Source organism: Onychomys torridus, chromosome 4 (genome assembly GCF_903995425.1).
Source record: "Onychomys torridus chromosome 4, mOncTor1.1, whole genome shotgun sequence".
Lineage (NCBI taxonomy): Eukaryota > Metazoa > Chordata > Mammalia > Rodentia > Cricetidae > Onychomys > Onychomys torridus.
The window spans coordinates 93,586,815-93,730,993 of NC_050446.1; the positions used below are offsets into that span (position 1 = coordinate 93,586,815).

At 42.7% G+C, this 144,179-nt stretch overlaps 1 protein-coding gene across 3 annotated transcripts; it reads right to left on the reverse strand.

The window, feature by feature from the left end:
• Positions 1–2,713: 2,713 nt before the first annotated feature.
• Positions 2,714–110,633, reverse strand: Ino80 (INO80 complex ATPase subunit). Of its 3 annotated transcripts, XM_036183993.1 has the most exons (36): positions 110,329–110,633; positions 94,677–94,862; positions 93,603–93,772; positions 93,439–93,506; positions 91,442–91,603; positions 88,308–88,428; positions 86,968–87,182; positions 85,322–85,375; positions 83,681–83,884; positions 82,268–82,463; positions 81,258–81,325; positions 79,074–79,283; positions 78,316–78,396; positions 77,242–77,337; positions 68,711–68,770; positions 67,366–67,508; positions 66,439–66,523; positions 65,506–65,623; positions 63,566–63,651; positions 61,181–61,348; positions 60,867–61,000; positions 59,823–59,890; positions 58,290–58,383; positions 57,117–57,288; positions 52,529–52,669; positions 46,612–46,837; positions 40,887–41,014; positions 30,546–30,640; positions 21,104–21,176; positions 13,128–13,286; positions 12,584–12,686; positions 10,923–11,011; positions 8,538–8,693; positions 8,150–8,309; positions 6,500–6,715; positions 2,714–4,223 (listed from the first exon to the last, which is right to left on the reverse strand). In XM_036183993.1, the coding sequence occupies exons 2-36, from the start codon at positions 94,817–94,819 to the stop codon at positions 4,006–4,008; spliced, it is 4,680 nt and encodes a 1,559-aa protein (XP_036039886.1). In that variant the 5' UTR covers positions 94,820–94,862; positions 110,329–110,633; the 3' UTR covers positions 2,714–4,005. The 3 variants fall into 3 exon arrangements, with proteins under 3 accessions (XP_036039886.1, XP_036039887.1, XP_036039888.1); XM_036183994.1 differs by lacking the exons at positions 93,439–93,506; positions 94,677–94,862; positions 110,329–110,633 and having other exon boundaries at positions 2,984–4,223; positions 93,603–93,683; XM_036183995.1 differs by lacking the exons at positions 2,714–4,223; positions 6,500–6,715; positions 8,150–8,309; positions 8,538–8,693 and adding an exon at positions 10,171–10,876 and having other exon boundaries at positions 110,329–110,386.
• Positions 110,634–144,179: the final 33,546 nt, after the last annotated feature.

The following is a 144,179-nucleotide window of genomic DNA, read 5'->3' on the forward strand; positions in this document are numbered from 1 at the left end:
TTTCCTTTCTAAGGTTAACCTGCCCTATTCCAGATGGTTTTTGCCTGCTGTCTTCATTTTGACAAGTAAGAAAGCCCTTAACACAGTGTGGTAGCACAGGCTTATAATCTCTAGGTAACTTAGGGTGCTGAAGCAGGGGGACTGGGAGTTTGGAGGTGGCTTGGGTTACGTAGGAAGACCGTATCTCAAAACAAAAACCCCAAATCAAACCAAACCATCACCACGAATAACCCCCCAAATCTAGCAGTCAGATGCTCACTGTGGCAACAGCCAGAATCAGCACACCCAACTTGCGACTGGGGAGGGGAAGTGGAAGCAGGTGGGTGGTGTCAGCTTTGAAGATCAGAAGCCAGCTAAAACAAGGAAGAAATGAGCCACAGGAAGGGCCAAGAGCTTGGTGCCGAGTTACCCAGCATCCTCAAGGCTCCTCAACCACCAGGAAGTGGGCCTCTACCATGTCCCCTTCTTCCTTCTCTTTCAACTCTTGTGACATTCAGTTCTGGGGACTGTCACTTGGGTTGTCTCTAGAACCTGATCTTGGGGCTGTTTGTCGGACATATCCTTCTCACAAGGGCTGAAATAGCACCAGTTCCTACTACTCAATCTTTCAAGACCTTTCCCAGGCAGACACCTTCTTTAGAACCCGCCATTTCCTCATAGTAGGAAATGGCACAGTCAGGCCCTGCTTTCTCTACCTGCCCTCTCCAAAGTGATGTCAATGAACAAATAAAGATGTCTAGACTGGGAAGCCAGTGATGCCTGCACTGCAGGGCTGCGTTACCCTGGAGCTGTCTCAAGAGAATCATGGGTGAGAAGCCACATTTCTCCATGTCTTCCTGAGGAAGAATCAGGAATCAGCTAAGAAAGCTGACCCTGAAGGAGTTTGGTGGTCACAGTACCAGGCTTCATCATGGGAATACAGGGATGATCCTGTAAATGGGGATTTGGGGAGAGGGCGGAGATACTCAGTAATTCATGGCAAAGGTGGAACCCACAGAGGATTGTAATGGAAGAAACAGTTTAACAACAAAGCCAGGTGTGGTTGACGCATGCCAACGTTTGGGGTCTTGTTGGAAATTCAGATTTAGACCACTTGCCTGAAGCAGAACCTGTATTTTAAGATCTCACGGTAGGCTGGCATGGTGGTGCACTTGGAAGCTGGAGACAGGAAGACCAGGAGTTCAAGGCCAGCCTCCTCTATCTAGTGACTTTGAGGTGGGCCTGAGGTAACTAAGGTCCTATTTCAAAAATCAAAACCAAAACCAGGAAAAAAAAAAAAAAAAAAAAGAGAGATTCTCAAATGATTCATAGTGTAATTAAGAACGATCTCCTGAAAGGATGACTCAGTTTCAATCGCGTTTTCTGCTCAATAGCTGAACTCTCTGGCAGAATCCTTCCCTGGCATTAGAAGCAGAGTGGTTCTATGCAGCCTGAGGAGGACAGGGTGATCTGAACATCTGTGAAACCCCCAGATCTTAAGACTCTTAAGTTTCTGAATGTACATTCCTGGGAACCAACGAGATCAGCTTCTAAAGGCCAGGTGTGGCACGTGGAGTACATGTGAGGCTCTGTGGTTGGGACACCTGCAAACATCAAGGCTTGTGTGCTCAGTTTGCATGGCTCACATGCCCAGCCCAAGCTCTCCAAGGCACAAGCCAGTCCAGGAAGCTTCAATAAAGTCCCAGGCCTGTCAAAGCAGGTACAGCTTTGTTTCCAAGGCTGTATATTCAGACCCATCATCTATTTACAAGGAATACTGTGGTGTTTTTGCAGTTCCAAGACTGATCCCAAACTCCTATCAACATGTGAGTGAAGCTGGCTAGGGCCTCAGCTGTCAGGTCCCCAGGGGGGCAGCCATTGTGGATCTTGGCAAGACTAGGAGGCTTTGCTGAGATGAAAACTGGAAAGGCCAGAGTCTGATGGGTGAGCTGACTCACTAGGTCACACCAGCCACCAGGGACAGAGCAAGGAATGGTTAATGGGGAAACTCATGCCTGCCAGTGTGCTCTGTATGAGGCCTTGGTCATGTTTACCAGTAAGAAAAACAGGACCCAGGCTCTCAGCAAGTGCTATTTGAAAATGAAGGTCCATCTTCAGGACTGCAACAACAGCTGTCCAGCAGCCAGTCTGTCTGTCTCCATCAAGAGTATGGGTGGGTCAAGGCTGGGGAGGCCCCGTCACTGGGAACAGCACGAGCCCTGTTCAAAGGTGATGTAAGAACATGTCAGTGCTGTGAGCTCAATCACAGAAACAGCAACTGCCAATCCAGGCAGGCAGCTAGTGCCTTTTTCTCAACTGAGCAGCCAGCTGTCAAAAACATGGATGCCTGGAATCCCTGGAACGCATGCCACTCTTTTCTTTCACGATTCTTCCAAGTACCAACCTTTGGAATACTGCTAGTATTCCAATTACCACTAGCTAACTCTGCCTGGTCCAGGCCAGGTCACACTGCCCACATCTAGCTCCTAAATCACAAGGAACCCACACCCCCAGGGCTGACAGGCACTTGGTCAAACCTCCTTTGATGGGTGGAGGCAAAGGCCCGAGTTCCATTAACAGTGCCCTGAGCAAACACCCACAGCGCATGCCGTGTCCCACTGCCCTATCTTTTCTGATCAGGGCAAAAGCTCTGCATTCTTCGGATCCTGTCAAATCTCTGAGGGCGCTACTTCATATACTAGAAAGGCAGCTGCAAAGACCACAGACACTTTATTTTACATAAAATTATCTCACTCCATTTTATTTAAGATTTTTTTATCCAGTTAGTAAAAGAAAGATGTCTCTCTTTATACATATGTACAAGTTTAGCTATAAAAATAGACAGCACATTCAAAGAGAAAAGGCTTGGCATTTTCTGATCCCCTCTAAAGAGCATCTGTACACAGGAGTCAGGGTTTGGGTAGGGAATCCTTATGATTTAAATTAAATGATTTCCCTACACCTACCTCCAAAAAAAAAAAAAAAAAAAAAAAAAATCAATCTATCTAAACTCAATTCCGCGATTTTCAGGTGTGCAAATTAGAGGCTGGCCCGCCCAGAAGCACCTGCTCCACCAGGGACATCAGGTGGAAAGCCCTTCCAGCCGCCCTTCCCCTCTCAGAGGCAGCAAGCTCAGGCGGTCGGGCGGGCAGGGCTGGGAGGGTTGACGCTGAGCTTGCTCCTCCCATCCCACTTCCGCTGTCCCTTCTTTCTCAGTGCAATACAGACAGTGCATACAGCCAAGCAGGGGCTGACGGGCAAAGCCAGGGAGACTGCATTCAGGACGGACAAAGGGGCATCTGCAAGAGGATGGTGAGGATGTCCTGCTGACTGAGGTGGTTCCTGGTCTCTTTACTGGCTTCTGAGAAGTCCCTTGAGTGGGGGCTGCTGCTACTGTTGCTGGTGGGACCCAAAGTTTCCCTGGTGTGAACGTGCTGGACAGTGGAGGGAAGCTGGGACTGCCCGTGGGTCTGCTTCCTCCAGCCCGTCATCCTTAGAGCCACCATCTTCTCTGGCCTTCACTGAACATTTCAGTGAGGACAGTGGCAAATGAGGTTTAGAGACTCAGGAGCACCCCAGACTGTGGATACCAGGGAACCATTCCCTTCCTTTCTAGCCCTGTAGGAAATCATAACCTTTAGCGAGGTCTCCACTATGGAAGGCTCTTCACAGCACCGGTGGAGCCTTCATGGGGGGCATGGTCAGAGCTGAAGGGTGGGATGGGGATGGAGACAGTGTGCCTGAGCATCTAAAAGGGGTCTATGTCAGGCCCTTCCCCGGAAAGAGGTTAAGGCTCGGCTGCAGAGTTCATCTGGGATGCTTTGGGCCGAACCCAGGACACTCATTTGGAAACAGGTGATAAAAGTGCTCGCACTGACCACCTGCCCGTCTGCTGCTGCTGCACCTCATCTCTTCCACTCCCAAATAGGATGCAAGATGCCCCACTGGGTAAGCCATCCAAAGACCACCTGCGGCCCGGGACTGTGGCCCCTGGTTTGGTTGAAGGAAGCTAGAGGGCAGAGATGGTTACCGTCCTCCGGCAGGGTTGGTGCCTTTGCCCTGTTTCCGGATCAAGGAGTCTGAGGCTAGGCTGCTGGTCATATGGAGGCTCTTAGGAGTCCCAGGAATATTATTTCCTTTGTTCAAAGGCGAACTTAAGGGAGAAGAGGCGCTTGAAGGTCCAAAGTCTGCAAGGCCAGCAGGTCGGACAATGGATGTCTGCAGAGGACTGCTTGCAGAGATTCCTGTGGGGATGGAGAAAATCACAATGACTCTTAGTGGCAGTTGCCTGTGAACTGCCCTGGCAGTCTGCAGTACTGGTCTAAGTGTGGGCTGGAGGAAAGGGGTGGGAACCCTGCTTTGCTACTCTTTGCTGACATCTTTGAGGTGCATTTGCCGCCGTTTTTTCTTGTCAACTGCCTGTCTGTAAGATGGCTGGGTTGTTAAGAAATGGTGACCCACTCAGCCCTACCTGCATTACCTCACCCAGAGAGGAAGGATGCTCTCTTCAGACTCTGGAGAGGGCATGTGTCCAGTGTAGGAGGCCTGCTTACAGGATGAAAGCTCTAGGCACTAATGTTTTGTTGTCTTTTTGTGGAAAGCACCTGAGTTTAGTGGCCTTTTGTCTGTTTTTTGAGAAGGGGTTTCTGTGTTAACAATCCTAGCTGTCCTGGAACTCAGAGATCCGCCTGTTCCTGCCTCCCGCCCGGCTGCTGTTTCTTCATCTCAACAAGTCTGGCCAGGGAACACAAGGAGACCTGGCCTAGCTTGTGTCTATATCCAGTCAATTCCCTAGCGCCAGCCAAGGCTACCTCTGTTCTCCAAGCTCTGTCATGGCAAGGACTTGGGTTAACCTGTCATCTTAGGCGACTACTCCTTGGACAACAATGAACCTTCCCTTCTCTACCATGAGACAAATGTACCTCCTTCTCGTAACTCAACATGGTCTAGTATGTTTGTTCTGCGTGTTTACTTCTTTTCCTGGTCTTGCCACACTTACTATGTAGCAGAGGATAACCTCAAACTCTCGATTCTCCCAAGTACTGGAACCGCAGGTGTGTACCACCATGTCTGGTTATGTTTCTTCTGTACTGGTGGGCAGACAGATCTCTGTTCACCCACAGTGGTGCCACCGGTCACTTCTAGACCAGTCCTTCTCATTCTTCATTCCCAGCTAGCAGTATCTGTTGACTGTTCTGTCCAGTCTATTTCCTTATCCTGTCTCCTCACGCCTGCTTTTCTGATGTGTATCACACTGCCCCATCCATGGATGAGCCCTGTCATATTGATAGGCTTTGATTACTAGAGAGACTGCACTTTTCCAAGGATACAAAGGAGCTAGGAAAGGATTAAGAAACACCAGAGTAGGCTACTGTACTTATTTCCTTAATAAACCAATAAGTGAATTTGGAGACTCCTGCAGTGGGATAAAGGAGGTGAACCAACTTTTACTGAGCACTCACAATAGGCCAAGCACTTTCTATACAAGTATGCCTTCCCCTGCTCTAACAATCCAGAAGTCCAAGGTCACCATTGTCTATATCATGAGAACAAGGCAAGCCTCAGTTATATGCTACTCTAACAAGTTGACCCAAAAAAAACCTATGAGCTACGCTAAGCCCACGAGGTACTTGTTTATAGCAGGGTATCACTATGTAGCCCTGGGTCTAGAACCTGCCTCTGGGTGCTGAGACTACAGATGTGTGCCACTATATCTGGCTGGGGTTGGGCTTTGCACAGGGGTGGGAGGCAGCTATCAATTCTTCCTCACAGCACTTGGACGGTTTGTATTCTGACTCCACATACTGTCTCCACCACACGGCCACTTCTCTCCAGTGCCAGCAGTCCTTTCCCATGCACCCGCTGAGCTCCTGTCCATCAGGTCTTGCCATGTCTTTCCCACCTGGACTTTCACTGCTCTTCCTCAGCATAACTTGGCTGTTTGCTCAGTGAACCTCAACATGCCACTGTGGTTGCCAACTCTTATGTGCCTGAATCCTTTCTCACTCACGTTCTCCTCCATTCTGAATGATATCCACAATCCTTACAGCAGGTCCACGGTTCCTCCCTCTTTGGACCTGTAGCCACAGGAAGCTGCTTCTTTTTTGGCTTACACTCAAGAGCAGGGTCTAGGAGCTCTATGGCTCTTCTCCTCTGTGCACCAGGTGCTCACTGCCTGAGCGATGGCTCAGGTAGCTAGATGAATGTTAACTATCCTTGTTTGGATCAATAAAAAGAAAGTAACGGAAAAACAAACAAACCTAGAATTAAAAAAAGGAAAGGTGGGAAAACTGGATGTTTCAAGTACAGCTCCCAGTTCAGCTCACTCTGGCCATAGCTACTTCTAGCCAAACACAGCAATTTCTCAAGCCAAGAGAGCAAGGGGCCAGTCAAAACTGCTCAGTTTGAAACTGGGCTCTGGGGTTCTGGCCTGGAGTGTCCTGCACTCTACCTTGTATGATGCTAAACAGATTCTCAGACAGTCCTGGACCACAGTCTGCAGGCCCCCTGGCCTCCGCACCTTTAGACACGTTGTACCCGTAGGCGGCATAGGCAGCTGCAGACGCCGCTGCAGCCCCTGCTTTGGCTCCCGCCATGGCAGCAGCACTGCCCGCTGTGGACTTCCGGCTTCGGCCTTTCCCTGCTGCTTTGGCTGTGCTTCCTGAACCCTTGGGGCGGCCGCGGCTTCGAGCTGAGTGACCACGTCCTGCAGCTGGCACTTCCTGAATGGAAATTCCTGTGGAAACAAATAGCCAAGAGGGGAAAAAAATAAATCTCTTAAAATGTTAACAAATATTCCCTTGCTGGGCAGTGGCGGTGCACGCCTTTAAACCCAGCACTCGTGATGTAGAGCCAGGCAGATCACTGTGAGTTCGAGGCCAGCCTGGGCTACAGAGTGAGATCCAGGACAGGCAGGACCATTACACAGAGGAACCCTGTCTCGAAAAGAATAAAACAAAAATCAGAAAACAAACAAACAAAAAAACCCCCCACCACCACCAACAAAAAAACCCTAAACATCCTGCCCCAAAGGGGAAAAAAAAACAAATACAAACAAACAAACAAACAAAAACCCACCAAATATTCCCTTGACAGGAAATGCTGGCTCTCAAGGTGTTCTGTTTTGTTTGAGACAAAGTTTCCAAATGTTGCTCAGACTGGCCACAAACTCCTGATCCTCCAATCTCAGTCTCCTGAGCTTTGGAACTACAGGCACAGTAATGGTGCCTGGCTTGCTGAGTATGTGAGGACATCTGGGGATATCTTTAAACATAGCTATGTTCTTCAAACTGTCTTTCCTTCAAAGAAGTGGCTCCACCATGGGTATTTTATTATTTTATTTTTATTCTTGCCCCTTACTAAATGAACTCTAAGGACTTGCTGTGGGAAATTGAATCTAGGCCTTGGGCATGTTATATGCATACTCTTACCACTGAACCACACATCCACTCCTACTTCCAAGTGTGTCTTTTTAATTTAAATTTTGAGACAGGGTCTCACCACATAGCCAAGGCTGGCCTTGTCTATCCTCACACGACCGTGCTCAGTCCTCATTTTAGGCTTTAAAATTAAGGTTCCTCAAGAAACAGTAATAACACTGAGCCTCATACAACCACAGATGAGAAATACCCCCGAAGCTAACTTGATTAAAAGCTAGCAAAATAGGAGCCAGGGGGCTGGCTCCACTGGGAAAAGGGCCTGCCATGCAAGCATGAAGACCTGAGTCTGATCCCCTGCACCTACAAGAGTGTGGCAGCATGTGTGCTGGGGATGGGGAGGGTAGACACAGGGGATCCAACCCACGCCCTCCACACACAATCAGGAAAGACACCACCTTTGCCTCTACATGCATATGCACCAAATTATACTATCACACCCCACAGTTGAACACACACACACACACAGAGTTAATGTGCCTGATGTGGTGGTGCATGCCTTTAATACCAGGATCTGGGTAGGAGTCAGGGCATGAGGATCTCTTATGAGTGTAAGGCCAGCCTGGTCTACACAGTGAGTGCCAGAGCTATGTGAGAGACTCTGTCTTACAAAACAAAAGAGTAATAAAAAGTCTCTTATCCTAAAAAGAATTGGACCTCACCACCACCAAAGGAATGCTTCCTATGAAGTAGTGGAGCGGGCTGGAGCTGTATGAGACAGAAGCGTCACTTACCATTCACAGTGTCCGAGACAGAGCCTGTTATGGAAGCGGGAGAATTAGTGGCTCGAGACTGAGGAGCTGAGGAGGCTGGGTCATCCACAATAACCAACATGTCACTGCTGCTCTCATCAGGGGGAATGGAGCCAGTGTGCAGCTCACTGCTGATTGAGATCTAGAAGCAGAAAGGCTGAGATCATACCCTCACTGGCCATGCATGTACTCTCCCCGGCCTGCCTTCGGTGGTGACCCTGCCTTGGGTTCTGAGAGCCAGCCTGCCATTATGCAACCCTTCCCACAAGGCTGGAAGCAAACGCTGCCCAGCAGCCCAGCATCACGACCCCGCCACAAGGTCAGGATGCAGTCCGAGTAGTGTGATGAAGACATCCAGAAGGAGCCTCACCTCACTGAAAGGGCTGGGCATGGCCGAATCTACACTTATGAAGGAGTCCTCGCCATCAGCAGAGAGGTTGGAGTTATCAGCCGAAGGGACAAACGGGATCACAAGATTCATGCCCTCTTTTCTCCTTTTCCCATCCAACTCATCCTCCTTTTTCTTCTGGGAATACAAAGGTTAGAAAATACATAAAAACATGAGCATTTCCCCAAAGAGAAAAGCGAGATTAGGAAATAAAAGGATGACAGGCAGAGTTTTGCATATGCCTCCAGATAGCCTGGTACTTGTTACGTTTCCTGGTTTAGTCTCATCCTCCTGCCTCAGCCATCCAAGTGCTGGGATGACAAACACACACCACTGCAACTTGCTTAAGACAGGATCTTGCTCTCCAGCTCAGGCTGGCCTCAAATTCTCTCCGTTCTCCTGCCTCTAACTTCTTGAAGGCATCACCACCTGGCTCCATTCTTTTTTGTGTGTGTATAGTTATCTGTGTACTGAGGATTGAACCAAGGTCTCTCATGTTTGAGGCAAGTACTCCAGCACTGAGCCACATCTCAAGCCCTGAATCACCGTAAAGGAAGTCAAAACTCAGAGGAGGAGAAAGGTATATTGTGTCTCTTCACACCCTCTATTGGGCTTGTTTATTTACTTATTATTGTGTGTATGTGCATGTGCTGCATTCATGCGGAAGTCAGAGGACAACTTGTGGGAACTGGTTCTTCCCTCCTGCCACATGGGTTCCTGAGATCAAACTCAGGTCATCAGGCCCTTTTCTGGACTGTTGAGACAGTCATGTTGTCTAGTCTATTATAGGATGAAGAGAGTACAATACCGTGTAGTTCATATTGTCATTGAGTACTTTCTATTCTATATTTGGAGCATGGATGACATCTGGTCTAAATTGTTACTCTACTATTGGTAAGGTAGCTCTGGGTACAAGTGATTGCCACTTAAGCCTGGGGTTCCCAGTTCAAACCCTATGGTTCCATATAAAGGCAGAAGAATAACCAACTCCACAAAGATGTCCTCTGACCCTCCTATACCCAGTGTGGCATGTGCACAGGAATGAACACACGAACACACACACACACACACACACACACACACACACACACACGAACACACACACACACACACACACACACACACACACACACAAGCATTGTTAATTTCTGTAAATGTCCTATGTGAGAAAGCCACCTCTTATTAAGCCACACCCCCCAGACCTTCATCTTTTTCTGAATGTTAAAGGTAATGGGTTAGATATGAGAACAGAGTGAGGAAAAGAGCCTGCCTGGGAAGGGGCAGAGAAGGCAGCCCAGGCCAGGAGGATCTTAGCTTTCATTTTTAGGACTTCCCAACTCTGTAAGAGAGGCAAGTACAAAGTGTCCCCAGACTAAAACTGGTTCTTCATCAAAAGAGGCTATACAGACCAGCTCTAGGCTGCTGACCATCAAAGGCCTCTGACCAAAGGGATCCAGCTCTAACCTTTTATTTTGAATAGTCTCAACTGTGTAGCCATGACTGGCCTGGAACTCAGAGACGTCTGCCTATCTCTGTTTCCCAAGTGCTGGGATTAAAGGTGGGTGCCACCATGCACTCCTGAAGCTGGGGCAGGAGGATTTGGGGAGTTCCAGGACAGCCAGGGCTATACAGACAGACTCTGTCTCAATAAACAAAAAATAAGTTCTGTAAAAGCTAGTTATGTATGTAACATCACCTTGGCCATCATCGTTATCACTGACAGATAGGTCCCAGTCCAACTGTGACCAACACCAGAGTCTGTGAAAAGGAGCACAGCTCTACATTTGATGTCTCTTACATCGTCAAATGTCCATCAGCACAGAACTGCTTCAGATCACACAGAAGGGGCTAGTGAGACAGCTCAGCAGACAAAGCACTTGCCTGCCAATCGGGAGCACCTGACATTAACCCTCAGAGCCCACACGATGGGGTAGAAAACCAGGTTTCCTCGAGTTCTTCTCTGATCTCCACACGTAGGCTGAGGTTTATCATGTATGCACAGAGATGCGTGTACACACTGATCCAAGGCCTTTTTTGTCCTTCTGACACTTAGTCCAGTCCTATCCCCCAGTCTGGAGACTCCTCCTCTGCATACTTCTCCCACAGTCCCTATCCCCCAGTCTGGAGAATCCTCCTCTGCATACTTCTCCCACAGTCCCTATCCCCCAGTCTGGAGAATCCTCCTCTGCATACTTCTCCCACAGTCCCTATCCCCCAGTCTGGAGACTCCTCCTCTGCATACTTCTCCCACAGTCCCTATCCCGTCTGGAGACTCCTCCTCTGCATACTTCTCCCACAGTCCCTATCCAGTCTGGAGATACCTCCTCTGCATACTTCTCCCACAGTCCCTATCCAGTCTGGAGATACCTTCTCTGCATACTTCTCCCGCTTGCGTTTCCGGTCTTTCACTCGGTTGGTCTCCTCCTGCTGCCGTTTCTCCTCCTGCCGTAGTCTCACTACCAAGAAAATATAAAAACACTCAAGAGTCTTTGTGAATCACAACTTCTACCCTCTGAAATGTATGGCCATGTCCTCTAGTAGTTCCTAAGGTATAATTTTGTTGTTTAATAAAAATACTGGTGTTGCTGCATGCCTTTAATCCAGCACTTGGGAGGCAGAGATGGGAACCCTGGGGGCAGGCAGAGCTCTGGGAGTTTGAGGCCAGCCTGGCCTACAGAGCGAGTTCTAGGACAGCCAGGGTTGTTACACAGAGAAACTCTGTCTCAGAAAACAAAAAAGAAAAATACTGGTGTTTTCCTAAGTCAGAAACAGTAATTATTGGTGTCTAGCAGCTTCTAGGTTCAAACCATGATTCCACTTAATTATTGTGGCTTTCCTTATCTTTCCTACTTGAAAAGAACTTCTTTTTAGATGTGGGGCTGTGGAAGTGCTCACAGTAACTCACAGGGTAAACCTATAACTCAACATTCTCAAAATCTAGAAACGCTAGGTGAAAGGTCTTTGTGATAGTATTGTGTTCCCTGAAATATTGTGTGTTCCCCAAAATAAACTTATCTGGGGTCAGAGAACAGGACGGCCACAATATTAAACATGAGGATAGGCAGTGGTAGCACATGCCTTTAATCCCAGCACTTGGGAGGCAGAACTGGGCAGATCTCTGTGAGTTCAAGGCCACTTTGGAAACAGCTAGACATGGTGACACACGCCTTTAATCCCAGGGAGTGGAGGCAGAAAGAGAAAGATTATATAAGGCATGAAGACCAGAAACTAGAAGCATTTGACTGGTTAAGCATTTGGCTGGTTAAGCTTTTAGGCTTTGGAGCAGCACAGTTCAGCTGAGATCCATTCTGGATGAGGACTCAGAGGCATCCAGTTTGAGGAAACAAGACCAGCTGAGGAACTGGCAAGGTGAGGTAGCTGTGGCTTGTTCTGCTTCTCTGATCTTCTAGCATTCACCCTAATAACTGGCTTCAGGTTTGATTTTATTAATAAGAACTTTTTTTAAAAAATAAAGATTTATTTATTTATTATGTATACAGTATTCTGCCTGCATGTGTCCTTGCATGCCAGAAGAGGGCGCTAGATCTCATTACAGATGGTTATGAGCCACCATGTGGTTGCTAGGAATTGAACTCAGGACCTCTGGAAGAGCAGTCAGTGCTCTTAACCGCTGAGCCATCTCTCCAGCCCATTTAATAAGAACTTTTAAGATTCCAACTACAGGTCTTCATGGTTACAGCAACTTGCTATTGAAATTCCGTATAAAATATTTCTCTGGGCCAGTGAGAGGGTTTACCAGGTAAAGGCACTTGCTGCCAAATCTGACAACCTGACTTTGAACCTAGGACCCATATATAGTGGAAGTTGACCACAATATCCTGCAGGCTGTCTTCTACCACACATGTGCTGTGTCATTCGCGTGCATGCACACACACGTATTAAGTACATAAATATACATACACATACATGTAATTTAAAATGAAAATAAATTCTGGCTGTGGCATACACAGTGCTCATCTCATCTGGGAGTTTGGGGAGGACAGAAGGTTAGTTGCCAGAGTACGTACGTTTCTTTTCCAGCTCTTCATCATCTAGAAGAAGGCTAACCACTTCTTTGGGTTTCAGGGTATCTGGTTTGAAGTTCCCACCAGAAATCACCATCCGCTGAATCTACACAAAGGGATTAACGTGTCATTTCCAGGTATCCACTCCCGCACAGCAAACATCCGAATCATCCCTCTGAGTCACTTCCAAAGGGAAGCCTTGGCTCTACTACTTTTTGTTCACCTGGCTGGCTACTCCCGATATTTGTCCCAAAGAAAGGACAATTTGGGATTTTTTGTTGTTGTTGTTCGGGACTATTAATAGTTAAAAATAACTCAAAACATATCATTATTCTGGCACATACTCAAGTGGGCAAACTGAGGCAGACGCTGAAATGTTAGCCCCCACACAAGCTCCCTGAGGTGTCAGTGTGCACATGAGCATCCTATGCACAGGCTCTGATGTTTACCATGATTAAGAAAGACAAGACTCTTAAACAGTCTCAGTCCAGTTACTGGGGCTGGCTTCTCTTCCCTGCTGCACAACCCCTCCCTTCCCGTCGCTTACCTCACTCTTTTCCTTGGCTCTTTGCAGAATGCGCTCCTCGATCGTGCCCTTGCAAATAAGCCGGTACACAGTGACCTGCTTTGTCTGCCCTAAGCGGTGGGCCCTATCCATGGCCTGCTGGTCTACAGTGGGGTTCCAGTCACTGTCGTAGAAAATCACCTGCATTGGCAAGAAGAGAATACAACAAGGACTGGGTGTACTCTGGGTACAGGACAGAAATTTTCAGAATGTACGGCTACTCATCTATCTGTAATGGTGAGAAAGTAAGTCTTGGAAGATCAAGCTAACTGTCTGTTGCTCTTGGTCTATTCATAGTGCTCATTGAAAAGATGCAAATATGGACTGGAGAGATGGCTCGGTGATTAAGAGGATGAGGATCTGGGTTTTATTCCTAGTACCCAACAGGAAGCTGATTAAACCTTCTGTAACTCCAATTCTAGGGGATGTGACATCTCTAGCCTTCATGGGAGTACACACACACACACACACACACACACACACACACACTCACTCTCTCTCTCTCTCTCTCTCTCTCTCTCTCTCAAATAAATTAAAGGGGGGTAGATAAGAGGAGTGCTGGCGTGCGCCTGTAGTCCCTGATACTTGGAAAGTTCATTTGGAAGAACCACTTGAGTCTATGAGTTTAAGACCAGGTTGGGGGTTCCTGGAGAGATGGCTCAGAGGTTAAGAGCACTGCCTGTTCTTCCAGAGGTCCTGAGTTCAATTCCCAAGAACCACATGGTGGCTCACAACCATCTGTAATGAGATCTGGTGCCCTCTTCTAGCCTGCAGGCATGCATGCAGATAGAACACTGTATACATGACAAATAAATCTTAAAACAAAAGACCAGGTTGGAAAAAACAAGAGTCCCTTAAACAATTAATGCCGCCCCCCCCCCCCAAATATAGTTAATATCTACATCTAGTACTCAGTATGCTAACATCATCAGTAGAGGACTCTTGAAGTGCCACCACCATTCTAAGTGCAGCACCTCACTTACACCCCATACTCTCTGTGGCTTGCCTACTAATAAGACCTCCACTTTAGCACTGGGTACACAGCTCAATGGTAGAGCACACAGCGTGTGCTTAGCATGAACGCAGCCCATGGTTTGATTCCCAACACTGAAAAAACAAACAGGAAAATCTTACTTTACAGAGGAGGAATTTATCTAAGATTGTAGTCTAATGGAGGACTTGCAATAAAAGATGGGAAAATCTTAAGTACCAGGGTTCCCTGCAAAGACACACAATTCTCCTAGCATTCCCCAGATCTCATCAACATACTTCCTGTTCCACGAATCCTAAAATGAAATGTTTAAAGGGTTCCCCCAAAGCTACTTATCTAGTCTGCAGTACAAATAATCAACCAATAATATCAGGTTGACCATCAGGTGACCCTAGATTTTTTTTTTAAGTCAAGGTCTATTATGTAGCTCTAGCTGTCTTGGAACTTTACTCCACAGACAGACTGGCCTCAAACACACACCACCTCTGCCTCCCGAGCGCTTGGGTTAAAGGCGTGCACCACCACTGCCTCCCAAGCGCTTGGGTTAAAGGCGTGCACCACCACTGCCTGGCTTGCCAGAGCTGAGGACGGAACCCAGGGCCTTGCACAGCAAGCGCTCTACCACTGAGCTCTACCCCACCCGACTCTTACTCTTAATGCTCAGGCCATTTCTCTCCTTCCTAAGGACCACAGGCTTTCTATCCAATCATTCAGCCTTAGCAGTGCATATTGGAGGGCATCATTTGTGTTTGAACCAACATTTGTCATGAACAAGATGTCAGGACTACCTCACTTACAAATTTTCTCCCCGTGTTTGAACTTGCCCAGTGCCACTATACAGTATGAAGTCACCACCCTGGCACATGGATTCTGGATAATTCTGTGAAAGTGGGAATCCTTAGAACTGAATCCTCAGCAATAAAGTTCTCTTGTCAACCTGTTACTTCATCTGTAAACAATTGCTATCCAGTATCAATCTCAAGCCAAAGTTCCACAAGGAGTAAATGCTCAGCTCTGATTCAGAGGAACTGCATTCCAAGGCTCACCACTGATGGTGATGTGGAAGAACACAGTGGGATAAGCATGGCCAAGAGCAATGACCATAAGCAGCAGGTCCCCAAGGACTCCTGTGCACTACTTTAAGGACTAAGTCATCTTTCCTGAAACTTTCTCTGTGTTACCTTTCCTGGAGCACAATACTGTATCTTTGGTTTGGGGTTCCATGAGACCATCATCTCATGGAACCCAAGCTGGCCTTGAACTTGCTATGTAGCTAAGTATGACCTTTGTCATTTAAATTAACCCATTTCTATTAATCTATGAATTATCACATAGCTTGTGGCTTTACCTGTCCTCTAGCATGTCTTGCTTCCCAGGTGGCTGGCTGGTGTCTCTCCTGACTCCACCCTCCTCCTTCCCATCATTTTCAGTTTGGTTTTCCCATCTAACTTCCTGGCCAGCTTACGTGCTTGACTCTGTTCTTGTTTGTCTAGAATCCTTTTTTAAGCTTTGTAAGTTTTTTTTGTGGAAATTTTGGCCACATGTTGGAACACCAGATGTAAATGGACGTTTCCTGTCCTGACCACCCGGTCTCAAATAACCAAGCCAGAGGCAGAATATGAATTACAAATGCTTGGCTGACAGCTCAAGCTTGTTACTAGCTAATCTTACATTTAAACTAGCCCGTTTCTATTAATCTATGTTTTACCACGAGGCTCATATGGCTTTACTTGTCCTTTAGCATGTCTTGCTTCCTGGGCAGCTGGCTGGCATCTCTGACTCCACTCTCCTCCTTCCCATCAGTCTCAGTTTGGCTTTCCTGCACAGCTACCGACCTTTCAGCTTTTTATTAACCAATGAGAGTAATACATATTCATAGTGGATTGTCCCACAGCAGACCTTGAATAATGATCTTTCAGCTTCTATTTCCCAAGTGCTAAATATTATTCATAATCAATTTGTGTACTGAGTGTTGGATCTTCTGGGACCAAGGTTACAGATGGTTATGAGCTGCCATGTAGAATCAGGGTCCTCTAGAGGAACAGTCATGCTCTTAACCACTGAGCCATCTCTCCAGCTTCCTGCTTTTACTTTTTGATATAGGATGTTACTATGCAAACCAGGCTACCCTTGAGCTTACAGTGATCTTTTTGTCTCTGCCTCATGAGTGCTAGGATTATAGATGTGCACTACTATGCCTGGCTATGGCATCAGCATTTTAATGCTTCTGGATGTATTACTTTAGCACTTCACTGGCTCTTTTGTATGATCTCATTTTTGTTTTGATATTTCATTTTATTTTTTCAGACAAAGTCTTTTTATGTAGTTCAGGCCAGCCTTGAGTTCACTGAATAGTCTTGTGAACCCTGTGTCACTGTCTTCCAAGTACTGGGATAAAAGATGTATGTCACCACACCTGTCTGGTCTTGCTTTTATATTAAGTATGATTCCTCAACTTTGGCATAGGTTAAATCCTGCACAGCTACCAACCTTTCAGCTGTGGGAAGAAAATACAAAATGCTGGCCAAAACAATTGATGTCTACAGACCTGATGTGGAAATATACAATGTCTTCCACTTGTGGAGGAACACAAACTTTACCAGAATACTTACTGTAATTTTAAATTGAGCCTAAAATTTTTAGAAAATCTACCTAACTATACATCCACCTACCTACCTTCCCACCCTTGCTTTCTGTCATCTATCATGGTATAGGGGATCAAACTGTTATATGCTAGCAGCTAGGCAAATACTCCACTAGTGACCTATATCCTCAGTCCCTTTATTTCTTTATTTGAGATAATGTCTTCCTATATAGCCTGATAGGCCTGGAATTCACTATGTAGACAAGACTGGCTTTGAACTTAAAAAGATCTTGCCTCTGCACTATATCTATCTTAGAAAATCCATTTAAAATTTTCAGGAAGAGCAAAATAAAGAAATATAGACTTAAGAAAAAGGAGACTTGGATGGGGCTGGAAAGATGGCTCAGCTAAAAATGCTCTTCCAGAGGACCTAGGTTCAATTCCCAGAGCCCACAGCAAACAACAACTCACAACCTCTGTAACTCTAGTTCCAGCGCATCTGACACCCTCTTCTGACACCAATGCAAGCAGCACACAGACACACGCAGCAAGACAAACCCACACACACAGTTTCAACATGAGGATTATCCAACGTATATAACAACGACACACAAACGTCATGACATCACAACTAAAAAGAGTATCTTGAATGAAGCCTGGAGCAATGGTTCAGCATGACTTCACAGTAGACATGCCTACACCATGAATCATAAGATTGCCTTAACATCTGCATTTTTCCTTAGACAGCTCAGTGACAATTAAACCCTGATTCAATTTGGACTCTTCTGAGCTCATAAACAGAAGACTAGAGCCTAAGAAAATAACTTAAAAGATATATTTGGGAAGAGAACTGAATAAAACAGGATACTGTTTAGAAAAAGAAAAATCACAGGAAAAAAAGTAATATATAAATATAAATATAAATATATATATATATAAAAATATATATATATAAATCAATATGTTAAAGCAAGCCTAAGAGTGAAAAGAATGAGACACAAAATAAGACAGATGAACACTGGGACCACCATGGCATGACCTGGTGGGTGTGCTGGGGGTGGGGTGGGCAACAACTGAGTGCTGATCTGAGACACAGATGACACCCACACTTCAGTCTCTGGTGCTCAGTGAGACAGTCTCGAAACAAACAAGTAACAATTACAGGAGTAGAGCTGATTTAGCCAGGGATGATGAAAGTATGTCATGTAGAATGTGCAGCCCAGCAATGACGAAGGTGAAATCTATGAACTGTAAACACTAAGCCAGGCATGCTGAGAGGCATGGTAAGAGCAGGCATGGTGCTCCGGGATTGGACTACATAAGGCAAGGGATGAGGGAGTGAAATGGAAAACAGGGAAAACTCCACAGGAACAACCAGAGAATCCAGGCTGACAACTGGAAGGGGACTGGTGCTTTCTCTTACAAGAGAACACATGATAGCCCAGTCCCTTGAGAGCTAAAAGCTAACTCCATTGGACACAGGACATATCATGCTGCAATGAAGAGATAAAAAGCTCCTTCTCTCTCTACATGTAAGCATCTGAAACAAGTCAGACAGAAAGTAAAATAAATCTGGGCAGTTTATTAGAACATGCCTCCCTAAACAGAGTCAAACATAAAGCTCTCCTTTGCACATCTCTATGGGGTAAACAATGTGGTAAAAATCACCTGTCATTCATCACTGCTAAAATCATGTTTTTACTAACCTAGACGACTAGTTCCCAGTGTTTACAAATACAAGCTTACAATCACTTCCTCAGTCATTAAGACATCAAGTTTTTCCCCACGAAGCACATCATGTGCAAATAAATTAGAAACAAAACATCTGATGAGCAGCCCAGGAACTCATCCAACTTCCTTATGAAACCATAAGAGATGCACTGGTTTCTTAAATAGTGTCAATGTTCCACTAGGTGTTTTTTTGTTTTAGGTTGCTCCATTTACTTTATTTTAAAAAAGTTTATTATTAGGTATATTCTTTACTTAACGTAATGACTACAATCTTGGTGCCAACTTAGTAATTTAAAAAGCTTTTACAGATGGGACACTTTGTGGTTAGAAGTCGTGTGTGGACTTTTTGCGGCTTTTAGTGCAGATAAAATGAATATTACTAATACCTTTTGTTCAAATTCTTGTGCTCTTCAATCTCAGAGTCTTGCCAGGACCTATACAGCCCTGTATGATGTGCTTATGTGGTACACCGCACTCTTCCTTCACTGACTCTGTTCTACTTTCTCTCTGTTGCTTGATTATGCCAACCAGGTTCCTAGTCTTTAGGCTGAGACTTCCTCCTCTGCCTGAAGTGTTTTCTCTCTGCCAGACTAATTCTTGGCTTGCTTTCTCACTCTCTTCAGGTCCTGGCTTGAATGTCACCCACAAGAGAGGCTTTAACATCCCATATGAACCTTTCATGGTTGTATTTTCTATCATACTATATAAATTAGTTCTTCTGTTTATACTCTCTCAACTACCACAGCTAGCAATGTAGTTACTAGGAGAAAAATAGAACTCCATTTTATCGAATGTTCAATTCTTAGTGCCTAAAACAGTGCCAGGCCCAGGTATTAGTAAGAGGGCTTCCTTTCTACTGATGAGGTAGGTCAAAGCCTAGCATGTACAATCATTACTTACAATATAACATGACTGAGCACAGGGAAGGAACTAGGAAGGAATGTGATATTGGACTAGGATTTTGGAAATAAAAACAGAAGTTTACTAGGTGGAAAAGGTAGCTCAGGACACAACGATCTAGTATCTCAGGTAACAAATAACAGTAGTGTAATACGGTAATGGTGTACTCTAAAAATTACAAGTCAGTCATTTACTTCTGGGAGGGGAAGGGATCTGGCCATCGCGGTGGCAAGGCAGATACAGGTTGTAAGTGAAGAGGCTTGTGAACCATGGATAGGAGGTTTAAGTAGCATATTCAGTAAAGAAGGTCACAAACAAACTGTTAATAGAGTGTCGGCAGAGCCAAGAATGGATTTGGACCAAGAGGTATATGGCCAGGGACTGTGATGCACTCAAAGATCAGCTAGGAAAAACTGGTGAGTAGTAACTGTTGGTACCATATGACATCTTTCAAGGTCAAGAGCAAATTCTTGTCATGTAATAGGACAGATGTGAGCAATCACATCAGAGTAACCACATGAACAACACACATCACCATAGTCAGCCTTCCAGGACATGGCAGGTTGGTGTACTCTATAGAGTTAATGCCAACAGTCTTCAGGCCCTCATACCCTCTCTCACTTGGTAGTAAACAAGGCAAGTTTGAATCTTATGGTTGATAATTAGCATTCCCATAGAATTTGATTTTCATTTTCTGAGGCACACGGTTTGAGGATGCCAAGTTACTAAAGAGAAAAAGTGGGCCTATCTTAGGAGTGGAGATGGAGACCGGAATCCAGCTCTGGTAGGTACTATGAGCTTCCTCAGACCTCATCATATCCTGTCCTCATTTCTCCATGAGCTCATGAACCTGCACCTTCTCATGCGCATGGGCATATTGGTGTATAGATTTCAAAGAGGGGTCACAATAGCCACACTGAATGCCTTTTGTAGAGTCATGACTTTCATAAAATATTTCCCACGTGCGTATTTCTCAATCTAAATGTTACTACAATTGCTATATTTGAATTCACAGAATAATGCTGAGATTCATAAGGAAAGCTCTTTTCTTTCACTTCAGGGGCTGAAGTATTCTTAACCAGGAGACTGGGCACGAAAGGATGGAAAATCTGCTAGAATATAATTTTATTTACCTATCTCATCCATCTCTTTTATCCATCCATCCATCCATCCATCCATCCATCCATCCATCCATCCATCTATGTTTTCTGAGACAGGGTTTTTCTGTATAGCCTTGGCTGTCCTGGAACTAACTCTGTAGATCAGGCTGGCCTCAAACTCACAGAGATCCACCTGCATTTACCTCCCAAGTGCTAAGATTAAAGGCATACTCCCCCACCGCCTGGCTTAGTTTATTTTTTTAAAGGTCATTGCTATCCAAACAGCTCCTTAGGTTCAGAACACAAAAGCATTACCTTTCTCAGTAATGAAACCACATATTTTAGTCATAACTATCATTCTGATTTGTTTAGTTACAGCTACTCAAACAAATCTAACTGGATTGCTTGGCTGTCCGTCCCCTCCTCCATTCCCTCCCCCCCATTTAGTTTCAGTGCTGTATCCACCATCTGTCAGCAAAGTACTTAACACATAGTAAGCAATTCATTAATTTTCTATTGAATTAATGTGTAAAGAAATCATTCAAAGAGAATGGATAGGAAAAACCAAGAGGAAAGTTAAAATGCTTGACGAATGAAATATGTATAGGATAGCCCTGCATATCCATGCATCATGCTCTCTCACATCACTTACTGTATCTGCAGCCGTGAGATTGATACCCAGTCCTCCAGCTCGTGTGCTTAACAGAAACACAAAGATGTCATTCCTAAAGAAAAGAGGAAAGAACATGTTAGGAGGAAAAGGAACAATGCAATGTGGGAATAGAGAGGAATTTCTAAAAACAATCTAGGGCTGAGGAGTGCTGGTGACTAGAGATCCTGACCGATGCTTTCCTGAGACACTGTGGATAGGTGTTCTGTCTTCAAAGTCCACGTGATGGAAGTCATCTTTCAATTTGCACCTAAGCTTTTGCTGCTATACTATCTGGCTGATAACCAATAAAAGTACAATCGTGAAGCAGATATAACAGGAAAATGTTACTGCAGAAACAGACCTCTGGCTACACCACATTACACACATATTGGTTTGCCATCTTCCTCGTGTTGAGAGGTGTGGAGGTAAAAGGACAGTTTCCTTCCATTCCTGGGCACCGAACCTAGGAATCTGTACATGCTCAGCAATCATTCCACCTCTGAGCTACACTTGAGTCCAACAGCTTTCTCCCCTCTCCACCTCCCCCCCCCCAAGCTGAGGATCGAACCCAGGGCCTTGCGCTTGCTAGGCAAGTGCTTTACCACTGAGCTAAATCCCCAACCCAAAATTGTCTTCAAAACCTTTCATTCATTTCCTTGGAGCATATGTCTAATAGTGAAATTATTGGTGCTTCTTTTTCTTTTTTTTTGTGGAGCTGAGGATTGAACCCAGGGCCTTTGAGCTAAATCCCCAACTCTCCCCTCTTTTGAGACACTTTCTTATATCCTTCACTAGCCTAGAACTTGCTATGTAGCTGAGGATGACCCTGGATTTTGGTCCTCAAGCTTCCATCATCCAAGTGCTCAGATTACAGGGCTGCACCAATAAGCCTAGTATTTCCATTTGCATTTCCCCCACTTGAGACAAGGTTTTAACTATGCATTCATGGCTGGCCTGGCACTTGCTATGTAGACCAGGTAGAATTTGAATTCACAGAGATTCTCCTGCCTCTGCTTGAGTGCTGGCATTAAGGAAGTTATGTGCCACCATGCCCAGCCTGTTTTTGGTTTGTTTCTGTTTACATCTTTGGGTATAAACATGTGCCTGCATTTGGAGGTCAGAGTTTACAGTGGGTGTCTTCTATCTCTTTCTCATATTTTGTGAAACAGGCTCTCAGTGAACCTGAATCCCACGGACTGGTAGGCTAGCAGCTAGCAGCAAGGACCCTCCAATCCCGGGTTCCCAGCCTTGGGACTATTGACAAGTGCTTTCAAACCAGGATCTGAACTCAGGTTCTCAGTAAGCAGAGAGCACTTTATTGACTGACAATCTCCCAGCCTCCCAAGAGCCTATTTTTAAATTTTTTGGGACAGTCTCTCTATGTAGCCCTGGAACTCTGTAGACTAGGCTGTCCTCAAACTCACAGAGATCTGTCTGCCTGTCTCCTGAGTGCTGGGACTGACAACCCTCTTAAAAATTATTTATTATTATTAGGGGAGAGAGAGTGTATGTATGATGTGTGCATGTGCCGAATGCATGTGGGTGGAGGTCAGAGGGGGACTTTCAGAATTCAATTCTCTCATTCCACCCTGGGTTCCAGGGAACAGAACAAACTCAGGTGACCAGGCCTGCCTGGCAGGAGCTTTTTTAACCACCAAGCCATCTTACTAGCCCCCAATTTTAACTAGTCAAAGTATTCCTAGATCATGTAGAGGCAAATATATCAGAACAGAATTCTAATAGTTTGAAAGATTATTTTCTGTGTGTGTGTGTGGAGGAGGCGGGGGGGGGGGGGGAGAGAGAGAGAGAGAGAGAGAGAGAAAGAAAGAAGAGAGAGAGAGAGAGAGAGAGAGAGAGAGAGAGAGAGAGAGGAAGGGAGGGAGAGCACGAGTGAGCACACAAACAGGCTCACGTGCGCCACATGGAGTGGGTGGAGGTCAAAGCGCAGTTTCCAGAATTGGAATCTGGCTGTTATGTTAGGCTAAGCGAACAACTGCTGTTATCCACTAGCACTTAAAGCACCCACTTTAAGATGACGCAACTCAGAAAAATAAACACATATCAGGAATTATTCAGACCTGCTCTCGACTTCTGTGCACTAAGATGACTTAGGACTAATCCAGGGAAGACATTTAGGATGGACACACTTTTAGATAAGGCCAACTAACTCCTCACATAGAAACAAGTAGATACAATATTGATTCCTGTTACATTCTAAGTCCTTTTAAAGAAAGAATTACAAAGCAGCAGATGCTATGTAACTTATTAGGCAACAAATTATTTGCCAAATAAAAAAGGTCCAAGCCAGATTACAAGGGCTTTTCACTGTAAGATTTATTTTATAAAAAACCAGGTGTTCGACAGCAGCCTAGTTCCTGTAGATAACCTAAGCGTAGCCCAAGATAACCTTTCTTGTTCAAGTTTCACACCTCAGGTTATTTTCCAGAACAACCCTAACAATCTATTAAAAAGATTATACTATTGAAAACATGAGGGTTCTCTAAATCAAGTGGTTAATTTCTCTGTATGCAGTGGGAACCACAACTGGAAACCCAGTTCACAAGGTTTTCTTTGAACAGCAGCATACATTATATTCTCATCTTTGCTTTAAAAGGCTTTTAAAGAATTTGATGTATATGGGTGTTTTGTCTGCATTTATGTCTACACACCAGAAGAGGGTATCTGATCCCATGGAACTAAAGTTATAAATGGTTGGGAGTTGCCAAGTGGGTGCTGGGAATTGAACTCAGGACCTCTGGAAGAGCAGCTAATGCTCTTAACTCCTGAGCTATCTCTCCAGCCTTAATACCCATCTTTGGTTATGAAGTCAGTCTGACACATCTGGATTAACTAAGAAAAATAAATGAGTTAAGAAACAGAGCAGCTAGAGAGTACTCTAGTACACTGATACAAGAGGAAGTCTAACTGTGAAGTTCTAGATACAAAGGTACTAAGTCACAAAGTGAAATGAGTTAATCCACAGGTTTCAGTAAAAGAATGTGGGGATGCATATTTGAAACAGAAGGATCTCTATGAGTTTGATGCCAGCCTGGTCTACACAGCAAGTTTCAGGCCAGCCAGGGCTACATAGTGAGACAGTCTCCATCACCATGCTGGCACCCCAAGACCGCTAAAGAAGAAAAAAAAAAAAAAAAAGACAAAAACAAAACCCAAACCAGCCCCTGACATCAGAGAGCTCCCACCCATTTGGGCTATTCTTCCTTGATAGGGTCATCTGACTTCTGAAACTGCTTCCTAGACTACACAACTCAGAACACTACAAACCTAGTTAGTGACTGGCTGACGGCACAGTCACAGACACGACTATCAGGGAAGGGACTGTTGTCAAATAAGTACCTGGTTAACCACCAAACCAGAGAGGCCCATTATTTGCATTCAGGAAACACAACTTTCTTAGAGGCATGCATGGACATCAAAGCCTATCTAGGGGCCCCCAGTATGTCAAGAGTCAAAAGCTCCATACTACCAGAAAAGTTTTACCAGTTTATCCTTGAATTTTACTTTATTACCTTTCCCTTTTTTCCTCAAAATACTTTTTCTCAAAACAGTGTCTTGATATATTTATTAAGAAGGAATATGCGGCAGGAAGAGGGGGGACAGGGGAATCTGTGGATGGTATGAAAAATGAATAGAAAAATCTCTTAATAAAAAAAATAATTTTTTTTAAAAAGTAAGAAATATGCATGCCGGGTGGAGGCAGCGCATGCCTTTAATTGCATCACAAAGTAGGCAGAGGCAGGTGGATCTCTGTGAGTTATAGGACAGCCAGGGCTGTTATTCAGAAAAACCCTGAAAAACCAAAAAAAAAAAAAAAGAATACACTTGCTGGGCAGTGGTGGTGGCACATGCCTTTTTAATCCCAGCACTCTGGGGGCAGAGGCAGGTGGATCTCTTGAGTCTGAGGCCAGCCTGGTCTACAGAGTGGCTCTCCAGGACAGCCAGGGCGACACAGTTAAACTCTGTCTTAAAAAACCAAAAGAAGGGGACTGAAAAGATGGCTCAGCAGTTAAGAACACAGACTGTTCTTCCAGAGGTCCTGAGTTCAATTCCCAGCAACCACATGGTGGCTCACAACCATCTGTAATGAGATCTGGTGCCCTCTTCTGGCCTGCAGGGATATGTGCAGACAGAACACTATATATAATAAATAAATCTTTAGAAATTACACCTCTAAGAGATTTGGTTCAGAGATGAAGAGATGAAAGGAACATTAGAAGCCTAATTGAACATTTACCTTATTTGATGTAGGTTCTTACTATGTAGCCCAGGCTGGTCTTGAACTCACAGTAATATTCTTGCCTCAGAGTGCTGGGATTATAGGTGTGTGACTATCATACCAGGCTTTCTGTTTTCCTTTTAAATCTTTGAATTCATCATCCATTGTAATATTTCTGAAGTTTATTTATAAATAATTTGTAACATCAATTTTATGATGAAAACACAAAGCACACAACAACCAAACTGCAGCGCACCTGCCAGTTCACAAGCACATTTTCCCATGGAGCAGGCCAACATCCATGGCAACTTGAATGCTCACAGGTCCACGGAAGAACAATAATAATGTTCAAATAAAAACTGACTGAGGATTTAGGGTCCAACTAGTGTCTAAAGACTGCACTATTATCTCACTTGAGCACTGAGACGACTCTGGCTCCATATAACTTCCTCTCCTTTTCTAATACCTGTGTGATATCCACTTTCAGTGGGTAATTCCTGAAGAAGCCTAGCATATGAACACTGGATAGACTTCAAGGATGTGACCAGGTATGTGACAGAGAGAGAGAAGGCAGTTGGGAAGACTACGAAAACAGCAGCAGCAGAGAGATTACACACTGCTCAGAGTGATCTGGAGGGCTGAAGAAATCAGACCAGATGCAGTCAGCTCTCATAAACATAAACACACACACACACACACACACACACACACACACACACACACACACACACTCTCTCTCTCTCTCTCTCTCTCTCTCTCTCTCTCTAAGTAAAATAAACAAAAACTTAGAACTACAATTGCAGAAAAAAGTCTTTCTTGACTGTGCCATGCTATGGAGGCCTGGCTGGCCTCAGACTTGCCATGGACTACCTCTGCCCTAGAATGCCAGAATTGTAAGTGATCACCACAGTGCCAGGGTGAAAATGCTCCTTTTAGATATTAATTTTGTACTGAAAAGACGGCTTCTGATGAGACACATTAAATATAGCCCAAATCTGCTGCAATCAATGTAACGTCATCACAGAAAATAAGTATTAGACAAATCTTGAGTTGTAATTATCAAAGGAGTTAGTTTCCAGTCTGGACTATTTTGTCAGATTATTATAATGAACATATCTACAGCTGCTGAGAAATTCTGTTTTACTTACTATATTTAGAGATAATAATACAAGTTAATGTTTTAAGAGTTCTGATTAGACAAGACAAACTCTTAGAAGGCAATAGTGGAGTCTGATTGCCCTCTAGGGGCTGCAGAGAAGTCACACTCAGGGTTTGCTGAATGGCCAGCTCCTTGCCTGCTGGAGTAGGGTAAAGTGTCTGTAAGAAGTCTATGAAACCCCACATTACACAGGCACACTGTGCTTCTACCTCACTCTTTTTGAACATTCCACTAAGTCCCCTTTGCACCAAAGTGCCTGAGCAGTGCCAGGCATGAATGGATGGGAGCTAAGCTTCTTGAGTGGGGGGAAAAAAAAAAGCAGCAGAATGTAAGCGTCACACTGCAGCCTCACAATGCTCTCCCTCTGAAGAAAACAAACAACAGAACTCATGCTACGGTCATTTCCCCCAAGTTTTCCAAAGGGTTACTGTAACTGATCGGTTATCTGGAGTGGAGGAAGAGGAGCGGGGATCCATCTGGTAAGGGATAGGAGAAAGGGAAGTAAAGGCCGACTCATCCCAGAGCAAAGACCTTTGAATGGCTCCTAGAATCCCATACTTACTGGTCACATGTTCTGAATGCTGCCAGGACATCCTGGCCAAACAGTCTTTAGTCTCAGCCAGACTTTTTCCTGGAAGGATCCCTCATAAATAAGTCTTGTATGAAGGGAATGTAAATGGCTTTTTATAGGAGTTCTTGTTTACTCTGGCTGACCTTTGAGCCACAGGGCTTTTGAGTTGAAACTGCAATTTTTTTCTTTTGATGTCTTTAATAATAATGAAAATATTTGGCAAAGCATGCCTTGTTTTGAAAAACACCTGTCTTTTTCTCTATTTTAAGATGCAACTCAGACTTATAAGCTGAGAGCATCTTGAGGGAAACTTGATAGTGTACTCTGTGTATGTCTGCTGCCCTTAGAGGCCAGAAGAGAGCACTGGATGTCCTGGAGCTGGAGTTAAGGAGAGCTGTGAGTGCTGGAAAGCACACCTGGATCCTCTGTAAAAACAACAAGCACTCCTAACAAGCTGAGCCATCGCCAGTCCCTACGGGAATGTTTTCAAAACTATTGGCACTCCCGAACCTGCTCAATGAACTCTTCTTACTAAATCAATTAGGAGATTAGTTTAGTATGATCCTTCATGCCTAAAATTTCAGCACTCAGAAGGCTAAGGCAGGATTACTGTGAGTTATGGGCCAGCCTGGGCTGCATATCATGACCCTAAAACAAACAAACAACAACAAAATAGAACAAAACAAACACAAAAACAAAAGACCCTCCACACTGAAAGAAAAGGCTCAATGTAAGTCCCTACCTTCCACACAAAGAGCAGGGCACTCCCAGAACCAGTACTGGTGGATAGAGACAGCCAGAGCCCAGGGCTTGCGGGCCAGCTAGAGAGTACCAAGAGCAAGCTCCTGGCTCAATGAGAGACCCTATCATAAAAAGTGACATTAAAAAAAAGAAAAAAAAAAAAAAAAAAGGGACAGAGGAAGATACCTGACAGGGACTTAAGGCCTCCAAGTACATATCTCTTCTCTCTCCCCTTCCTTTCCCTCCCTCCCCACTCCCCACTCCTGGAATGGGGTCAGCTAGAACAGCTGTAAACTCAGTCACCAGAGGTCAACAACATGTTACAAATCTTAGGCCAATCTAGGCTACAGTGAGAGACCCTGCCTCAAAGGAAACAGGAGAATCAGCCATTCAAAGACATGGCTATATGAAACCTGTCTCAAGGAAGCAAACAAATAAGAAGAAGGATAAATAAAACTAAAATAAATTAATTAACACAAATAGCTATGTGCTTAACTTTCTTCCCAAGAATTAAAAAGATAAATACTAACTGGACATGAACTAAAGTCCAGAAAGTCAGAACCATTCTTTTTGTTTGTTTGTTTGTTTGTTTTTGTTTTTTGTTTTGTTTTTTCAAGACAGGGTTTCTCTGTGTAGCTTTGCGCCTTTCCTGGAACTCGCTTTGTAGCCCAGGCTGGCCTCCAACTCACAGAGATCCTCCTGCCTCTGCCTCCTGAGTGCTGGGATTAAAGGCGTGTGCCACCACCACCCAGCCAGAACCATTCTTATTCACACTGTAAGGTCTAAATTATTTCTCTTAAAAATTTTTTTCTGATTTTTAAAAATGTGGTAAGCCTTAAGCTGGATGTGGTGGTGCACACCTTTAACCCAGCACTCAGGAGGCTGAAGCAGGCAGATCTCTATGAGTTTTCGGCCATCCTGGTCTACAGAGTGAGTACCAGGACACCAGGGCTGTTATACAAAACAAAAAATAAACAAAAAAGTGATTAGCCTACATTTAAGTCTATGTACCAAGTACATGCAGTGCCCCAAGAGGCCAGAAGAGGGTGTCAGATTCTTTGGGACCGGAGTTACAGGCTGCAGTGAGCCACCATTTGGGGGATGGGAATTGAACCCAGGTCCCCTAGAAGAGCAGCCAGTGCTCTTAACCACTGTGCCATGTCTTTAGCCCTCTACCACATTTCTTAATTCTCCGAATGTGAGGAAGAGCGTGCTATGAATGGGGTTGAACAGACCTATCTGCTGAAGAACATGGCTTTCTCTTCGAGAACAGTCACCAGACTGCTTAGCACGATGAGAGGCAGCACACAGTGCAGTAATGGCTCTTGTAACCCCCGAAATGTAGCATGTTGTTGTTCAAATGTCATTAGCAGCTGGGAGAGGTACTGTGACTGAGAGCTGTGAATAGGACAGATTGAACTCCATTTAACTTGTCACATTGTTCTGTATCTACAACACCAGAAAGCTCGGAGGAAATGAAATGAACTCTAAGCAAACTCTTGAGAGAGAGCTGCTTTGGCTACTTGTCTTGCACGTGCTAAGTGAGCCCTCTATCACTGAGCTATGTCTGTAGACTAACATGTAGCTTTGTAAACACTTTTCTTCATAGACAACTGACATTCTCTTTTGTGTGTGTGGGGTCCTCGTTCATATTCAGAAATCCTTTTATTGCTGTAAGTAGCAATGCCTGTGGTTCCAGAACTCCTGAGGTGGAGGCAGGGCTATCAAGAGATAAAGCCAGCACAAACTACCTATGACTGTGTCTATCTTATCTTTTTTTTCTTTTTTGTTTTTCCAGACAAGGACTCTCTGTGTGATAGTCCTGGCTGTCCTGGAACTTGCTTTGTAGACTAGGCTGGTCCTGAACTCACAGAGATCCGCCTGCCTCCTGGGTACTGGGATTAAAGCCGTGTGCTACCACACCTGGCTTCTATCTTCATCTTAAAAAAGAAAAGGAGCCGGGTGGTGGTGGCGCATGCCTGTAATCCTAGCACAGCACTCAAGAGGCAGAGGCAGGTGGATCTCTGTGAGTTCGAGGCCAGCCTGGTCTACAAAGTGAGTTCCAGGATAGCCTCCAAAGCTGCAGAGAAACCCTGTCTCGAAGAAAAAAAAAAGGAAAAAGAAAAAAAAAAAAAAAAAAAAAAAAAAAAAACAAGAAAAGGAAATACTTTACTTTCCAAAATAGTAGGCACTGATGTTGTAAGAAAAAAATGGCTGTGTGTGTGGTCACTCATGTCCGTAATCCTAGCATTTAGGAAGAGGCAAAGGACCACTGCAAACTCTGGGCCAGCCTGGTCTACAGAGCCAGTTCTAGGACAGTCAAGGCTACATAGCTATATCACATTTCATGTTGATATTTATATTCTCATTCTTTGATCTGAATCACTCTAAAATAAGCAGCCTGAGCAAATGTTGAGCACAGTAGGTACTAGCTGATGTGGTGGTGCACACCTGCCTGGAGCCAGAGGTGGAGCTAGGAGGTTACCTGATCTCACTATCCAGCTATTCGTGTCCAATCAGTAACCTCCAGGGTTCAGTAAGTCACTGGAAGACATGTAATGTCAACCTCTGACAAACACACAGGAACACATATATCAATATGCACACACAAAAATTAGGTATGCAATGGTGACTGCTTAATAATTTAAGATGCACTGGCTTAAAACAAACAAACTCATCACTGAAAGCACTAGAGGAAAATCAAAAGAATTTTTGTAATGCTCATTAATGTTACCTGGTCTGAAAATCAGCAACCATGTCTCGTCTCTCTGAGATCTTGGATGAACCATCCAGCCTCATGTAGGTATGCTTCCTGTAAACCATATATTCCTGTCAAGCAGGATAAAAGAACATAGTAAGTCTGATGCCAATTACTGCATTCTAATTCGCAAGCTTTTGCCCACCTTCTCCATACCAGGCTCAAGTCCCTATACACAGAACAGGAAGGGAATGATTATCAAAGGGTGGCAAGTGAGTTTTTTGCTCCTGTATGAAATTAAAAAACACAACCTGTAATCTCAACCTCAATTTGGAAATTAATTCAATACAGATTTCTGTAGGCTTTATAAAAAACAACCTCCCCCAAATAAAAACTAAATCCTCAAACTAAATTGGCTTTTCAGTCACTGAGCACAGATTTTTCATAGCTATGAACATGACCAGTTTCCTTTTAGTAATTAACATTTATACCCGTGTCCCTTGGCCCCACCCTTGGCAAATCCCTTTGGATTAAAGTTCTTGAATTTACAGTCTCAGTATCAGAGTGAAAAAGACGACAAAGTAATTTTCCTAATCTGAGTACGTTCGTCTGATCACCGAATCACAATTTTAAGAATGCAGAAAAGACTTTAAAAGATCCAGCTGGGAAACTGTTTCCCTTGTCTCAAAGTTGCGGTTCCTTAGAGAAGAAGATCAAATGCATGCTTATTTTGCCCTTTGTTAAGCAAGATGACACTACAAAAAGTTCACTGTAGAAAAGCTCATGTCCAAATCTCAACAGGGTAGCCTATGTATAAACAGACAGACATGTGGCCAGGTGAGGTGGTACAGGCTTGTGTTCCCAGCTCTTAGGAGGTGGAGGCAAAAGGATCAGGAGATGTAAGAACAAAGCAAATTCAAGGCCAGCCTGGGCAACATGAGATCCGAAGCAGGCAGGCAGGCAGGCAGAGACACAGGCACAGGCAGACACACACTCTCAACAAACATTAACAGTAATCCTTCAAACTGTGGTTTCACTTTCCTTGCTTCAGTCTACCTACAGTAAAGCTGAAGTTTGAAAATATGAAACAGAAAATAAGAAACAAATAATATGTTATTTTGTTTTTGCTTCTGTTTTCTTTTGAGACAGGGTTTCTCTGTGTAATAGCCCTGGCTGTCCTGGAACTTAGTCTGTAGACCAGGCTGGCCTTGAACTCACAGAGATCCACTTGCCTCTGCCTCCCAAGTGCTGGGATTAAAGGCATGTGTTGCCGGGTTTTGTCTTTGATATGTCTTATTATGTACCCTGAACTCTTTGTTGACCAGGCTGCCCTTAACTTACAGAGACCTGCTGCCTCTGTCTCTGAGTGCTAGGACTAAAAGCTTACAGCATACCAGGCCAGTTAGTGATTGTTAAAGTAACTCTGATATAGTGTGTTACATCTATTTTATTAGCTACAGTAAATTCGTACTTGATAAACTATGTTAGGTATATAAAGAAAAAAATGAGTCTTAGAATAAATATATCTAATAAGAACCACAACTAAGGTCCAACTATATATAGGGTCTAACATAACTTTTCCCTACTGAAAAAGACAATCAGCCAGGCCTTGTGAACCAGCTCTGTAATCCCAGCTACTTGGAAGGCTAAAGCAGGAGGGTAAGTTAAAGACCAGTCTGGACTCCTCAATGAGACTGTGTTTTATAATACAAAACTAAAAGAGAACCAGGGCTATAGTTAAGTGACTATCTCAATCCCTATTACTACAAAAACAACCAATCCCAACCAAAAAGCCAGTAAACCCTACATATTGAAGACATTTACACTGGTTCCCTGCAGCAGTAAGGACTTTTCCCATGGTGTAACATTCTCTGAAGTAGATCACATATTAGGACACAAAGTGAGCCTCTACAAACAAAGGAAAACTGAAATCTTTTTTTTTTTTTTTTTGTATAGTATGTGATTACAATGGAGTAAGACTACAAGTCAATAGCAAACAAAATCCTAGTGACTATACACACTCAAGGAGATTAAACATGGACTAATGAAGAATGACTAAGGTCTTTGAAAAGAACCAAGATAAAAATAATGGAGCTGGAGAGATGGCTCAGCGGTCAAGAACACTTACTGTTCTTACAGAGGAGTTTGGTTCCCAGCTCCCATATGGTGAGCCTCTAATTCCTGTTCTAAGGGGTCTGATGACACTTTCTTCTGGCAACTGGGCAACTTCACTCAGTGCACACATCCCTTATCCTCACACAACATAAAAATGAAAATATTTAAAAGCAGATTTGAAAATTAAGAAGGCAGTTAGTTATTTCCTTTAACAAAGGAAATGAAAAGTTCTTAGAATCAAATGGAAATGAAGGACATATTAAAACACAGACTTAATACAAATAGTCCCAAGAGGAAAGTTTATAGCTTTAAGTGCGGGGATTCGGGGTGGCTTGGGAGAGAGGGCTAGGGAGTGGGAGGAGGGTGAAGGGGGATCTGTGGGTGGTATGTGAAGTGAGTAGAAAATTTCTTAATAAAGTAAAATGAAACCAGGCGGTGGTGGCGCATGCCTTTAATCCCAGCACTCGGGAGGCAGAGGCAGGAGGATCTCTGTGAGTTCAAGGCCAGCCTGGGCTACAGAGTGAGTTCCAGGAAAGGCAAACCAAAACATACATACATACATACATACATACAGGAAGGAAGGAAGGAAGGAAGGAAGGAAGGAAGGAAGGAAGGAAGGAAGGAAGGGAGGAAGGAAGGAAGCGAAATGAAAAAAATAATGCTATTAAAAAAAAAATCAGAGAGCTCTGAGAGAGATAACTTAATGATGCATTTTAGGGCCCTGGAAAAAGAAGAGCAAGCCAAATCCCAGATCAGTAGACAGAAAGAAGTCATTAAGACCAGGGACAAAATTAATGAAATGGGAAAAAATTTTTACAAAGAATCAATGCAACAAACAGTTGGCTCTTTGAAAAGATACATCTGACAAGCCCTCTGTTAAACTAACCAAAAGAAAAAATGCCTTTAATCCCAGTACTTGGGAGGCAGAGGCAGGCAGAAATCTGAGTTCAAGGCCAGCCTGGTCTACAGAGTTAGTTCCAGGGCAGCCAGGACTACACAGAGAAACACTGTCTCTAAAATCCAAAAACAACACAAAACAAAACCTTCTATAATAAGCAATGAAACTGAAGCAGTAATTAAATATTTCTGGTCCAGATGAACTTACTGTTGAATTTTACCAAACCTCCAAAGAACTAAAACCAATGCTTCTCAAACTATTTCCTAAAACAGGAGAGACACTACAAAACTTTTTTATGAAGCTAACACTATCTTGATACCTGAAGAAGATAGATACAACAATGAAAAATTGTACATCAATTTCCTTGAACTTAGATTTAAAAATTCTCAACAAAATATTAGCAAACTGAATTCAAGAACACATTAAAAAAAAATCACTGACCATGACCAAGTTTATTCCAGAGATGTGGGTATGGTTCAATGCTTGAAAACCAATAAATGTTACAGAAGAATGGACTAAGGGACAGGAATCACACTACAACTTGAAAGGTGTAGAAAAGGCTCTTGGGGGCTGGAGAGATGGCTCAGCAGTTAAGAACAGTTGTTCTTGGAGAGGAACAGGTTTGGTTCCCAGCATCCACATGGTAGCTCACAACCATCCTTAACTCCAGATTCAGGGCGATCCAAAGCCCTCATCTGAGTTCCCTGAACATCAGGCATGCACATGGTGCACATACATGCAGACAAAACATTCCTTCCTTCCTTCCTTTTGTTTTTCGAGACAGAGTTTTCTCTGTGAAACAGTCCTAGCTGTCCTGGAATGCTGGGATTAAAGGCATGCACACCACCACCTGGCAGACAAAACATTCTTATACATAAAATAAAATACAAATAAATGTAAAAGGCTTTTGACAAAAATCCAAAATCACTTCATCTTAAAAGCCCTGAAGAAACTTAGAACAGAAGAAACATAACTCAACATAATAAATGCTACATATACAACAAAACTATAGCTAACCTTAAATGGGAAAAACTGAAAAGAATTCTATTAAAATCAGTAACAACATAAAATGGCCCACTTTCTCCACATGTATTCAATATAGTGCTGAAGTGTTAGTTTGGCAGTAAGACAAGAGAAGCAAGCAAAAAGCATAGCAATAGGAGAAGAAGGCAAAGTACCCGTTTGCAGATGACAAGATGCTATACGATAAGAAGAGATCCTACAGACTGTATCAGAAAACTCTTAGAATGGGTAAGTATTTTCAGCACAGTGGCAGGATACCAAGTTAACACACAAAAATCATAGCGTTCCTATATACCAATGACAACCTGAAAAAGAAACCAGCTAGAGAGATGGCTCAACAGTTAAGAACACTTGGCAACTCATCCAAATGACCCTGGTTTGATTCCTAGCACCCACAAGGCAGCTTATAACCACCTGTTGTAATACTAGTTCCAGGGAGACCTGATGCCCTCTTCTGGCATCATCAGGTACTATACCACATATTGATTAGATTCTGGGATACAGAAGAAACCTGTCTTCATCTGTTCAGAGAGCGATGTTTTACTCAAGTTGTGTGAGTGAGATTCCTATTCATCTTCCCTGCCACTGTTTGATTTACAGCAGACATTTTTCTATAGGCTAATCCACAGTCTAAGAAGATTTTAGCCTCCCTTCCTGAAAGTATTACCAGCATTTTCTTTCATCTGGCTAGCTTTTCATAGTGCCAGAAAGTGCTATGCAGACCACTGAGGGAGAAAAGCCATCAGTTATACTACCCAGCCCTGTGTGACCCCTGAATGCTACAATATTAGCCTAGGCAAGATGCCTATTGGTTCAAAAACAGTATGAAGATAACCAAGGTTCTGTTGGATATGAAGATTGATCTATAGGAAGAAATCTATGCCTGGTATTGTAAACGTCATTGCTCTGGAAGTCAGATGCTCTTATCAAGGAAACTACTACTGTTGTTTTCCTAAAGGACATGCTGTCGTCTGTAATTACAGACTCTATATAGGTTATCACAGAAAGAGGAGTATATGCGGGAGCAGGGCATGCTGGGGAGGGGAAGAGGAACTTGAGGGTAGATTGAATCAAGATACATTATATACATGTACAGGAATGTCAAATATATTAAAGAAACGATTGCTTTCTAACAAATAGATTTATGTTATATCTATTTGTTATAGAGAATATATAAATATGTACATATACATACACATACACCCAAAAGTAGATAACTGTAGAAGATTTACCTTAAATCTACCTTAAATATGATTTCTATTTGTTAAATATATCTTTTTTTTCCTTTTCTGGAGCTGAGGACTGAACCCAGGGCCTTGCACTTGCTAGGCAAGCGCTCTACCACTGAGCTAAATCCCCAACCCCTGTTAAATATATTTTAAGTAAAGTTTCAAAGATGAAACTAATATAAACCCCAAATCTACAGGAGAGGACACAACCAAAGAGCAGAGAGGCAGAGTCCCTTTGAGCCCTGGTACTGGACAGGGTCCTTAAATGACATTCATCACTAGGGACACCTGGAGTTTATCAGAAATGCAAGCCTGAAGGCAGAACCAGAATCTACATTTTGATGATGTACTGCTTATAAGCATCAAGTTTAAGAAACACTACTGTACAGAGTAAGAGACTTTGGAGCACTCAGTCCTAAACGAAATGTCTTCATCAAACCCCTCCCCTCAAGGCTCAGGGATCTATGTGGAAGACATAGAAAAACTATAAGAACCAGAGGTGGTGGATGATTCCAAAGAAACAGTGTCTACCAGAAACAAGATTGATGCACATATAAACTCAGGTTTCTTTAGTTTTGAATTTCCTTTCTTCCTGATCATTACAATCCAATTTAAATCCAGTTCAGATATTACTCTCTATGTATATAGCCGTCTGCAAAAGTGGCAGAGTTACAAATAAACACACTCCCTCCAGCTATCCTTAGTTTGCTAATGCTTCATTTTGGCACAAATATCATTTCACAGTTATTTGTAAAGTCTATTCTACTAGGTCCACTGCTGTTTAGCAGAGTGCCTTGCTCACAAGTGTCATGAAAATAAATATATTTATTTATAGATTTTATTTCTTTTTTAATGTGTGTTTTCCAATGCACATGTGTGTGTGGATACATTCATCTGTATGCAGTGGGCAACAGAGTACATCAGGTGTCCTGTCCTATCGATATCCACTTTATTCCCTTGACAGGGTCTCTTACTGAAACTGTGGCTAGGTTGGCAGCTAGCAAGCCCCAGAGATTCTCTGCTGATTTTAAGTAGTGTGGCTGTAAGCTAAAACATTTTCCCTACCATTCTTAAGATCTTATGAAAATTCAGTCGACAGTGACTCAAACTTGCTTTTCATTCTGTGGGGACAGTTAAGAACACGCTAGCTTCCTAGCATAGTCAAAATCACGGTTCCCGAAGGGAATCTGGAGTTGTAAAGAAGCCAGTGCTCAGATGACATGACAGAGTGTCTGTTGAGGATGAATCCTTCTCCAGTGAGGAACTGCCTTCAGGCTTGCCAGGGCAAGTTACACAACCCAGTGCTCTCAGGTGTCACAATTAGCTATGGATTATCTGGATTTAATTCTATATTCTAATATTTTAAAATATGAGTTCAGGTTAAGATCTGTCTGGATTTCAGTACTTATTAATCATGGCATACAATACACAGGAGATCAAGCGATGTATTTCTTTTAAATTCAGACTCAGTTACTTATGCAACAGGAGTGAATCTCCAACGAGGAAACCCAGACATAATCAAAGTTGTCTGTAATAAATTAACAGCTCTCTGTAACTATGAAAATATCAGAGAGATGGGCATCCTTCCTCACAAAAAAGGCGGCAGCAGAAGAATTTTGTGGAACATATAGCTGTACAATCTCACTCCAACTGCTCAGGGCTGTTTGTTTCTACAGTACCCTCAACAGAAGACACTACAGGTGACTCCACAAATACCAAGTAAAGCAGAGTGCAACACCTAGTCATCTATAATATCTTCTACTTCTGCCTGTGGGAACAATAAAATTCCTAGTTCTGTAAGTAAATTTCCCCCTTTCTTTAATCTCCTCACTCAGAAATATTTATTGGGATGCCACGTAATAAGCTAAAACATTTCTGAGTACAGAATTGTATTTGGAAGATCAGACACACATTTAAATTGAAGTGAGATTTTTATCAAAAGAAAAAAAGGCTATCAATCACTATTTATGTATTTATTTGAGATGGGGTCTCACTGTCTCACTCTGGCTGTCCTGGAATACTATGTAGACCAGGTTATCCTTAAACTCAGATTCCTTCTGCCTCTGCCTCCCGAGTGCTGCAATTAAAGGTGTGCGCCACCATGCCCAGCTGTCAACTGCTTTAGAAACCAGCCAAGGCAGGTGCCTAGAAGTAGTGCTGCCCCCATTAAAGGCCCTATTTTTCAACCTATGGGAGAAAAAAAAAAAAAAAAAAGGCCCTATATTGCCTTCTAGTTTTGCTGAATTCCAGAAACAGAAACGAACAGCAGGGCCAAGGCAGAAGACAAGAGTAACAGGGAGGGAAAGGACCACTGGGTGAACGAGAAAGGTCATGCTCCCCAGCCATGTGTCAGAATCTCAGTGGCCTCGAGTGTCTTTAACTCCTACGTTAAGTGGGGACGTTTCTTTCCCTCTTTGTACAACTATAAGATGACAAGGGGGGAGAGGGGGTGTGGTGTCGAGAAAATAAAAATCGACTTTCTGAGCCTGAAGAAACAAGACAAGAAGTAATGTGTTAGAGAAATCAGGTATACTCTTTCTATAAATGCCCATCTTTAGATGGAGGGACTCAGGTTTCATGAATGAATCCATTATGAAAGTGACAGGAAATATTCTGACAAATCAGAAATACAGACCTAGTGCTGCATTATCCTGAGGTCTACAGCATGTTTACATTTCAGTAAACCATCAGCCAGAACAGTAAACACTATGGGCACTGCCACTTGCTCCTCAGAGGCTCAGCTCTGTGAGAACCAACTACTTGGCACGAAGAACGTGGCTCAGCTGTGAAACTCAGGTTGTGAATCTGTTTTTTCTTAATTTATAATTCTCCATAGAGAGGCACCTGCATTTTAAAGTTCTCAGCTGCCTTGTTCATAAAGACCGCCCACTAAGCCCACTCCAAAACTCAGGGCCGTATCAGACATAACCCACCCACACTCATCTTCATCTGTCACAGCTAGCTTACAGCTTACTTATTCTCTCATGATCTCTGGAACTCCTTTGAGTATGAATCAACTTTTAAGACTCTATATAATTCTGAAATAGCCCTAGAAAAAGAAAGATTGTGCCTCCTTTACTAAGCCCAGTGTGTACTGCTCTTTAAGTAATTAAAAATAATTTTTTCTATGTGTATGGGTGTTTTGCCTGCATATACGTCTGTAAATTACATTTGTGGGGTGCCGGCATAGGCCAGAGAGAGTATTGGGTCCTCAGCAGCTGGAGTCAGAGACAGTTGTAAGTTGCCATGTGGGTGCTGGGAATTGAACCTGGGTCCTCTAGAAGAGCTGCCAGTGCTCTTCAGCTGAGCCATCTTGCTAGCCTCGCTAGCACTTCTCTTTGTAATTATTTTTTGTTTTGTTTTTTGAGACAGGGTTTCTCTGTAGCTTTGGAGCCTGTCCTGGATCTCACTCTGTAGACCAGGCTGGCCTCGAACTCACAAAGATCCACCTGCCTCTGCCTCCAGAGTGCTGGGATTAAAGGTGTGTGCCACCACTGCCCAGCCTCTTTGTAATTCTTAACAGCCGACAATCACTACTTCCCCTGTACTTTCCCCAACTCTTCAGGATGAGGCAAGCACACAAGAACCAAGAAGGAAGACCCTCACTGTACGACTGGTACTTACATTACTTTGGCTACTGTCATCATCTGGCCTGAGCAGAGTTCTTTAGCTGAACTGTTGCTATTAGAACCTTATTGTCTTAAAGATAGATATACACCACCAAACATGGTTGAGGCTGTCACATACCTAGCATACATACAGAAAGCCCTAGGTCCTACTTTCTGAGCTGTATGTGGCAAACTGGGGTGAACAGCAACTAATCAAAAGAAAACATTTGCAAAAGTGGCTTAATCACCTCTCTTATGCTCAAACTTGTTAGGACTTTCCCATCATTTATAAATAGGTGACATCATGAAACAAATCACAAAGTTTGTCATGTTAAAAGTACCCCAAATCTAAGCACTGTATGAAATCTAAGACTTATAGAAATAAAATTGACCCTAGATGTTGCTTATTACATCTCTTGCTAAAAGAAGTTACCAGATTATTAAAAGGAGCCTGCCCACAAAATGGATAGACACCCAGACACCCTGAAAAATCTACCAAGTCAACTTTGGTGTCCAAAGAACCCACAACGTCCCCACTCCTTTTTAAAATACTGTTTGATTATTTGTGTGTGTAAGTGTGCATGCATAGATGTACATGTGGAGGTCAGAGGACAGTCTGTGGGAATTCAACTCTTAACCATGTGGGTTCTGGGAACTGAACACAGGTCACCAGGCTTGGAGGCAAGTGCCCTTGTGCTGAGTCATCTCAGCTTCCCTTCTGCTGTCCCATCCCTTTGTATCTCCATGGTCCTGATTCCCTGTTCTCAAACAGGGGCCATCACTGTAATCTAGCAGGCTAGCAAACAGAGCTTTTCATATATTAAGCCCAGGAGAAAATATGAGCTCTTTATATAGTTCTGATCACCAGATACCTCAGCCTCTCCCAACTTTCCTGTAACTCTGGTAGTATGCGATTATTTGTTCTTGTTCTTTTGTTTCTGGCTACGAACTCCTCTTGCACAAATAAGTCATCCTTCAGAAAAGAAAACAGAGAGACCCTAATCATGTAACCAGTTGTCTTGGATAGCTAATCCAGTGGTGAACCATGGCTGTACATTAACATTACCTTAGGAGATTTTAAATATCCTAATTTTCAGAGCTCATTCCAATGTCTGCAACATATAGTCAAGATGAAAACCATTAAATTTAACCTGCTTGAATAGCTGTTTCTCAGGTTTTTAACATAAAAAAATAAAAACAAAAACAAGAAATTGAATCTCCAATCTTGACTTCTATATAGAATTCAGAGACTTCCCAGACTGGGATCTGCTTTAAAATTGTGGCATTTCTTCTCCTGTAAAAGAAGAGTACTGTATTTCATTGGCTAAGGGAACAGAAGTCTTCTGATTACTGGGGGATGGGGCACTCTGTGGGGCACTTTGTGGAAAACCACAAAGACAACTTTCAGTGTTCCCAGTAATTATGGCTGATATTATAGGGACATCAGATTCCTATCCAAATTAAATGTCAAGGACTCCTAGGTCCCCAAGGTTCCTTCTCCTACCTCCAGTAGGTCTATCATCCTGGTCATCTGAGAGTAGATAAGGACCCTATGTCCTTGAGACTTGAGTCGAGTCAACAGGACATCAAGGGCATACAGCTTTCCACTGTCTGTGATGAGGCTCTCCTTGCCTGGGGAGAAAAAAAGGGGTAGGGGAGGAAACTATTTAATTGAAGCAATAAATCACCTACTGCAAAGCTGTATGCTGCCGAAATTTCTGTAATCAGGATGCTTATCTTCATGAGGTAGAATGGAAAGCTCTGTTAAGTCCTGACTCCAGGAGTGCTTGCAAAGGCATATCCTGAAAGAGCCGGAGACAGCCGCTCAGCTGACAGTGCAGGTTGGGTGTTGCGTCCACATCCTTACTGAGAGGCTATCTACTAGTGTCAAGCATGTCGTGTGCTGCAAGTACCCTCAAGACTCTAATCCTTTTGTTTACTTATCTCAAGAAACTTGTTGCTTCTAATTCTGTGCTTATACTGGGTTGAATGAGACTCATGTGTATGCTTGGTCCCCAATTAGTGGATTAGAAGGTGTGGCCTTGTTAGAGGAAGTATCACTGGGGGTGGGGTTTGAGGTTTCCAAAAGCCACTGATTCCAACTTGCAGGAAAGATGTATTCTCAACTATTGCTCCAGCACTGTGTTTGTCTGCCTGCTGCCATGCTCCCTGTCAGGTGGTGGATCATGGCCTCACCTTCTAAAAGCCTCCATTTCAATGCTTTCTTTTATAAGTTGTATTCATCATGGGGTCTCTTCACAGCAATAGAACAGTAGCTAAGACAGAGGTTATGCCCTAAAAGCATGAGAACAGACAGAGACAAGGGCAGCTGTCTGGAGATAATGTAAACATCAAGAAATGTAAGTAAATGTGTCTACACTTGACACCCTCCAATAACTGCTATCAATTCCAGGGCCATGGGCATGTGCTTTTCAATGAGCCCGGCTCCCAGTTTTTCAGAAAGAACAGACTCTAAGCTTCTGTGAAATGAAACTGCTTTCACTCAGACTTGTGTTTTCTCTTTCCTCTTCCCATATGAAACACATTTCAGCTCGAGATCTTTTAAGAACACTTAACTCCCAAGTTTTCATCTTATCCATTCAGTACCATTCACTCACATCATATTCCAGGAAGGAGAGTTTCCTGTTTGCAGACCGTTCATAAACATGCCCTGAACAATTGTCGCAGTAAGAGGGAAAGAAAGGAGGCTTGAGGGGCTACACAACAATATATATGGAAGTGGCTGAGGAATACACACACCAAAAAGAAGAGAAACAATACAGAGAACTTTACACTGGTAGACCTCCCAAAAGTAAAAGAAAAATCCATGAAGTCAAACTTAGTTTCCGGAGTTGAACCATGCTTTCTTCAGAACTGAAAGGCCGAGTACTGACAGCAGTCCAAGAATTCTCAACTGTCATTCTTGCCACTATTTGCCAAGTACACAATTATTGTCTACACCGAACAAGAACGGATGTGCTGACAGCACCATCACAAATCACAGCTGCTCTGTCTTTGCCACAAAGCTACGGGTCCTGGATGTTTACTCCTGTGCACTGCACCCTTTCCCCCCTTCGGAAGGCTGCCAGGACACACTGGGTTCCCCTTCCCTCCCCTCCCCGCTGCTGTGCTCCACACCTTTGTCTGCTCCTGTTTAGATTAGTGACATGCTTCTTCTCTTTGCTGATCCTTACCAGCACAGTCAGATGACCGCAGCACAACAGGAGGGAGTGCTGAGCCTTCTCCCTGGCACCAGACAAGGAGGCCAGTGGAAATTCCAAGTCTGATCAGGCAGCAAAGCTTTCTGAACAATTCAAGAAGTCCCTTCTCCTCATAATTCCTTCTTTACTGAATGTCCGGAGTCTCTTGGTTTTGATAGCTTTTACTATTTCCTACAGAACTAGTCATTTTTTTCCCTCATTTTTAAAGCCACACGATTTTCAATCATTGAATGGGAATGGGCATGCTAAGCTCTTCATGTTTTTATAGCCAGCTTATTTATGTCTCCTCTCCCTTCAGAACAAATCAGCAGCAAAGCACACACAAATATGTATGGTGTCTAGACTCTGAGAACCATTTTCTGACTTTGTGATGACAGATTTGTTTATTTTTATGTGTATGTATGCTGGCTAGTTTTATGTCAGTTTGACACAAGCCAGAGTTATAGGAAAGCAGAGAACCTCAGTTGAGAAAATGCCTCCGTAAGATCTGGCTGTAAGGCATTTTCATTATCAGTGATGGCCAGCCCATTGTGGGTGGTGACATCGCTGGGTTGGTGGTCCTGAGTTCTCTAAAAAGGCAGGCTGAGCAAGCCATGAGCCAGTAAGCAAGCCAGTAAGCAGCACCCCTCCATGGCCTCTGCACCAGCTCTTGCTTCCAGCTTCAGTTGCTGTTCTGACTTCTTCCACTGATGAACAGCAATGTGGAATCATGAGCCAATAAACCCTGTCCTCCCAAGTTGCTTTGGTCATGGGGTTTCCTCACAGCACTAGTAACCCTAAGAATATTTGCCTATGTCTATATGTATACCATGTATGTGCCTGGCACCCAGTGAGGGTAGAGGAGAGCATCAGAAATCCTGAAATTGGTGATTTGGAATTTGTAAGCCACCATGTGGGTGTTGGGAACTAAGTGTGGGTCGTCTGTAGGTGCAGTGAAGTCTCTTAAGCTGGGAGCTACCTCTAGCCTCTTAGTGACTTAAAGGCGCACACACACACACACACACACACACACACACACACACACACACGCGCGCGCAGCAAGCATTGCTAGCTTGTCACTGCAGTTGGGGGAGGTAGAGGCAAGAGACTAGATCCGGGTTGTGTCTATTTGTTTTGTGGTGCTGGGGTCAAACACAGGGCTCATACATGCAAGGTAAGTGTTATATCAGTGAGCTACATCCTTAGAAAAAAATGGACCTGTTTGGACTGTTTTGAAAGCAAAGACTCCAAAGAAACAGACTTGAACCAAGGGGATAAAACACTTAAGCAAACAAAAGTATTTCTGAGTTCTCCAGTGAGTGGGCTAGACAGATCAAATCAGTGTCTAGCATTTGTCCTCAATGAGATATACAGAAAACAGGCTGCTGCTGCTGCTGCTGCTGCTGCTGCTGCTGCTTCTCCTTTTTTTTTTTTTTTTTTTTTTTCCCAGACAGGGTTTCTCTGTAGCTTTGGAGCCTTTCCTGGACTAGCTCTGTAGACCAGGTTGGCCTCGAACTCACAGAGATCCACCTGCCTCTGCCTCCCGAGTGCTGGGGTTACAGGCGTGCACCACCACCGCCCGGCTGACAACAGGCTTCTTTTGCTATATACCCTGGTATCTTTGGGGCCTGGTATACATCATTCAATTTTTGTTGTTGTTGTTTTGTTTTGTTTTTCGAGACAGGGTTTCTCTGTAGCTTTTGGAGCCTGTCCTGGAACTCACTTTGTAGACCAGGCCGGCCTTGAACTCACAGAGATCCACCTGCCTTGCCTCCTGAGTGCTGGGATTAAAGGTGTACACCACCACCGCCCGGCCACATCATTCAATTTTTAAGAGCTACAAAGATCTGTGGTACAAAAGCACCACCTATGGCTAAGTGGGGCACAGAGCCAGGAGAAGCATAATTCCCAAGAAATCAAGCAGATTCTGCCGAGTCAAATCCAGTCCCAGCCCATTCTTTAAACTAGGCCCTCAAAGGATACTGAAACAACAAGACCTATCTATCCTCTCTCATAATCTTTCCAGCAATCCTATGGGATTTACATTTAAACACTGGTTCTTACTTTCCAAGCTTAGGACTCTGTTAGTGACAAGATAAAAAGACATGACTATCTCTCCTCTCCAAGGAAAGAAGCCCTCTAAAAGGCTGAAACCTGCAGAAGGAATCATGGTATGGAACTCAGGAAATTTTGGTCAGTCTTCTAAACAACTTGAAAGACTTCACCTTTCCCAGGGAAACAAAAAATGTAAAAGTATAGAAGAAGGAGATAAAATACAGACAGGTTCAAGTGATACCCTCCCAGGCCTACCCCGCCCCAGCTAGTCCACAGAGCACAATGGGGTCAGTGAGGAGCTTGTCGGTTCTCACAGTAAACAGCCAGTGAGGCTGGTGCTTTTTATCGATGCAAAAAGAACTCAGACACTTCCTGCTATTTAAACAAGGTCCATTTTTCTTTCAAAGAACAGGAAAAGCCACAAGAGATTCCCACAGCGCCAGCAATAAGCCTTCTACTCCTATACTGGGAACTAACAAGCTAGAATGAAGGAAGAAGAAATATGGTACATCTTGCTTCTTTTGGTACCCATGCTTCTTTCCTACCTGCATGTTTGTGGTATCCATCCTGTCCTGCTTTACGCTTGGACTCAAACACTTTTACCCACTACTTTCATGTATTCTAAGTCACTTTTTTTTTTTTTTAAAGATTTATTTATTTATTTACTTATTTATTATGTATACAGTATTCTGTCTGCATGTGTCCATGCAGGCCAAAAGAGGGCACCAGATCTCATTACGGATGGTTGCTAGGAATTGAACTCAGGACCTCTGGAAGAGCAGTTAGTGCTCTTAACCACTGAGCCATCTCTCCAGCCCCTAAGTCACTTCTGAGGCCACATGCAATATAGATTTCACATACCCAGACAGACAGCATCAAAGCACTCTAAAAGGCTATCAACAGGATGACACAAAGCCTTCAGACAAGAAACAGAGACGCAGGCCTTCCCACAGGAGGCCAGCTGTCACTAACAGCAGATGCTCCCCTTGAGAGCAGAGTCCTAGCAGCTTCCATTAAATTTCAGTAAGAATACAATCAAGACATCGGAGAATTTGGACACACTATAGCTCTAAGCTATACTCTGCAGCAGGTGGAAAGTGCATCAGTCTGTGGACCTTCTGTGTTCTACTTCCTTCAGAGCAGTCTCATTGAAGCAAAGATGAAAACCTAGTTTCCTTTCAACCCTGGACCTTGACCCCAGGGGGTCTGGGAATCTGCTAGTGCTTTGGCACAAACATACTGTTTTTCCTCCTATTATCATCTAGATCTCTAGGCCTGTGCAGGACACTGTGCTACTTAAACTAGGCTCTCTGCAGTGACGACATTCTCATTCATCCCACTGGCAGCAGTACAAGACAACCGCACTCACTCGACCCGAGCCTTTCCTAAACTTCGTGTGTGTGTGTGTGTGTGTGTGTGTGTGTGTGTGTGTGTGTGTGTGTGGTTTTTCTTTCTGGGGGGAGCGGGGGAGAACGGACTCTAAGGTGGGTGGAACCCAGGCCTTGTGCATGCTAGATAAGCACTCTACCCATGAGCACCCCAACCCCCTCCTTTTTTTTTTTCTTTTGGTTTTTCGAGACAGGGTTTCTCTGTGTAGCTTTGCGCCTTTCCTGGAACTTGCTTTGTAGCCCAGTCTGACCTCGAACTCAGAGATCCACCTGCCTCTGCCTCCTGAGTGCTGGGATTACAGGTGTGCGCCACCACTGCCTGGCCCAACCCCCTCCTTTTAAAAAAAGTGGTATTACTTTTTTATCAAAGGAGAGAACTCAGGAACAAATCTAGAAACATTTCTCTTCCCATCTTTCCACTCAAGAAACAAGCTACTTATATCTTTGCCTATAAATTATAGGTGGGAGGAGAGACAGAAACCTCACCAACTCTGAACACCAAACACTGGAAATCAGCACACGGGCTTTCTCCCTCCTCTTCTCTTACCAAAGCTGGGAACATGTTCCAAGGGAGCAGAAAACTTACCTGGAATTCTGATGAAAGACCAGCCGTTCTGGGGCCTGATGCTCCACAGCCCTCCAGCTGGCTCTGGGAAGAACTGTGACCTGCGATTTAGCCAATTGGTAGCCAGCTCAGGAGCCCCATTCAACAAACACTGCTTGGCAGCAAGACTCCCTCCTTCCTTCAGGACTCTTCTCTCATACTCTGCACTTCTGTCATTACAGTAAGAATCCAACGGCACTGCGGTGACCTGCAGGGCAAAATTCACAGGTAGTAAATTACCTGTTGTGCATTTTCCACACACATCAAGCCTTGAGGGAACTTTAACTTTTTTTTTTTTTTGCTTCTGAGACAAGATCTCATATAGCCCAGGATGGCCTCCACATTTTCAGGAAGCCAAGGATGACCCTGAACAACTGATCCTATTATTTTCACTATCCAGTGTGGGATTATAGGCAAATTCCAGGCTCGTGAATGCTAAGCAACCAACTATCAACAACTGAGCTTTATCCCTAGGCCCAGAACAATATGATAATCTCAGGCTGCTGGCTTTAAATTTCCTCATCTAACAAAATAAGATGATGCCAATGACTGAGTCAGAGAGCTCTCGGTAAAATGGTAATCTCTAATATTAAACATAAACCTATAATCACAAGATACAAAAATAAACTGGAGCATGTGGATAGACTAGGATGCTAGTGTAGCAGGATTCTAATCTTGACACATTTACTACTCACACTCATTACTAGATGTTGTTCTTGACAAAGAACTACTGGCCACACACAGTGGCGATACCAGAAAAGGATCTGGACATGGGCAGACATCATTAAAGGACTACAGTATTGCTCTGACTCACATAAAGCTATCTTTTTTTTTTTTTTTTTTTGAGACAGGGACTCACAATGTAGCTCTGGTTGTCCAGGAACTTACTCTTTAGACCAGGCTGACCTTGTACTCAGAGATCCTCCTGCCTCTGCCTCCCAAGTGCTGGGATTAAAAGTGTGTGCCACCATCGCCTGGCTATGCCTGAAGCTATCTTTAATGTTTTCATGGCAAAATTTCTTTATCAAGACTTCCCATGGGCAACCCTAATGGAGAAGGGAAGACTTCTTTCACCAGCAAGCAGTATATTCATTTCCTGGCTAAGGCAGAGACTGCACAAAACTCTTATGTCATCATAGTACAACCTGATAAAACTAAAATGTGGCCTTCCCAATAGAGAAAGGGCTCTCTGCCAACTTAGAAACATAGGTTCATCTTTTTTTAGATCTCTGTGAAGTCATCTGATAAGAAGACTTGAATGTAACCTCTTGTTAAAAAGTAAAGGCTCGGGGCTGGAGAGATGGCTCAGTGGTTAAGAGTACTGGCTGCTCTTCCAGAGGTCCTGAGTTCAATTCCCAGCAACCACATGGTGGCTCCCAACTACCTGTAGTGAGATCTGGTGCCCTCTTCTGGCCTGCAAGGACATATGCAGGCAGAACACTGTATGTTTAATAAATAAAAAGAAATAAATAAATAAAGGCTCTGGTGCTCCACCAAGTCCAAGATGATGAAAATGCTAAAAGCCCATTCACCAAATGCAGTAAATTACTTAGACAAAGAGATGGGGAGAAGATGGGAATAAACAACCAAGAGTGTATAAAGAGTCAAGGTGAGATCAGAACAGAGAAGTTGTTGTACCTAGGAGATCTGCTCTGCTATTAACGACTCTTATTTTCACAGGGATCAACCTTTAGAGCTGGGATGGGAGCAGATGACAGGTGTAGGGGAACCTATTCTGATCCAGGTTAACAAACAAGCCTAGACAATGTTGCTAGCTGAACATGGGGTTGCAGGTGCTTCTGCTCAGAGCCACAGGGTAGCAAGAGCAGGTAAAGTCTCGTTTATTATCAACAGCCAGAAAAGAGACAGCACTAACTGGCAGAGGGAGAGGAGAGGAACTAAATTTGTTAGAGAGCAGCACCACCTACAGTTCAGCTGCAAAACTACCTAAGGCCGCGGCAAAGGGCCTGGAGCTCCAGACTTGCTCAGGGTTAAACCAGTTTATGTAGACAAGTCTTACTACTTTTGTTTCTTCCAGAGTATTTTTGATGATGTTGTTCTCCTTCTCGCTTACCTCATTGCCCCATGGATACTTATAAAGATGGAAATAAAAGCAGGTTTACAAAAACTGTATCTCTCTCTGAAAGAGTTTATCTACTCAGTAATCCCACAGACTTTGGGCCAGAGCAGACATTTCCCATGTAGGATGTGAGTCACATCATCTCAAATTCTCTAACAGCTGTACGGCTATAAAAATGCTTACAGCAGTGGCTGTGACCTTAGGGGAGGTTCTGCACATGCTCAAATAGCATGTATTCCTGAATGTGTACAACACTCAATTTTCCCTTCTGGCTGCATCACCATCCCTGAATGGGGACTGAACCTAGGAACTTGCTCACATACGTGATCTTCCACTGAGCTGCATACCTAGACTTTATTTTTATTTTTATTTTTTGGAGGTCTCTCATGTAGTCTAGCTATCCTGGAACTCATAATCCTACTGGCTTAGCTTCCTGAGTTCTGGGATTACAGGCTTAAACCAACACACTGGATAGGGAAACTAATACTGGATATTCTACACTTCAAGAAAACTCTAACTTCCCCTTATTTTCTAGTACAAAACAGAACTCAGACTGGAACCAAGGCTTTTTGGGCCACAATCTCAAGATGGAAACTCAGAAACTAGATGCTCAGAACGAAGGACAATGGAAGATCAGTGACACAGGCGAATGTTCTCCTGCTAAGGACTTGTATCCAGGTGTTCCTAATAGTTTAAAGAGCAAAATATCTTCAGTTGTAAACTTACAATGTTGCCAACATCCCATCCTTCCAAGTCCAGTGCTGAATGTAAGGCACAATTCTTTCTTAAATACTTTTTTAAATGTATGTTTTCTTAACATGTATACATATGTACTATGTGTGTGCTTGATACCCATGGAGTAAAAAGGGTGTCAGATCCCTTGGAACTAGAATCATCAGTTGTGAGCCACCTTGTGGTACAGGGAACTGAACCCAAGACACAATTTTTTTTTGTTTTTAAATAAGCTTTGGTGACAAGCCCTGGTTCAAAATATTTGTGGAATTATAGAAAATCATAGCTAAGTATGTGAGCAGTATACTTTGGAGGTCCAAAGGAGCAATAAAGTCCATTTCTTGTTAGAATAATCCTACTTCTAAATTAGCTCCATCTAAGATAGCTTGTGCTCATTCTGCAAACCTTGATGGTGTAGAAATAGTAGCAATGAGGCATGACATACCATTCTTCCCTCCCCACAAATGGAAACGCATCCTGCATCTAGTCAGGCATATCCAACCTGTGCTTGCAGGCCTGTGTTCACGGATAGCTACAAATAAAATCCAACTCTTCTGTACACGGCAGCATCATATCACAATGTCAAAAGGTTGTAACCCTTGCAACTCCCACATGCTAATCCCAAGCTTTGCTTCATTAACCTCCTAAATTACTGTAGTTGGAGGAACTGCTTCGTCAAGCATTTAGGGCGTCCTTCCTGACACGTATGTTCCTGCTCTGGCTCTGGGAGCGTGACTGCTCCAAACATTTCTGGGTTTTGGTGAGATGAATGCCCAGGATCTTCCTCACTCTACCAACCCTATAGAACTACTTCTCAGCTATTGATGAACAGTTCCTTCCTTAGTAATGGTTATCCTAGAACACACACCAGGGAAATGACTTCTAGAAGTGGTAGGCCAGTCAAGGCTCCAAGGTAATCAATTTCTTTCTCCTCACCAAATGTTTAAGGTCAGTAGAATGAAAGACATCTCATGAAATAATCACTTTATTCATCCCCAGGACTGAGATGAAAGGTGAAGCCTAGTTAGGTGTACATGAAATATTCAGACATGGTTAGAATCCTCATGTCCTCAAAATCATGGTGTAAATACTCCTGTTTTCAGGTTCAGCACATGCTACATGAGAAAACTACACATATGAGAGAGCCTGTATAGGAAAAGAGGGTGGTGGGTTTTCTCCTGTTCCCTGACAACCACCACACATTTACAGGGATTACAGCTTCTTCAAGTGACATTTAGAATTCTTTAGAGGAAGAGCACTATCAGACACGGCAGTTCAGACTTCTGCCTAGCCCCTGTAAAAACACTGTGTTTTCTTTGCTTTTTTCTCTTCCTTCCCTTGAGAGACAACTCTCTTGCCTTAGCCAACCAAATGTTACAATGATAGGGATATAAGCCACCATGCTTCAGCCCAGGACCGTTTTTCATATTTTTGTTTGTTTAAATTTCTAATTTTGGGAAGACATTTTTGAGTACAGTTGGTTATAGAGATTTAGGTAGTCTTGAGAGGTAACAAATATTCCTTATGTACATAAAGACAATTTTTACATACATAATGGTTTAGTGGCTTTTACTGGTTCTATGACACACTAGGAATAGTTTTGGTATTCCTCTCCCAGAAACCTAAGCCTCCTCTCTTAAGAACTTGGTACAGAGATCAGGTTAAAAGAGAAGGAAACCAACCATGCAACAGTGACGCCTGAAGGCTGCTTTCCACACAGTCCTCCTTGGCTTTAGATACTTTTTATCAAAATACATTTGCCTCAATAATTTCAGTTCTAAGAATGCTCTGGAGCAGCAGGACACATACAGATTCCAAATACTTTTTCCATAATATACAGCAAACAGGGTTGAGAGTCGCATGGGAATTGGGCTCACACAGCACAGGACCAATAGACAGAAATCTAGGCAGGCAGCAGCCCATGGGACCCAGAACTTCTTTTCTATTCATCTCTTTAGACTCTAGTCAGATTCTTTCATTTAACTGATAAAAATAATGGCAGACAAGTGTTTCCAAGGAAGACCTGAAGTTTCTTTTTTGGATAGAACTGTGAAAACAGAAGATTTGGGATGAGTGGAGGAACAAGATAAAAACAGAAAAGGGAAAGAGTTCCTTAGCTAACTCTGTTGTCCCAGGAGAAACAGAGAACAACAAGCTGGGAAAACAGAAGAAATGTATTCTTTTGTCTAGACACTTAGGTGGGTCACATCACTATTCTGCCTCTCTCCCTTGACATACTTCTGTATGGAATAGGGAGAATTTTTGTCTGACTTTTCTATGATCAATGAAGAAAAGAAAGGGAGTGGATGAGAGAGACAGAGCCAAAGGAAGCCTCTCAGGACTGTTTGTCAGCAATCCTGGAATACTGCTTGAATAAACAGGGTAATGGAAGAGAGTATGCTCAAAGCTGAAACCACAGCAGAAACAACAACACTATCAACAGTCCCCCACTGCCCCCTCGAAAAAATTTTGACTACTGAATGTCAAGTAAGATGCAGTAGTCACTGTTCAGATGGAGTACACCTGAGAACACAATCCAGGCAAGGCTGTTGAGGAAGTGAGAGGACATCAGACTGGGAACTGCCTCATTCTGGAGTGACCATACTGAGATAAGGCCTTCCTTTTACTAATGAAGTCACCATCCTATGACAACCTTAACAAAACATCAAAGCAGGTAACAATGGCTTTTCTCCTGGCCCTGCTGTCTGGGTGATCTTCCTGACAGATGGCTTGCACATGACAGTTCATAGCCTCTGACTTAATCAAAAGTAGCAACCACCAACATACAGTAATTCTAAAATCTCTACATTTCAAGGTGAAGCACTATCTCGGGAAAGACAGGATCATGGATGTTCTCCTGCTCTTAAATTTTCTATTGAAATACGTCTCAGTATAATTCAGTCTTGCCTTGAACTCTCAAGCCTCCCATCTCCTGGGATCACAGGTGAATAACCATGCCCAGCTCCTTTCCTTTTACAAACTAGAACTGATATGTTTTGAAGATCCAAGCAGCCCAGAAACTACCCGAGTACCGGTTCTTTTTCTCTTCAGTATTATGTTTCTGCTCTTCCCTCCTGTGAGACTTACTCGTGGACTGGCCACACACAAAAAAGATGGCAGCTCAGTGAGCAGGCAGCAACGAAGTGAGGAGGTAGCTGATCTCCGCTGATGGATGACCTGGTCTGAGTAGCCACTCACTGCTTTACAGTGGCTGCTGAAAACAAGAGACTTACGACAAAAACAAAGTGTTAATGAAGCAAAACAGAAACCGTGTCACACACTGAATATCCAACGCAATGAACATGTTTCCTAGCCAATACTATTAACTCTAAATAACTTCTAATCAGAACCAATGTGTAATCTATAGTTGAGGCTCATGTTAATTTAAAAATGTGGTTTTATTTGTATACAAAAAATCGTGTCATTGCTAATTTCACTTCCAGAAGTGAAATGTGTGCTAGGTAGCTAGTTGGTTTGTTATACTATGAATGTAAACTCAAATCACAATGATTAAGACTAATTTACAATTTCTTGTAAAATTTCCCTTAAGACAGTGTAGAATCAGGTGCTAATAGTGTCATTTGCTCTAGCAAAGTTGGTTCTTCTTGAGACACTGTCATACTATGTAGCCTTTGATGGACCAGGCTGGCCTTCAACGCACAGAGCTCTGCCTGCCTCTGCCTCCCGAGTGCTGGATCAATGGTGTGCACCACCACACCCTGCAAACAGTGATTCTTTTGAGACAGAGTTGTGCTATGCAACCACATGTGGCCTACACAACTCACTAAGGAGATAAGGCTGGTCTCACAGCTTGTGGCAATGCTCCTGTCACTACTTCTCAAGTGCTAAGAATATCACAGACATGCACCACATTCGGATTATTTTTCTCATTTACACAGAGACAGGAATACAAGTGTTCATGAACAGGAAACAGTCTCTCTTTAGCCTCCATTGCACAACCAATTAGAAATGTTGACTGAGATTGACTACTGAATGTCAAGTAAGATGCAGTAGTTACTGTTCAGATGGAGTACACCTGAGAACCACAATCCAGGCAAGGCTGTTGAGGAAGTGAGAGAACATCAGACTGGGAACTGCCTGATTCGGCCTTTAACCAATCCAGCACTCAGGAAGCAGAGGCAGGTAGATCTCTGTGAGTTTGAGATCAGTCTGGTCTACAGAGCAAGTTCTAGGACAGTCAAGATGGCTCACAGCATCTTTAACTCCAACTCCAGGCAATCCAACACTCTCTTCTGGTCTCCTCAGGTACCATGTACATACTTGGTTCACAGACAAACATGCAGGCAAAATACCCATATACACAGAAATAACTTAATTGAAAAAAAGGTTTTCTTAAAAAAACAAAAAAAAACAAAACAAAACAAAAAAATTAAAGCACTAACAACTGGGTTAGGGATATTGCTAAGTAGGTATAATGCTTATCCTAGCATACATGAGGATTTAAATTCAACATGAAGCACTGAATAAAGGCTGGGTTTAGAGGAAGATTAGATGTTCAAGGTCTAAATTCTTGGCAAATAATGAGGTCGAAGCTAACTTGAGCAACATGAGACTGTATTTCAAAATAATGTAAATTCTTCAATTATAGTATCAGGGACTGAAGATGTAGCTCAGAGGTAGACAGAGTGCTTGCCTACCACAGATAAGGTCTCAGGTTCCATTACAGAGAAAAATTATTATATTTCTTTATTATTGCAGGGGTTGGCCTGTGTGTGCTCTGCATTCTCACTCATGTTCTAGGTGGCCTCAATCTGTGGTCCTCTTGACTGAACCTCCCAAAAGCTGGGATTGCAGGTGGACACACCACCCATGTGTTCCTTCAGTGGTTTCTAATCACTTTAGTACAATGGTAGGCCCATAGAGCTTTGACAAGCCTAGGACCATGCAGCTCTGACATGTTTTGCCTTTTCTGTAGACACTAAGGTCCTTGTAACCCCTACCAAAGAGCTCTAATCTTTTAATAGCACTTGTGTTCTTTACATGGCTGGTCTCTGCAATAAAGTTCACTTGTCTCTTTACATTTTTATCTATTATCACTCGAATGATCAATATGGAAATTATTTGGCTGTCAGCTTGTACTAATAAATGCTGACTAGCGAGGCACACTACCCATGAGGCTTATTACTAATGTATGGACAAGCATTAAAAATGAAGCTCTAGGACGGGCAGTGGTCGTGCACACCTGTAATCCCAGCACTCGGGAGGCAGAGGCAGGTAGATCTCTGTGAGTTTGAGGCCAGCCTGGTCTACAGAGCTAGTCCAGGACAGACTCCAAAGCTACAGAGAAACCCAGTCTTGAACAAACAAACAAGAAGCTCTAACCAGTAATGCCTGGGGGTGCTCACCAACCTAAGACAGAGCACCTGTGTGGCCTGGACAGGTATCTCCATGACGAGTAAGGTGGCCTGCTGATGTCCCACGCAACCTAAGTCAGAAGCTCATTTTTTAGTAAAAGGGGGGACCTGTAAGACCCTGATTTCTGGGTAACTGTTGCCTTGCTTGCTGACTTTGACATCCTCCCTATGCTAATTTCCTGAGAGATTCCACCCTCCTGAATGCTTAGAGGAAGTTCCTTGTCTGTGTATCCTGCATATTAGGCATTAACAGCTTAGATGCAAGATTATAAAACATTGGAAGCGAACTTCTGCCTTCCGGGGTTCTCCCATTGTGCTGTAAGCCTGTATATATATATAAAATGAAGCTCTAGGGCCAGGTGTGGTGGTACTCATTTAATCCTAGCACTCCAGAGGCAGAGGCAGGTGGATCTCTGTGCCTGGTCTATAGACTGAGTTCCAGGATAGGCTCCAAAGCTACACAGAGAAACCCTGTCTCAAAAAAACAGAAGCTCTAGGTTGTTTTGTATTGTTTGTTGTTTTCTTGATTTCTCAAAAGTGTACTTCTGACATGGAACAGTAAGTCCTCTTATCCTCCTGAGCTAGAGAGGAGACCAGATAGGCACAGGCCCATGATCTCTGCTTATCTCAGGAGTAGTTCAGGACTGGTAGTAGGGATACCCACTGGTATTCAGGCCATCTCTGGACAAGCAGTTGACATAACATCAACAGCTAACTTAATGGCATGTGAACATTTACTGACTTCTAACCAAACACTACTGCTAAGCCATTCTCATTCTGAATATTCTCCAAGAGCAAAACTCAGCAGAAATCTTTCATTACATTCATAGAATACACAGGGAATGAACATTTTCTCCAACTTCTTCCTTCCAACAATGTAGTTATTATTAAGAAAGGGATACAAGGAGGTGGAGAGAAAGCTCAATAGTTAAGAGCTCCAGCTATTCTGCTCTTCCAGAGGACCTGGATTCAATTCAGAGGCTCATAACTGTCTGTAACTTCAGTCTCAGGGGGTGTGATGCCCTCTTCTGGCCTCCATCAGTACTACATAAATGTGGTATTCAAATGTACATGCAGGCAAAATATACAAATAAATTAAAATTTAAAAAATGTTTTTAATGAAAGAGATGGCAAAATTCATCATAAGAAATCTTAATAAAATATCAGGCCAGGCACGGAGGCATAAACCTTTAATCCCAACACTTGGGAGACAGAGGCAGGAGGATCTCTGAGTTCAAGGCCAGCCTAGTCTACAAAACAAGTTCCAAAACAGAGGTACCTTGAATGGAAAAACAAACAAATAACTCCCCCCTTCAAAAATGAATGAATGAATTTAAAAAAAAAAAAAAAAGCCATCAGTCCCTTTCTGGAAAATGTCTATCTAGCAGTAATTCTATTCCTGGGTGGAAATTCCCACATGAGAACCTATTGTCATACATATTAGGTATTTTATTGGAAGTCTATAAGTCAAGATTATCTAATTCTAGATTTCTTTAAAAAAAAAAAAAAAAAGCTCATTAGTTTAAAATATTCAATATGTAAGCTCTGCTTTACAGAAGTCCTGACAACTCCTCAAATACTTTACTGTCTTTAATCAGTGCAAGGGAAGCAGGGTAGGAGGGTAGGATCAGTGGGGAAACCAACTAGCAACATTATCTCTTTAATCTATTTGGCCATCGTTTTATTTAAAGAAAGCAGTGGTCTCACTGATGGGATGGAGGTTACTTGGTTTTAACAGGCTACAACTTTTGGTAGTCTCTTGTTCTGTGTTCATGCTCTGGACTGTCTCATCACCCTGCAACATGAGCAGTCTGGCTGCCAGAACCACAAATATGCATATAGTAATAAAGCAAAGCTTTGCTAAAGAGTCTATTGGCACCACGAAAGCCTCATAAAGGATAAAGGGAGAATTAAAAGAGAGCCAGCCAAGCCGCTCTTCATCACAACAAAGTTATAAACGAAAACATTTACACAGGAAAAATATACATACAATATAGGTGTAACTCAATACATGGTACAGACAGACCCCCTCAGCACACTGAGGTTCTTGTTTGTTTGCGACAGGGTTTCTCTGTGTAGTCCTGGCTGTCTTGGAACTCACTCTGTAGACCATGCTGGTCTTGAACTCAGAAGAGAGATCCACCTGCCTCTGCATCCAGAGTGCTGGGATTAAAGGTGTGCACCATCACTGCCTGGGTGATGTTCTTAAGGACACCATTTATTCTTACTAATGCCAAAAAAAAAAAAAAAAAAGAAGTGAAGGTACTAAGTAGACAATTTAAGCACAGATAACTCCTTACCTTTAACAAAGGGCAGCTGCAAAGGTTAGGGAAGGAAAGTGGAAAATCAACACCAAGAAGAAAATCCTTATTTCTCATATATCTCTGATGGCTCTCCCTGTCTGGCTCTCCCCAAGAGCGCAGCTGATGTAGCCTGTAGGAGGCTTTCAGAGACAGGAAAAGAGCTAACCACCTGAAACAAACCACAGAGATAGGCTCACTCAGTGCTCTTAGGAATTTGGCAGCTCACAACAAGGACCTATCTCATTATCACACATCATTTGTAAATCTTGAGCACTTAGGAAACAATTCTTTATTACCTTCAGATAAAGTCATTACATACTTTTGTTCTATATATTCCTTGACATGATTTGTTTTTAAAGTAAAATGCTCTATACAGCTATAATAAAAAGCAAATAAATACGAAAAGTATTCAGAAACATTTATCTCTACTTCAAAAACTTTTACCATAAAAACTATCTTATGCCATTCCTAATGAATTATCTATTTCATTAAAAACAACATAATAGGGGCTGGAGAGATGGCTCAGCAGTTAAGAGCACTGGCTGCTCTTCCACAGGACCCAGGTTCAATTCCCAGCACCCCCATATGGCAGCTCACACCTGTCTGTAACTCCAGACCCAGGAGATACAAATATAAAAATACATGAACACATATATATGTTGGGTGGTGGTGGCAGTACACATGTGTGTGTATATATATCTTATATATTAAAAACAATGTAATACAAATCAGTGAAAGTCATTTTGTAAAGAATAAAAACACACAGCTAAATTTTCCAGAATGCTTGAGGTCATAGTAAGCATACTGATATGCACCTACACACACACACACACACACACACACACACACACACACACACACACATACACACACACACACACACACACACACACAAAAGATTATAATAATTCTTTTTTATTCGGGGGTGGGACAAGGTTTCATGTAGCACAGGCTGCTTCCAACACCCAATCCCCTTGCCTCAGCTTTCTAAGTGCTGGGATAATAGGCATGTATCAGCACCATCCCTAGCTCATAAAAAATTATCAATAGGGGAAAAAAAAACAGAGGTGCAAATGGTCTAATATTAAATATCTAATTTCACAGTATTTCATTTCTGCCCATGCCTATTCCCAAATGCTCTTCTTAACAAATGATACACAAACTTCTCACCTGGCCAAAAGTCCCTGAAGCATGAGGTTTGCCATTTCTGCTGGCGAGACATCAATAAATCGAAGGAAAGAAAAACAGCTTCCTTCATTAATACCTGGAAAATCAAAGAACAATGCTGAGCCTGCTGGCAAACAAAGAGACAATACTCAACCTGCTGACCTGTTTAGTTCTTAAAAACAAATGGTAAAGATTCTGATCCAGGCAGGATGTCATATTTGTGTACTACAGCCACAGACAGAAGCCGTACCTGTGAAGTACAGCACATACAGGATGGAGTGGAGATGGCTCATCAGTCACCTTTGGGGGCTTTGGCCTCTGGTGAATTTCTATGATTTGAAGAAAAAGGAAAGGACAGAACAGAAAAGAAAGGTTCTGAACTTTCGCCTTAATATTTCGGACAATGCTCAAGGTCAAGCAGCTTAGGATAAGGAAGAAAGGAATTCTCAATAAAAGCATTAATGTCAGATTCAAGTGGAAGAAATTCTTTGTTTTGAGATAGCCCAAGGGGGGAAGTCTCAAACTTCTGATCTTCCTGACTCTCTCTCTCTTGAAGGAAGGGATTATAGATATGTGCCACCACCAAGCCTGGTTTATGAAGTGCTAGGGATTGAACCAAGAGCTTTGTGCATGTTAAGCAAGCACTCTACCATGCCCAGTCCAATTCTTGTTTTGTTTTGTTTTTTTTAAAGTTCTCATACTAGGCCAGACTGGCTTCAAACTCATGGTTTCAGTCTCCTGAGTACTGAGATTACAGAGGTGAGCCACTGGACCTGGCTTTAAAGATGAGGAATTTCTAAGAGACAGGTAGGTATAAAACGGAGAAAGTCACTATGACTATTTTGTACTGCTTCCTGTTAAATCTACAAATAACAGAAAGTAGGCCTTCATAGTGATGCATGCCTTTGATCCCAGCACACAGGAGGCAGAAGCAAGCAGATCAGTGAGTTAAAGTCCAGCCTCTTCTACATGGTGAGTTCCAGGATAGCCAGGGCTAGATAGAGAAACCCTGTCTTCTCTAATAAAATAAACAAACCAATAAAATAAAAATTACAGAAATTATAGATGGAAGATGAACAACTTGTAAATCTTTTTTTGTCTTTCATTTGTGAGTGGTAAGAAAGCATGTGTGTATACAACTTCACCTGAGTGTGGGCAAACTGCATGTGCAAAGGTATCTTCCTTGGTCCCTTTCTATCTTCTGAGGCAAGGTCTCTGCCTGAACAAGGTGTTCCTTGATTTGACTAGTTTAGCTAGCCAGCTACGTTAGGAATCCTGTGTCTTCCACCTATATGCTAGGATTGCAGGAGGGCTACCACACCCAGCCAGCACTTACCTAGGATCTAGAGTTCTGCACTCTAGTCCTCACACTAGTGTGGCAAATGCTAATGTTCCATAGTCAAAGCCACCCCCTAGCCACTAACTTAGCAATTTATGAAGACATCAGAAAATAAAAGTCAAAACACTACAGTCACAGGCAAAACAAAGACCATCCTGGTAAATGCCGACACTCCTTTCAAAGATCAAAACTCCTACCTTTCCTGTGGAAGAGAGACTGCTGGATATAGTCTGGTGCAAATGGAGAAAGAAGAACCTTTAACCACCTGTAGAGCAAGTAATTACAATAAATCTGAAAGAAGTACAAACACTGGGAAGTTAACTGAAGCTCCAAATTAAGGAAAATCTTTCAGGACTATTTCTACACATAAGAAGTTTCTTGTCACATTACTATGCAAATCATGCCACAAATGCTAGACAATACAAAACTGTTACAATAATGTAACTCCCTCCTCACTTTACAGACTCTCAATTCTAGCCTGAACAAAAAGGACAACTCTGGTCCATTTCTCTTGCTCACATCTGTTAAATGACCTTCAATTTTATTTTCATTAGGTCATGTTGATGAATATTTTTATAACGTAAACTTTGAACTTTCAAAGTCCACAGCTTTCAAATGCTGGCATACAGACATCCATTTAAGAGTACAATAAAAAGTCTGAAATCCAGAACTATCCTAACTTAGAGGTATAAAATGGACCACACACCAAGTTTCTGAATGAAATGGTCTCTAGTGTATTAGTTTAATGACTAACTCAACTTTACCAAATATATCCTGCAGAAGCTATCAAGAGTAAATTTAACTAAAAAGCAATAAATTCAGTTCTACATTAAGTGTGACTCTAAGTCACTTTCACATAACTAAGTATACCAGGACATTTTTAGTAAATTTACTGTTGACTTTTGGTGCAAATACACATTTGCACATAGGTACATGTTCCTGATTTAGAAATGGCTAAGGCGTTGAAGGCCATCGAATGCAAGGCTTACTAGTGCTCCACTCCCAGCAGAAGAGCCCTCAATAGTTGTTCACTATTTGTTTACATATCTCTTTACAGGAAACTCACACATTCAAAATGAAATTCATCTACTCCACTAAGATACAACATTATAGTACATCGTCTACTACATAAGCATGAGTGAGGGCTTGGGTTCAATCCCTAACACTACTAAATAATAAATGTGCCCCTTGAGCCAAATTATAAAAGCACTCAGCATCAACAGATATCAGTATTTGCTCACCTGTCTCGTGAATGGTTGAAGACCCTGATCTGTCCATGACGATAGATAAACTTAGAAATTTCATATGGCTTTAGGGAAATATGAAATGGAGACCAAGTTTCTTGCCGTTCAAATAATTCTGGGTGGTTACACACCTAAGATGAAGGGAAATGGCAGGACAACATTGTCATTTGCAGACATCATTGCTGAATATTAAACTTCATGAATATTTACCTACCCATTTTCATCTCTAGAGGCCTATCTGGTATCAAGCCTGGAGCCCTCTCCGTGGAGTAGGTTAACAAAACCCACAGAGCAAATGACCTAAGCTTTACCTTCCTGAACTGCATGACGAGATTCATGAGGCTGCTGGTGGTGTTCTGTGCTTGCTGGGTCGAGCCCATAGAAGACTGCAGTAAGTCCTCAATGGAAATTTTATTCTTCAGTGCCTGATATAACAGCTTTTGTCGGCTGGTCAATTGGCAGTACATTAGAATCTCAATCTTAAAAAAAAAAAAAAATCAGTATAAACTTAAATAAAACAATGTTTCCAAATACTCATTATCTTACAGGCTCAATTGTGTGAGAGCTGCAGAGTTAACTGTTGCCAAAGATCTCTAAGTGGCGCTGGGCTTGCAATCTGTGTGTTCAACACAGAAAAGACCAACAGGAGTCTTAACCCACCCATAGCTGATAGGCTAAAGGCAACTGGGCCATTCTCTTCCTTAACAAGCCTTACTGCAAATTGGAGTCCTTGGAAGATGGTATCCCAAAAGCAAATGGAACTTGAGTTTGTAAATTTATAACTTTCAAAGCCAGTCGAAATGTATATAACTATTGATTTAAATTTGTCATGCCCAATAGAATGAAAGATTAACTAACTGTGGTAGCTACTTTTGCTGCCAGGGTCTCCACTATGCTAGCTGTAGTAACCAGTTATGAAATGGCAATCCCAGAAATAGTAGTCGCGGTGGTTGTCACTGTTATAACAGCAACAATGGCAGCAGCAATGTCAAATTCTCTTCTGGAGCATGTGGGCATACACTGGCATGGGTTAATGCCCAGGTAATGCCTAGGGAGTGCTCACCAACCTAACACAGAGCACCTGTGTGGCCTGGACAGGTATCTCCATGATGGGTAAGGTGACCTGCCGACGTCCCATGCAACCTAAGTCAGAAACTCATTTTTTAGTAGAAGGGGGGACCTGTAAGGCCCTGACTCCCATTCTGGGTAACTGTTGCCTTGCTTGCTGACCTTGACATCCTCCCTATGCTAATTCCCTGAGAGATTCCACCCTCCTGAATGCTTAAAGGAAGTTCCTTGTCTATATATCCTGCATTCTGGGCATTAACAGCTTAGATACAAGATTGTAAAACATCGGAAGTGAACTTCTGCCCTCCGGGGTTCTCCCATTATGCTGTAAGCCTGTATTTAAGATCTCCTCCCTCCTTCAATAAAGGGCATTCAAAAAAAAAAAAAAAAGAAAAGAAATTGAAGACATCGATGTTGTTCTAAAATAGTAAGTGATGATGTTGTCATGGGCCTATGAGGATGCTGGACTAAAGTCTATCAAATTGTGCAAACAGGAAAATTGTATACTATGTGAATTATCTGTCAATAAAGATCTTATAAAAAAAAAAAAAACACCACCAATTGCATTTAAAAAAAATGGTTCCTTGCCCCACTTGTCATACACACTAGATGTCCCCTCTGAATCCTCTTTTCCACTTCTTACAGCACCAACTATCACCCTTCACAGTAATTTACAAAACTAATTTCCAGATATTTCATGTCCATATCTTCAAGTACCAACTGTGAAAGGACTACACAGTCCACAACAAGCATATGAGTACACTGGGGTTTTGCCCGTATATATTGGGGGGGGGCGGGCACACGGATCGCCCAGAACTGAAGTTACAAACAATTCTGAGCTGCCATGTGGGTGGTGGGAATTGAACCTGGGTCTTCTGTAAGAGCAATCGTGCTCTTTACCACTGAGCCATCTCTCCAGCTTGCATGAAACTATTTTGAAATAAAATAATTGTGAGATATGTTTTAGAATACACCAAAGGTTAGGAATGGTCATTAGCTAATCACTGCTGATGCTGTACCATGGGTACAAGTGGAGTCATGACATTATTCTGGTTTTGTAATGGTTCAAACTCTGAATTAATAAAAGTACAGCTAGGCATGAGGGCTCATGCATATAATCTCAGTAGGCAGCCAAAAGGATAAGGCAGGATTGTTTAGAGTTTGAGATCATCCTATTCTACATCAGTTCCAGGCCAGCCTAGCTTACAATGCAAGACCCTTTATAAAAAATAAAAACAAAAAGGCCAGGCGGTGGTGCATGCCTTTAATCCCAGCACTTGGGAGGCAGAGCCAGGCGGATCTTTGTGAGTTCGAGGCCAGCCTGGTCTACAGAGTGAGATCCAGGAAAGGCGCAAAGCTACACAGAGAAACCCTGTCTCGAAAAACCAAAAATAAATAAATAAATAAAAAATAAAACAAAACAAACCCAAATGTGGGTGGGTGGGTAACAAAAGGAAAAGAATGTTATTCACCTTGCTTAGGTCCCCTATGACCATTCAAGTTCAAATATCTCAATCAAACTGATTACCTTTCATCTAAATATATGCCAAGGAAATTTCCTGCCAAGAACCCTAAGTTGGTACCACCTGAGGTTCAAACTCATTAAGAATAAGATTTTATTTCTTTACCTTGTCAGACAATTCATTTTCTACATCTTTTTTGATTCTTCTCAGCATAAATGGTTTCAAGATCATGTGTAAGCGAGAGAGTTGATCTGAAACAGGAAGTCAGTCAACAAATAATACATGGTACACTGATTTCAGACAGTCAAAGTAAACCTCATGTTCCTCCCTCCAAACCCTCCAAATACCAGTGGGCTCAATGATTTTCTGGAAAGATAAAACTTTAAAGAAGAACAAGTATCTCGTTTAGGCTCTATTCACATAGAAACTACTTTCAGAGCATATCTGGAAAACTATCAATAAAAAGGTTTTCACAAAGATCTAAAGAAAGCTAGAAAAGACTCCTAATGTGTACTAGTTATTTTGTCCATTTGACACAATGTAGACACCTGGGAAGAAAGAACTTCAACTGAGGAATTCTTTCCCATCAGACTTGCCAGCCTGTAGGGGCATTTTCTTTATGTGCGTGCGTGCGTGCATGCGTGCGTGCGTGCGTGGGTGTTTTCTGGGACGGGGTCTCACTATGTAGCCCTGGCTGTCCTGGAACTCATTCTGTAGACCAGGCTAACCCCGAACTCACAGAAATCTGCCTGTCTCTGCCTAATTGATTCAGGAAGACCCAGCCAACTGTGGGCAGTGCTACCCCTGGGCAGGTGGTCCTGGGTAGTATAAGAAAGCAGACTAAACAACCCATGGAAGCAAGCCAGAAAGCAGTTTTCTTCCATGTCTCTGCTTCAAACTCCCTGCTTCTGCTCCTGTTCTAACTTCTATGATTGTCTAAGATTGGGACATGTACCCCAAAAAACCCCTTTCTCCCCAAACTGCAACAGAAAGCAAATTAGGTCACAGTGTTTGCCCAAAATTATCTCTAAAGAAATGTCAAAAAATTAACAACTTCTTCAAATCACTTGAAGAATTTATTTTACTGCATGCAAGTCTGAGTACCATGTGCATATGCAGTGCTTAATGTGGTCAGGAGAGGGTATCATACCCCAAGTGACTGGAGTTACATATGCTGGGAACTGCCATGTGGGTACTGGAAATTGAACTTGGATCCTCTGGAAAACTCAGTGCTCACTGAGCCATCTCTCCAGACCCTACTTAATTATTCTTACAATTAGTAGGTGTGAAGTTATGTCTACACAATAAGCAACTTGGCATGTTCTCAACATTAGGCAAATAGTACAAAACTATTTTGACCAATCAGGTTAAAAATGTCTGCAAGAGGGCTGGAGAGATGGCTCAGAGGTTAAGAGTACTGACTGTTCTTCCAGACGTCCTGAGTTCAATTCCTAGCAACCATATGGTGGCTCACAACCATCTATCATGAGATCAGACACCCTCTTCTGTATACATAATAAATAAATCTTAAAAAAATATTTTAAAAAAATGTCTGCAACAGAGTTGGGTAGTGGTGTCATATGCCTTTAATCCCAGCACTTGAGAGGTGAAGCCAGGTGGATCTCTGTGAGTTCAAGGCCAGCATGGTCTACCGAGCAAGATCCAGGAGAGGCAACAAAACAAACTGAAAAAAAGTCTGCAACCGAAACAAATCCTAGGGCTCATAAAATGGCTCATTGGATGAAGATGCTTGCCAAGCAAGCCTGGTGACCTGAGTTTGACCTCCAGAACCCATACAAAGGTAAAACGAAAAAGAGAACAACTCCCTCTGACCTCCACAAGCTCACTGTGGCATGCACTCTCCCACCCAATACTAAATAAAATTAAAAGAAAAAAATAAAGAAATCCTAAGTACATGGTTGCCCATACTAATAGATTGAAATCAAAGTTCAGGGCCAGGTGTGGTGGCTCACACCTGTGATCGCAGCACTTGGGAAACAGAAACTACAAAGCGAATTCCAGTCCAGTCTAGGCCACAGTGTGAAACCTGGGTCACAGAATCTTAAAATTCCATACGAAAAAGAGAAAGGCATGGTAGTACTTACTCTCATCAATAGCAGACTTGTTTTCAGCATGACTTTCAATGTCCTTGGAAAACCATTCATTAAATTCTTCATGTGAATCAAATAATGTTGGCATAATGAAATGCAGCAGAGCCCAGAGCTTCACACAAAGGAAAAATATTAAAGAGATTTCGTGTCATAAAATGATGCTATATGACTACAGATTAAGGTTTGGGGAATGAACTAACAAATGAATGCATGTACATGAGGCAGAAAGAATAAATGAGTCTAAACACTCGCTCAATGAACCTGCTATGATTAGGTGTTGTAACAAAAAATTATGACTTTTCAAGTAATCGAAAACTAAAAGCTTAATAACATAAACACTGCTCAGCTTTTGTACTAGTATAGATGACAGTTTTAAAGACGACAGCTGATTGCACAGCTGACACAGTTTTGTCGTAGTATAATTAGATGTCAATAACCCTAAAGAAGGAGCCACAGAATTACAGCCCGTGAAGCTACTGGTTGACTATGTACTCTCATGAATAAAGTTTTATGAGAACATAGCCAAAGCCATTCATTTCTACCCTATTTATGACTGCTTCCATATTACACAGGCAAAAACAAGCAGCTAACAGTGAATGTACTGTCTACAAAATGTCAAATATGATGGTTCTAAAGAAAGAATCAAGGCCCTTGGTTGTAGAAAATATTAGCTTCTGATTCTAGAGTCAAAACTTACCCATATTAGATGAGCAACTTTCCTAATGTGCTCAATACTAATTAAAGAAACAAAAAGGGGTATTGTAATTAACAAATAGTAAGAAAATAGAATGGTGCCTACAAGATACTTAGGAAGCCACAATAAAATTCTTCTATGGTAGTGAATATAATTTGTACAGAATGGTAGGAGTCCATCATGGCTACACTTGTCTTAAGAAGATATAAACGGTGACCTTCATTAGTGCCTACCTCTGCCATGGTATTCTGAATGGGGGTTCCAGTTAACAAAAGCCGATTCCGACACTGGAATTGTAAGAGAATCTTCCAACGAACACTGTTCAAGAAAATGAGTTACAAATTCCAAGTTGGCAATAAGTCTTTCTGTAATTATCTTGAGTCAGTATTTTTAAAAATACTTTTCAAACAACTTAAGAATCATATACTGTATCATGCACACAATAAAAATATATTTTAACCAAGATAAAGATAAAAATCCCAGAACTGAGACTCATCAATACCAATGGTATGAATGCTTAGAAAAAAAATCCCTCAAACAGGTGGAGTGACCGTTCTAACTATATTGTCTCCTGTTCTTGCCTTTAAAAAACACACACACACACACACACACACACACACACACACACACACACACACACACACACCATAAAGCAGCTACTTAGAAACCACTTATCTGAAACACAAAGTGTCAAAAGTATTAATCTGTGCCTTCTCAGCTCTTCTGGTGGAGCAAAGGAAGAAGTGCTGGCTGGAAGAGATGTCTTTACTCCTCTTGGCCAGACAGGTCCTTCTTCAGTACCAATGCCCTCCACACACTGGGACTTTCTACTTGCCCATTCCATGGACTTCTAAGAGAAGTCCTGCAGGCTCACCAAGTAAAATTATATAGCCAAGCACTACTCTATTTTAGTTTGGGAATCATTTTACACATGTAACTTACAACAAAAGTCACAACTGAGGAAACTGAGAAAAATCTACATATTTTAAGCATGATATTTGAGTGTCAAAGAAAAATGTATTAAATAAGAATTTCTGCATTCTGGTCAGGCAAACTACTGAGGCATTAACCATTCTATGTCATGTTCTGAAATTCTGGCCTTTGCTGACTCTATGTGGAGACTCCCACTCATGAAGGCTCGTTTCTGGTATGCACATTACCTGGAACTGCTCTTCAGTGCCTGAGCTTCGTCCAGTACCATGTATTGCCACTTGACCCGCTGGAAATACTTGACATCTTGTACGACCAGCTGGTAGCTAGTGATGACCACATGGAAGGGGGCATCCTGAGTATACAAGGTCTTCTACAAATGTAATAGGGGAAATATGGAAATGATATGAAGACTTTCAAGCAAATATTTTCAATGTATGTATGTACACATAGGAATGAGCACACATCCATGTGGAGGTCAAACAAGTTTTCCAGAGTTGGCTCTGTCCTTCCACTGTTGATGTCGGGGACTGACCACATGTTATCAAGCTTGCTCGGCACCCACTGAACCATCTCTCAAGTCAATACAAACATTCTCAATAAGGTAAAAAAGGAAGCCCAGTGTAGCAGTACAACCTGTAATCCCAGCACTGGAGGCAGAGGCAGGAGGATCTCTGTGAGTTCAAGCCCAGCCTGGTCTACAGAGTGAGTTCCAGGCCAGCCAGGGTTACATAGTGATGTATTGTCTTAAAAAAGATAATAAAGTAGGGGGTTGGGGATTTAGTTCAGTGGTAGAGTGCTTGCCTAGCTGGGTTCGATCCTCAGCGCTGGCAAAAAAAAAAAAAAAAAAAAAAAGATAATAAAGTATGAACAGTGTGTTAAAAGAAAGATGGAGAATAGATGTTCTTCCATCTATGTGATTGAAAGAGGTGCTGTGAGGTAAACTGCAAATATCCAATGTTTTTAAAGCATTTTGTTTTATACTCAGAGTAACAACTAATATCCTTCTCATGAAAGAAAAGGGAAGATGGGACTGAAGAGATGGCTCAGTGGTTAAACCTCTTGCTGATCTTGTGTGGTGACTCATAACCACCTGTAACTCCAGTTTCAGCGGATCTGGCCTCTTTGGGATCCTGCATGTATGTGGTGCACATCACATATACTCATGCAAATTCACACACAAACACATAAATTTTTTATTTCTTTCTAAGACAAGGTTTCTGTCCTGGAACTCGATCTGTAGACCAGGCTGGCCTTGAACTCACAGAGATCCGCCTGCCTCTACCTCCCAACCGCTGGGATTAAAGGCGCACACCACCACCATGCAGCCTCACATAAATTTTTTTAAAAAGTAAATCTTAAAGAAAAAAAAGGTCTTTCTTCATACTGGACTGTAAGTAAAAATGACTGCCTGTACAGGAAAAACATTGTATCTAAAGAAAAATATATTTGCCCCATATCCAGAAATATATTGTAGATTTTATAAACATGAGGATTTATTCAAATCAAAGAGAACTGGAGAGAGAAGAGAGAGGGGGGGAGAGAGAGAGAGAGAGAGAGAAACACTGAAGTTACCTGACTCCAGAATCTCCGGATGACTTTTCTATCATGAGGATTTCCCCAATATGGTAGCACCTGGAAAATGGATCAATACATACATTATTTTCTTTGGTAATAAACTGCAAACATTAGCAATAAATAAAGTTACTCTGAATAATTTAATAAAAAAAAAAAACTAATAAAAGGGCATTGTAGCCGAGTGGTGGTGGTGCACGCCTTTAATCCCAGCACTCAGGAGGCAGAGCCAGGTGGATCTCTGTGAGTTCGAGGCCAGCCTGGGCTACAGAGTGAGTTCCAGGATAGGCTCCAAAACTACAGAGAAACCTTGTCTTGAAAAACCAAAAAAAAAAAGGGGGGGGGCATTGTTTTACCAATTCTCCTACTAACCAAACAGAAATACATACACAATGTATCTTTTTTTTTAAGTATCAGAGATACTGAAGCAATGGAAAAATTACAGCTCCAAGGACCAGAAAAAGTGGTAAAACCTATTAGCATGTGGTATACTTTCTCTATGCATCACTGATACATTCCAAAAGTTTCAGCTGAGAGTAAAAAGCTATGCAGAGATTTTTTTTTTTTTTAAGATTTAGTTATTTATTATGTATACAGCACGTATCTCTGCAGGCCAGAAGAGGGCAGCAGATCTCATTCTCCATGGTTATGAGCCACACCATGTGGTTGCTGGGAATTGAACTCAGAACCTCTGGAAGAGCAGTCAGTGCTCTTAACCTCTGAGCCATCTCTCCAGCCCCCTAGCAGAGATTTTTTAAAAGGACATGTAGGGGAGCTAGAGAGACAGCTTCCATGGTTAAGAGCACCTGTTACTACTATGGAGAACTTAGGTTAAGTTCCCAGCATCCACATGGTGGGTCACAACCATCAAGAACTCCAATTCCAAGTGATCCAATACTCTCTTCTAACCTCCAAGAGTAAACACACACATGGATGTAAAACACACATAAAATGAAATTAATAGCCAGGTGGTAGTGGCGCACACCTTTAATCCTGGCACTCAGGAGGCAGTGGCAGGAGGATCTCTGTGAGTTCAAGGCCAGCCTGATTTACAGAGCTAGTTCCAAGACAGCCAAGGCTATACAAAGACATCCTGCCTCAAAAGGCCATAACCAAACCAAACCAAAATAAAATGAAATGAATAAATCTAAAAAATTTAAAAAATAAAGAGATGTAGATCAAAGGATAAACAAACAAACAAACAAACTATAGTTCAAGTCAGAGTATTCTGGTAACTTAACTACCCATACTCCTGGCTCTAAACTATAACTCAAGGATTACACATGAGTATTAAAATCCTTGAATTATCTCATGTTCTGATTAAATAAAGAAAACACTGAATTACTTATGTGCCCAAGGGGTGACAAACCACTAGGGAAAAATAAATAGGTAGACAGACAAATAATGAATGAATGAATGAATGCATGCATGCATGCATGCTTAGGTAGGTCCTAAGACTGCTTGCCTAGCACACATGAAGCCAGGGCATGGGAAGTGGATGCAGGAGAATCAATTACAGAGTGAATTTGAGGCCAGCCTGGGCTACAAATGATACTATCTTAAACACAAATCAACCTTCCCTGCCCCTATATATACATATATGTCTCCTATGTGGAAGAAGAGAGTACGTCTACAATATCTGCGGAAATTTTACTATACAATCTGACACAGGATTAAGCAATAATAGTCAACGTTCAAAAAGGTAACACTGAAAACTAATGGGAAAATTTACAGAAACAAACCCAAAGAAGATTGAGATAATGAGATGAGAATTGAGCTTTTACCAATGTTAAAGCATCCAGGTATGGTAATGCATGCCTGTAATCCCAAAACTGAGCAAGCTGAGGCAGGAGAACCATAAGTTTGAGGTCATCAGAGATTACCTAGCCAGACTCTATTTCAGATAGACAACCTAAGAATACACGGTGCTTTCTCTAGATTTTCTACTAAAAAATAAAAGAAACTGGCAATCAGTGAGATGACTCAGTGGGTAAAAGTGCTTGTCACTCAAGTCTGGCCATATGAATTCAATCTTTGCAAGCCAAAATGGAAAAAAAAATGCAATTCCTAAAAGTGGTCCTCTGACCTACACACACACTCTGAAGTCCTATGCATGCAAGACTACACATGAATAATAAACAATAAATATGATGGATATGATCATACACACCCGTAATCCTAATACTCATGAAGACAAAGCTCATCTAGGCTACGGAGCTACGTAGTGGTTAACAGCACTTGTTGCTCTTGAAGACCCAGCTTCAGTTCTTAGCACCCACATGGTGGTTCACAACCTCTGTAACTATTCTCAAGGAATCCAATATCCTCTTCTAACTTCCACAGACACCAGACATGCACATGGTAAACAGAAAAGTACATGCGAGTAAAATACACACATACATTAAAATAAATGAAAAAAAATTAAGATAGAAAAGTACTACATAAAAAATTAATCAGAAGAAAACTAGACTATACATACCAGAAAAATGATTTTAAGTCAAAACGTTTTAAAACTATTTTATAATAATAAAAGATTCAGGGCATGTGATGCAAGCATTTAATCTCAGAATGTGGGAGGCAGAGGCAGGAGGATCTCACAAGTTTACAGCAAGTATGGTCTACTACAGAGTGAGTTTCAGGACATTCAAGGAAGGCTACAAAGAGAAACCCTGTCTCAGAACAGTGAAGGATTAAAGAAAGAAAGAAAGAAAGTTCAGTAGGGAGGTAAAATAAGTAATTATGTATTTTTATATATATATATTAAAACTTTTAAGAGTAAATAAAGTTAAAACCTAAAGCTAGAAGCAAAACAGACATATAGTAGCTGTGGTAGATTTTAAGATACCTTTCACACTCTCAGTGGATATATCAGGCAGACGTATAGGAGAGAGAGAAGCTAAACAAGTCATCAAACTTTGTTTCCTGACCTATCAACAAACAGAATACTAAACTGGACAACTGCAGAACACCTAAATTCTCAAACACAGTCAGGACATATGAAAACTGACCATATGCTACACCATAAAATCAAGACATTTTAAAGGAGTAACATAATACTATATCACATGTCCTCTTGCCACAATGGGCTCAAGCTATGGAGCAGTAACAGGAAAGACACATAAAAAGGCCTTTCGTACTTGAAAATCAACTATACTTTTAAACAACTCATGAACCAAAGAATGACAGTGGAAGTTAGGTATAATTTTCATAACACCTTTGATCTCAGCACTTGGGAGGCAGAGGCAGGCAGATCTCTGTTGAGTTTCAGGATAGCCAGAGCTACAATGTAAGACCATGTCTCAAAACAAACAAACCAACCAACCAACTGTTGTGGCTGACTAAAGCTATAGAAATCAGTGATCCCCTCAAATGCACATATCCATAAAGATGATGGTCAACAACATTAAGTTCCAAGTCACAACAGCTGAAAGAAGTTTAGAAGAAGACAGAACAGAAACAATAAAGCAGGGGAAGAAAAAAAAAACTTAAAGAACAAAAAATGATGCAAATAACTACTTAAAATGCAAATCACGGGGTTTGAGAGAGAGCTCAGAGCACTGAATGTTCTCCCAGAGAGCCTGGGTTCAGTTCCCAGCACCCACTTGACAGCTCAAAACTGTAACTCCAGTTCCAAAGAACCTTACACCCTCAGACAGACACATAGGCAGGCAAAACACTAATGGACATAAAATAACAATTATTTTAAAAAATTCAATCACATTTTATGAGAAAAATAAAGAAATTGGGGGGAGTAGAGATCCTAGTCAGAACCATACACGTTTTCCAGACACTTACACCAAATATACTGAGGTTCCAGATGTCGGTATCACCATCTATGGATCTCATATACTCATAACTATAAAAATGAGAACCTCTATCTAATAGAGAAGTAAACATGTTTTCAACAATCAATGACACTAGGGTCAGCAAATCTTTTGTAAAGTCTAAGCTTTGTAGTTCATATGGTCTCTGTCAAAACAATTATACTATTTGAATCCATAAGTAACATATACAACAGTGTGGTTGGGTTTCAAAAGATACATATTTGATTTGTATGTTTTATATTACAAAGTATTTTCTAATCAATAATTTCACGCTGTTCAATCTAATGTTAGCTCCCAGACCACATAAAAATAGTAGGTTTCTAAATAACTTGAATGACCCAGTAATCCAATTCAGGCATATGCCCTGAAGTAATTAAAACAAGACGCTCACTCAAACAAGTCTACATACTCCACCTCCCCAGGGTTTCTCTGTATAGCTTTTGTGCCTTTCCTAGACCTCACTCTAGCCTAGGCTGGTCACAGAGATCCTCCTGGCTCTGCCTCCCAAGTGCTGGGATAAAAGGTGTGTACCACCACTGCCCGGCTTACACATGTTTATAACTCTGAGGCTGAGAAAAGCTGGAAGGTGAAAACTACCCAAAATCCATCACATGATCAAGAGCCAAAATGAAATATACAAAGGAATCTTCAGGTACAAAAAAAGATGAAGCATTGGTATCTGTTACAATATGGATGAACCAGAAGACTTTTTATGCCAAGTCGAAGAAGCTAAAATGTAAGGCCACATACTGTATGGTTTCCAGTTACATGAAGTATCTGGCTAATAAAGTTATCTACAGAAAGCAAATTTGGCCGGGTGCCGGAGGTGCATGCCTGTAATCCCAGCACTTGGGAGGCAGAAGCAAGTGGGGATCTCTGTGAGTTCTAGGCCAGCCTGGTCTACAGAGCTAGTCCAGGACAGGCTCCAAAGATACAGAGAAACCCTGTCTTGAAAAACCAAAAAAAAAAAAAAGAAAAAAAAAAAAAAGCAAATTTGGGGACTGGAGAGATGGCTCAGTGGTTAAGAGCACTGACTGCTCTTCCAGAGGTCCCAGGTTCAATTCCCAGGACACTTAAGACAGGGCCCACAGATTCTATTTTACTGCATCTACACCAGTGTTAAAATAAAATTCAATAAACAAATAAACAAGATGGAAATTGAATATGCACATGAAAGCTCGGTTTTAGGCATTAAAGCAAAGGAAGGATACAAAGATTTAAAATAACATCACATTGCCATCTCTTGGCCAGTGGAGGAACTGCAAAAAAACTCCAGTGGCTGGGTAGAAATTAATTATTCAACATGTATCTAGCCATAATTTGAAAAGAAAAGCCAAAAAACTATTTCCATTTCTTTTTGGTTTTTCGAGACAGGGTTTCTCTGTAGCCTGTCCTGGACTAGCTTTGTAGACCAGGCTGGCCTCGAACTCACAGAAATCCACCTGCCTCTGCCTCCCGAGTGCTGGGATTACAGGCATGAGCCACCACCACCCAGCTCAATTTTTATATGCCCAACAATTCATGAAAAAATTTCAAGTAAGCCAATCTCTTATTCTAAGGGAGCTGAAAATGTACGCAAATTAAGAGCTACTTTTCTGATCTCTTATTTTAAGATTATATTTTAAATGTTGAGTATTTTTGCCTGCATGTGTATCTGTGGACCACACGTATGCAGTGCCTGCAGAGGCCTGAAGAGGGCATCAGATCTCCAGGAAATGGAATCAAGACAGCTGTGAACTGTCATGTGGGTGCTGGTAATTAACTCTGGGTCTTCTGGTAGATCACCCAGTGCTCTTAGCCACTGAGTCATCTCCAGCCCCTGATATCCTTTTTAAGTACTTTCTACATGGCAGGTGGTGGTGGTGCACACCACTGATCCCAGCACTTGGGAGGGAGAGGCAGGCGGATCTCTCTTCAGTTGGAGGCCAGCTTGGTCTATCTACAAAAATAGTTCTGGGACAGCCAAGGCTACACAAAGAAATCCTCTCTTGAAAAACAAAAGACAAACCTCGCACAGCCTTGAGGCAGGGGAAGGGGCTTGGACCTGCCTCTACTGAATGTACTAGGCTCTGCTGACTCCCCATGAGAATCGTTACCTTCTTGGAGAGAGGGGGAGGGGGAAGGCTGGAGGAGCGGGAGGAGAGATGAGGGGGATCTGTGATTGGGATGTAAAATAAATACAAAAATTTCCTAATTAAAAAAAAAAAAAAAGAAAACCAAAAAACAAAAAAACAAAAAAAAAAACCCATGTTCTACATCAACAATTCAGTAGTAAGAAAATGACCATAGCCAAAAAAACTGATGCTAAGAAATCCCAGTTATGTGCCTCTATCTTACAAAGCATTAAGACAGAAAAATAGGGTTGGGGATTTAGCTCAATGGTAGAGCGCTTGCTTAGCAAGCGCAAGGTCCTGGGTTCGATCCTCAGCTCAAAAAAAGAAAAATAATTGCCCCATCTCTGCCCCTTCTCCTTGCAGCAATGTATGGAGCCTATAAAAATCATAAAGTGCCCAAATCAGATATTATCTTGATCCATAATTCATAAAATCTTTATTACTATGCAACTTCATGTTCAATGCATCCTTTTAGGGATAGAACACAGCTAATACATTACCCACCCATTCAAACTACAAGTAATATAATCAATCCCACTCATTTTTCTATATTTCTACAATATTACACACACACACACACACACACACACACACACACACACACACACAACACTAAAACAAAACAAAACTGTTTCGTTCTTTGTTTTGGGAAGAGGGGTTTTGAGAAAGGGTTTCATGTAGCCCAGGTTAGTCTTGAACTCTTTATGTAGCCAAGGCTGGCCTTGAATTCTTCCCACTTCTGCCTCACATGTAATAAAATTAAGAGGTATGAGCCACCATGTTCAGCGTAAAAACTATTTGCACTGTGTCTATGTTAGACCTAATCTGTTGTAACACACCTCTTGATTATTTTTAAGACAGGGTTTCATGCTGGTCTGAAACCTGCTCTGTAGCTGAGGATGCTGTTTTCATCCTCCTGCTTCTACCTTCCACATACAAGGGTTACAGGTGTGGCCACCGCAACCGCCAGTTTTAAGCGGTGTTGTGGGTCCAATCTGCGGTTTCATTTATAGGAACCAAGCATTCTACCAAGTGAACATCCCTGGCCCAGTCAATCTCAATTTTTCCTCTCTGTTAGTTAAATCAATTTTCACATTATCTACTTTAGATGTTATAAGCTAGATCAAGACTAACTTTAGAGTTATTAAGAAAAATGAATTATTATAAATAGGTTACAATACAATATAAAAATTGCCAAAATCTACTTTGAAACAAGTAAGATAGTTATTCTCTACCATCTTACCTTGACCATCAATTCATGTGGAAAAAATGGCACAAATAACTTACATTAGACTTTGAATTTCTCATTTATTTAGCATAAAGGTTTGTAAGATTCCTTATTACTCTCCTAAGTAAATATTTCCAAGAAATGAATAAAAGGAAGCTCGGGATGATGACTCACACTCCAGCACTTGGGAGGTCAAGGCAAGAAGATCAGAAGATCAAGTCATCCACAGCCACATAGCAAGTTCAAAGCCAGCCCTGGTTACACCAGATGACATCTCAATAAAATCAAAAAGCCAGGTGTCAAGGTTTACCTATAATCCCAGCAGCTAGGAGCCGAGGCAAGCTGACTGCCTACCACAAGTCCAAAGCCACTGGACTACCTAGTGGGGTTTTAAGACAGCCTGAAGTACTGGGGATATAGTATGATTCTGTCTCTAAAAAAACAAAAGCAAAGCAATAAAACAAATACAGATACAAAAGGACTGTGAAGGTATTTCAGTTCAGAGTGATTGACTCTCAACACTATATAAACCTGGTATGGTGATATACACTCATAAATACTGGCTATATAACAAGTTCGAGGACAGTCTGTGATGCATAAGACTGTATCAAAACAAACATAAGGGGGCTAAAGAGATGGTTCAGCAGTTAAGAGCACCTGAGTTTGATTCCCAGCAGCCACATCAGGCAGCTCCTAACCCTGGCTCTAGGAGATCAACACGTTTCTTTGCACATACCCCACACACAGCTATGACAGTTTAAAAGAGTCCGGAGGGCTGGCACACACCTTGAAATGCTAACAATCTGGAGGCAGAGAAGAGGGAACCACAAGTGAGAAAATGCCTCCCTAAAACTGGCCTGTATATCAGGTATGGTGTCACACGCCTTTAATTCCAGCATTCTGGAGGCAGAACAAGTGGATCGCTGTGAGTTCAAGGCTAACCTGGTCTACATAGAGAGTTACAAGATAGCCAAGGCTATATATAGAGACCCTGTCTCAAAAAATGAAGAGCTGGCCTGTAAGCAAGCCTGTAAGGCATTATCTTGACTGATGTGGAAGGTTCCCACCCCACAGGAGGTGGTGCCACACCTGGGCAGGTGGTACTGAGTGAAAGCAGGCTGAGCAAGCCCGTAAGCAGCATCCTCCAAGGCCTCTGCTTCAGCTCCTGCCTTCAGTCTCCTGCCTATTTGAGTGTGTACTCAGAATTCCTTGGATGATGGAACACAAGCTGTGAGCTGAAATCAACCCTTGCCTCCCCAGGTTGCTCTCAGTCACAGTGTTTATTACAACAGGAACCAAAGCCAATTAGGAAGGCAGCAAAAGAAGGGTCAGAAAGCTTATCTTAAAGAACAAGCGCTTCTTTACCTTAAATTTAGGAACAAATCTTGTGAACTCCTGGTGCCAATTATTAAGCGTAGAAGCAGGTGAAATTATTAAGAAAGGTCCCCAAATGTTTTCTCTCTGCAACAGAAAACTGAATCAGCCAGCTGTAGGAAACTGAAGCTATTCAATCCCAAATAATCAGCCACAGGAGAAATTGGAAAACAGGAAACACAGTAAACAAGAGAAATCGTGCCTATCTCCCAAGTGTCCATACATAAGCACTCGATAAGAATTAGTTGCAGCCAGCCTGGTCTACAGAACTAGTTCCAAAACAGCCAGGGCTACATAGAAAAAGTGTCTTGAAAAACCAAAATAAGTACAATGAAAATAGAAAAGAAGTAGTGTTAGTATAATAAGAACACACCAAAGTGGTAAAGTACTAAGCAACGACTCTCTTGTGACTTGTAGGTTTTAATTTTTTTCATAAAAACATACATGACATACTGATTCATTTTTATTATTTTCTACTATGTTATCATAATTTCACTGTTTTTTAATTGGAAGAGTATTAATTTTTTTCAATGTATTTTATTACACATTTTCCCATTTAATTTTTCTAAGATTCCTGTAAGATATCTATTACTTCTGATTTGAGAAAGATAGAAAACTAGGCCTCAGAGATTTACGGTGAAATCGCTTCAAGAGCTGCCTACATGAGATGGCTAGAAAGAGCAGTGTTGAGATGGGAATCCAGGACCAGTTCCTGTAATCTAACAGTAAAGTCCTTGCCACTCCCCTGGTAGGTCTTAAAAGGAAGTGAAAGACAAGGATTCTAGTTACACTTGTTCAAATATTGTCCTGGCCCCATTGAGAACTAAATGTTATACATTCTGTCCATTATAAAAGGCCTTCAGGGGTTGGGGTTTAGCTCAGTGGTAGAGCGCTTGCCTGGCAAGCACAAGACCGTTCGGTCCTCAGCTCCAGAAAAAAGGAGAAAAAAAAAGGCCTTCAAATGTAGCAACAAGTTCTATTATTTTGTTTTTAAGTGGCTCACTGTTGATAGAAAATGAGCCTAACTGCAGGACAGGAAGATGACTGACAATTCCATCTACTCACCTCAGCCAGATGGGCCAGGAGGGCAATGCTCTGTACGGTTTTACCAAGACCCATTTCATCAGCAAGAATTCCATTAATACCCTGGGAGACGTGGAGAGTGAGAGATATACGGTCAACACCTGATTACACCACATAGGATTCATTCCACTCAGTGCCAGAAGATGTAACAAAGACAAGGATCACATCAACCAAGCTTGACTGGATACTCAGTACTAAACTAACGCAATGGTTCCTTTCACCACCATTAGTTATATGTGTGATTCATAATATATTAGACCAGGACTAAGGCCAGTTCTTCACCTAACCTAACTCACATCAAGCAAACAATGAGGTTTACCAAGACTACCTAAGGCATACTACATACAGGATACAAACAGAATCTGCAGGTTAGAAATACAGTGGTACCTTTCAGACTCTTGCATAAAGCTCAAGTTTTGGGAATGGAGAGATGGCTCAGTGCTTAAAAACACTTGCTGCTCTTGCAGAGGACTCAAGTTCAGTTCCCAGCACCCACATGACTCACACCCAGCTCTAACTCCAGTTCTAGTGGATCTGATTCCCTCTTTTGACCTTGATGGACACTGTATGCCTATGGTGTACTTACACACAATAAAGGTAAACATTTACACACAAAATAAAAATAAGTAAATCTTAAAAAAAAAAAAGCTAAAGATGAACTCACTTCATAATAGCATTAATTGAAAGAAAAATAAATAGTAAAGTAAAAAGAATAAGTTTGACATATTTCTAAAATTTACCTGTTCATAGAGATTGGCTAACCAGTTCATGCCTTTCAGCTGGTAGCCTTTCAATTTGCCATTGAAAATAGTGGGTTGTGGAATATCCTCACCAGCCCGAATGGATGGATTCGCAAGGCTGTAGCTCTCCCCAAACCCAGAGCCAGACTTGTCAGCTGCCCTGAGAGCAGCCGCTCGACTTTCTTTTGCATCTTCATCAAATGACCTTGTCTGGAAAATAAAGTAAAGAAAAATGTAAGAATAAAAAAAATTAAACATGGGTTGCAGAGATGGCTGAGCAGTTAAGAGCACTGACTGCTCTTCCAGAGGACTTTGGTTTGATTCCCAGCAACGACATGGCAGCTCATAACTGTAACTCCAGTTCCAGGGGACCAGACACCCATGGCAAAACACCAATGCACATAAAATAAAATTTTTTTTAAATTTAAACACAAAATTCATTAGCATATTTTTATACTATGCTAAAAAATAGAATAAACTTTCTAATATCTTACTAAGTTAATGTAACAACTTTATAAAAAATGTTTTTAGTAACATGCTAAGCTGTATTATATTACCTGCTAATTCAAAAATTTTGGTAAACGTTTTTGTTGTGTTTTTGAGACAGGGTTTCTCTGTAGCTTTGGTGCTATCCTGGAACTCCCTCTGTAGATCAGGGTGGCCTAGAACTCATAGAGATTTGCTTGCCTCTGCCTCTCGGGTGCTGGGATTAAAGTCATGCACCACCACCACCCAGCTTCTTAAAAGTTTTGATACAGGGGACTGAGTGCATAGGAGAGTATGCTGCTGCTGCTGCTGAAAGTACATGACATACTTGAATAAAAATGTTATTAAGAAATTACTTTGTACAATGAACATCTACTAATGTCAAAAATCAAAACAGGCTTTCATACAAAATGTAACTGGAGTAACTGTGTGAAGGTGGTATTTGGGTTTACTCTTGTTTGTTTGGTCTTTTTGAGACAGGGTCTCTCTACATAGTACTGGCTGTCTTAAAACTCACTTTGTAGCCCAGGCTGGAACTCACAGAGATCCACCTGTCTCTGCCTCTCGGGTGCTGGGATTAAAGGCGTGCGCCACCATCACCCGGCTTGTGTCTATTCTTAATCCTGACAAAGTAACAGAAAGGCTCCCTGAAGCACACTAAACTGCATTTTCTTCACTTATTTCAACTCATTACAGTTTCTTACTAATTTTATTAAAGATCACTAGGTCCTCAAGGGCTGGAGAGATGACTCAGCATAACACTGGCTGATTTGCAGAGGACCTGTGTTCAGTTACTAGCACCCACATGGAAGCTCACAATCATCTTTACTCCAGTTCCAGGAGACCTGGTACTCTCTTTTGGTCTCTGAGGACATTAAGCACACATAGTGCACATACATACATAAAGCAAAACAGTCATACACAAAGAATAAATACAAATCTTAAAAAAAAAAAAAAAAAAAAAAAAGACTAGCTCAGGAATAATAGAACAAATTAGTATTTGAGTGAAAGAAACCAGTGACTTAGTTATATCAAGGCACAGGACTCTCAATAGTCTCTTTCATTAAACAACACATGATTACTCAAGAGGATACAAAACAACAAAAACAGTTTATAGCTTAATTGTAACTTTTCAACTTTAATAATAATAAAATTTCTACACAACTAAGTATTTATTATTCTGCCATCCCAAGTATTAGTACTATCCTGAAGCAGAGATGAGACTGAGGGATGGCTCAGTGGTTAGAAGCACTGGCTGTTTTACTAAAGGACCTAGTTCAATTACCAGAACACACCTGGAGGCCATCTGTTTTTGAAAGAAGTAAAGACTTCACACTACATGTGGTCAGAGTCATACAAACACAGACACAAGAACACATACAGACACATACACAGACACACCAGGACCAGGCATGAGTGCTAACCAATTTGTTTAACTGAAAACAAAGAATAAAATAAAGTAAAAAAACAAAGCACATGAAAATGAAAAACTGGGACATTTCCTGGGCCTATTACAATATGCCTTTTCTTTCTTTCCTTTTCTTCTGAGACAAAGTCTCACTATGTATCCTTGGCTGGAACTGATCTTATACACCAAGCTAGCTTCAAACTCAGAGATCCACCTGACTCTGCCTCCTGAGTGCTGGGATCAAAGGTGTGGCGACTACGCCCAGCCTGTCTTTTCATTAAAAGACTTACTCGAGCTTGGTGAATATGGTAAGCATTTTCAGCATTCTTCAGGGCCTGGGCTTTAAAATGGTTACTATCTGAAAAGAGAAGACATGTAGATTATCACACTTGATCTCCTTCAAAGATACAACTTATCCCATACATAAGTGGATCCCCAGTTGTCTACTATTTATCCCAAGGCAAACACAGGACTGGGAGAGGGGAAGGCTAAAGGCTTTGCAAAAGAGAAGAACTAAGTCAGGCTTAGAGGCGCACACCTTCAATCCCAGCACTCAGGAGGCAGAGGCAGGTGGATCTCTGTGAGTTCCAGACCAGCGTTGGTCTACACAGTGAATTCAAGGACAGCCAGAGCTATATAATGAGACCCTGTCTTGAAAAAGTTAAAACAAAAACAAATAATCAAAAGAACCTAAAAGTAAAGTAGTTGTGCATGTCCCTGGTCTCCAATAGTGAAAGCCAACACACAAAACCCATCTAGGAGTTAAGATCTACTATCTCCCAGGCCTAGGGTTTCTTTTATAATTTGATACCAATTACAGGACAATCAAAACCACGCAGATTTCAGATGAAATCTAGCTATACATGTGTTAATACTCAAGATACTCTGAAATACTTCCATTCTCTGGCATTTCTAGGTCAACATGATCTTGATTACTACACTGTGAAAATCTTACTATGTAACTGAAGATGATCTCAAACTTCTGATCCTCCTGCCTAACCCTCCAAAGTCCTGAGATCACATGATTTCACTGCTGTGCCTGGTTTATGTGGTGCCGGTGTCGAACCCAGGGATTCATGAAGGCTAGGCAAACACTCTTACCTATCCAAGCCTCTACTGAAAATTCTTTCATAAATCATTTTATAGGCTTCTTTTAAAAAAACACACATATTTCCTTCTACAATATAATGAATCTTTTTCTGATCAGTATTATCTATGAATCAGGACAAAACTTTTAAGAATTGTAACTTAGCTTAGCAGGAGGTTACCTACTTCCTCTACCTCCTGACTCAGGACTCACCATAGTCTTCCTGGGTGATGTTAACCACCACTCCACCACCAATGTCAATTTGTCTCTGGGTAGAACTATCTTCCAGTTTCCTTAGGATTTCTTCCTGGATTCCATCATGACCCATATCACGTTTTCGACTCATGAAATGAGCATATAGCTCTGTCTGAGTGATTAAGAAGTTCAGTTTTCGCTGCTGCCTCTTGGCCTATGGTGGGGGAAGGGGGGAGGGGGGGGGGGGAGGAGACAGCAGATTGAAGGTCAAAACATCCAAGTCATAAATTATATGTAGTCAACAGAATTTACTAAATCTTTATATAAGCCTGCATATAATTCTCTTAAAACAGTTTTGCTTTTAAAAAGACAAACAGTGCTGATGAACAACACTTAAGCACACAAAAATATAAATACAAAAGAAGGAAAAGGGAAGAGAAGAAGTGAAAAATGAAAAGGATGAGCAAGGATTCAGGAGAGGCTCCAAAGCTCCACTCTGAGAAAGAGTAGGGGCCATATCTGAAAAAAGCATCATCCAATCCTCTGATACTCATCTTTTGTTTGTTTGTTTGTTTTTTGAGACAGGGTTTCTCTGTGTATCTTTGAGCCTTTCCTAGAACTCGCTCTGTAGCCCAGGCTGGCCTCAAACTCACAGAGATCCACCTACCTCTGCCTCCCGAGTGCCACCACCGCCCTTGATAGTCATCTTTTCTGGACCCTAACTGTTCTGTTCGTTCCAACTGTTTTATCAATGACAATAAAATTCCTCACTCACTCTTCCTAAATATACAAAGTCTAGACTAGTTGAGAGACATCACATTCAGCAATAGTAATGGCTAAAGTATAAAATGGTAGATGAAAAAGTGAATGGGTCTCAGAAACCTAGATTAATTGTTCATTGTCCCTATGTAACACACTCTGTAACTCCAGTTCTAGGGGATCCAATGTCCTTTTCTGGCCTCAGCATGCATGCACGTGAGGCACAGAGCCATGATGGCAAAACACTCACTTACATAAAATAAGAATTTTTTAAAGAAATTAAAACAAGCCAGATGGTAGTGAACGCCTTTAATCCCAGCACTCAGGAGGCAGAGGCAGGTGGATCTCTGAGTTCCAGGACAGCTAGAGCAACACAAAGAAACCCTGTCTTGAAAAACCAAGATGATGATGATGATGATGAAGAAGAAGAAGAAGAAGAAGAAGAAGAAGAAGAAGAAGAAGAAGAAGAAGAAGAAGAAGAAGGAGAAATTAAACCAAACAAGTAAAAAGCAGAGAAAAGGGGCAGACATTCAGGAGGCAGAGGCAAGTGTATCTGTGAGAGTTCTGAGGACAGCCTGGTTTATATTATAGTTCCAGGAAAGCACTAAGCAACAAACCCAACTCTTCGTGCGTTAGTACTAAGAAGGCTTACAGACTCTGCTTTTGCCTTACCTCCCGCATTTCCTCATCCAACTTCCGCTGCTCCAAAGCTTCCTTCTCTGCTCGCTTGCGGTGCTCTTTCTCCACCTTCTCATACTTCTTCCAGTACAGAAGCATCTCCTTGGTGAGGCGGCGAGCACGAGGCAAAGTCTCCTTGCAGTTCTTCTGCGCTTGCAAGGCAGCTCGACGCACCTCCTTCATGCACTGGTGGGCAAGCTGCAAACAGCACCATAATCATAATAGGGAAGAACCTACTTCCAGCAAGAGTTCTGCCTCGGACTTTAAACCAGTGTTCCCCATTTTTTATAGTACAACAGTCCTACTAAAGAGATAATTCCCCTGAATTAATCTGTCATTAATTATATGTAGTCAACAGAACTTATCAAATCTTTACATAAGGCTGCGTATTATTCTTTTAAAATGCTTTTACTTTTAAAAAGGCAAATATTGTTAATGAACAACACAAAAAACAAAAAGATATAAATGCAAAAGGAGGAAGAGTGAGGGGAGGAAGGAAGGGAGTGAAAAATGAAGAGACAAAGGTGATCAAGTATGACTGAGGTCCAGACCCCGACATCTACCACTTTAAATGAAACAAAATACACTTACTGTCGTAGAACTCTGTGCTTTAGACCCTCACAAGAGTGAACCCACTAGTGTTCCCTTGTGACAGGTGGGAGAAATTACAGGACAGCACATGCACAAGGGAAGCAGCAGCTACTAAGGGGCTACCCAGGCAGCGCTCAGTAGGCCACTGCCCTGCAAGGACCAGGGGTGGGACTGGGCGTGGCTTTTCATTGTGTCCTGTCTGTAAGTTGCCCATGTACACCTAAGTAACTCCAATTCAACTGAATGGGTCACCTGTCCTTGGTGCCCTAACTGGGATGAACATATTCCTTCACATTTCCCCAAGAAGTGCAACAATAGCAAGGCCCTGAAATTTACTGGGAAGTGACAAAGTGTCATTACCACATTAATAATCATAATAGCCATCGCTGCTTTTTTCCGTGTGAGGCATATTTTACCAAGTCTTAAAGTATCCTTTGTTCACAAAAGCCCTATGACAGAGTGTCATCATCATCATCATCTCTATTCTATAGAGGAGGAAACAGAGGGAGGGGCTGAGAGCCTAGTATGGGAAAATCAGACTAAAAATGTCACCACATCTGATCCCTACAACAAGCTGTTATTTTTCTCTCAGAGAAGTTTCTTCACATCAACATTTGTCTTTCTTTAGTTATTATTACAGTGTGTGTGGTAGCTGTGTGTTTTGGGGTATACATGTACCATGGCACATGTGTGGACATTCCAGGACAACTGTAGGGAGTCAGTTCTTTCCTTCCATCAACAACTCCAGGGACTGAACTCAGGCTGTCAGGCTTGGTAGCAAGTACCTTTACCCACTGAGCCATCTCTCTGATCCCCATTATTACTTAAATGGAAAGACTGAGCACAGATCTTAAAGATACTATGATCTGCACAAGTACCAAAGATTAACACAAAAAGTTCAAAGTATAAGCAGAATGAGACTACCTAGAAGTTCTCTTCCATATTATCTGATTCATGATCAATACATGACAACACACAAGAATAGTAAGAATAGGCCCAGAGGAGAACACACGCTAGGCAAAAAAGAAATGGAAAGTATGTTACCTTTCGGCTATTGGTGAGAAATAGGTTTCGAGCTGAAGACTTCTGCTTGTTGGCCTAAAACATTTGAAAGTAATACTTAAGATTCATTTCTATAAGACTGTGTAGCCTTTATTTAATTCCTGAAGGAATAAAAAATAAAATGTCAAGTATATACAAGACAAATTACTTCCAAAAGTCATCCAGAGATTGCCATCCACCAGTGGACAGGAATGTGTGTGTTACCTGAAATGCTACACAGAGAACACATCATTACTGTGATAATCATGTGCAAATGCATAGCTAAAAAACTAAACCAACTAGGAGGCAAAGTCAGGAATCCAAAGACATTCTCCATTTTCTACTGATAGCCAACCTGGTACACATGATATCTCATTTCAAAAATCAAAACAGGAAGCTGGGTGGTGGTGGTGCACACCTTTAGTCCCAGCATTCAGGAGTGAAGGCAGATGGATCTCTGAGTCCAAGGCCAACCTGGTCTATAGAGCAGGTTCCAGGACAGCCAGGGCTACGCAGAGAAACGCTGTCTTGAAACCAGGCCCTCCCCACAAAAAGAAACAAAAAGTAGTTTTGGTATATAGTTCAGTGAGAGAGCAGTTCTACTTTGCTCATATAAGACCCTAAGTTTTAATCCCCAGTACCAAAACAAAAGTGGTATTTATTTGAATTCTGCCAGCTTGTACATGCAAACACAATCACTTAAACTTCTATAGCTACGTGTGTGAGTCTCCATGAATTCATTCTAAGATCTCTAATTCTAGTCAGATTTCCCAAGCTTCAGCACAGTTTTCCCTTTTCCTTACTTATAACATCACTCCCTGACAGTGAGAAAGCTACTTTCATTGGTAATATATTTTCATTGACTGTTGAAGTGCAGTATACAGATGATGTAATTTCAAAATAGCTAATCTGCGCACTATCTACATTTACAGTGTCAACCCCACTCTGTGTAGTTTTTAGAATGGTGTCTAATGTGTTCGTGTGTTTTGTGTGCATGGACATGCCAATGTGCACTGTGGTGGTCAGAGGACAACGTGCAGGACTGGCTTGTGGGGAGAGCCTTTACTCGCCAGCCCTGTAGAGTTCTTTTTGTCTTAGTTTACATAACACGTTGTTTTCTTTTTCTGCACACTCTTGAGTATAAACACAGACACACACTTAGCCTCCACCTCTAGACTGTAACGTTTTATAGCACAGGGAGCCCCATCTGTCTGACTTGCTCCCGTTGCTTTGGCCTCTTCCTCTCGTCACTAATATCGCCATTCGCCCACATATCGGTCAGCTGGTCTTTTGTTTTTTATTTTTTAATGTTTTATTTTTATTTCATGTGCATCGGTGTTTGCTGGCAAGTACGTCTGTATAAGGGTATTTTATCTCCTGGAACTGGAGGTACAGACAGTTGTGAGCTGCCATGTAGCTGCTGGGAATTCAACATAAGTCCTCTGGAAGTTGAATGGTACTCTGTAAGTCCGATTAACCACTGAGCCATCTCATCCAGCCCCCACATTGGCCAGTTTTACTTACTGTGCTTCCTTTTGGAGGTTGTAAGACATATATGAACATCACTAACTGTGATGTTGGTCCTACACCAACCCAAACCCCCTCCCCGTCCTGCTGCCTTATTCCCGGCCCCCCCTTTCACCCCTCACCTTTGGTAGTTCCTTCTTCACGATGCTGAGCCACACTTTCCTGCGGCGAGCATTCAGCTGCTCAATGGATAAGTGTTTCTTCTTGGTGCCAGGGGGAGGTGCATCATGAGAAAACTTAGCAAAGACTTTGGTCTGGTGATGGTGGTGCCGTGGGGATTCTTCAGAGGAAAGCTCTTCATCTCGTCGTCTTTTTTTCTTCACTTTTTTCAACTTAGCTGCAAAGGAAAGAGATGTTTACAAGGCTGCATTTCGCTCCTTCCACAGCACACAACCAGAAAACACCATCATCACTCTAAGATAAAAGCCTCCAGGAGCTCTCCTCATTCCACCAGAGGCAGGCAAAGTTTCTTCCTTTTATCAAGCCAATAAATATTCCAAAAGGAAGATCTCACTAATTTGAAAAGAACATTGGACAGTCCCTCTGTTCAGATGAAAACAGACTAAAACGTAAATCCAAATGACTTCTGACCTTTGCACTGTGAAAGGTTTGTGAAGCATCACTGGCCTCAAGTGACAGTCACAACGTGGGCACCTACTTCTTTGTGGTGGGAATGCAAGACAACTCAAGAAAATAACAGGAAAAAGAACGCATCAGTTGACAGGACAATACATTTTTTGAGGGAAAAAAATCATAAATGGCACAAATTCTTAATTTACACTGAGGGAGAGTGGAGGACAAGAAAAAGGGGACGTGAAAAAGAAGGGAAGACTAAACTATGCTTTGTGAGCAGAATTCGTATCTTCAGTGAAACAGATCTGCCTCACGGATACTCTCAAACTCTCTTCCTGTGTCCTTCCTGCTCTCCAAGTGCTCAGCGATCAGCAGGAGAGGAAGGCATTTCCTGGCAAACGTGCAAAGGCTACAGAGGTTCATCAGGAGGTGACCTGCTTGTCTGTTACCCCTCAGACTCCCCTGTGCACAACCAACTTCCCACCCCAGACCCCCCAACAGTGGCAGAGTTTGTAGAAGAAAAGAAGAAGGAAACTATTTTGCCTAAACCTTTGGCTAATATCCTATAGCTACAGTCTTCTTTCTTCCTTGGGTTGGACGGGAAGCTGGACCCAGACTCCACCAAGCCAACAATACCTCTGATCTCCAGACTCTCCTGACTCTACCCACCAAGTGCTGGGATTACTGGCAAGTGTTTAAAATCTATAGTTCTTAAGTCTTTCCATTTCTAGGAAAGACCACAGAACAAATGTGAAATAAGGTTAATAATGCCACTAATCAGAAAACAGACTATAGTTTTTCAGTATTTTCTACTACACTTAAAGTCCAACTGCACAACACACAATACTGAAATGAAGAAAGAGTAAATATGGGTGTGATAAATGCTTACCTTTAAGCTTCTTGTCATCCTTGAATTTCTTTTTTTTGGGTCCAAGTAAGTGTCGCTGCTGCTCATAGAAAGGGTCGTATGTAGAGAGCAGGCCTGCGCTGTAGTACTGGTACTGCTGCAACTGAAGCAGGAAACACTGTGACGACAGGCCTGCCTGCACTCCACAGCACAGCCCCAAGTCATCTCAATGCAACTGAAGCAGGAAACACTGACGGGCCTGCCTGCACTCCACAGCACAGCCCCAAGTCATCTCAATCGAAGAAAACTGAGCCAGGGGAAGTCATAGCTCCGAGAGACATTGTTTCCACAGACCAGTAAGAAATTAGGACAGCAAAGAAAATTTCTATAACTTTGAAGCAAAACAGGTTCAACTGCTATGCATAAGACAGATTGTTGGAAAGAAAAACCTTTAGGAATCTGAATTTCTATCACATTTTTTTTCTACCTTCTTCAACAGCAGCTCATGTAGTCCAGTCTGGCTTTGAACTCCTCACTCTAAATACTGGATATGCAAATTTGCACACTATGCATATCAGATACACTTTTGGTATAAAATTATTACCAAAAGCATTTCTCTTTAAGCTAGTAATTCCAACACTGCTTAAAGGGAAAAGGAAAGTGGAGGCAAGGAGATCAGGAATTCCAGGCCAGCCAGAGCTATACAACACTCTGTCTTAAATAAAACAGAAACAAAGCAAAAACACAATAACAACAACAAAAATGAAAACAAAACAAAAAGATAAAGAATCTTTTGTCTTTGAAATTCACCTAAGGGCTGGAAAGGTATCAGCAGATAAAGAAGGCATTTGTCACCAAACCTGAAAGCCTAAATTCAATTCCTAGAAACTGAGTTGGGGATTTAGCTCAGTGGTAGAGCACTTGACTAGCAAGCGCAAGGCCCTGGGTTTAATCCCCAGCTCAAAAAAAAAAAAGAACAATTCCTAGAAAACAAAGTGTGGAAGACACCTGAATGATGCTGTCCTCTGACATCAATCAAATCCATATATGTGTGTTGCATACACATGCCCACACACAACAGAAATTCATCATTAAGAAGTAAGCCCTATTTCCACTACCAATAGGTCCTCAACTTTACTAGGTTCCTGATAGAAACTCTTCGGGCTGTTACTCACTGTGTAGTACTGGCTGGCCTGAAACACACCATGTAGACTTCCTGGCCTCCCACCCCCTCTGTACTGGTTGCATGTGCGGTCAGGTCCTTCCAACAGTTACCAACCTGTCACCTCAGCCCTATCACCTTTCAAGTCCCCCTCCCTCCCACCAAAAGAGTTTATTACTAAGGACAGTACCTATTACTTTACAAGTAACATGAATAATCTCATTTTTTCCATCCATGTAGCAGTAAATCCTTCCAAACATTTCATTTCAACTGACTCTCAAACCCCACAATAATCTTATTTCCCATATAAATTAAAATCTTTTGAATCATTTTCTAAGATTATAAATGATGGCATAACATGGAGGACTAAAATAAAGCCTTCTGTCAACTGGCAAAATTAAGTAAGCATGCATCAAGCTGTACACTTACAGTCCTATGTCTATCAGTTTTATTTCAATTAAAAAAAATCAAAGCAGATCATGCCTGTTATCCCAGCACATATGGCTGAGGCAGACTGCTATGAATTCAAGGCCCATCTGGGCTAGAGAGTGAGACCTGTCTCAAAAAAAGAAAAAAAGCAGTGAGTAAATATACAGAATACCAAGTACCATGGCATCAGGTTCCAGAATTAAAACTGTTAGGATACTGTTGGGCAGTGGTGGTGCACACCTTTAATCCCAGCACTTGGGAGGCTGAGGAAGGGGGATCTCTGTGAGTTCAAGGCCAGCCTGGTCTACAGAATGAGTTTCCAGGATAGCCAGGGCTACACAGAGAAACTCTGTCTCAAAACAACAATAACAACAACAAAAATTAGGTATTGCACTGCTTATCATTCCCATAGGTTTGTAGTTTGTAAGTTTATGTATATTACTCAAGGTTCTCTGAACTACCTTTCAACCTTAATATTGTTGGAAATCATTAGGTCTTAAAATATACTACTTCTCATTATGTACAATAGGCTATATTTCTGGCAAAAATCAGAATGTTTTGGTAACAGTGGTCAAATAGTTGTCATTAAAAATATCATCAAATGGGTGGTGATGGTGTACACTTTTAATCCCAGCACTTAGGAGGAGGCAGGGGGAGGCCAATCTCTGAGTTCAAGGCCAGCCTGGTCTACAGAGCAAGTTTCAGGACAGCCAGGGGTTTGGGGGTTGAATGGGAACGATCATCACTATAATATTGATCTATGAAGGAAAGTTTTTCCCAGACAGAAAACATCAACAAGTACTTGCACTGGTAATTATGTACTGGTAGTCTCACAAAGTTAAGCATTGTTATCACATGACCTAGCAACTTCTGTGCTGAGTATATAACCAAGAGAAATGAAAACATACACCTACAAAAAAAACTTCATAGTAGTATACAATAGTGCCCAAAGTGGAAAAAATCAGCTTATCAGAGTGACAAACAAAACCACCATGTTCTATAAATAAAACTATTTGGCAATAAAAACTAATGAGATAGTAATATACGGTACAAACATGGACAAACCTTGTAAACATTACTCTAAGTGAGAGAAGCTGGGTACCAAATACCATGTTATTTGTATGAAATGTCTAGAATGGACACATTTACAAAGAACATGCATGCATGAGGCCCCGGACCCAACCTGTAACACCACCCAAAAATAAAACAACCATAACTTTACGTGGTGGCACATGCCAACACTAGGAAGGTGGAGACAGGAGTTCAAGGTCACCCTCCTAAGCAAGTCTCAAGTAAATAAATATGTAAAATACAAATAAGTATCAAGGAAGAAGGTAGGCTGGTAGCTGCCTGGCACCAAGACCAGATGAGAGCAGAATCTAAGGGCAAAGTGGTTCTTTCTAAAGTGATGAAAGCGGCCCACAACCGGGACAGTGAGGACGCAAACACAACACTAAGGACATTCAAAAGACATTCAATTACCTACTTCCAAAAGCTTGATTTCCTATCACAATACAACTATTAACAATTATTATTTCATATAGATTAAAATAATGTGGTGTGAGCGTTCTCTTGAAACTCTCACCTCCTTATCTTTACTATATTTATTTTGGTGAAGTTTCTTATATTTGTGTAATCGAAGCATGTTGTGAAGTTCTTCTCTGCTGAGACTGAGTTCTTCTTCTTCATCGTCATTGTCTTCACTCTGAGAATCTGCCTCACTGGACTCATCACTTAAAAGAATACTCTAGAAAAGGGGTGAAAATTGAATATAACTTTTGCTGTGAAGCAATTTCTTTTACAATCCAATCATTTTCCCCCAGATGCTAGAACAATGACCAAAAGAGCCAGAGTATAGTGATTTCAGACTCTTATACTCTTTATCAACAACAAATCCATCTAAATGTTGACTTTACCAAGGCAAACAAGGAACTTAGGGTATAGCAATAAAGAAAAAAGGAACACAGCATGTAAGGGAGAGGGCAAAGCAAGGTGTGATAGCCGGAAGAGAAACAACTCAAAGTCCAGCAGTTCGTGAAGGAAAAACGTGGTAGAGTCAGATGATTAGACCATGAGAAGATACAAAGTACTAACACGTACCAGAACATAATAAACCTTCAAGTAGTACACCAAGTAAGACAAGCCAGCCACAAAAGCCCAAATACTATGATTCAATTTATATGAAATGTCTAGAATGGGCAAATCAACAGAGAGAGAAAGAGACAGAGTAGTAGCCAGCAGGGACTGAGACTCTCAGGACAGGAGTGGCTGTTAATGAGCTAAGGGTTTCTTCATGTAATGATGAAATGTTCTGAAATTAGACAATGGTAATTGTCAAGAAGTTTCCGAACATATTAAAAGCTATGTCTCACAGTTTAAAAGATTATATTTTATGGCCAGTGACTAATATCTCAATTTTTATCTTTTTTTAAAAAAGATTTATTTACTTTATGTGTATGTGTTTCGTCTGCATGCACTTCTATGAACTTTGTGCATACTTGATGCCCGCTGGGTCAGAAGGTATCAGATCCCTGTGAGACACCATGTGTTGGGAACAAAACCTAGGTCCTCAGCAAGAGCAACAAGCATTGTGAACGTCTCCAAAGCCATATCTCAATTCTTAAAAATGTGATAGTTAAGCATAAAGGTTTTGGTATTTCTAACATCCTAAAATCTTTCTGATAGAAAGCAAGTCAGACTTTAACCACCTGAGTTTTAAAGGACATGGTGGTGATATTAAAGGATTTCCATCATTTTGAGCTCATGGCAAAAGTAAGAAATAGTAAATCAGTTTTTTTTAATTAAATGTTTGCATATGCTAACTAAGAGACCTTTTGAAGAGAACTATAACCCTCTGTTCACTTTGACTATTCACAGCAGTGGTGTAGATACTATGACACTCTCACTACTTATGGCTGTGACTTGAGTAAGGGCACTCCTAACAACAGAATGCAGCCCACACATCACTAGGTTCTAATGTCATTTCTACTACCCCAATCACTTTGCCAGCCACACTAGCCTCTTCTCCCAGACACACCAAGTTGCTTCTTTGTGAATGAGTCTTGTGTATGTCTCATATGATCAATGACTCTTACCTTAGACATTCACACGGCTCACTCTGAGCATTCAGAATTCTGTTGAAATGCTATCTTTTAACAAAGTTGTAATTACTTGTTTACACTCTTATTCACTACCTCCCTCATGTAGAATGTAAATGACACAGATCAGAGACTTGTCTACCTGTAATAGTAGTTGGCACATGGACTTGGCACATGGAGGCACTCAGGACATTTGATGAACTACCCAAAATTTCACAAAAAGTAAATTGACATTCCTAATTACAAGGTGAGCTAATGAAGGGAGTATCTTATCCAATCAATTTCTCTTCTTTCCTCAGTGTCTCATATTTAATATAAGTCTACTAAAATTACTTCACTGAGTTCTCTTCACAAAATAAACTCCAATATAAAAAAACCTGTCTCTGGAAACATCTGCCAATACGCCCGAATGGAGTGGTGACTTCCCTTCTACTGCAATCTTAGTAGGTTATTTGGACTGGAAACATTCTGTCTTATCTCTTACCTTTAGCCACTTTCTGCTTTTCTTCAACTTAGAGAAGTTATATAAATTCCCCTTGTCAGATTTTGATTCTGGATAAAGAAACATAAAGAATAAAAAAAAAAAAAAATGAAAGGATGACTGTCCCCAGGAGAACCAAGATCCAGAGGAGCCCACTCCACACTGACCTGACTGCAGCACTCCATTCAGTGAGTACGGGGCCAATAACCCAGAATTGCTTGCCCCAGAAGTTTCACCCAGCAATGAATTTGGAGGTTCTTCTTTTACTTGTATTAAGGGATCCCCAGACTCAGGCAATAAGGGATTATTGTCATCCAGTCCATCTTCACTGTCATCACTATAAATTGAATAATAAATAAGTCTGTAATTAAAGATTACCCAACAAAACGTATTTTGAGCCAAGTGTGGCAGCACATGCCTATAAACCTAGCAGCTGGTAGAGGCAGGAGGATCAGGAGTTCAAGGTCATTTGAGACCAATATGAGCTACAAAAGACCCTATCTCAAATATAAATATATATATATGTATATATTATATATATATATATACACACACACATATAAGTGTGTATGTGTGTGTGTGTGAGAGAGAGAGAGACAGAGAGACAGAGAGAGAAGAGGGAGAGGGAGGGAGAGGGAGAGAGAGAGACACAGAGAGAGAGATCTAAGTGGTCAGTTAAGCTGGTACACACACATTTAAACCTGGTGTTCCAGGTTGGAGGCAGAGATCTGTGAGTTCTAGGTCAGCCTGGTCTACATAGGGAGACCATGTCTCAAAAAAAAAAAAAAAAAAAAAGATTGATTGATTAATTTAAGGTTATTATAAATGGACACTTAAAGAACAAATAGTCAGCTGGGCAGTGGTGGCACACGCCTGTAATACCAGCACTCCAGAGGCAGAGGCAGGTGGACCTCTGTGAGTTTGAGGCCAGCCTGGTCTACAAAGCGAGTTCCAGGACAGCCTCCAAAGCTACAGAGAAACCCTGTCTGGGGAAAGAAAAAAAAAGGAACAAATAGTCTGGGTTGGGGATTTAGCTCAGTGGTAGAGCACTTGCCTAGCAAAGGCAAGGCCCTGGGTTCAATCCTCAGCTAAAAAAAAAAGAATGAATAGTCTTTGAAAAGGTTGACTGTTTTATTTGAAAGAGAAAAAAAATACCAAAAGTAAAAATCATATAATAGTTTACCATTAAATCTTAGAGACAGTAATCACAAATGAAATAAAACATTGTTAAAGTAACAAACCTAGAAATATTCCTATTGAAGATGGCCGATGTTTGTCGCAGAAAATGGTCCAACCGCAAGGCCCTCTCCAGGTACTGAAGATAGAGGGGCTTTGCCAGCTCAGTGCAGCTGCCATCGTCCCCGGCACCCAACTCCGAGGCCATAGAACAAATCTGTCTTCATGCACAAGGACCTCCGACTGCACAGCTGCAAAATGAAGATGAGTGACAAAAAGAAATGGAAAAATAACATGAAAGGCTATTCCTCTCCCCCTTCTGCCTGCTTGCCTTTCATATAAACAGAAATCAGGCTCTCTCAAACAAGACACGGAGACCACAACAAATTCAGAAAGTTCATTAGAAACTGCCTTCTAGTGCAAAGGCAAAGTGTAGAAACATTATCATCATCTACAACACAATTTATACAACACTTTTTCAAACAATCCGTAGATGTATTTCCTGTTTCTCCTCCATTAATATCTACAAAATGAATGAAGAACTATCCATGTGAAGTGCTGGCTGGGTGCATCTTGCAGAGTGCAGTATTTATTTTTAACATCACCTTCTTTTTATACTTATGAGGTAGTCTATTTGCCAGGGGAATACATATATTATTAGTATTCTACAAAATCTTATCACCATGCCCAGCCATCTTCTTTCTTAGCAGGGGCATCACAAATTAAAGGTGTAAACTTTCCAGGAGTGGAAAGACCCCAAGGAGGAATACCTTCTTCTAAAATCTTGTCAAATCTATTCCAATCTTAAAGTGAAGAACTCTTCAAAGTTTATATTACCTTACACTGACATTTCTAAGGATGGAAAAACTATTAATACATTGACAGAACAATTTACCACTGACTGGCCTGTTCCAAGACTCTATATAATCCTGGTTATACTCTGATTATACTTCAGCTCCTCATAATTGCCCCATGTCCATGTTAAGTCTACTTATGTGTATGTGCACACATACATACTTAGAAAAATCTACTAGTGTGAGGATTCTATATTGTAGGTCAATTACTAGCTCAGAGTTATAGAGCTTTCTTGGCCTGTGAGAGGCCCTAGGTTGGAACCCATTATCAAAAACTTGAAAAATAAAATGGCTGGAAAGATGGCTCAGCACTTAAGAGCATTAGCTGCTCTTGCAGAAGACCCAGGTTCAGTTTCCAACACCTATACGGTGGCACACAGTTGTCTGTAACTCCAGTTTCAGGGAACCTGACATCCTCTTCTGGTGCCTGTGGTATATACATACATGTGCTATACACACACACAAACATGCACAATTTCTTTTTTTTTTTTTTAATTTTTACTTATTATGTATATAGTGTTCTGGCTGCATGTATGCCTGCAGGCAAGAAGAGGGCATCAGACCTCATTACAGATGGTTGCTGGGAATTGAACTAAGGACCTCTGGAAGAACAGCCAGTGCTCTTAACCTCTGAGCCATCTCTCCAGCCCACAATTTCTTAACTTAAAATAAATAAAACAAACTAGCTCATTAAATCTGTATACTACAAATTCTGTCCTGATACAGTAGTGCACACCTATATAATTCCAGCACATGGAGGATCAAAACTTCAAGGTCAAACTCAGCCAGGCAGTGGTGGTGTGCAGAGGAAGATCTCTATAAGTCCAAGGCCAGCCTGGTCTACAGATCAAGTTCCAGTACAGCAAAATCTACAGAGAAACCTTGTCTCCAAAAACAAAACAAAAAATACTCTCATTTTAGTTTAAACAACTAAGTTAAAAAAACAAAATAGAATTTGGAGCTGGGCAGTGGTGGTGCATACCTTTGATCCCAGCACTCAAGAGGCAGAGGCAGGAGGATGTCTGTAAGTTTAAGGTCAACCTGGTCTAACATAGCAAGTTCCAGGACAGCCAACGCTACACTGAGAAACCCCATCTGGAAACACACACACACACACACACACACACACACACACACACACACAAACTGCATTTACCACCAGTGACTCTAAAGCCCCAATTCTTTACTATCAGCTGAGGAAGGAGCAAGTCTCCCACATCACCCCAGTCTGTTTAGGGGTATCAAGGATTTAAGATATGAAATGGGGAAAAATACACTCATGGATACAGAACCAAGTAAACAACCATCATTGTCCTCCGTTCTGCCAAGGAGGGAATGGATCAGGCCATCGGTCTCCACTCACCCTAAGAGAGCAACTGTGTGTGTGCCCCTTCTCAGATTTTAAGCAGTCATGTAACCTGCCAAGAGGCCACACCCTAAGGCTGGTACTCCAATGCTATTGGCTGAATGAATACCCACAACAACCAGCCACTGCTACAAAACAGCAAAAAAAAAAAAAAAAAAGACCCACCATTTCTCTGCCCTATCTCCCACTAATCTGATTTATTCACTTTCCAAAGCATCCAGGTTTCAACTGTAAATTATTTGGTTACCTTATCCAGGTAAATAAAGTCACGAAGCTCTTGATTAGGAAGAGATAATTATAAACCCCACACCAAACTAAGGAGCAAATGAATACAGGGGGAAAAACTGGCTTGCCCTCAGACAGCAAAGTAGGTAGAGCACTCAACCATGAGGGCCAGAAACACTCTGCTTAGCCTAAGTGTCACTATAACATGGAAACAGTCTAGCAACTTAACAAGCTGAAATTACTCAAAGCATAATGTTCCAGAGATAGAAAAAACCTGCATTTTAAAAGTGAACTGAAAAAGTCCTGGCTAAAAAGGTTGTCCCTTCCACAAATTCCTAAAGTGGCAAAAAAAAGAATATACTGCCACCCCATAAGTATATTGTGATTATATATTTTCTTAATCCTTTTTCTTTCTTAATGAAACCTGCATGCTATTTCTCAAAATGAAATATAGCCATTTCTAAGTGTACACAGGATATTGATCCCTGCAAAACCCAGTCAAGGATGCTCTCACATTAAAATGGCACATAATCTGTTTGTGACCCTCATATATCCTGTTTACTGTGAATCTCTCAGTTACTCATGAAATATACTACAAATGCTACACAAATATTTGTACACTGTATTGTTTTAAAAGTATGTAACAGAAGTCTGCAGTGACCTGACTTTTCCAAGTACTTTTTACTCCGGGTGACCCTTATGCCTGGAAGGAATAGCACAAAACCCAGGCACCTTAGCTGAGATGCAGCTCAGGTGGTAGGTGCTTGCCTTGTTCGCACAAACTCTGTCCTACCCCCAGCACCGCACAAACCAAGCAAAGTCCCATACACCTGTAACCTAGAACCGGAAAAGTGGAGGAAGGAGGATCAGAAGCGCAAGGTGGGCTGGAGAGATGGCTCACTGAAGAGCACTGCTGCTCTTCCAGAGGACCTGGGTTTAAGTCCCAGCACCCACATGGCAGCTCACAACTGTCTATTAACTCCTATTCCAGGGGATCTGACACATTCACATAGGTACACATGCAGGCAAAACACCAATTTACACAAAATAAAAATAATTTAAAAAAAAGAAGTGCAAGGCTACACAGTGAGTTCAGGGCCAGCCTAGGATACACAGAAACCTGTCTCAAAAACCAAATCCAAACCAAAAACCAGGGTTGCCAGATGGCTCAGGTGGGAAACAAGTTTGCCACAAGCCCCAGGGTCCACATGGTAGATGAGAACCGACTCCCACAAGTTGTCTTCTGTCCTCCATATATGCACTATGCCGCACACACATGAACACACGTGTGCACACACAAATAAATAAATATTAAATTTTTAAAAAATTAAAGAATGTTACTATTGAAAAAACAAAACAAACAAAAAAGGGCAGCAGCAACAAGTCCAAATTGACAGGGAGTACATCAAGTACATCAAAGGAGCACAGTAGCCAATGGGAAGAGTTCCCAATAGCCAAAGCTGGAAAAACTTGCTTTCGATATCACCCCTTACCTACAGGTCTCTCATCTTTATCATTTATATTTCTGTAAACTCTATAATTGGTCATTTCTCCAAGTAGCCTTAGTTACTGTTCTATTACTACAAGGACACACAATGACCAAGGCAACTTATAAAACAAAGCTTTCAATTGAAGGCTTACAATTTCCAAGGGTTAGTCCATGATCATCATGGTGGAAAGCAGGCATACTGCTGGAGCAGTAGCCGAGAACCTATATCCTGAACCCACAGACAGGAGCAGAAAGAGACTGAGACTGGGCCTGGGATGGGCTTTTGAGCCCTCAACGCCCCACCAAGTGATACATATCCTCCAACAACAAGATTACACTTTCCTGAACAGTCCATCAACTGGGAACTAAATGGTCAAACACGTGAAGCTATAGGGAGCAGTCTCACTCAAAACCACACAGATCTTTTCCCTTTTATTGAAGATAAAAGATCTAGGCACTAGCTAGCTATTGGCGGTGCACAACTTCAATCTCAGCATTCAGGAGGCAGAGGCAGGCATATCTCTGAGTTCCAGGACAGGCAGAGCTACAGATAAACTCTGACTTTAAAAAACAAAAAGAATTTGACATCGCTGCTGCCCTTGTTGCTGTTATAACAGTGACAACCACCTCTACTACTGTTTCTGGGATTGCCATTTCATAATTGGTTACTACAGCTAGCACAATGGAGACCCTGGCAGCAAAAGTAGCTACCACAGTTAGTTAATCTTTCATTCTATTGGGCATGACAAATTTAAATCAATAGTTATATACATTTCGATTGGCTTTGAAAGTTATAAATCTACAAACTCAAGTTCCATCTGCTCTCGGGATACCATCTTCCAAGGACTCCAGTTTGCAGTAAGGCTCGTTGAGGAAGGGAATGGCCCAGTTGCCTTTAGCCTACCAGCTATGAGTGTGTTGGTCTTTTCTGTGTTGAACACACAGATTGCAAGCCCAGCACCACTTAGAGATCTACCATGGGAGGCCTTACCCACTCTGAGGAGTAGATGGGGTTAGAGTGGGAGGGAGGTGAGGAGGCGGGAGAAGGGGAGGGAGGGGGCACTGGGGTTGCTATGTAAAATGGAAAAGAATTTTTTTTTGTTGTTTGAGACAAGGTTTCTCTGTATAGCTTTGCGCCTTTCCTGGATCTCGCTTGGTAGCCCAGGCTAGCCTCAAACTCACAGAGATCCGCCTGGCTCTGCCTCCCGTGTGCTGGGGTTATAGGTGTGTGCCAAAATTTTAATAAATATAAAAACAAAACAAAAAAGAAAAGCCAGGTGGTGATGCTCCATGCCTTTAATCCCAGCACTCAAGAGGCAGAGCCATGCAGATCTGTGAGTTCAAAGCCAGCATGGTCTACAGGGCGAGTCCTAGGATAGCTCCAAAGCTACAGAGAAACCCTGTCTTGAAAAAACAAAAAACAAAAAAGACCTAGGCACTAAGTGGACTACATGATGTCATTATGTAACCAACTAATACAGTAATACAGTATACATGTGTTGTATATCTACATTGAACAAGAGTATGTTTTGGGGGATTTCGTCTTATTTTTGAGACAGGGTTTCACTGTGTAAAAAAAGCCTTGGCTGTCCTAAAGCTAGCTAGCTCTGTAGACCAGGCTGGTCTCAAACTCAGAGATCTGCCTGACTCTGCCTCCTGAGTGCAGGGATTAAAGTCAAGCGCCACCACCACCACCTGGCAAGACTATATATCTTAGTGTTTCTAAGTATAATAATCTGTATTTATAGATTAAGCTAAACTTGGATTCATACTGAAAACCTCTTTTCCTTGCTCATCTATAAATTCCCATTCAAAGCTGTGCGTGGTGGCACACACATTTAATCCTAGCACCTGGGAGGCAGGGGCAGGTGGATCCCTGAGCTTGAGAGTTGGAGGCCAGCCTGGTCTACAGACTAAGTTCTAGGACATCCAGGGATACACAAAGAAACCCTGTGTGTGTGTGTGTGTGTGTGTGTGTGTGTGTGTGTGTGTGTGTTGGGGAAATCCCATTTCAACAGTTGAGAGGCCAGTCTTCAATCACCCATTTAGTTAGTTGTCCAACTGTAGTATGCACGTACATCAGTATCAGAACTGTTAACCTGTAGCCATATGGAATATGACTTTATCATATTCCGTATTTATGAGTGCCTCAGAATAGTCAGCAAGATGGCTCAATGGATAAAGGCATCTGCTGCCAAATCTGACAGCCTTAGTTCAATCCCAAGGACCCAGATATGGAAGGAGAGAACTAACTCCTAAAGCTGTCCTCTGATGCCTCCACACAAACACACTGTAGTACATGTGTGTGCACAAATATAAAAATAAACTAAAATGCAATAAAAATGTTTGAGTATAGATTTAGACACTTATTTGTTTCAGATCTCATTCCCTTTTAAGGTTATTTAGATGAGCACATTTCTCCCTTCCTTTAAAAAAAAAAAAGCGTGTACACGTGTGTGAATGCCGAGGCCAGAGGTCCAGTACCCCTCTATCTCCATCTTTGTTCTTTGGTATGTGTAAGTTTGTGCATTATGTGTGAGTGTGAGAATGCAGAAATCAGAGTTTTATGGGTTTATGGTGCAAAGTTGGAGTGACAGTTTGCTTGGCAAGTGCTTCTTCTATGCACTGAGCCTCCTCTATGGCCCTTCCATCTTATTTTATAGACACAATTCTCACTGAACCTGAAACTTGCCAACTTAGTAGCCTGGTGGGCCAGCAAGCCTCTGCAATCATCCAGCACTGGGACTCTAAGAGCATACCTCTAAATCCAACCTTTTTATTCTTTTTTGTTGTTGTTTTTTGAGACGAAGTTTCTAGTTGTATACCTATGCCTCCAGAGTACTGGGGGGGATGGGTGGTGGTGGTGGTGGTGGTGGTGGTGGTGGTGCAAGCATTAGCCACTAAGACCAGTGAATGTGTGCAAATTAAAGTAAAAAACCATTTTAGGACATCAAAGGCTCCCAGGAAGGAAGGCAGACTAAAGACAATAACTGTATTATAAATATGTGAAACTTTTTTTTTTTTTTTTGGTTTTTTTGAGTCAGAGTTTCTCTGTAGCTTTGGAGCCTGTCCTGGACTAGCTCTATAGACCAGGCTGGCCTCGAACTCACAGAGATCCACCTGGTTCTGCCTCCCGAGTGCTGGGATTACAGGCGTGCACCACCACCGCCCAGCGAAACACTCTTACTAAAACATGAGCAGGCTGGAAAGGTGACTGGGGGTAAAGTGCCCGCTGTGCAGTCATGAGGACCTGAGTTTGGACCTCCAGCACTTACAGTCAAAAAAGTAAGTGGTGGCACACACCTTTAATCCCAGCACTGGGAGGCAGAGGCAGGAGCATCTCTGGGAGTTTGAGGCCAGCCTGGTCTACACAACTAGTTTCAGGAGAGTCAAGGTCTACACAAAGAAACCCTGTCTTGAAAAACAAAACAAGGAGCTGGAGAGATGGCTCAGAGGTTAAGAGCACTGACTGCTCTTCCAGAGGTCCTGAGTTCAATTCCCAACAACCACATGGTAGTTTACAGCCATCTGTAAAGAGATCTGGTACCCTCTTCTGGCCTGCAGTCATACATGCTGTATACATAGTAAATACTTAAAAAAACAAAAACAAAAGCCGGGCAGTAGTGGCCTATGCCTGTAATCCCAGCACTCAGGAGGCAGAACCAGGTGGATCTCTGTGAGTTCGAGGCCAGCCTGGTCTACAGAGCTAGTCCAGGACAGGCTCCAAAGCTACAAAGAAACCCTGTCTCAAAAAAGAAAAAGAAACAACTTTTAACAATTTTTTTTTTGGGGGGGGGGTGTCCAGACAGGGTTTTGTGTCCTGGAACTCACTCTGTAGACCAGGCTGACCTCGAACTCCCAGTGATCCACCAGCCTCTGCCTCTGGAGAGCTGAGATCAAAGGCTTCTGCCCTCACCAATCAGCTCTTCCTTAAATTTATGTCCTGTGTGTGCACACAGCTCCGTGAGAGGTGCAAGCACAAGTGGGAGCTGGTTCCCTCTACTGCAGGTCTGGGGGGCACTCAAGGTGACAGACATGCAAGAAAGCACTTGGCCTTGCCGTACATCTCATGAGGCAGGCACAGCCTTCTCTTCTCACACTCTTCCTGGGAATGACAAGGTTTCTCAGGGCAACAGTCCTTGCTGACCTGGAACTCACTTTGTATTTGTAGGTCAGGCTAGCCTTGAACTCACAGAGATCCGCCTGCCTTTGCTTCCCAAGTGCTGGGATTAAAGGCATATGGCTGCCGCCACCACCCAGTTGGGATTTTTTTTTTTTAACTTATTTCCTTCACTATGTATTTTTTTAAAATATATTTGTTTATTAAAATTTTTTCATTTTACATACCAACCCCAGTTCCCCCTCCCTCCCACTCTACCCCCATCCACTCCTCAGACTGGGTAAGGCCTCCCCTGGTAGTCAACAAAGTCTGGCATACCAAGTTGAAGGAGAGCTGGGAATTATTTTTATTGGTCTTTCTGGCAACATATCTGGACAACAATCTTAGGGATAAAATGATCAAGGTGCCTGTAGTTTTTTTTTAATCCTACAGATTTTTATTAGCTGTTTTTGTTTCCACACACAGACTTTCACAGTTTATTCTACTCAGGAACTAACTTCTGAGCAGAAAAGTCATCACATGCAAAACTGGAGGTAACTCACTTGTTTTATTTTATAGAAAATAAGAATATAGAAAAACAAGGGCTGGGGGTTGGGGATTTAGCTCAGTGGTAGAGTGCTTGCCTAGCAAGCACAAGGCCCTGGGTTTGGTCCTCAGCTGGGGGGTGGGGAGGACACCGACTGTTCTTCCAGAGGTCCTGAGTTCAATTCCCAGCAACCACATGGTGGCTCACAACCATCTGTAATGAGATCTGGTGCCCTCTTCTGTATACATAATAAATAAATCTTTAAAAAAAAGAAAAACAACAAAAAATACAACTGCCCCCCCCCCCAATAATATAGCTGGTGTTGGTGGCACACATCTTCTCTGAGGTGGAGGCCAGCTTGGTCTACAGAGCTAATTCCAGGACAGCCAGTGAAACCTTTGGAGAGGAGAGGGGAGAGGAGAGGGACAGGAGCCCGGTTGGGGGCTGGGGTATGTTTAGAGCACCAGTTTTCTAAAAACACATTCTAAACCTAAGTATTTCAGAAAACCTCATGCTCTATTAGTAGCTCCCTTCTACAACAAAATAATGTGACAGCCATTGGTGTACCTATTTCCGAAATGAAGAGAAGAGATAACTACATTCAGTGATGCGCTCAGTGTTTAACATGTAATTTAGTTTTAGAAGCAGAAATTATGATTTCCATTTTACCTATCAGAAGCTCAAATGTTCAGAGGCTGGACTTTGGTGAGATGCACACTTGTAATCTTAGTTTATAATCCCAAAAAGCACTCTTGAGACAGATGTAGGACACTCAGATTCCAAGTCAGCATAGAGTACAACATGTTAAATAACTTGCCCAGTAAATGAAATTAAATAGAAGTCTTTTTCTATTTCATTTTTTTTGGATGATTGTGTTCCTATGTGAGTTTGTTTCTTTGCTTGTTTGCTGTTTTGAGACACAGTTTCTCCACTTATCCTGCCTGGCTGGACACTTGCTATATAGACCAGGCTGCCTCAGCCTCCCCAGTCCTGGGATAAGCCTCACCATCATATCCAACAGGTTTTTGTTGTTATTGAGTTTGGGTTTTATTTTGGGCGGCTTTTTATTTTGTTCTTTCTTTTTTGTTTTTGAGGGGTAGAAATTTAATTTTCATGATGGTAAAACATCAATCTTAGTGTAATCTTCTACCAGAGATTCCATCCGACTGCCTTTTACACAGTAAAGTGCATGTCGGCTGCCGCCACAGGAGCCCTTTCAGGACGACCTTTGTGTAAAACTTTCACGGTGAGTTTAATCAAGCTGATTTTTCTTTTGTTTTGATTTGTTTTTCAAGACAGGGTTTCTCTGTGTAGTTTTGGTGCCTGTCCTGGATCTCACTCTGCAGTCCAGGCTGGCCCTGAATTCAGAGATCCCCCTGGCTCTGCCTAGAACTTACTGTGTGAACTGTGGCAGCCTCAAATTTTCAGCAGTTCCAGGAGTGAGCCACTGCCTGGCCTTAAACTGACTCTTGATATCTTCATTTAAAAGGTCTCCACAATATAAATCCAAGCAAGCCAAAGTGAAAACATGCAACTAACAGTAAAAATGATGACCTTGAACTGAGGAGTCTCCTACTACCTTTCAAGTACTGAGATTAATATAGTGGTTTCTTTTAAGATTTACTTTTATGTGTATGTGAATGCCTACATGTGTATCTGTGCACTACATGCCTGCCTGGTGCCTGTGGAGGCCAGAAGAGGGTGTCAGATAGCCTGGAACTAGAGTTATAGACAATTGTGACCTGCCATGTGGGTGCAGGGACCTCTACAAGTATAGCCAGTGCTCTTAACCAATGAGCCACCTCTCTAAGCCCTATATCATAGATCTTAAAATATGGTTTCACTATACAACCCTGCAGGCCTTGAATTCACTCTGTAGTCCAAGATGGCTTCCAACTCCAAGGAAACTCCACCCCCACTCCCACTCCACCCCCTTGCCTCACCTTCCCAGGAGCTGGAATTACTTACCTATACACCCAGCTGTCAAACCCAAGTCTTTCAAGTGAAAAACCTTTTACTTATTTTGGGGCATGCTAGCCTTGAACTCACTACGACCTTGAAGTTTTGGTCCACCTGCTGCTATCTCCCAGGGGCTGGGATTAAAGGTGTGAGCCACCACACCCCATTTATACATTGTTTTGGATCAAATCCAGGACTTTATGGATGCTAGATAAGCACTCTACCAACTGAGATACATCACCAGACCCTATATATACTTCTCTATCAAGTTCTCTGTTAACTATTACTGGCTCTCTGCGGAGGACGACCTGGAATTCCTGCTGCTCCTGTCTCCACCTGCCAAGAGCTGGGGTTATAGTTGTGTGCCACCAGTCAGTTTAGGGAAAAGCATTTCATAAAGAAACCTAAAGTTTGTTTTGTTTTTGTTTTTTAGGTTTTTTTGTTTTTTGTTTTTTGCCAGAGCTGAGGACTGAACCCAGGGCCTTGCACTTGCTAGGCCAGCGCTCGACCACTGAGCTACATCCCCAACCCCGAAACCTAAAGTTTTCAGTGCGATTCTTACTGCTCTTTTGTTTGTTTTGAGGGTGGTGGCACATGTCTGTAATCCTACCTCTCCGGAGGTGGTGGCAGGACTAAAAATTCCAAGGTCAGCCTCCACAGACAGTCTGGCCTGTAAGAGAATTGTCTTCAAACAAACAAAAATGCTCTTTAGAATATTTCTGGGACTGAAGGAGACATTACCACTTACTGGCTACCTGATTTTACTTAGTTTTATTTGTCATCTGTAAAACAGGGATAAAAACCAACCAAGTTTAGAAGATTGAAAGAAAGTATTCATCATGTTAACTAGTTTACATATTTATTCATTTACTTAATTTTTTTTCTTCTCTCTCTCTTTTTTTGAGCCAGGATTTCTCTGTGTAGCCCTGGCTGTCCTGGAACTGGCTCTGTAGCCCAGGCTGGCCTCAAACCCAGAGATCCACCTGCCTCTGCCTCCTGAGTGCTAGGATTATAGGCATATGCCATCACACCCACCTCATTTACTTAATTTTAGAGACAAGGTTGGAAATAACCCAAGTTGGCCACCTTGCAGCAAGTGGTACCCTGCCCAGTACAGGGGTTGGTGGGGATTGAACCCAGGCTTTGGGCACCCTTCCAAATAACATTCCCAGCACTAACTGGCTCTTAACAGGTTTTGTTTTGTTTTGTTTTTTTTTTTTGGTTTGTCGAGACAGGGTTTCTCTGTGTAGCTTTGCGCCTTTCCTGGAACTTGCTTTGGAGACCAGGCTAGCCTCGAACTCACAGAGATCCGCCTGGCTCTGCCGCCCGAGTGCTGGGATTATAGGCGTGCGCCACCACCGCCCGGCTCTTACAGGTTTTTAATAGCAATGCCTAAGCTCTCTTCTCATCACTCCATGCTAGCATCAATACTCTGAGACTTACTAGTCAACTTTCAAACCTGTCTTCAGGTTACCAGATGGCTCAGTGGGTATAAGTACTTACTGAATTTCCTATGTAGCCCACGCTGACTTCAAGCTTAAAACTCAGGGCTGGACAGATGGTTCACCATTAAGAGCACTGGCTGCTCTTCCAAAGCACCCAGATTCAATTCCAGTACCCACATAGCATCCCACAACTGTCTGTAACTCCAGTTCCAGGGGATCTGACACTCTCACACAGGCACACAAGCAAGTAAAATACCAATGCACATCAAGAAAGAATAAATAAACCATTTAATTTTTTTTTTTTTATTTTCTTGGCTCCGGGCTCCTATATACTGGGATTGTAAGCATGTACCACCAGTGTTTTGTTTTTTTTTTTTTTTTGTGCTACGGATCAAATTCAAGGCCCTGAACGTGCACTCTACTACTGAGGTGCACCCTAGCGCAGTCAGAGAATTTGTTCTAGTTCCATTCTCTATCAAAAAGAGTTCAAAAACTGGTTTGAGAACTGGCAAAGACACTTGCCTCCAAACTGGGTGACCTGAGTTTGACCTCTGGAATTCACATGGCAGTGAGGATGACCCCAAGTTGTGCAAATTGTCCTTTGACTTCCACACGTGATGTGGCGTGTGCACACAAATACACTAAATAAAAGTGTGTGTGTGTGTGTGTGTGTGTGTTTAAACTTGGTTCGAATTCTCAAGATACAGAACAGCAGTTCTCAATCTGTGGGTCAAGACCCCTTCAGGATCAACTATGACCATTGGAAAACACAGAGATTTACATTATGATTCCTAACAGTAATAAAATTACAGTTCTGAAGTAGCAATGAAAATAATGTTATGGTTGGGGTCACCACATGAGAAACTGTATTAAAGGGTGGCAGCATTAGGAAGGCTGAGAACCACTGACGTAGAGGAAAGAATACAGTAAACTAAAACAACGGCATTTATTCTCTTAAAAACAAAATTTACTTTAGACTATAGACAGAAGCTAGGCATGGTGGCTCACTCCTGGGACTGCTGGAAATTTGAGGCTGCCACAGTCCACACAGTAAGTTCTAGGCTATCTCGAGCTACAATAGTATGAGACCATGTTTTCCTCACACCTCCCAGAAAAAGAACCCAACAAAATCTAAAAGATATGCAGATTTTACTAGGCACACACATGCATCATATAAGGACAAACATTCTGAGAAATGTGACCTTGAGCTATTTCTGTTGTCATGTAAGCGTTCTAACAGTGGGCTTACACGAATACAGTGGTATAAACTACTACACTCCTGGGCTATGATGTTCCCATATGCAGTTCTAAAATCACTCATGACTGCAGTGATCATTCAGTATCCTGGGGCTGGTTCCAGTGCTCTCCCACACCAAAACCCACAGATGCTCAAAATGAAGTACTGTTTGACATAACTTATCCACATCTTCATATACTTTAAGTCACCATTAGGTTATGTATAAATGTAACATATCAGTGCAATGTATACAGTTGTTTAGGGAATGGTTTTGCTTGGGACAGACATAACCACCACAGACCTAACTACACAGCACAGAAGAGATAGAGCAAAGTGAACAATGCTCAGATCAGAGTGAAGGTCTGTGAAAGAGGTGAGGCAGCCCCCACCACAGTATGCCTACACACTACTTCATTATCCTAGACTCATCAGTGCTGGGTCCAAAGCAAATTCAAGTTGTTTTGAAAAATTTTGAAGGTTTTAGTCCAAGGCTGGTTAAAGATAAAGATGCAGAAGCCAGTGCCCAGAAAAAACAATTTAACAATCCCAGGTTGTTGTTTTATAGGAAGATGGAGCTAGTGAATTTCCAGCATAAAACAAAACCAGGTAGCCCATGTCTTTATCAAGAGGCAGAGGCAAGAGGATTGTGAGTTCAAGACTACGCTGGGCTACATAGTGAGACCCTGACTTGAATAAACTCAGAGCTGAGAGGACTAAGCAGGAAGAGTGCTTACTGCTACTGCACGGGATCAAGGTTTGGTGCCCAGCACCCACATGGTGGCTCACAACCACCTGTAACTCCAGCTCCAAAGGATCTGATGCTTTCTTCTAACTCACCTCCATGGGCTCCAACACACATGGGTATATACATACATTCAGGGTCACACACACATACATAAACCTTTCTTTAAAAAGAGTAACAGCAAAAAAAAAAAAAAAGGGCCGTTTACATGCTATAGCATATGTGACCCTCACAAACACGTTACATGAAAACAGCTAGTCAAAAGTGGGTACATATATTAGTATCCCTTTCTATAAAATGGAAATGTCAAGACTAGGCAAGTCTGCTGGGCACAGTGTTGCATGCCTTTATTTCGCAGCACTCGGGACACATAGGTAGGCAGGTATCTGTGGTTGGAGGCCAGCTTAGTCTACATCGTGAGTTGCAGGACTACCAGAGCTACACAGTGACACCCTGTCTCAAAAAAAAAAAAAAAAAAAAAAGAAAGTCGAAGACAACAGAAAATCGACTGATTGTTGTGCTGTGGAAAGAGGAAACAGACAAAAGAGTGTATGGTACTTATGAGGCTCCTAGACTTTTTTTTGGAGTGGCTGGTTAAATAGTGGTGATAGTTACACAACTCTGCATATACTGAAAATTTCTGAACCGTGTCTAATTCATCTGAACTGCGATCATATCTGAAAAAGATTAGTGGGGTGACGGGGGAGGGGGGGGCATGGAAGTGTACCATCTCAGCACTGTGGAGACTGAGGCAGGCGGATCTCAAGTTCCGGGCCATCCTGGCCAGAAACAAAAACAAACATAAAAAACAAGAAAGACAAGACCGGAAGGAAGGGAAGTCGTGGGAACCAGCATCAGTAAGCCACAATGAAAATTAGGAACGTAAATTAAGGAGTCACTAACTAAACTCATGACCAGCAATGTTTTAAAGAGTTCAACCTTCAAATTCCTTCCCCTATTCCTAACAAGTTAAAAAAAAAAAAAGTAAACCGAAGAATCCTCAGCACAGTTGGTTCTTAACTAAAATAGTGAAGTGTCTTCTTCGGCTCTATCCAACTTCTAAACTGTAGGGGGCTTCCATCCTCCGCGATTACGGAAGTGGTACTTTTCATCGGCAAGCTCGAGAAGGAATTGTCAAAATAAGATGACACTTGCTCAGCCGCGCGGCAAAAGCCTCAAAATCCCAGAAGGGATGTCACAGACACATCTCTAAGTCTGTGCACGTGTTAGTCTGTCCCTATCGAACACCAACCAGCAACTTGCACCATCCACCCGTATCGCGGCTCGCTCCCCACAAACTGATACTCATACTATCGAGCCCACGGATCTCTTTCGTTTAAATTGACAGGTAGAACCCTCACCCGGTTCCCAGTCTAGCCCAATAAGCCTCCGCCCTGCCCCTCCCCACCTCCAAACCCACACACGTGTTAGCCCGACACCGCCCCACCGGGTCCCACGTGCACCTGGTCTAACACTCCCCACGTGTGGGTGCTCCACGGGCTTCCTCGGGTAGCTGAGGTTACCCATGACCCCAGGGCTCCAGAGGTACGAGAGAAAAGCCGAGGCCCAGGTCTCTGAGGTCCCAACTCTACGGGGAGTGTCCACACCCATCCTCTCTACTAACCCCAACAAATCCAAGGGCCGGGGGCTACGGCCCCTTTAAGACGCGGCCCAGTCGTCGCCCGCAGAGAGGGGCGCAGAGGGGCCTACACTACACCCCCTCCGTTCACCCGCCCACGTCTACTCAACCTCACCTCGGGCCGAGGGGCCCCGCCGCCGCGGCGGCGGCGGAGGGGGGGCGGGGTGCGGGCGGGGTCCGGAGGGGGGGGGTCGCCCCGCCGACTGTGGAGCCGCGGTTCGCTCTCTGAGGCCGAGGGACGGTGACTGCGTTGGACGGGAACGCTCCTAGCTCGCTCCCTCGGCGGCTCCTGGGACCCCAAGATGGCGGCGGCGCTGAGGCGGCTGCGGGCGCTGGGCCGGCGGCGGCGGCGGCCACTTTCACTCACTGAGAGGAGCGGAGCAGGGACACGGGGAGCCATGGCGGGGGGGAGGAGAGGCGCCATAGCCAGGCCAGAACAATCGAGCAGCTACTCGGCTGGCTTACCCCCGCCCCGCCCACGCTCACTGCTAGTCGCCAGCCCGTGTCCACCCACAGTGCCGCTACGGTCGGCCTCGTGCAGCTTGTACCCCGCCGCTGCCGCCTGACGCCCCTCGCGGACCGAAGTTCTGGGGGAGACCCTCATCTATACTATCTGAGTGCAGATTGGTCGGGGCTGGGACTGGCGAAGATTGCCGAAAGGCGACGGGGAGGAGGAGGATGTCATCGCTGGAGTGAGCAAGCACATCTCGCGGGAGCAAATGTCGCGAGAGCTCAGCGGACCTGCAACCGCCGAAGAAAGGTTACCTTTCCCGGAAGTAACGTCAATGGAACCCGCCCAAGATCCTAGGAATGATTTTGTACTTGCGGGCAGCCGCTGGGAGGGGCTACCTGGCGTTCCCTCTGGAAGTTTTCTCCAGGTAGTGGGCGGGCCTTGAAATCATCTTGGGCGTGTCTTGTGGATGCCAAACGGTTGTTCGCCTTGGGGACGTCCCCAGGTCGTCCACCGGACGGCGTTTCCCACCCTCGGCTCAAGACTCTTGGTGCAAAGGCGTTTGAACCTTCCATGCACTATCTAGTTCCCTAGCGGGGTGAGTCGCCACCACACCTGCGGCCGCAGCATTGTTTTAGGGGGCAGAGGTGGGGGTGATGTTTTTGTGCCTTTGTTATTTTGAATGGGTTTGAAGCCCAGGCTAGTGTCAGGCTCGGAGAGTCTCCTGCCTCGGCCTCCTGAGTGCTTTGATTCTTACAGTGTGCTGGCCACCATGCCTAGTTCTCCCATCTCTATTTGATAGACACTCAGTTTGGAGACTTATAAAGAATTGTTGAACTCTATCTACTCTTTTGTTTTCTGCGTGAATCAGTTGTTGGATTAATATTGTCTGTACTGCGCATTAAGCGACTCCAATTTGATTCAAGTCGCATCCTTTGGACCTGAACTGTTTATACAATTTTACTTGTTTTTTTTTTTTTGTTTGTTTGTTTTCTTTCGAGACAGGGTTTCTCTGTGTAGCCCTGGCTGTCCTGGAACTCACTCGGTAGACCAGGCTGGTCTCTGCCTCCCAACTGCTGGGGTGTTTCTTTGCCTCGGTTTGCCTTAAGTTCAGGAGAGAAATGTCATGGAAACGAGACTTTAAATACAGTTTAACAGTAACAATTATTTTGTAAGAGGGTCCAGCAAGACAGTTCAGTGGATAAAGGCAATTGCCAATTTTGACGACCTGAATTCAACTCCTGGATCCACATGCTACCAGGAGAGAGTTGACTCCTTATTGTCCTCTGACCTTCACATATGTGCTGTAGCACGTGTTTGTGATATACATACACACAGAGAAATGTAATTTTTAAAAATTACAAGAATGATTCTGCAAAAATCGAAGCGAGTACAAAGAGAAGCCCATATATCATCTTTGAAAGAGAGAAGACAGGTGGAAAGAAGACCTCCAAGAAGCTTTCTTCTGCAAGAAATAGCCTGTTCAGTACAGATGCAAAAGTCATGTTTCTAGAGGCAAAAACAAAAAAACAACTAACCTTCCCATGCTTGGTACCAAATGGGAAATAACCGCAAATGTTCAAAGTCCACTCACTGCCCCCCACCTCCAAACTCAACTTCGGTAAGAACAGGTCAGGAGAAACTATTTAGAAGGAATGGTTTTCCCCACCTGTCATGGTGCAGCTGGTCAAGGTGCCACCGATGCCCAGGCAAGGAAAATCTGAGATTTAATTTGGTGTTCTTCTCCCCCCTCTCTTATTATTATTGTTACTTTCTACTTCTGATCAATTTAATTGTAACAGTAATATCCATGTCAAGATAATCCATCCCACATTTCAGCTCCATCTCAGCTCCCTGGCATCTCATTTGGGCTGATACTCAGGCACTCCTGAACACTAGGCTAACAGTGAAGCCCAAGGCCTCCATCTAGTGTGTCCACTGAATCCTGCTAGACAACTGAATCTGTCCCTACAACACATATACTGTATGAGACATAACTGTGGATTAGTCCTTGAAAAGTACAGAAGATACCTAGTCACAAAACTTAAAGAAGGGGGCTGAGGAGTTGCTAAGATGGAGTCTTGACAAAGCACTGGAGGTTAATCAAAGACCTCTGGATGACCCTTCAAAAACAAAAACAAAAGACCCAGAGTATTATCTGTCAGACCACTGGTGCTGTCTAGATGCCAAAACTGAGACTCTCTCCCCACCCAAAAGAGATAAACATCAGTTTTATCAGCCAAAGTGTTCCTGGTGGTAAACTGAAAACTACAAAAGGTGGGTGGTATTGTAAGGATGTATTTATGGTCTAGAGAGATGGCTCATCAGTAAAAGTGCTTGCTGCTCTTGAAGAGGACCTAGGTTTGGTTCCCAGCACCCACAGGGTGGCTCACAATCATCTGTAACTCCAGTGCCAGAGGATTTTCTGGCCTCCAGGGGACTAGACGTGTATAATACACACACATGCATGCAAAAAATCATACAAAATTTTATGTTTTTGTAATGCCTAGTAGAGATGGCTTTCAACGTTTACTATGGCAGAGATCAAGCACAGGATTTGAAAGAGCAAGAGAAAATGAAGTGAAAGGCCTGGTTTGCAGGAGCATTCATGTTTTAGGGTAGAAACAGAATTATTAGATCCTAGAGGATGGAAGCAGTGATCAGCCCCCTCTAAGAAGAAAAAAGTGCAATACTGCAAGCATCCTTCTGATGCTGAGTTAAAGATTGCCAAAGGTGAAAGAGGTAAGAGCAATTGCTCTGCAAACATGAGGCCACAAGTTCAGATCCCCAGCACCCACATGAAAAAATAAAGCCCTATATGGCTGTACATGTTTGTAATCCTAGTGCTGGGGGACAGACAAGCACATCCCAAGAGCTCACTGGTCAACCAATCTAGCCAAAAGCTTCCCTTTCGTTCAGTAAGAGGCCCTGGGTCAAACTGATAAAATGGAGGGTAATAGAGAAAGATATCTGTTGTGTGTTCTGCACTCGATGTGATTCAAACAGGCCAGCACATCCATGTGCATACAACACATGCTATATAAACACCAAAACAAAATCAAGCTGAAGAATCTAAAAGAATTGGAATAACAAGGTTAAAACTGCAATTCAAACCACCCAATTAGAATGAGGAATTTCTGGTAAAAATGAAGAAACTCAACAGTTCTCTTAGATCTCATATGCCCTCTCTTAGGCTGCAAAGATGACTCAGTGGTCAAGAGTACTTGTTGCAGCCAGATGGTGGTACACACCTTTAATCCCAGCACTCAGGAGGCAGAGGCAGGTGGATCTCTTTGAGTTTGAGGCCAGCCTGGGCTACAGAGTGAGTTCCAGGATAGGATCCAAAGCTACACAGAGAAACCCTGTCTGGAAAAAAAAAAAAAAAAAAGAGTACTTGTTGCTTTTGTAAAAGGGCTGGAGTTGAGCTCCTAGCATCTGCATCAGACAACTTTTTGAAACTACCCATTACTCCAGCTCCAGGGTATTTAATGCCCTCTTACCCATGCATACATAGACCTGGAAATAACATAACTAGGTGTGGCTGTGCATGCATTTAATTCTAGCACTCAGAAGGCAGAGGCTCTTGAGTTCAAGATCAGTTAGGGCTATGTAGTGAGATCCTGAGTTTTAGAAAAAAAATTTTTTGCTAGGCATGGTAGCTCACACCTTTAACCCCAGCACTCAGGAAGGCAGAGGTAGGCTGATCTCTGAGTTCAGGGCCAGCCTAGTCTACAAAGTGAGTTCCAGGATAGCCACGGCTACAACAGAGAAACCCTGTCTTGAAAGCAAAAAAAAAAGTTTAGATATTTTAAATGGCCTCTCATATCCCCCCACAGGAACTTGTGGTACAAATGACAGTGAGGAACAAGATAATATGGGAACCACTAATTCTGTCATGAACACCCATCTCCTAATTTTATTTTATTTTTATTTTGGGGGGGAGCTAAGGATCGAACCCAGGGCCTTGCACTCTACCACTGAGCTAAATCCCCAACCCCGCCCCCCATCTCCTAATTTTAAAAGAGGCCGGGCAGTGGTGGCTCACGCCTTTAATCCCAGCACTCGGGAGGCAGAGGTAGGCTGATCTCTGAGTTCAGGGCCAGCCTAGTCTTTGTGGGTTCGAGGCCAGCCTGGCCTACAGAGAAAGATCCAGGAAAGGCGCAAAGCTACACAGAGAAACCCTGTTTTGAAACCCCCCCCCAAAAAAAAATGTTTTATTGGAAAAAAACACTTAGCATGCAAGCCTGACAACCTGAGGTCAATTCCCAGGATGTGTGATAGAAGAATAGAACAGACTTCTGAAAGTTGTCTTCTGACTTCCACATGTGCTGTGACATGCATACATATACACCTAATTACATTAGTAGTAGTAAACTGTATAACTATGAGGGAGCCAGGGGAAGCCTTAACCTAGCCTTCCCCTTAGTGATGATAGGAGCTTCAAGCGTAACTTTCTATATATGCCTGAATGCCCGATTCCTCTACTTGACTTGCTCACAAAGTAATTTAGGCAACTTTTCACCAGGCTGAGTAGTGGTAGGAGTGTGAACTGAACGTACCTGTACCTTGCAGATGCTATTGCTACAGAAAAGAGTCTTTATGGGGAATAGGAGACAACTTGGACCAGGTAAGAGAGGTCATAAAGCAGATGGAAGCCAGGACATATCCAAACTTCCATAACTGGTTGAGTAATCAACCCTAAAGGAAGACCATGAAATATGTAACCTCAGCCAGGCAGTGGTGGCTTACACCTGTAATCACAGCACTCGGGAGGCAGAGGCAGGTAGATCTTTGTGAGTTCGAGGCCAGCCTGGTCTACAGAGCTAGTCCAGGACAGGCTCCAAAGCTACAGAGAAACCCTGTCTCCAAAAACAAAAACAAAACAAAACAAAGTAATATGTAACCTCAAAATCCCCTTAAGAATGTAGTCACTCCTGATGGTCTTTTAAGTTTAAAAGAAGTCATCATAAGACCAAGCCATTCTTCAGATAACATCCCCATCTTTCTAGTGCAAACACTAAATTATGAAGAATGGTTGTGTCAGGACCATAGGTCGAACAGTGAAAGGTTCTTGTCCATTTTTCCCCCTAGGCCTTATATTCTCTTAAATAGTGTTTTGGAAGACTTATGTTGGTATATTATGCTAGACTTAAAGGATGCTTTTTTTTTTTCCCTTGTTTTTTCAAGACAGGACTTCTCTGTGTATAGATAGTCCTGGTGTGAGAGGCAAAGTTACATTTTAAGTGCCTAAAAGATCCATGAAACAAATATGCCTCTGATCTGTAATCCCCTTGCCCAAGGACAGATACGAAATGGTGGAGATAACAAGCCACATGTTTTCACTCCCCTAAACAAGTGTGTTGACCCATCTGTTACAGATATGCTTGACCACATGTGGGAGGAAGGTTCACAGGCAAGAAATACATCAGGATGTACACTTGCACTAATTGGACCTGATGAGAAATACTTAAGCCCCTGCAAACCATGACTGGGGCCATTTTTTTTCTGGGAAACCAGAGGTGGACCTGTCCAGAGTCCATCAACTTGACCAGTATTTAATTAAAGCTTGCTTCAAATTTGGCTTTAAATTGTGGTAGTAGTCTTATTCTTGATTGGTGGGATTAACATTTTCTGGAGGCCCGATGAGATTCAGACCACCAACCCAAATTCTAAAGCTGAACCTTTACTCCAGAACCCCAAGGCTGAGGCCACTTCAAGAGGCATGTGCCTTGAGACATTTCAAGACTCCGAGGCTGCCTTCAGTTTGTAGACTATCAGAGTGAACTCTTATGCTGAGAAATGCATCTACAGAGGCCTCCTGGTGAGTCACAGTCATAGCCTGGTTCGGTTTTGTGGGGTCCCTATCTGGAGTGTGGAGGGGTTCGATGGAACCCCAATATTCTCCTAAGGTGTATAGGGAGACATCACCACCCACCTGGTTCTGGTTGGAAAGTTTTGTCTGTCTTTCTCATGAAAGTTGTGTCTGCCTGTTCTGTTGAAAAGTTTTGTCTGTGTTTTCTAGTGAGTCTAAGTTTTGTTGCAGTAGTTTTGCTGCCTCTATGGGGCAGCCACTAGTACCACCACTACCATGGCTGCTTTTATGGACGGCCTCAGAAGTTAGCTCTGAGCTCTCTGGTCAATGGATTTGGGTTAGCAAGAGTTAAGATAGCTTTTTGGTGTGGATAACATTAAAATTGTTTTCTGCTGTTCTCGTTTATTGGAGAGCTCTAGAGCTGTGTTATGGCTGTCCATATGTCTAGACCCAGGCCTGCTTATGTAAAAGTTTCCTGTATGTCCCTTGTCAGTCTGAGCCACCCGATACTGTGACGGGGGACAGCCCAAAAAATTAGACGTGGCTTATGTGAACATTCCGCACCTGACCATTTGTCAGTTTATTTTGTTGGATATGGTTAAAATTTGTAAAATCTGTGAAAAAGGTTAACTTAAAACTAATAACACTAAGAGGTGATAGTAAAAATCTATGCGTAGGTAATCTTTTTTGTTGTTGTTGTTGTTTTTCGAGACAGGGTTTCTCTGTGTAGCTTTGCGCCTTTCCTAGAACTCTCTTTGGAGACCAGGCTGGCCTGGAACTCACAGAGATCAGCCTGCCTCTGCCTCCTGAGTGCTGGGATTAAAAGGCGTGCACCACCACCTCCTGGCGCATAGGTACTCTTAAAGGAACCATGTGGCATGATTCCATTTTGGGATATAAGTAACATGTGGCTTGCCACCATCCAAGTGACAGAATTGATGATATAAATTATTTCTATTTGCTTAGGGAATATGAAGTCACACAAAGCAAAATTTAATAAGGGAGCTATGTCAAAAATACCTCATAGATATAATAGTACACTAACCAGGCCTTTTAGAGACTGGTGAAATTTAGGGTGCCAATAGATGCTAATGTCTGTTCAGTAAGACTGACATCCAATTAAGTTCCATTCCCATAACAAAGATTCTGCGGGTTGGGGATTTAGCTCAGTGGTAGAGCATTTGTCTAGCAAGCACAAGACCCTGGGTTGGGTCCTCAGCTCCAGTAAAAAAAAAAAAAAAAAAGAAAAAGAAAAAGAAATAAGTTGCCTGGCGGTGGTGTAAATCTCTCATCTCTCCATGTGGCCAAACTTGCAGTTTCCTGTCTCTTTAAATTGTTCAAAGTGAAGTCAGGCATGTAGCACACCGCTGAGCTAAATCCCCAACCCTTGAAATCTTAATACCACTTAAAACTAGGCATAAACCAGGTGGTGGTGGCACATGCCACATGTTTTAATCCTAGCAATCAGGAAGAAGAGGCAGGAGGATCTCTATGAATTTGAGGCCAGCCTGGTCTACAAAGTGAGTTCAAGGACAGGCTCCAAAGCTAAACAGAAAAACCGTGTCTCAGAAAACCGAAGTGGGGTGGGGGTGGGGAAACTAAGCATGGTGTACTTACTTGCAATTCTATTCCTGGAGAAGTGCAGGCAGGAGGGTCAGAAATTCAGTCATCCTCAGTGACATAGCCAGCTCAAGACTAGCCTAGGCTACATAATACCCAACCCCCAAACCCCTAAAGAAGAAGAGAAAAAGATAATCCTACTACTCAGAAGACTGAAACAGGACAATCTTGAATTCAGTGCTGTCCTGTATTTCATATGAGAATCTTTTTCAAGAAAAAAAAAAAAAGTTGGCCTAGCGGTGGTGGTGCACGCCTTTAATCCCAGTACTCAGGAGGCAGAGGCAGGCAGATGTCTGTGAGTTCGAGGCCAGCCTGGTCTCCAAAGCAAATTCCAGGAAAGGCACAAAGAGAACCCCTGTCTCGGAAAAAAAAAAAAAAAAATGTTAACAGCCAGGCAGGCATGGTGGCGAATATCTTTAATCCCAGCACTCAGGCAGAGGCAGGAGAATCTCTGTCAGTTTGAAGCCAGCCTTATCTACATACTGAGCTCTAACATGGCTAGAACAAAATAGAGACTTTTGTCTCAAAAACAAAAGTTAACATATGGAGCTGGTGAGACAATTCAGAGGTAAGGAGAGTTTGCTGCTTTTGCAGAGGACTGGAGTTAAGTTGCTAGCACCCATCAGGCAGGCCTGTTAGTCCCACTCATGGAGAATAAGTCCACTACCACAGTTTAAGCCAGATTTGAAGCAAGCATGAGTTTTACTGGGGTGCACCCAAGAGCTGGCCAGCGACTGCCTCCTAAGTCAGCAGCAGCAAATCCAGTTCTTGGACCCCTTTAAGGAGTAAAGTCACAAGGAGTTGCAAAGTGGGGTTTACAGAAGAGAGACAATGGGGCAGTAAGAAAATGCTGGAAAAACTCAAAAACATGTGGTCACTGTGATTTAGAGTGGTTAGGGAGGTTCAGGGAGAGTACGGGTATTCTTATAAACAAATCAAAGTCATGGTTTGGTTGGTGTCTTAGGGTTTTCTATTGCTGTGAAGAGACACCAAGAGCACAGCAACTCTTATAAAGAAAACATTTAATTGAAGTGGCTTACTTACAGTCAGGTTCAGTCTGTTACCATCATGATGGGGAGCATGGCAGCGTGCAAGCAGATGTGACTAGAGCTGAGAGTGCTATATCTTGCACGCAACAGGAAGTCAACTGACACAGTGGGCGGTATCCTGAGCATAGGAAACCTTAAAGCCCACCCCTACGGTGACACACTTCCTCCACAAAGCCATACCCACTCCAACAAAGCCACACCTCCTAATTCCCTATGAGATGATGGGGGCCAATTACATTCAAAATACCAAAGTTAAGGGAGGTCAGTTTCCAGGAAACAGACTTAAATACAGCAGCTCAGTATTGTGGAATATATGATTGCACTGTGACACTTCAAGAATGTTAATAAAGGTAACCTTGAATCAGGACAGAGCCAGCCACTAGCAGACTGGACTTAGCCATAGAGAAGTCATTGAGACATGGAGGGAATCAGACATGTAGACTGGAGAAGAGGTAAAGATCCACGTAACAGAACATAAGATTAATGGAAACAGGTGAATTTAAGTTATAAGAGCTAGTTGGGAACAAGCCTAAGCTAAAGGCCAAGTTTTCATAATTAATAATAAGTCTCCATGTCATTATTGGGGGCTGGTGTCCCAAAGAAAGACAACTACAACACACATCTTACAGTAAATAGAAACTGTTTTTTTAGGTTTATTTATTTACTATATATACAGTGTTCTGCCTGCGTGCCAGATCTCATTATAGATGGTTGTGAGCCACCATATGGTTGCTGGGAATTGAACTCAAGACCTCTGGAAGAGCAGCCAGTGCTCTTAACCACTGAGCCATCTCCCCAGCCCCCTAGAAACTTATTTTTAACAATACAGCATAATGGCTCCTGCTTTCAAAATGGAGTCAGGCAGGTTCCTCATCCCCCCCCCCCCGCCCCCTTGACTTATATTTCCCTGCCAAGTCTTTGATAGAGGATGTCTTTTTTTTTTTTTAAAGATTTATTTATTATTATATATACAGCATGTATGACTGCAGGCCAGAAGAGGGCACCAGATCTCATTACAGATGGTTGTGAGCCACCATGTGGTTGCTGGGAATTGAAGGCAGGACCTCTGGAAGAGCAGCCAGTGCTCTTAACCTCTGAGCCATCTCTCCAGCCCGAGGATGTCTTTATAATATTGTCAAGCAACAGTGATTCTAAAATTGTTTATCTTACGGGTGATCGAGTTAGTGATACATTGAAGGGCACAGTTAATTATGATAACTAATAGAAATAATATTAGAGGACCAATGAAGGAAAAGAATTATCTTAGCCATATTGGCCAGTCAAAATTTATCTGAGAAATTTTATTTCTTTATGCAGATCAATTTGATTGTCAATAGTATGAGAAAAATCAGAGATATTGATACAACACATTCCAGTAAATTGCTGACAACCAGGGTTGTAAGTAACAGGTAATCTATCTACAGTAGCTCTATTTTGTAAAACAGTTGTTCTCAGTTCTCCCATTTCTTGATTAATTTCTGCTGATATTTTTGCTGTAATATTAGTAGTTTTTGAAGTTAGACAGGCTATCTTAGAAACCTCTCTTTGTGGCCACCACCAAGTCCTGGGACAGGTGACAGAGGGCTGTGGTAGCAGTAACTGTAGTGGGATCTGACAGATGTGAGGAATCCGGCAGTCTCAGAAGAGTGCTTGTAATTCCACTAACAGATCGTAAAGATTTACTGAGTCGAATAGGTGTAACACATCCTATCTCACATAAACCCTTATATCCTTCCAGGAGTGCAGAATAAGTATTAATTTCACAGAAAAAGTCCATCCTAAGGGCAGTTGTTTGCCAAAGGGGAACGTGTGATAAGAAGTGGAATTACAGTCAGAGGGGACATCAGCACAATCAAAGCATGGGCAGCAGAGAAAAAAGACCTCAATGGGAACATCAGCCACAGCTTTTAAAACAGTAGTGGGGCATGTTCCGGTTTTGTCCCCGTTATCCTTGTATCATTTAATAAGAAACCGCTATTCCCTACAATTTTTAAAAGACTTATTTATTATATACGCAGTGTTCTGTCTGCATGTTGCCTGCATGACAGAAGAGGGTACTAGATCTCATTATAAATGGTTGTGAATTGAACTCAGGACCTCTGGAAGAACAGCCAGTGCTCTTCACCTCTGAGCCATCTCTCCAGCCTCACAAATTCCTCTGACACAGAAGGAGTTTTGTTCGTTGACTCTTTAGTGCTACATGGACCCAGAGATTATATTCCACATTATTAATTACAGACAGGGTTACTCTGGGTGTCTTAAATTCAATTAGAGTGATTAATGAAACTTCCCTTCCCCTTCTCATTTAGCACACCTGTAATTTACATTTTCAAAACCTTTTAAAGAATATGTCGTTATGCTGGCCTGGGTCATTTCGTTGGAATTGGTCATTTAGACTAGTCCATCCCAAGTACCCTCCATCCATCTGGCTAAAGGTTATTCTGCCCCTTCTTTTGTCCAGTCTATGGGCCCTGGTGGATAAAGGCATTTCTTTGCATGGCAAGACAATATCAGGGTGTTTCCTACGATAGTTATGTCTTTTATTTCCCCAGTCAAGATGCATTTAGGTTCAGTTTGCATAGGTTGAAAGCAAAACAAAACTGTTAGCCATAGGGCAGTCATGATGCAATTTCAGCAGCAAGAACACAAAGGTATGTTAGATAGTCAAACCTCAGAATGTTTGATTTTTTGGTTTGTTTGTTTTTTGTTTTCCGAGAAAGCATTTTTGTAGCTTTGGAGCCTATCCTGGAACTCACTCTGTACCAGGCTGGCCTCGAACTCACAGAGATTGGCCTGGCTCTGCCTCCAAAGGGATTAAAGGCACACGCCACCACTGCCCAGCTTTTACTTTCACTCTTACTCCATGGCTGGCTGTGTGGCCGTGTGGCTGTGTGGCTGTGTGGCTGGGCGGCTGTGTGGCTGGGCGGCTGTGTGGCTGACTGGCTGTGTGGCTGACTGGCTGGGTGGCTGACTGGCTGTGTGGCTGACTGGCTGTGTGGCTGTGTGACTGTGTCGCTGTGTCGCTGTGTGGCTGTGTGGCTGTGTGACTGTGTCGCTGTGTGGCTGTGTGGCTGTGTGGCTGTGTCGCTGTGTGGCTGTGTGGCTGGCCCCTTGCATCCTCCTCTCCTTCTCTCTTGCTCTTTCTTATTTCTTCTCTTCCCAGATTTCTCCTATTTATTCTCTCTGCCTGCCAGCCTTGCCTATCCTTTCTCCTGCCTCGATATAGGCTGTTCAGCTCTTTATTCGACCAAAAGGTGTTTTAGACAAGCACAGTAACACGACTTTACAGAGTTAAACAAATGCAGAATAAAAGAATGCAATGCACCTTTGCATCATTAAAGCAAATATTCCACAACATAAACAAATGTAACACATCTTAAAATAATATTCTACAACACCATGACTCACCAGGAGGCCTCAGTAGATGCTTGATGCATCTCATTCAGTCCCTGAATTGAATGAAGGCAGCCTCAGAGCCTTGGAATGTCTCAAGGCCGCCTGAGTCAGCCCCTGAGTTCCAGAGCAAAGGTCTGGGTTTAGAATTTGGGTGGGTGGTCTGAATCTTGCTGGGGCTTCCAGAAAATGTTAAACTTACCAATCGAGAATAAGACTACTACCAAAGTTTAAGCAAAATTTGAAGCAACCTTGATTTTTATTGGAGTGCACCTAAGAATTGGCCAGCAACTGCCTCCTAAATCAGCTTAAAGACAGCAGCAACAAATGCATTTCTTGGGCTCCTTTAAGGAGTAAAATCACAAATAGTTGCGAAGCAGGTTTATAGAAGAGACACAATGGGGCAATAAGAAAATGCTGGAAAAAAAATCTTAAAAAGCATCATGTGGTCACTGTGATTAGGGAGGGTTAAGGGAGGGTAAAGGTGTTCTCAAAAACAAGGCAAGGTCATGGGTTGTGTAAAGTCAGTTTCCAGGAAATAAACATAAAAATACCAACTCAGCTCTTTTTTTTTTTTCAAGATTTATTTATTTATGTATACAGTGTTCTGCCTGCATGTATGCTACAAGACAGAAGGCACCAGATCTCATTACAGATGGTTGTGAGCCACCATGTGGTTGCAGGGAATTGAACTCAGGACCTCTGGAACAGGTAACTGGAACAGCAGCCAGTGCTCTTAACCTCTGAGCCATTTCTCTAGCGCCCCCCCCCCCACAACTCAGCTCTTAACAGTAAATAGAAAGTTTTTTTTTTTTTAACAATACAGCAATTTAATGGCTCCTGCTTTCAAAATTGAGTCAGGCAACTTCCTCAGCCACCACTGCCTGTAACTCCAGCTGGCCTTCAAGGACACCAATACAAGGCATATACTTACATATATGTAAATAACAATAAGTGAAAATTAAAAAGGCAAAAGACAACTGACTTGTCCCCTTGACCAGGGGTGGGGTGGGATGGGGTGTTAACATAATTGTATTTAGCTACATGTTTGTCATTTTCTTGAAAACTAGCCTTAATGGTTTCTGCTTACATTTACATTGTTACTTGAACCTGTGTATACATAGATAACTCTAAGGGTGATCTCATACTCTGCCTAACTGGTGGTATCTTCCAAACCCTGTTGATTCATGACCACACTGACCACTTGGCTTACCTCTGTGTTCTGGCAGGATATCTGATAAGCTGAAGAAGCTTTGAAGACCCCACTAGTGTCTGTGTCACTGAGTAGCTGCAGACGATGGAGAACTTGCCCATCAGGCTCTCCACCAGCTTCATGAACCTATCAGCCTTAAGACACTAAGCACTAGACCAACACTAAGTTCTCAAGAACTAAGGCTGAGGATGTACTACAGTGGTAGAGGGCTTGTCTATCAAGTATAATGCTCTGTATTTGAACCCCCTGGCACCAGAAAATAAAACCAAAATCTAAGAATTTATATACCAGGAAGGTAGATTTTTGTATACTCCTCAGTAGATAGAACCTCTACTTGAGAAGTAAAAACACAAAGTATTTCAAATCTGTCACCTTTGAAATTACAGTTAATGAAAACTGTCTGGGTAAACTCTGCCCCTCCCCAATAACAGGTGTTATTTATTAAGCGGCACAATGTTATTCATTAAGTGGTGCTGTTTACCGTGCCAGAAAAGTTTCTTAAGGGAAAGGACAGAAGGAGGTGCTTAGGCCTATGGGAATGACCGTGCAGGAGGAAAAAGGGCAGAGGGATGGGTGACACCTGCTTTTATAGATCCCCTGCATATGCACACATGGGCTTATGTAGCTATGCCATGCATGCACATAGATTATGTGATCACACTGCACGCAAATTACGTGATTAAGCAGTTGCATGGGTTATGTAGGACATAAGGCCCTGGAATGACAGATGACTATGCATCTTACCAGAGATTGCACGGTCATGGGAGAGTGGCTAGGAATTCTTACAGCAGGTTTAGCTGAAGTAGTACTCAATGACCAGACTCCTGAGGTCTACATTGCGTCTTGGCCAAGCAGGAGAGGGTTTGTGGATGGGAGAAGTGGTTCACTTGTTAAGAGCACTTTCTACTTTTCCAGAGGACCTGAGTCCACATCAGGCGGCTTACAACCACCTGTAATTCCAGCTCCAGAGGATCCAGCACCTTTTTCTGACCTCCACAGCACTTTACTAGTGTATACAAATCCACACACACACACACACACACACACACACACACACACACACACACACACACACAACCACTTAAAAAAATAGAGGGTTGTGCTACTGAAGTTATTTCCTGTTATAAATTTACATTAATCTTGTGCTGAAGTTCAAACTATCCTGGGGAAGATTTGAAAACATGTTTCCTGGCTTTACCAAACATCCCCAGAGGGACTGGGTCTGATGACACACAGCAGTAACTCAAGAACTTGGAAGATAGAGAAATGAAGAACAGGAGTTCAAGGACATCCTCACCTACAAATAAAATTTAAGGCTAGCCTGAGCTATATGAAACTACTTCAAACAACTAAAATTCTTTCTAAGTACTAGGAGCCAATGACTGGTTGTTTTTCTAGAATGCCCAGGGCATTGAGTCTAACTGTTCTTGACTACTTAAATTGAGACATGAATTTTACTGACCTTATTTGTGACTTTTGTTACAATCAAATGTGCTTCAATATGTTCAGTGAAAAATGGCTAAAGAAACTCAAGCAATGATTTCACAGAACTTTGAATTTTCTGCAGGAACTATTGAGTGTATCCAATTCATGTGAAAGAGTTTCATTCCTCCAACTCACGTACACCACTGTGGTGATATATTGTGTACCCTAATAAACTTGCGTGAGGATCAGAGGACAGAGTCAGCCACTAGATTAGACACAGAGCCAGGCAGTGGTGGCACACACCTTTAATCCCAGCCCTTGAGATCTCACGCCTTTGCTTGGGAAGCACACATGCTTTTAATCCCAGAAAGTGATGTGGCAGGGCAGAGAAAGGTAGATAAGGAATGAGGAAACAGGAACTCACTCTTTAGGCTGAGGATTTCACAGAGGTGAGAACTAGTGGCTGCTGCTCTGCTTCTCTGATCTTTCAGCTTTCTCCCTGGTGTCTGGCTCTGGGTTTTTAATTATAAGACCATCTGAGATTTGAACAACATTCCACCTCATCTTTATGAGTTACTCTTCTATTGCTGTGCTAAAATACCATGACCCAGGCAAGGAAGAGAGGTTTTTCCGGCTTATGGCTCCAGAGGGATAGCAGTCCATCATGGTGGGGAAGTGGTGAGCATCATGGCTGAAGTAGCAAGCTTAGAGCTCACATTTTAACCCAAACAGGACAGAGAGTGAACTGGCAATGGGGTGTCCCTTAAACCTCAAAAGTTATCCCCAGTGACATGTTTCTTCCAGCAAGGCCCTATCTCCTAAAGCTATCCTAACAGCACCACCAACTGGGGACGGATTATTTAAACATCTGAGCCTTCAGAGAACATTCCCAGTCAGACCACTGCACCATATCAAAAGGAAACAGCCCAATAGTCATCGTCTCTTGCCCTACAACAGGACAAGAGGAACGGTAAATAGAATTAGGATTTGTTACTGGGCTCCATAAACTTAACAAAACACAAAGACTGGTATGGTGGCAGATGCCTGAAATCCAGCACTTTAGAGGCATAGGCAGGAGGATCAAGAAGTCAAAGAGGTCATCTTCAGCTAAATAACCAGTTCAAGGGCAGCCTGGGCTTCCGTGAAACACGCTCTCAAGAAAACTATTATATGTAAAAATGCTATATATTAAATTATGTGTACATATTAATAAAGCAGTGCTCACTACTAAGAGTTTTGAACCATTTTTCCTTTCTAAAGTTGATTCTCTTCCGTTTATTTGTTTGTTTTTTTTATTTTTTTGGAGACAAGGTTTCTCTGTATCCTTGGCTGTCCTGCACTTTGTAGACCAGGTTGGCCTGAATTCACAAAGATCCACTTGCCTCTGCCTCCAGAGTGCTAGGATTAAAGATGTACACCACCACCAGCTGGCTTCTTTTCTGTTTTTTCTGTTCAGTTCTGGGAATGGAACTTGACCTTGCTAATGGCTAGTGTTTTAGGTAAGCATTCTACCACTGAGCTACCTAAGGTTAACATACCAAACAAAACTCATTCTTCCTATGGCCAAACTAACCTCACCTTAAGTACATTCTCCCCATTCACATTCCTTGAATTATGGTTAGGAGACCTTATTGTCTGTTACAGAAGAGTGTCACCAAATGATTTGCAAGCTTATTTTACAGAAGCATAAATTGCTCAATGGTTTGTTTACCAGATGTCCTCTGTCATCAAAGTATGAAAACCTTGGTTTTATGAAAACTTGTGAAATTAGTTTCTCCCCTGGACTGTCTCCTATCATATGTGTGTGCTTCTCTTCTATAATATATAATCATAGCTGCTGGGAAAAGTTGGATTTGAGGCTTGCCTTCCGTCTTCTCAGTTTGTATCCCTTTTGGCTTTAAAGACAGATCTACTCTGCTGTCACCCAGGCTGCTCTCAAATATATGATGCTGTTACCTCAGCCTCTTGAGTACTGGGATTACATACAGCCTCCACCACACCCTGATTTCTTGGTTCAGTTTCCTCTATGTCAAGCTCTGCATGCTCATGGCACGTCCAGCACGCTTCTGATTTTGGAGTTTGGTGATAATAAGATAGCAAGAAAAGGACAGGCTGTAGACTAATACTTCATTCTCTCTTTGGGGCCCTGTGGGCAGGTTGTAATTGCAAGGAAGTCCCTGCCGTATAAAGTTACTCTGGTGCGGTTATTAGTTTGGGGCTCCCCTTTAGCCTCGAGAAACCAGCACTGCAGGTTATGTGAGGTGGCACAGCTAGCTGAGATGGTTGTGTGCAGGTCTTAGGATTCCAGGGTTATCCGAAATGAAATCTTGTTTGCACAGGAAAAGTGAGCGGCTGAGAGGGTATGATTCACAAGGGTTTCTATTGCTATGGGGAAACTACATGATCAAAGCAACTTGGGGAGAAAAGGGTTTGTTTGGCTTACAATCTCACAAAGCTGTTCATCTTGAAGGACTCACACAAGGCAGGAAGCTGATGATGCAGAGGTTGTGGACGGTGCTGCTAATGGCTTGCTCCTCACAGCTTGCTCAGCCTGCTTTCTTACGGAACTTACTGCTGGCCTGCTGCAGCCCAAAGGTGGAACCACTCACAATGGGCTCTTCCCTGCCCCCCATCAATCACTAAGAAAAAGCTCTACAGGCTTGCCTGCAGCTGGATCTTACAGAGGCATTTACTTATTTGAGCTTCCCATCTCTCAGATAGCTATAGTTTGTGTCAAGTGGACAGAAAACTAGGCAGCACAGTGGCCATTTAGTAATGTACTTGTGTTACTCCACAAAGGCTTCTCTTGAGAACTTAAAATCTTCTCGGCAGCCAGGAGTGGTGGTACATGAGTTTAGTACCAGCACTCAGGAGGCCGAGGCAGGTGGGCCTCTGTGAGTTTGAGACCAGCCTGGTTTCCCATAGCTTATGGAGACCAGCCGTTCTCAACCTGTGGGTCTTATTGGTGAAATTATTAAGGCCACTCCACGTAGGTAAGAGGGAAGTATATTTTGTGGGGTAACTTACAAATGAAGGGATAGGTAGGTTGTAGGGTCTGGCAAATGTATGGCACATCCAGCGGTGTTCTCTGGAGAACTCTGCTCGGTCTACCTCCAGCATCCAGGGTCCCGGAACCAAGAGAGACCTCTCCTCTCGATCCTGGGTCTTCAGCTTCCTCCCTCAGCCCCGCCTTGTGGGCGTGATCATTACCGAAGACTCAGTGGGGTTGGAACTTCCAGGCCAAGGCTGGAATGGCTACCCACTACAGGGTCTCAACTGCTTTGGCAAATTCTATCTCCAAAAATACTACATTACAATTCATAACAGTAGCAAAACTACAATTATCAAGTAGCAATGAAATAATTTTATGGTTGAGGATCACCACAAAATGAAGAACTGTATTAAAGGGTCACAGAATTAGGAAGGTTAAGAACCCACTATGGCATAGTGGGCTCTAGGTCAGCTAGAGCTACATAGTGAAACCTGTCTCAAAAAAACAAAAACAAAAACAAAAAAACAAAAAACAAACAAAAAAAAACCTCAAGGACTTTATACTTACCCAGTTGGCTTGAACTTACTCCTGGTAATGTAACTAAAATGTTTTTAATCCTTTAGCAACCATCCAGTCCATTGCTAGGTAAAGTCTGGGGCTCAGAGGACCATCTAGAGGTATTAGTGTCTTCAGTGTTTGTATGGCTGGCAATAGTCAAAGTGCACTCCTTCTGGAATCGGGGGACTCCTGATTCAACTGCCCGGATTTCAAGTCAGTTTGAATAAACATCCAGGAATATGGAAGTCTTCCATTATCTCTTCCTCCATCCTTCAGACCTTATACTCAAATATAGGGTATTGAAGAATGTATAACATTATATCCCAATACCTGGGGAGAAACAAAAACAACAAACAGCCGGGCGGTGGTGGCGCACACCTTTAATCCCAGCACTCTGGAGGCAGAGCCAGCCAGATCTCTGTGAGTTCAAGGACAGCCTGGTCTACAAAGCGAGTTCCAGGAATGGCGCAAAACTACACACAGAGACCCTGTCTCAAAAACAAAACAAAACACACACACACACACACACACACACACACGCACACACACACGCACACACACACACAGAGCTACATAAGATAGGAAATACACAGGGAGTCTGGGTCCTGTATAGTATTGTGTTGATTTTGACTATTTTGAATGCTGAAAAGCAAAAGACAGCTGTTAAGACACATGAGATTGTGAACAGGACTGCAAAAATTGAAACTACCTAGATACTTTAGGGCTATCTTAACTTTAAAAACAGAAGTCAAAAAAATATATTTGTCAAATGGAATCAAAATGCTTTGGAATGTTGTTTCCACAGGAGATGAGAGGCTGTGGATTCCTTCAGTGTTGATATGGATCAGGTTTGATCAGACATAGGTAAGACCTCCTGAATCTTGACAGGTGATAACTATCAGCAAAGATTACTGCTGGTCTTCCTAGGACTTGGACCCTATCTGAAATTTTATCTCTGGAACCCTAAAGATACTTCATCCACAAACAGCAGGAAGCAGTATGGAGAAAACTACACACACATTCCCAAGAGTTAGGGGGTTATTTATTATTTGGTGGGTTATGGATGTTTGGTATCATTTAGGGGAATACAGAAAAATTGATAGAAATTTAAAGTTATTTTTGTTATTATATATATATGTGTTTGTGTGTGTGTGTTTCTACTCTTGTCTAAAGGATTTTTGTTTATTGGTAAAAAAAAAAATTAAGGTTATTTTTGTTACAACATATTGTATATATGTTTCAATTTTTTTGAGGTTTTGTGCCTATGCAGTTCATTTGGAAATTTAGGGTGAAGTTCTAGTTTTTGAAATCTATTATTATAACTATATAGGACAATCAAGAAACATAGCTCAGTAGTTAGTCATTTATAACAATCAAATTTATACATATGTTAGGTATGTTTTCTAGGTTAAATAGATATATTTTAGATAGATAGATGGTCTTCAAACATTTCAAAGACTTACAGAATATGGTATTTAAAATATTTTGTTAACTTAGGGCTTCTCATGACAATGAGGCACATCTGCTCCTGGCAGCACCAATTTACCTCAGAGATGATGGGTATCAAAGAAACCCCTTATGGAGTTTGTTTTCATTGTGGCAAGGTTAGCCACCGGGCAAAGAAACTGCTCTTGCCTTTGACTGCTGACAATGTGCTGTGCAGACTGGACATGCAGGACACACAGGAAAAAGACTGCTGAACTTTGACAAAAGACAGCAGGATGGTCAGTTCTTCAAAATTCCTGCTTCACAGAAGAGTCTGTCAGATATTCTGCAGGACACAGAGGAAAGAGACTGACAAACTTTGCCAGAACAAGGCAGGACAATCCAAAATTCCTGCTTCATAGAAAAGTCTGCCAGATACTCTAGGCCTGTAGGCTGAAGATGGATGCCTCAACATTGTAGAGTAACTTTGAGTGACTCTCCAGAGAGCCAGATGTCTCTGATGTTAGATAATATTACATCTTTGGGTCTTTGATGCAGTTGAAGACTAGATAGTTCATCCTCTGGCAATAGACTGGGCCAGAGGATAAGCAGACAGCAATCCCAGATGGATCATCGGGTACATAGCTGTTTGGTGATTGAGTGGGCTGGCTCAGCAGTGGGGAGGCAACCGAACTGAGGTGCCTGAGAAAGTCAGTTCTCTGCCTGTGAGTCCCTTGTCACACACTGGGTGATCAGATGACAGACTGCAATGTTAGTTGTCTTCTTTTTTTTATAGGTTCCAGGTGAGGGTACACCACCCTTTCCTTAGCCTAGTGTGTTCAGTAAACCCACAGGCCTGTTTTTTGCATGTTTGTGGTTGTAACTGACACATGTGTACAGGTACATGTGCTTGCATGTGTGGAGGCCACAAGGCAACCTTAGATATCTGCTTTTTTTTTTTAAAGCAGAGTCTCTCATTGGCCTGAACTCACCAAGCAGTCTAAACTTACTGGCCAGTAAGCACCAGGGATCTGCCTGCCTCCACTTCTCCAGCAATGGGATTACAAGTGCCTGCACCATGCCTGACTTCTTTCACTTGGATTCTGGGGATTTCACTTTGCAAGCACTTTACTGACTGAGCTGTCACTCCAGCCCTTGTTCCTGGCTGTTCTTATATGACTTAATACACCTGTCTACTGATACACTCTCAATTCATTTTGATAAATTTAGAGGTTGCACTTGTCCTACTTTTAGGGACAAGTTACTTATCTGTTTCGTGGATGATGGCAAACAAATGCTAGTGTTTACATGCCCAACCAAGTACACAGTCATCCCATCTTTATGTGTGCACTCAAAAGAGAACCCAAAGCTTCTTGTAAAATGGGTTCTCTCAGGGCAAGGCGCAGTCTGAAAACGCACTATTTTACACATGGGAGTATTATAGAACAGGGTACAGCCTGGCCACCACCTCTTGATTCCTAAGAGCAATAGGTTTGGTTTTGGAGACAGGGTCTCACAAGTAGTCCTGGCTGGCCTGGAACTCACAAAGATCTGCCTACCAAGTGTTGGGATTATGCATATGTGATGTGTGTGCAGCATTATATACCCAACCACCTTTTTTTGCTTTTTGTGCAAACCTTATCACTGAGGCTGCTAGTACAGGTAGCAAGTAGACTAATTGGGGCTTTTTGACTTCTACTTTTATAATTTTTATTAGTGCATTTGATATTGTTTGTTATTTTAGTTGTTTCTAAATATCTAAATAATTTTTCCTGATGTGTGTGTGTGTGTGTGTGTGTGTGTGTGTGTGTGAGAGAGAGAGAGAGAGAGAGAGAGAGAGAGAGAGAGAGAGAGAGAGAGAGAGAGAGGAGATCCTTCTTCACTTGTAGGAATGTTTACTTTGCTGCTCAGAAACTTTTTAGTATCAAGAGATCCCATTTGTTGGGTGGTGGTGCATGCTTTTGATCCTAGCACTCAGGAAGTGGAGGCAGTCAGATCTCCAAGTTCAAGGCCAACCCTGGTCTACCGAGTGAGTTCCAGGACTTTTGAGACTTTTCTGTCTCAAAAAAGCCAACAAAAAGAGAGGGAGAGAAAGAGAGGGGAGGGAGGGAGGGAAGGAGAGAGAGAGAGAGAGAAAGATCCCTTTTTATCAATTGTTGACCTTTCCTGTGCTACCAGAGGCCTCATAAGTTAGCCAAATATACTTTTCCAAAAGTGCCTATTTATTGGATACACGTGGGAAATAAATTACCCATAGTTCTGTTGGAACAAAATTATGTTGTTTGGGCTCTTGGTTCAGTGACCCAGTACTGTAATCCTGTGCCATCATAGTTTCTAATTTTAAGTATGCATTAGGTATTGAGTAATATATCTCTTGGAAGGTATATACATAATCTTTTAAGGTTTTTTTTATGTCTATGAATGTTATTCTTGCATATGTACGTGCACTGTGTATATGCCTGGTGCCCAAAGAAGCTAAAAGAGGGCATCAAATTCTCTACTATAGACAGTCATGAGCTGTCATGTGGATGCTGGACACTGAACCTGGATCCTCTAAAAGAGCAGTAAATGTCTTAGTCAGGGTGTCTATTGTTGCAATGAAACACCATGACCAAAAATCAAGTTAGGGAGGAAAGGGTTTGACTTACACTTTCACATTACTGTTCATCACTGAAGGAAGTCAGGACAGGAACTCAAACAGGGCAGGATCTTGGAAGCAGGAGCTGATGTAGAGGCCATGGAGGAGTGCTGCTAATTTGCTTGCTTTCCCTGACTTGTTCAACCTTATAGAACCCAGGATCAGCAGCCCAGAGATGGCACCACCCTCCACATGCTGGGCACTCCCCCACTGATCACAAATTGAGAAAATATCTTACAGCTGGATCTCACAGAGGCATTTCATCAGCTGAGGCTCCTTCCTCTGATGACTCTAGCTTGTGTCAAGTTGACACACAAAACCAGCCAGTCCACCACTGAAGCATATCTCCAGTATGGACATAATCTTTTATTGTTTGTAGTGCCAGCCCCTGCTCTGTTCCTATGAAGTCCTGTGACCTTGCAACTGTGTCTGGGGTCTTAGTGTGGTGTTTAAATAGGGGATGTGTTGACGACTCCAATATTCCAGTAGTCTTACTAGACTTTGTACTGCCTGTTTCAACACAGGTGTCCCTGTTACCATAATTGGGTCTGTCACTGTCCTGCCTGCCATCTTATGAGCATGTAACACCCAACCATTTACAAGTGGCTTTATCTGTCTGTTCTTTGTTTTTCCCCTGCTAACTGTCCAACTTCTGTATCTAAGTTCCTCTATTGTTTCTTTTTTTTTTTTTTTCTTTTTTTGGTTTTTTGAGACAGGGTATCTCTATGTAGCTTTGCTGCGCCTTTCCTGGATCTCGCTCTGTAGTCAGGATGGCCTCTGCCTCCTGAGTGCTGAGATTAAAGGCATGCACCACCACCGTCCAGCTAAAGTGAGTTTTGTTTTGTTTGTTTGTTTGTTTTGAGGTGTTTTGTTTTGTTTTGTTTTGTTTTTGGAGCTGGGGATCAAACCCTGGGCCTTGTGCTTGCTAGGTAAGTGCTCTACCAATGAGCTAAATCCCCAACCCCTATTGTTTCTTTTATGTGTGTGTAGTGTGTATATGTAGTTTATGTGTGTGCACATGTGTGTGTGGGTGTGTATTCATGTAGAGGCCAGAGGTTAACATAGTGTCTTCCACTCTCACTCTCCACTTTATCTTTCTTGTTTTGTTTTGAGACAAAGTTTCTCTATGCAGCCCTAACTGTCCTGGATCTCACTCTGTAGACCAGGCTGCCCTCAAACTCACAGAGATCCTCCTGTCTCTGCTTGCTGAGTCTTGAGATTAAAAGTGTTCATCACCACTCCCAGATTCCACCTTATCTCTTGAGACAGGGTCTCTAGTGACCAGAGCTGGCCAATTGGCTAGACTAACTGACCAGTTAACTTGAGATAACCATGTGATGGTTAATACTGTTTGTCAACTTGACAGGATCTGGGATTACCCATGAGCCAAACCTCTTGAGCTTTCTAACACCTGTGTAGGGTTATCTAGCTAGATTAGGTTAATTTGGGCATGCCTGTGAGGTTGCCTTTCTTATTACTGGGTGCATGTGTGCATAGTTGGGGTGGGGCTGTAGCGAATGAGCCATGGTGTGCACGTGCAGGTAGAGGACTACTCTGTGGAGTCACATCTCCCCTTCTACCTTCATGTGGGGTCTAGGGATGGAACATGGCTGAGAGGCTTGTTTGTCAAGTGTGTGGATCCCTGATCCATCTCATCAGCTCACAATTGTCTTGATTACATTCACTGAAATGGAAAGGTCCACCCTGAATGTGGTTAGCACCTTCTGGCAGCTAACAGAAGAGGACCAAAAGAAAAACCTTTGCTTTATGACTGCTCAACTTTTCGCCTGGCTAGTGTACCTGGCTAGTGTACCTGGCTAGTGTACCTGGCTAGTGTACCTGGCTAGTGTACCTGGCTAGTGTACCTGGCTAGTGTATCTGGCTAGTGTATCTGGCTAGTGTACCTGGCTAGTGTACCTGGCTAGTGTATCTGGCTAGTGTACCTGGCTAGTGTACCTGGCTAGTGTACCTGGCTAGTGTACCTGGCTAGTGTACCTACCTGGCTAGTGTACCTGGCTAGTGTACCTGGCTAGTGTACCTACCTGGCTAGTGTACCTGGCTAGTGTACCTGGCTAGTGTGCCTGGCTAGTGTATCTGGCTAGTGTACCTGGCTAGTGTACCTGGCTAGTGTACCTACCTGGCTAGTGTACCTGGCTAGTGTACCTACCTGGCTAGTATACCTGGCTAGTGTACCTACCTGGCTAGTGTACCTGGCTAGTGTACCTGGCTAGTGTACCTACCTGGCTAGTGTACCTGGCTAGTGTACCTACCTGGCTAGTGTACCTGGCTAGTGTACCTACCTGGCTAGTGTACTTGGCTAGTGTACCTGGCTAGTGTACCTGGCTAGTGTATCTGGCTAGTGTACCTGGCTAGTGTACCTGGCTAGTGTACCTACCTGGCTAGTGTACCTGGCTAGTGTACCTACCTGGCTAGTGTACTTGGCTAGTGTACCTGGCTAGTGTATCTGGCTAGTGTACCTGGCTAGTGTACCTGGCTAGTGTACCTGGCTAGTGTACCTACCTGGCTAGTGTACCTACCTGGCTAGTGTACCTGGCTAGTGTACCTGGCTAGTGTACCTGGCTAGTGTATCTGGCTAGTGTATCTGGCTAGTGTACCTGGCTAGTGTACCTGGCTAGTGTATCTGGCTAGTGTACCTGGCTAGTGTACCTGGCTAGTGTATCTGGCTAGTGTACCTGGCTAGTGTATCTGGCTAGTGTATCTGGCTAGTGTATCTGGCTAGTGTACCTACCTGGCTAGTGTACCTACCTGGCTAGTGTACCTACCTGGCTAGTGTACCTACCTGGCTAGTGTACCTGGCTAGTGTACCTGGCTAGTGTACCTGGCTAGTGTACCTGGCTAGTGTACCTGGCTAGTGTGCCTGGCTAGTGTGCCTGGCTAGTGTGCCTGGCTAGTGTACCTGGCTAGTGTACCTGGCTAGTGTACCTGGCTTGTGTACCTGGCTAGTGTACCTGGCTAGTGTACCTGGCTAGTGTACCTGGCTAATGTACCTGGCTAGTGTACCTGGCTAGTGTACCTGGCTAGTGTACCTGCCTGGCTAGTGTACCTGGCTAGTGTACCTACCTGGCTAGTGTACCTACCTGGCTAGTGTACCTACCTGGCTAGTGTACCTATCTGGCTAGTGTACCTGGCTAGTGTACCTGGCTAGTGTACCTACCTGGCTAGTGTACCTGGCTAGTGTACCTACCTGGCTAGTGTACCTGGCTAGTGTACCTACCTGGCTAGTGTACCTGGCTAGTGTACCTGGCTAGTGTACCTACCTGGCTAGTGTACCTGGCTAGTGTACCTGGCTAATGTACCTGGCTAGTGTACCTGGCTAGTGTACCTGGCTAGTGTACCTGCCTGGCTAGTGTACCTGGCTAGTGTACCTACCTGGCTAGTGTACCTACCTGGCTAGTGTACCTACCTGGCTAGTGTACCTATCTGGCTAGTGTACCTGGCTAGTGTACCTGGCTAGTGTACCTACCTGGCTAGTGTACCTGGCTAGTGTACCTACCTGGCTAGTGTACCTGGCTAGTGTACCTACCTGGCTAGTGTACCTGGCTAGTGTACCTGGCTAGTGTACCTGGCTAGTGTATCTGGCTAGTGTACCTGGCTAGTGTACCTGGCTAGTGTACCTGGCTAGTGTATCTGGCTAGTGTACCTGGCTAGTGTACCTACCTGGCTAGTGTACCTGGCTAGTGTACCTGGCTAGTGTACCTGGCTAGTGTACCTACCTGGCTAGTGTACCTGGCTAGTGTACCTACCTGGCTAGTGTACCTGGCTAATGTACCTGACTAGTGTACCTACCTGGCTAGTGTACCTGGCTAGTGTATCTGGCTAGTGTACCTGGCTAGTGTATCTGGCTAGTGTACCTGGCTAGTGTACCTGGCTAGTGTACCTGGCTAATGTACCTGGCTAGTGTACCTGGCTAGTGTACCTACCTGGCTAGTGTACCTGGCTAGTGTACCTGGCTAATGTACCTGGCTAGTGTATCTGGCTAGTGTACCTGGCTAGTGTATCTGGCTAGTGTACCTGGCTAGTGTACTTGGCTAGTGTATCTAGCTAGTGTATCTGGCTAGTGTACCTACCTGGCTAGTGTACCTGGCTAGTGTACCTGGCTAGTGTACCTGGCTAGTGTATCTGGCTAGTGTACCTGGCTAGTGTACCTACCTGGCTAGTGTACCTGGCTAGTGTATCTGGCTAGTGTACCTGGCTAGTGTACCTACCTGGCTAGTGTACCTGGCTAGTGTACCTGGCTAGTGTACCTGGCTAGTGTACCTACCTGGCTAGTGTATCTGGCTAGTGTACCTGGCTAGTGTACCTGGCTAGTGTACCTGGCTAGTGTACCTGGCTAGTGTATCTGGCTAGTGTACCTGGCTAGTGTATCTGGCTAGTGTACCTGGCTAGTGTATCCACCCTGCTCATGGGCTTCTCTGTCCTGTTGCTGCCCCCGCCATCTTTCACTGGCATCAGAACCCGGCTTCTCCAGCCTTCCAGCATGTACTGAAGGCGATCATGAGAGTCTCCAGCTCTTCTGAACCAGGCTGAGACTGCTGGGCATCCAGCCTCATGGACTGAGCAGTTACAGGTTCTCAGCCTCTCCAACGTGAAGACAGCCATTTCTGGACAACCCAACCCATACCGTGTAACCAATCTAATAAATCCCCTTATGTATATACACATATACATATGTACACATATATACACACACACATATATATACACATATATATTCACTCTATAGGTTCTGATCCTCTTGAAAACCTAATATCCATCCTCAGTGCCAGGGTTGTCGAAGTTTTTGACAATACCTGGCTTTTACCTGGGAACCAAGGATATGAACTCAGGTCCCCAGCTTTTCATGGCTTTAGTGACTGTGTCATCTTTTAATCCTCTCTATTAATTGTTTCTTTCCTGTTTCTATTTATTGCTTGTCATTATTATATAATCTACATATGACAGAATTAAAGTCATAATTTGCTAATTAATCTGGGTGTATAGTAATGAAGCTGCTGTCATTGGACTATTTGAAGAGCCTTATGGGAGTCTCATAAACTTACATTGTTTGCTCTCCCATATAGAGGTGATGTATTCTTGGTTTTCATTACCCATGCATATTGCAAATAGTATATCAAGCATATCCATTGTTACACAGTACTTCTCATTATATTGAGTTACTTTATGAATGACTTCTATATCTGGTAATGCACCTGGGAGTTTAGGAGATGGCCTCTAGAAGTTTCTGTGAGCTACAGTTGATCATTCTAAGCCATTAGAGTTTTTTGTATGTGTATGTGTTTGTGTGGAGGTATCATATGAACTACAATATACATATGGAGGTCAGAGGATAACTTTCAGGAGTCAGTTCTTTCTACCTTGGTTAAAACAAGGTTAAGTTATAGTTTCATGGATTGCCATGTGGGTGCTGGGACCCAAACTCAGGTCCTCAGCAAGAGTAGCAAGTGCTCTTAACCACTGAGCCACCTCTCTAGCAGCTTTCCTTTGAGAGAGGATCTTGCTGTGTCGCTGGCTGGCCTGGAGCTTACTTGGTAGGCCAAGCTGGCCTTGAACTTGTGGTGAGCCTCCTGCCTCTACTTCCTGAGTGCTGGGATCATAGCTGTATGTCATAACAGTCATAGTGAGACATTTTCTTTAATAACAATAATAAAAAAGCCATCCAATTGTGGTAGCTCATACCTTTAATCCCAGCACTTAGGAAGTAGAGCAGGTGGATTTCTGTGAGCTTGAAGCCAGCCTGATCTACATAGTGAGTTCCAGGACAGCCAAGGCTACATAGTAAGACCCTCTCTCTCCTAAATAAATGAATGAATGAATGAATGAATGAAAAAGAAATTTTGGAAATTCATTGAAACTAATGGCACATACTCAAGATTTTTTTTAAAAGCTGGATTGGATATAGATATGAAAATATTTAATTCTGCCAGTAGGCAAACATTTTGAGAAATCTTTACATAATTTCTAACCATAAGAATTCCAGGGGCTGGCTGGGCATTGGTAGCGCAAGCCTGTAATCCCAGCACTCGGGAGACAGAGGGCAGAGGCAGGTGAATCTCTGTGTGTTCGAGGCCAGCCTGGTCTACAGAGCTAGTCCAGGACAGGCTCCAAAGTAACAGAGAAACCCTGTCTTGAAAAACGAAAGAAAGAAAGAAAGAAAGACAGAAAGAAAGAAAGAAAGAAAGAAAGAAAGAAAGAGAGAGAGAGAGAGAGAGAGAGGGAGGGAGGGAGGGAGGGAGGGAGGGAGGAAGGAAGGAAGGAAGAAAGAATTCGAGGGGCTGGAGAGATGGTTCAGAGGTTAAGAGCACTGACTGCTCTTCCAGAGGTCCTGAGTTCAATTCTCAGCAACCACATGGTGGCTCACAACCATCTGTAAAGAGATCTGGCGCCCTCTTCTGTATACATAATAAATAAATAAATCTTAAAAAAAAAAAAAAAGAAGAAGAAGAAGAAGAAGAAGAAGAAGAAGAAGAAGAAGAAGAAGAAAGAAATTGTTTAAAAAAAAAAAAAAGAATTCCAGAAGTGAGCTGGAGAGATGGCTCAGGGGTTAAGAGCACTGGCTGGCTGCTCCTCTGGAGGTCCTGAGTTCATTTCCCAGCAACCACATGGTGGCTCACAACCATCTGCAATGAGATCTGGCGCCCTCTTCTGGAATATAGGCATACATGCAGATAGAACACTGTGTACATAATCTTTAAAAAGGAAAGATTACAGCTCCGGAGGATCTTCTGACTTCTGGTCTCCACTGGTACCCATATACGTCTCTGTCTCTGTCTCTCTCTCTGTCTCTGTCTCTGTCTCTGTCTCTCTGTCTCTGTCTCTCTCTCTCTCTCTCTCTCTCTCTCTCTCTCTCTCTCTCTCTCACACACACACACACACACACAGATTTAAAAAAAAAAAAAAAAGAATTCCAGAAGTGACCTTGTTGACTCAGGCCAGAAAGTTTCGTTTTCCTTTTGCAGCACGGATTGTGCAAACTCTTTTCAAATTCCCACTCAGCAGACTTTCTCCCGACTCCCTCTCTCTTGCTAATGTGAACCATCCTGGATCTGCATCTTTCCTTTACAAAAGTTACATTCCAGTATGAAATGCTATTTGCTTTGTGGCCTCACAGTTTTGAGCACCGGTTGCCTGCTGTCTACTGGATCTCATACTGATGAGGACCTCACCTGGTACCATTTCTGCTCCTTTTCCTCTAACAAGGGTGTAATCTTTTGCATTGGCCTGTGACTGACTGTCTTGGCTGTCTGAATACACACCACACTGTTTTCCTGTTTATCCTTACAGCATGCATCGGTCAGTCTAGACAAGCCTCAGCCTGGGTTCCTGTATTCAGTCTCATCTCCTTTCAAGGTTGCTTCTTACCTCTAGAGCTTGTTCAGTGGAAGCATGGCCCCTACAGTGTTCTAACCACGTTCTTCTGTAGTTTACACTGGCTTATGACCCTCTTTCTCCTGCTTCCTGGCCAGTATCTGTGCAGAGACACTCTGCATCATAGTCTCACCTCTCACTCTGATAACTGACAGACTGGAGTGTCTGTTCTATGGATTTTCACACAGGCTTCATTCCAAGTCCCCTTTTGTTTATTTGTTATTGGCCTGGTGTCAACTCCAAGCTGACCTCAAACTTGCTATCCTGCCTACCAAGTACTAGGATTATAAGCATGCAACACGACATTCACCCTGGCCTTGAACTCTCTGTGTGGCTGAGGGTGACCTTAAACTTCTGATGCTCCTACATGTTGGCACCACATCTGGATTAGTGTGGCATTAGGAATTCCAATCTAGGCTTCAGGCATACTAGGCAAGCATTCTACAGATGAACTGCATCCCTACCCTCTTCATTTACATTTAATGTAGTTTTAAAAAACAAAACTAATATATACATTTTAAAATTTAATTTGTAGCTGGGTGGTGGTGGTGGTGGTGGTGGTGGTGGTGGTGGTGGTGGTAGTGACGGCACACGCCTTTAATCCCAGCACTTGAGAGGCAGAGGCAGGCAGATCTCCATGAGTTCCAGATTAACCTGGTCTACAGAGTGAGTTCCAGGACAGCCAGGACTACACAGAGAAACCCTATCTCAAAAAACAAACAAAAATTCAATTTATTTTAAACTCACATAACATTTTTTTTCTTTTGGTTTTTTTGAGACAGGGCTTCAGGATTTCTCTGTATAACAGCTTCGGCTGTCCTAGAACTCATTCTGTAGACCAGGCTGGCCTCAAACTCACAGTGATCCACCTGCCTCTGCCTCTGCCTCCAGAGTACTGGGATTAAAAGCATGTACCACCACTGCCCGGCAAACTCAAGTAACATTAAATGTTTCCCAGTAGGCCAGGCGTGATGAGACATCACTATGATCTTAGTACTGGGAGGCGGAAACAGGAGGACTAGTGACTATGCAGTAAGTTCAAGGACAGCCTGGGCTAGAGACAACACTCAGAGGATAAAGTGCTTGCCATACAAGTATGAGGACAAGGGTTCAGGTCCCCAGAACCCTTTACAAACCAAGCAGATGTGGTGACCCACTTGTAAACCCCAGCCCCTGGGTGGCAGGATCTGTGGAACAAGCTGCCTAATTACACTAGCGAATCGAATGGGCAAGTTCCAGGTCCAGTCGCCTCAATAAATAAAGTTAGAGTGATCAAGGGAGACTGATGTCAACCTTGGGCCTCCACATACATGTGCGCGCACACACACACCACACACACACACACACACACACACACACACACACACACACACACGATAAACTGTGTTCTAGAAAGAACTGACTGACTGTTTATATTAGTAATTCCTCCTCCTCTTAGTCTTCTTATTATTATTATATTTCTTCTTATTATTATTATATTTCTTCTTCTTATTATTATATTTCTTCTTATTATTATTATATTTCTTCTTATTATTATTATATTTCTTCTTATTATTATTATATTTCTTCTTATTATTATTATATTTCTTCTTATTATTATATTTCTTCTTATTATTATATTTCTTCTTATTATTATTATATTTCTTCTTATTATTATTATATTTCTTCTTATTATTCTGTCAGCATCTCACTATGCAGCCCTGGCTGGTCTAGAACTCCATATGTAGAACAGGCTGGCTTTTAAGTCACAGAGACCCTCCTGTGTGTGCTCGTGGAATGCTGAGATTAAAGGAAAGGACGACCATGCCTATCTGAAATTAATTCTTCTTTGAATGTTTTCTAGAACTTACTGGCAAAATCAGGTGGGTATGAGTTTTCTTTGTGAAAATTTGGTGGCTATTGTTGGTGTTGGGATGTGTGCATGTGTGTTTGTGTGGTGTGTGTGTACGTGTGTGCACATGTATGTGGAGGCCTAAGGTTGACATCAGGTGTCTTCCTTGATCACTCTACATTTTATGTGTGTGAGTGGTATGTGATTTGTGTGTCAGGTGTGCTCACCTGTTCTTGCAAAATTGGAGACTGGAGGTTGGCTTTGGATATCTTCCTTGGTCATTCTCCACTATTTTTTGATAGGCTCTCACAGAACTCAAACTCACCTTTTTGGCCAGCCTAGCTGACTAATGAGCCCCAGGATCCACCTCTTCTGTCCCTCCAAAGATGAGGTTTCAGAGGTATCACGACAGCTGGCTTTTATGTGAGTGCTGGGAATCCCAGCTCAGGTCCTCAGGGCACCATCCCCCAGTCCTGCCCCAGAACATTTTTTTGAGACAAGGTTCCACTATCTAACCCAGGTTGGGCTTGAAATCTTGACCCTCTAACCTTCTGAATCCTGGAATTACAAATTTCTGTATACAATATAATTTATAAAGTTAACATAATCTTGTCTTTTGTCTTTTTTTCCCCCATGGGTTTTTGTTTTATTGAGACAAGGTCTTGTGTAGACCACAATGGAGTCAAATGTGCTGTGTACCTGATGCTGCCCTCAAACTCCTGATACTTCTGCCTTCTTCTTTTCCAAAGTGCTGGGATTGCAGGGTCAGCAATGTGCCCAGCTAAAGTTAACATAGTCCTTTTTACTGATTGATTGATTTGGTCTTTCAAGACAGGGTTTGTAACCCTCGTTGTCCTGGAACTCTTGCTGTAGACCAGGCTGGCCTCAAACTCTGCCTGCCTCTGCCTCCCTAGTGCTCGGATTAAAGGCCTGCACCACCACCACCCAGCCCCAAGTTAATATAATCTTATTAACAAAACACAAAAATATGGAAAAGAAAAATTTTGTATCAGTGTCGCTCATAAGCATAATTAGCACACAATCCAGTAATATATAAAGTGAACCAATTATGTTTCCTTCAGGAATCCAATCTTAGTTTAAATATCTATAAAGATTAGTTCTATACCATAATACAAAAAGGAAATTATAAAATGATCATGCCAGATATAGGAAATGAGTTGATAAAATTAAGTATCCACAACTGGGTGGTGGCAGCACATACCTTTAATCCCAGCACTCAGGAGGCAGAGGCAGGCAGACTCTGTGAGTTCGAGGCCAGCCTTGACAATACAGCTAGTTATAGGACAGCAGGGCTATTACACAGAGAAACCCTGCCTTGTAAAACAAATAAACAAAAAAAAATTAGGTATCTACTTACGATTTTTCTGAAATTTCTTGGCAAATTGGAAGAAAGGCTTTATTTGATAAGGATAATTGTTAAATAAAATGAAACAACACACACACACATACCACACACACACACACATACTGAATGGTGAAAGTCCTCCCATCCCGTAGTTTTGAAGACTGGCTCTCACTCTGTGGATCAGGCTGAAGTGGACCTCACTGTGCATCTCAGAACAGCCTCCAACTCACATCAACCCTTCCACCTCATTCTCTACCTCAAACAGAAATTTTTCTTAATTAAAAAAAAAAAGATCTATTTACTTTACTTATGTATTTGAGTGTTTTGCCTGAATGTATGATATGCATAGCACCATGTGCATGTCTGGTGCCACCAGAAGTCAGAAGAAGACACTGGACGCCCTGGGATTAGAGTTGTGGGTGGTTGTGAGGCACTGTGTGGGGGTGAGGAACTGAATCTGGACCTTAGAAAGAGCAACAAGTACTCTTAACCCAAGAGCCTCTCCCACCCCGCCCCAGAATGTTCGCTTACTGAAATAAAGAACAAGACAAGGATGCTTTCTTCTGTAAACTATTAGAAACCTCAGTCAGCAAGAATCCAAGAAAAGGGAATGTAAGTTGCACAGTTTTATGTTTGATTTTTGAAACACCATGTAGCCCAGGTTGTCTTCAAACTTACAATTCTTGTGCCTTAGTCTTCTAAGTGCTATGATTAGAGACTTGTGCCTCAACACCAGAGTAAAATTTTATAGTTAGAAAGGAATAAAAGTCATTATTCATAAGTGATATGCATGTGTAGAAAATATGG

Coding starts and splice junctions, on each gene's coding strand:
- Ino80 (XM_036183993.1), bottom strand. CDS start 94,819: ATGGCCTCGGAGTTGGGTGCCGGGGACGATGGCAGCTGCACTGAGCTG. Junction 66,524..67,365: donor GCACTGAAGAGCAGTTCCAG/GTAATGTGCATA, acceptor TTTCTTGAACAG/TGTTCGTTGGAAGATTCTCT. Junction 41,015..46,611: donor GTCTTTCATCAGAATTCCAG/GTAAGTTTTCTG, acceptor TTTTCTCCCCAG/GCAAGGAGAGCCTCATCACA.